Source organism: Mus musculus, chromosome 8, assembly GCF_000001635.26.
Source record: "Mus musculus strain C57BL/6J chromosome 8, GRCm38.p6 C57BL/6J".
NCBI lineage: Eukaryota > Metazoa > Chordata > Mammalia > Rodentia > Muridae > Mus > Mus musculus.
The window spans coordinates 21,004,884-21,149,062 of NC_000074.6; the positions used below are offsets into that span (position 1 = coordinate 21,004,884).

The 144,179-nt window shown below is 39.8% G+C and overlaps 6 protein-coding genes, 2 non-coding genes and 2 pseudogenes across 8 annotated transcripts; 7 read left to right on the forward strand and 3 right to left on the reverse strand.

Moving 5' to 3' along the window:
- The first annotated feature begins 20,661 nt into the window (after positions 1-20,661).
- On the forward strand, positions 20,662-21,634 carry Defa21 (defensin, alpha, 21). The gene is made up of 2 exons (NM_183253.3): positions 20,662-20,876; positions 21,431-21,634. The coding sequence occupies exons 1-2, from the start codon at positions 20,705-20,707 to the stop codon at positions 21,538-21,540; spliced, it is 282 nt and encodes a 93-aa protein (NP_899076.1). The 5' UTR covers positions 20,662-20,704; the 3' UTR covers positions 21,541-21,634.
- Positions 21,635-35,372: 13,738 nt separating this feature from the next.
- Gm23142 lies at positions 35,373-35,477 on the reverse strand. The gene has a single exon (XR_003947652.1). It is a non-coding gene; the product is annotated as a U6 spliceosomal RNA (small nuclear RNA).
- Positions 35,478-50,156: 14,679 nt separating this feature from the next.
- Defa23 (defensin, alpha, 23) lies at positions 50,157-51,133 on the forward strand. The gene is made up of 2 exons (NM_001012307.2): positions 50,157-50,369; positions 50,929-51,133. Exons 1-2 carry the CDS (start codon positions 50,198-50,200, stop codon positions 51,036-51,038), a joined length of 282 nt encoding a protein of 93 aa, NP_001012307.1. The 5' UTR covers positions 50,157-50,197; the 3' UTR covers positions 51,039-51,133.
- Positions 51,134-60,154: 9,021 nt separating this feature from the next.
- Defa35 (defensin, alpha, 35) lies at positions 60,155-61,118 on the forward strand. Its single transcript, NM_001177481.1, has 2 exons — positions 60,155-60,354; positions 60,916-61,118. The coding sequence occupies exons 1-2, from the start codon at positions 60,183-60,185 to the stop codon at positions 61,023-61,025; spliced, it is 282 nt and encodes a 93-aa protein (NP_001170952.1). The 5' UTR covers positions 60,155-60,182; the 3' UTR covers positions 61,026-61,118.
- An 18,440-nt stretch (positions 61,119-79,558) lies between these two features.
- Positions 79,559-80,402, forward strand: Defa25 (defensin, alpha, 25). Its single transcript, NM_007849.1, has 2 exons — positions 79,559-79,734; positions 80,300-80,402. Exons 1-2 carry the CDS (start codon positions 79,559-79,561, stop codon positions 80,400-80,402), a joined length of 279 nt encoding a protein of 92 aa, NP_031875.1.
- Positions 86,450-87,000, forward strand: Gm6689 (predicted gene 6689; annotated as a pseudogene).
- Positions 90,088-91,167, reverse strand: Defa38 (defensin, alpha, 38). The gene is made up of 2 exons (NM_001177482.1): positions 90,996-91,167; positions 90,088-90,369 (listed from the first exon to the last, which is right to left on the reverse strand). Exons 1-2 carry the CDS (start codon positions 91,165-91,167, stop codon positions 90,191-90,193), a joined length of 351 nt encoding a protein of 116 aa, NP_001170953.1. The 3' UTR covers positions 90,088-90,190.
- Gm24568 lies at positions 90,741-90,832 on the reverse strand. The gene has a single exon (XR_003947683.1). It is a non-coding gene; the product is annotated as a small nucleolar RNA SNORA5 (small nucleolar RNA).
- Gm2869 (predicted gene 2869) lies at positions 95,604-98,388 on the forward strand (annotated as a pseudogene).
- Positions 129,767-130,715, forward strand: Defa30 (defensin, alpha, 30). The gene is made up of 2 exons (NM_001177485.1): positions 129,767-129,951; positions 130,511-130,715. The coding sequence occupies exons 1-2, from the start codon at positions 129,780-129,782 to the stop codon at positions 130,618-130,620; spliced, it is 282 nt and encodes a 93-aa protein (NP_001170956.1). The 5' UTR covers positions 129,767-129,779; the 3' UTR covers positions 130,621-130,715.
- The last annotated feature ends 13,464 nt before the right edge of the window (positions 130,716-144,179 follow it).

Here is a 144,179-nt window from a genome sequence, read left to right on the forward strand (position 1 = left end):
AAATTGTGCCTGGAGGATGAGAGATGCTGTCCAGTAATAATAGCAGGACAGGGGGTATTAGAAGAATTACAAGACAGTATGCCAGAAACGGAGCGGGGTGATAGGTTAAGAGCTCAAAAAAGGAAAAGGGCACATAAGAAGCAAGGCCCTTCCAAAGACCTTGAGTCCAAGGAAGTCAAAGATTTGAGAATAAATCCTCAGGGAGAGAAAAAGGAAAAGGAGAAAGTTCAGAGGAAAAAAAAAAGCCTTTATCTGGTAAAGGAACTAGAGGCGTTGAGGCTTGATAGTTTAAAAACAGATGACCTTAGCCCCTCTGAGGAAGAGGAGTTAGAATATGAGGCAGCTCACTATGAAGAAGAAAGATACCATCCAGATGAAAGGCGAGTGAAGAAATCAGAGAAAAAACTAAAAGTTACTGGGGACACAGAGCAGGACACCTCTAGGCCTTCTAGTCTCAATACTCCTCCACCTTATGTGGAGAAATTTTATTCTGATTCTTTCCTCTCAAGGGAGGAAAAGAAAAAACTATATCAGGCATTTCCTGTCTTTAAAGTTGCTGATGGAGGGTGCAAACACGCACCCGTGGAGTATATTCAGATAAAAGAACTTTCTGAGTCTGTACGTAATTATGGAGTTAGTGCCAATTTTACCATATCTCAGCTTGAAAGATTTGCAACCTTGGCCATGAATCCAGAAGACTGGCAGACAACAGTGAAGGCTGCACTCCCTAACATGGGACAATATATGGAGTGGAAAGCATGGTATGATGCTTCTCAGGACCAGGCCAAAGTCAATGCCACTGCTGAAGGCGATCAGAGAAATTGGACATTTGAATTGTTAACAGGACAAGGGCAATATGTTAATAATCAGACGAATTATGTTTGGGGAGCATACACTCAAATCTCCGCTGCTGCCATTAAGGCATGGAAAGCACTTTCCAAAAAGGGAGAGTCTGGAGGATACTTGACAAAAATTATACAAAATCCCCAGGAGCCATTCTCAGACTTTGTAGCTAGGATGACAGAGGCAGCAGGCAGAATCTTTGGAGACCCTGAACAAGCAATGCCTTTAGTGGAACAGTTGATTTATGAGCAAGCCACACAAGAATGCAGAGCAGCAATTACACCCAGAAAGAGTAAAGGACTGCAGGACTGGTTAAGGGTATGTCGTGAGCTTGGAGGCCCCTTAACTAATGCAGGGTTAGCGGCTGCCATCCTGCAGAGCCAAAGGCATTCAGATACAAGTAATCACAAGGTCTGCTATAGCTGTGGCAAACCAGGGCATATAAGAAGGGACTTCCAGGCCCTCGCAAAAAGGAAAGTGCTAGGACCATGTACTAGGTGTGGGAAAGGTTATCATCGAGCCAGTGAGTGTCGCTCAATTAAAGACATCAGAGGCAGACTTATTCAGTCTGGACCTCTCCAGGCAGAAAGAAGTGAAGACAATTCAAAAAACAAGTTTCTGGGCACCAGGTCTCAGGGCCCCAAAATATATGGGACCCCAGCTCACAACAGACATACACTACGGTCCGCAGAGCTGCAGAAGTCTCAGGAGGAGTGGATCTCCATTCCACCACTCGATTCATGCTGATAACCCAAATGGGAATGCAGCCCATTCCCAATGACTACAAAGGGCCTCTGCCATCCGGAAGTGTCGGCCTAATAGTGGGCCAGGCCTCCCTTACTTTACAAGGCCTCACTGTTCACCCTGGAGTCCTAAATCAAGACTACGAGGGGGAACTTCAAGTTCTTTGTTCCTGCCCTCAGGGTGTTTTTTCTATCTCACAAGGGGATAAAATAGCTCAGCCAATAATCTTGCCAAGCCTACATGGCTACTCCCTCTCCTCTGGTGTCCCTCAAGCTGCTAGAGGGATTGGCTCTACTGGAAATGATTCTGCTTACTTAATAATGCCTCTTGACTCCAGGCCATCCTTAGAGTTAGATATAGAAGGGAAACAATTTAAAGGGATTTTGGATACAGGAGCAGATAAAAGTATCATCTCTCCCCACTGGTAGGCAAAAGCTTGGCCCATTACTCAGTCATCACATTCATTACAAGGGATAGGCTATCAGTCCTGCTCCACTATCAGCTCTTGTTCTTTGAGCTGGCAGGCACCTGAAGGTCAAATGGGACGATTCACTCCCTATGTGTCACCACTCCCAGTTAATCTTTGGGGGAGAGACATTTTACAGACAATAGGAATGACCTTGCCTAATGAATACTCACCACAAGCTGTTCAAATGATGAAGAAAATGGACTATAAAGAGGGAAAGGGATTAGGGAAAGGAGAGCAGGGTAGACTTGAACCTATTCCTCAAGAGGGTAATAATGGGAGACAAGGCTTGGGTTTTTTCTAGGGGCCATTGGGGGGGGGGTCTATGCCCATACCATGGCTTACGGAGGAAGTTGTATGGGTTCCTCAATGGCCTCTCTCCTCTGAAAAATTAGAAGCAGCCACAAAACTGGTCTCTGAACAGCTACACTTAGGTCATTTAGAGCCCTCTACCTCACCCTGGAATACACCTATTTTCATAATTAAGAAAAAATCTGGCAAATGGCGCTTATTACATGATCTTAGAGCAATTAATGCACAAATGTGCCTGTTTGGGTCAGTTCAATGAGGGCTTCCATTGCTCTCTGCCTTACCTAAAAATTGGGAAATTATAATTATAGATACTAAAGATTGTTTTTTCTCTATACCTTTATGCCCTCAAGATACGCAAAGATTTGCATTTACCATCCCAGCCATTAATCATTTAGAGCCTGATCATAGATACCAATGGAAGGTCCTACCTCAGGGGATGGCAAATAGCCCCACTATGTGTCAACTGTATGTGCAATTGGCACTTAAGTCAGTTAGAAATCATTTTCCATCGTTACTTGTAATAATTTATATGGATGACATATTAATTTGCCATAAAAATTTACAGTTATTGCAAGAAGCATACCCTATATTAATAAAAATGTTAGGGCAATGGGGACTGCAGGTGGCCACGGAAAAGGTGCAAGTTGCTCGAATAGGAGCCTTCTTAGGGTCACTCATTTATCCTGACAAAATTGTTCCTCAAAAATTAGAGATTTACAGAGATCATTTACACACCTTAAATGATTTCCAAAAATTATTGGGAGATATAAATTGGCTGAGACCATTTTTAAAGATTTCCTCTGCTGAGTTAAAACCTTTATTTGATATTTTGGAAGGGGATTCTCATATCTCCTCCCCTAGGGCTCTTACTCCTGCTACCAATCAGGCCTTGCAGACAGTAGAAAAAGCTTTGCAAAAGGCTCAACTACAGCACATTGATGAGTCACAACCTTTTGATTTGTGTGTCTTTAAGACAGCCCAGTTGCCAACCGCAGTCTTGTGGCAAAATGGACCTTTATTATGGGTTCATCCAAATGCATCTCCTGCTAAAATAATAGATTGGTAGCCTAATGCAGTTGCACAACTTGTGCTTTGAGGAATAAAAGCAGCTATTACTTATTTCGGATAAGACCCTAATTCCCTGATTGTACCTTATACTGCTGCACAAGTTCAGACCTTGGCAGCGACATCTAATAATTGGGCAGTTTTAGTCATTTCCTTTTCAGGACAGATTGACAATCATTATCCAAAACATCCAATTTTACAGTTTGCCCTGAATCAAGCTATAGTGTTTCCACAAGTAACAGCTAGGAAAAACGGCACGGGAGCAGGTAAGGGTTGCTCTGGGAAAAGACCTGTGAGCCTAAGAGCTAATCCTGTACATAGCCCCTATTTCTGCACACTAGGGATTCGACCTCTATCTTCATCCATTAAAGAGTAGCTTGCATTTTTTTTATAATTAAAAGGGGGAATTGTAGAAAGCCACAATATACATGTCATCACGAGATGGCGCTAAAACTCCATTGTGCCAAACCGATCTTTTTGTGTAGATCTGTGTTGTGCACATGTGCAAAAGCCCGCCAAAGTCACTAGCCCATCTCAGGGGTGTATGAGATCTTGGGTAAAGCTGCCAGTCCTATATAGACACGTCACACCAGGGGGTATTTAAGCCATACACATTTCTGAGCATTTTTGGTCTACCTCATCATTATGAAATAAAGATTAACTAGGGAAGGATCTCTTGTTCCATGCATGTTTTTTCGCAGGCGAAGAACAATAGCGCAGGACAACAAAGAAAGAAAGAGAGAGAGAGAGAGAGAGAGAGAGAGAGAGAGAGAGAGAGAATATTAGAAGCAGTAAGGGAAAAGTTTGAGTAACATAAAAAGTCAAGCTGAGATAATTACACCAGACTTCTTACCAGAGACTATGAAAGCTAGAAGATCCTGGGCAGATGTCATACAGAACCTAAGAGAACCCAAATGCCAGCCCAGGCTACTATATCCAGTAAAAAACTCTCAATTACCATAGATGGAGAAGCCAAGAATTTCCATGACATAAAATTCTGCAAAGTCTATAATCTCTTCTGATAGTTAGATGAAATAGACACAATGGTTTAACTTAAATATTTAAATATAATATTAACTACTCAAAGTTTGTTGTCTAAGTGATAGTTAGTGCATTTAAAACATATCTTGGAATCAAAAGACTATGGCAGAAGGAAATCTCCTATACATATTTGGTTCTCATGCTTGATCACAGATGAGAATATAGAAACAAAGATTTTACACACACACACATACACACACACACACACACACACAATCAGAAGTGATTATAGACTTTGGAGAAGGTTCTGTGTGTGTGTAAGCATATGGGCAGGGGGTGTGAGTTCCAGAAACAACTACAAGAAAAGCAGCAAGAAAAATCCTCACTTCCTGGAGATATATAGGAATGATAGGTCTTAAAGATCTTAATATATAATATATAATATATAATATATAATATATAATATGTAATATGTAATATGTAATATGTAATATGTAATATGTAATATGTAATATGTAATATGTAATATGTAATATGTAATATGTAATATGTAATATGTAATACATAATATATATTATCATATATAATTTTTCCCATTTGCCATGGGGAATGTGAGAGTGAGTTGAGTAGGTAAAGATAAAGAGAGAATGGGGTGAGGAAGAGACAGAGACTGAGATAGAGTCAACACAAAATATCTGGATTATTTAGGGAAGAGCCTCTGGGAGAAATGAAGCTCACCCCCAGGGAATGAAAGCTAAATTTTGGGGGCAGGTTATGCTAGAGAGAGACTGAAGAATGCTGGGAGAATCTGAAGGCCAGTACCACTTCGTTATGTAAATTATGCAACAATTCATTTGACCCATGGTTTGAAATTAAACACATATATTTATATAAAAAATGATTGTGTGATTGTGTATTTCCAGAACGTTTTAAGTATTTTGTCCCTAATCTCTAGATATCTAACCTCAATGGTGTGTGACCATTCACCTGCTTTTTTATCATGTTATGGTTCTCTAGAGATATTCCTGGTCTAGAGGTGCCTCAGGTTTTTCTCAGCCAGCTGCATCCTGGAGCCATGAGAACTAACTGGAAAATCCTAGAGAAGAGGGTGAACTTCTCCTGCAGGATGAGGGAGCATGAGCTAGGTGTGTGCAGAGTGAAGGCTAACTGGATGCAGAGTGTTGAGGCAGGCCAGCTGCTCACATGTCCGTGTTCGAGCCTGGAAGGAATCTTGGAATCTGGAAGAAAAGAGGGAATCTAGGCGATGAGAGAAAGAATGGAACCAAGACAAATAGTCTGATCAAGGTTCAACTTTAATGTCAGCAAACACACTTTATAAAGAAGAGGGGAGGCCCATTCCCAGTCAGGCAAAGTTCCTTTGAAGCAGTCAGATCAGACTTTTAGTAGGAACTAGTGAAGATCACAGTTTGGTGCTAACTCTAGAAAATCTCAGGTAGGTTTGGCCTCAGGCAGGTAGTGGCACATCAAAGGAGAGTGATGAGAAGCTGCACAGCAGGTGGCTCTGCCTAAGTGGTGGATGGTCTGAGGCCAGCCTAGCTAGGCTGGAAGGAAGTAACAGCAGAGGTCTCATATGATCCTGTCAGGGAAAGGCTTTTGTTAAGCAGTTTTCCCTAGAAACTGAGTTTCAATCAAAACTTGGAGAGTTTTCATCATATACGAAGTCATGCAATTGAGGTTATTCAATGGCTGCTGCATAGTTCCATGGGCTCCAGTACTAGCCTGCATTCTCTATTAACTGTTCTGCATTTAACAGAACTGTCTCTTCTCAATTTGGGTAATATTTGTGCTCTGTGTCAAGAGCCTAACAGGTGACTGATGACTTAATATGAGACTATACTTGATACATAGCTGCCTTTGAGAATGACTGAGAAGTCTTATATTTTTATTTATAAAGAGTTGAAGTGAAGCTAGTTATATGGCATTGTAAGTCATAATTTTCATATATGACTATTACTTTGTAAATGAACACACTCTGTCCAGGAAATGGTAGCTGGGGTTCTCTTGACTTCCAAGCTTCACTATTGCTATTGTTTATTTTTTAAATGCCTGTCATTGAGAGAGAGAGAGAGAGATGACACACACACACAGAGAGAGAGAGAGAGAGAGGGAGAGAGAGAGAGAGAGAGAGAATACGCATGGGGTTAGAAGGTGAAGAGTATTTGGGAGGAGATCTGAGAGGGGAAAACGTGGTCAGAATATATTGTATGAAAAATAATATTTTCAATAGAAACTAAGCAAGAAATATTGGTGTGTGTATGCAAGGTGAGTGAGAAAAGAAAGAAGAACTGAAGGCTATGGCCAAAATCCTGTGTTACAGCTCTACAGCAGAGTGTGGTCTGAATGTCTTTGAACCAGAGGAAAAAAGTTGGCATGCTGAGTGCACCAATTAGTCATGCTAAAGGTTAGTGGTAAGAGTCTAGGATCAGCACTGAAGATTGGACTGAAATATGTTTGTTGGCTGAGGATGGAAAAGAGATTGCATTCAGAGGACAGAAAAGCAATAGTAACAGAGGAAAGATATCCTCAGTGTCAACAAAGAGACTTTGAAGACTCTGACTTAGCAGCAGTATCTAGTGTCCTGTTTCCTGTGCACTTACGGATTATGTCAAAATGACAAGGTTCATGAGAGCCAAGCTTGGAGAAAAAGGCCTTGGCTCAGGAACAGGATTTAGAAGGCAAGTATTTATGCAAGGAAAATGCAACCACAGAAAGTCCAAGATTTATAAAAACAGAAAACACTGGGGCAGAGACCAGTCAGTGCATGACAGCTCGCAGAACACAGAAGCAACAGAGCTTTGTGGACAGGGTCCCTTCAGGCCTTCTTCCTCAGCCCGGAGGCAGAGGTGATCCTCAGAGCATTGTGTAGCTACCCCACCAGAGGAGAGTTGGCCTCCAGGGAGGATTTTGACCCCAAGACTCAGATGAGATTGCCATCTTCTATCCCTGTTTTCTCAGAGACCTGTCCACACCAGAGAGAGCACAGGCCACAGAAGCAACAGAGCTTCCTGGAAAGGGTCCCTTTGGGCCTCCATCCTATGCCAAGAGGTAGAGCTGATCTTTAGACCGCTGTGCACCTTTCCCACAAGAGGAAAGCTTGCCTACAGCAAGTGTTCTGACCCCTGGGACTCAGGAGAGTTGGAATCCCAGGATTTCAGACAGAAGCTAACAGAATCACAGGAGGAACAAACTTCAGCCAGAGAGAGCTAGAACATCTAACACCAGAGATTACCAGATGGCAAAAGACAAATGTAAGAATCTTACTAACAGAAATCAAGACTACTTGGCATCATCATAACCCAGTAATTCTACCACAGTGAGTCTTGGATACCCCCAGCACACCAGAAAAGCAAGATGCAGATTTAAAATCATATCTCATGATGCTGGTAGATTTTAAGAAGGACATTGATAACTCACTTAAATAAATACAGGAGAACACTACTAAACAGGTAGCAGTCCTTATCAAGGAAAGACAAAAATCCCATAAAGAATTACAGGAAAACACAACTAAACAGATGAAGAAATTTAATAAAACCATCGAAGATATAGAAACAGAAGTAGAACCAATAAAGAAAACCCAAAGGGAGACAGCTCTGTATATAGAAACCCTAGGAAAGAAACCAGGAATCATATATGTGAGCATCACCAACAGAATACAATAGATGGAAGAGAGAATCTCAGGTGCAGAAGATTCCATAGAAATCATGGACACAACAATAAAAAAAAATGCAAAATGCAATAAGATACTAAATCAAAACATCCAGGAAATCTAGAACATAATGAGAAGACAAAACCTAAAGATAATAGGTATAGATGAGAATGAAGATTTTCAACTTAAAGGGCCAGTAAATATCTTCACCTAAATTATAGAAGAAAACTTCCCTAAGAAAAGATGCCCATGAGCATGCAAGAAGCCCACAGAACTCCAAATAGACTGGACCAGACAAAAAAATTCTTACTGACAATAATAATCAGATCCACAAATTCACTAAATGAAGGTAGAATATTAAAAACATTAAGAGAAAATGGTCAAGTAATATATAAAGGCAAACCTATTTAATTACACCAGACTTCTCACCAGAGACTATGGAAACCAGAAAATCCTGAACAGATGTTATAAAGACCCTAAAACATCACAAATACCAGCCCAGTCTATTATACCCAACAAAACTCTCAATTACCATAGATGGAGAAAACTAAGTTTACATGACAAAACCAAATTCACATAATATCTTTCCACGAATCCAGACCTTAAAAGATAATAAAGGGAAAACCCTAACACAAGGAGTGAAACTATGCACTAGAAACAGCAATAAAGTAATTCTTCAACAAACCTAAAGAAGATAGCCTCAATAACAGAATCCCAACTCTAACAACAGAAATAACAAGAAGCAACAATTAGTTTTCCTCAAAATCTCTTACTATCAATGGACTCAATTCCCCAATAAAAAGACATAGACTAATAGACTGGCTACATAAACAGGACCCAACATTTTTCTGCATAGAGGAAATCCACCTCAAGGACAAAGACAGACACTACCTCAGAGTAAAAGGCTGGAAAACAATTTTCCAAGGAAACTGTTCCAAGAAACAAGCTGGAGTAGCCATTCTAATATAGAATAAAATTGACTTTCAACCCAAAGTTATCAAAAAAGACAAGGGGGGCTTGGGGGGATTCATACACATCAAAGGTAAAATTTACCAAGATGAACTCTCAATTCTGAACATCTATGCTCCAAATGCAAGGGCAGCCACATTCATTAAAGAAATTATAGTAAAGCTCAAAGCCCATTTTGCACCGCACACAATAATAGTGGAAGATTTTAACACCCTACCCTCATTAATGGACAATCCCTGGAAACAGAAACTGAAAAGAGATAGAGTGAAACTAACAAAAGTTATGAACCAAATGGATTTAACAGATATCTACAGAACATTTTATCCTAAAATAAAAGGATACACTTTGTTCTGAGCACCTCATGGGATCTTATCAAAAACTGACCATATAATCAGTCACAAAACAGGCCTTAACAAATACAAAAGTATTGAAACTATCCCTGCATCCTATCAGACCACCATGGACTAAGGCTGATGTTCAATAACAACACAAATAATAGAAATCCAACATTCACGTCAAAGCTGAACAACACTCTATCCAGTGATAACTTGGTAAAAGAAGAAATAAAGAATAAAATTAAAGACTTTTTAGAGTTTTAAGAAAATGAGGTCACAATATACCCAAACTTATGGGACACAATGGAAGCGGTCATAAGAGGAAAACTCATAGCTCTGACTGCAACCAAAAAAAAAAAAAAAAATCTAGAGAGAGCATACACTAGCAGCTTGACAGCACATCTAAAAGCTCTAGAACAAGAGGAAGCAAATTCACCCAAAGAGGAGATGCCTGGAAACAATCATAACTAGGACAGAAATCAACCAAGTGAAAAACAAAAGAACTATACAAAGAATCAACCAAACCAAGAGCTGGTTCTTTAAGAAAATCAACAAGATAGATAAACCATTAGCCAGACTTACTAGAAGGCACAGGGACAGTATCCTTATTAACAAAATTAAAAAAGAGAAGGGAGACATAACAACAAAACCTGAGGAAATCTAAAACATCATCAGATCCTACTACAAAAGGTTATACTCAATAAAACTGAAAAACCTGGATGAAATGGACAACTTCCTAGACAGACACCACTAACCAAAGTTAAATCAGGATCAGATTAATGATATGAACAGTCCCATTTCCCCTAAGGAAATAGAAGCAGTCATTAATAGTCTCCCAACCAAAAAAGCCCAGGGCCAGATGGGTTTAGTGCAGAGTTCTATCAGACCTTCAAGGAAGACCTAATTCCAACTCTCCTCAAACTATTCCACAAAATAGAAACAAAAGGTTCTCTACCCAATTCATTTCATGAATCCATAATTACTCTGCTACCTAAACCACACAAAGATCCAACAAAGAAAGAGAACTTCAGATCAATTTCTCTTATTAATATCAATGCAAAAATACTCAATAAAATCCTAGCAAACCGAATCTAAGAACACATAAAAACAATCATCCAGTGCTGGGCGTGGTGGCGAAAGCCTGTAATCCCAGCACTCGGGAGGCAGAGGCAGGCGAATTTCTGAGTTCGAGGCCAGCCTGACCTAAAAAGTGAGTTCCAGGACAGCCAGAGCTATACAGAGAAACCCTGTCACAAAAAAACAAAAACAAAAACAAAACAAAACAAAACAAACAAACAAACAAAAAAAAAAAACCAATCATCTAACATGACCAAGTAGGCTTCATCCCAGGGATACAGGAATGGTTTAATATACAGAAATCCATCAACATAATCCACTGTATAAACAACCTCAAAGACAAAAACCACATGATGCTGAGAAAGCATTTGAAAAATCCAACAGCCCTTCATGATAAAAAGTCATGGAAAGATCAGGAATTCAAGGCCCATATCTAAACATAATAAAAGCAATCCATAGCAAACTAGTAGCTAATATGAAAGTAAGTGGAGAGAAACTAGAAGTAATCCCACTAAAAACAAGGACCAGACAAGGCTGCCCACTTTCTCCCTTCCTATTGAATACAGTACTTGAATCCCTAGCCAGAGCAATTAGACAACAAAAGGAGATCAAGGGGATACAAATTGGAAAGGAAGAAGTCAAAATATCACTATTTACATATGATAAGATACTATATATAAGTGATCCTAAAAATTCCACTGGAGAACTACTAAAACTGAAACAAGTACAGTGCAGTAGTTGGATATAAAATTAACTCAAACAAATCAGTGGCCTTTTACTACACAAAGGATAAACAAGCTGACAAAGAAATTAGGGAATATATATAAGAAATTAGGAAATTATATTATTTGTGATAACAGTCACAAATAATATAAAATACCTTGCATGACCCTAAGGAATTGAAAGATCTGTATGATAAGAACTTCAAGTCTCTGAAGAAAGAAATTGAAGATCTCAGAAGATGGAAAGATCTCCCATGTTCATGGATTGGCTACCTTGCTGAATGCAATCTGCAGATTCAATGCAGTCCCCATCAAAATTCAAACTCAATTCTTCACCAAGTTAGAAATGAATTTGCAAATTCATTTGGAATAACAAAAATCCTAGGATAGCAAAAACTATTCTCAATGATAAAAGAACCTCTGGTGGAATCACCATTCCTGATCACAAGCTGTACTACAGAGCAACTGTGATTAAAAACAAAAAAACAAAAAAACCAAAAAAAAAAAAAAAAGCCTGCAGGGTACTGGAACAGTGACAGACAGGTAGATCAATGGAATAGAATTGAAGACTCAGAAATGAAACAACACAACTATGGTCACTTGATCTTTGACAAGGGAGCTATAACCATCCAGTGGAAAAAGGACAGCATTTTCAACGAATGGTGCTAGCACAACTGGTGGTTATCATGTAGAAGAATGAAAATTGATCCATTCTTATGTCCTTGTACAAAGCTCAAGTCCTAGTGAATCAAAGATCTCCAAATAAAACCAGAGACACTGTGTGGGGAGCTGCCCTCACATTCGCCATTACAAGATGGCGCTGACATCCTGTGTTCTAAGTGGTAAACAAATAATCTGCGCATGTGCCAAGGGTAGTTCTCCACCCCATGTGCTCTGCCTTCCCCGTGACGACAACTCCGCCGATGGGCTGCAGCCAATCAGGGAGTGACACATCCTAGGCGGAGGATAATTCTCCTTAAAAGGGACAGGGTTTTGCCATTCTTTCTCTTGCTTTCTTGTTCTTTTTCTTGCTTTTTTGCTCTCTCTTGCTCTTGCTCTTGCTCTCTTGCTCTCTTGCACTCTTGCACTCTTGCTCTCTGGCTCCTGAAGATGTAAGCAATAAAGCTTTGCCGCAGAAGATTCCGGTTTGCTGCGTTCTTCCTGGCCGGTCGTGAACGAGTGTAAGAACACTGAGGAGAAAGTAGGGAAAAGCCTTGAAGATATGGGCAGAGGTGGAAAATTCCTGAACATATCAGCAATGGCCTGTGCTGTAAGATCAAGAGTCGATAAATGGGACCTCATAAAATTGCAAAGCCTCTGTAGGGGAAAAGATACTGTCAATAAGACAAAAAAGGCCACCAACAGATTGGGAAAAAATTTACCAATCCTAAATCAGATAGGGAACTAATATCCAATACATACAAAGAACTCAAGAAGATGGACTCCAGAAATTCAAATAATCCCATTAAAAATGGGGTACAGAGCTAAATAAAGAATTATCAACTGAGGAATACCAAAGGGCTGAGAAGCACTTGAAAAAATGTTCAACATCCTCAATCTTCAGGGAAATGCAAATCAAAACAACCCTGAGATTCACTTCACACCAGTCAGAATGGCTAGGATCAAAAATTTAGGTGACAGCAGATGCTGGTGAGGATGTTGAGAAACAGGAACACTCCTCCATTGCTGGTGGGATGGCAAGCTGGTACAACCACTCTGGAAGTCAGTCTGGTGGTTCCTCAGAAAACTGGACCTAGTACTACCAGTAGATCAAGCAATTCCTCTCCTTGGCATATACACAGAAGATGTTCCAACTTGAAATAAGGACACATGATCCACTAAGTTCATAGCAGCCCTATTTATAATTGCCAAAAGCTGGAAAGAACCCAGATGTCCCTCAACAGAGGAATTGATACAGAAAATGTGGTCTATTTACAAAATGGAGTACTGCTCAACAATTAAAAACAATGAATTCATGAAGTTCTTATGCAATGGATGGATCTGGAAGATACCATCCTGAGTGAGGTAACCCAACCACAAAAGAACACACATGATATGCACTCACTGATAAGCAGATACTACCCTAGAAACTTAGACTACTCAAGATACCATTTGCAAAATATATGAAACCCAAGAAGAAGGAAGACCAAAGTGTGGATTCTTTGTTCCTTCTTAGAATGGGGAACAAAATACCCATGAAAGGAGTTACAAAGTTTGGAGCTGAGATGTTAGTAAGGACCATCCAGAGACTGCCCCGCCCTGGGATCTATCCCATATAAAACCACCAAACACAGACACCATTGCATATGCCAGCAAGATTTTGCTGACAGGACCCTGATATAGCTCTCTTTTGTGAGGCTATGCCAGTGCCTGGCAGATACAGAAGTGGATGCTCAAAGTTATTTATAGGATGGCACACAGAGCCCCCAGTGGAGGATCTAGAGAAAGTACCCAAGGAACTGAAGGTGTCTGCAACCCTATAAGAGAACAAAATTATTAACTACCCATTACCCCCAAAGCTCCTGTCTCTAGCTACATATGTAGCAGAGGATAGTTTAGTTGGCCATCAATGATAGGATAGGCCCTTGGTCTTGCAAAGATTAAATGCCCCAGTACAGGGGAATGCCAGGGTCAGGAAGCTGTAATTGGTGGGTTGGGGAGCAGGGCAGGTGAGGGTATAGGGGACTTTCAGAGAGGAAACTAGAAAAGGGGATAGCATTTGAAATGTAAATGAAGAAAATATCTAATGAGAAAAAGACACTGGTAATGGCAGAGGACTTATAAACTATGGAGTTAGTGCCACAGATAATTGTAAGATTTCAAACATTTTATGAAACATGTACAACCATGATAAGTTATTATATTTATGAAGAGCTAGATGCTATCACTTCTTAAATGATAATTGACACATGTATATACATATGCACATCATTTTTAATGCATACCTACCCACACAATTTTTTATAACAGAGTCTATGTAACATTGCTCATATATCTATGTGTCTAGGGCTAACAATTTGGGATTAGGCCTACAAATGATGATAGGACCTTATAAAATTAAAACCTTCCTATAGCAAATGAAATACTCTGTCCAGTGAACATGGAGATCACACTGTGGTACAGATCCTTTTTAAGCTATACATTTGTTATGGGTTAGTATTCAAAATATACAAAGAACTAGGAAAATAGATTAAGACAGCTAATAAAACCACCCAATTAAAAATCACATATGGATCTGAACAGAGAAATTTGGAAAATACAAACAAACAAAATGGTTGAAATAAGATCAGGAATTTTCGGGGTGACAGGGCTGTAATGGGAGATGGATACAAACACTCTACCCCTTGTAGTGGAGGTATTACCAATTGTTACCTGCTGGGTGAGAGACAGTTCTTTATGAGTGTATGTTCTTATGAATGGACCATGTTCCAGTGGAAAATTTAAAAACATATGGACAGGCACAACTTGGTCTAAATGGTTTAGAAAAAAGAAATTAGTTGTGGTGTTTAGGGAAGGGAATGATTCTGGGAAGAGTTTGTGCACTGATAAATATTATCCAAATAGGCTAAGTAGTTGTTGGAAACTTTCAAAGTACGAATAAAAGTAGCCAAGAAGTATATTTTTAAAGTGTTCAAAATTTTTATCAGAGTAATGGAAATTGAAGGTTCTTGGAGATTCCATCTAACCCTAGTAAGAATGACTAAGATCAAGAAAACAATTGTCCACAAGAGGGAGAGAGGGTCTAGGGAAAGGGGAACCCTCAGTCACTGTTGCTGGGATTGCAAGCTGGCACAGGAACCAAAGAAGTCAGTGTGGAGAATTCTTACAAAACTACAGGGAAATCTCCATGGCACAGCTGTACCACTCCTTAGCAAATGCCCAGGACTCAGGATCCTACCTTACATTTACTGGCTCAACAATTTCTATTGTGTCTGAGTTTTCACCAGCTATAGAAACTAAAGGACATAATGTCCTTCAAATGAAAAAATGGATCATGAAAAAGTGGGACTCATTTTTGAGGGTGTATCTTTCTTTTTTTTTCTTTTTTTATTGTACTGTATGATTTTATATATTTTTTATTTTTTTAATTAGGTATTTTCTTCATTTATATTTCCAATGCTATCCCAAGACACCCCCATGCCCTCCCCGCCCCCAACTCCCCTACCCACATATTTCCATTTCTTGGCCCTGGTGTTCCCCTGTACTGAGGCATATAATGTTTGCAAGACCAATCAGCCTCTCTTTCTACTGATTGCCGACTAGGCCATCTTCTGATACATATGTAGCTAGAGACTCTTATCTAATGAACAGACAAGTTGATAGAGAGAGAAGTAGCCAGAGCAGAGTGGTTTATCTCCTTGTATCTAACCCTCTGCTCACCCTTGATGCACACCAAATGCATCCTGTACTATGCCTGGCAACCTGAGTTCAAGTCTCAGACACCACATAGTAGAGGCATCAAACAGGTTGCCATTAGCTGTCCTCTGACCTCCACATGAGTTCTATGGCACATGAGTTCTCTCTGTACATACAATAAGTGTATAGATAAATACAAAACAAATTTTAAGAAAATGGTAATGTTCACATGACAGACTTCTCTTCCGTTTAGTTACAGAAAGCATGCTTTTGTCCTAAAAAAAGGTCCTCTAGTTTAGCCTAACTCCAAAGTGTCTCAAACATTCCATTTCACTTGGACTTGGACAAACATTGAGGACCTACCAGTTTTTATAATAACTGAGAGTTGCTGTAGGTTGTCAGAAGACATGTCCCAATTGAAATCACATCTTCTCCATCAACATGGTATTGTCTACATATTCTACCATGTGGGCCAGTGTTGTGAATAGCCCTGGGGCTAATTATATTTGGTGTTAAATCTGTCCTCCTATGAGGGGTTGCAAACAAGGAATGAGTCAGCACTAAGGTGAATTCCTGAAAACCTGCTTCCCACCTTAATTAGAAATATAAAGGAGAGTTGATGATTGGGCAGAAAAAAAGGAGGGTGGAGCAGAATTGGGGAGAGGGAAGAAATACAAAATGGAAGAGGGGTAGGACAAAGAGGAAGAGCAAGGAAGAGGAGTATGAGGGAGAGGAGGGGGAGGAGGGGAAGAGGAAGAGGAAGAGGAAGAGGAAGAGGAAGAGAGCAGAAGCACAGGGCCAGGAGAAACTGCAAGTTCTAAGGGGTCTCATAGATGTAGAAGATGGTAGTGTAGTAGCAGATCTGCCCAATCTAGGTGCACAGCATGTAATCATTTTAAGTGTGTTGTGTTTTCATTGCCAGGTCATAACTGGGTTGGAGAGATTTACTGAAACAGGCCAAAGGCCATTACTTATTGCTACAAAGAACCTCTAAAGAAATTTCAGTGACCAACCTAGCATGAAAAAATACCCTATAGCTGCCCAAGATCTTTCGAAAATAACCTGCTGATCACAGAAAATTCAAATGGACAACAAATCTTAATGGCTCATACCAGCCAACATTATGACAAGCCCATATTATACCTTCTGAATGGGACTCTGCACCCTGTGTGTAGAACACAGAGAAAAAGTGTATACACTTTTTCATAATTAGAATTGAAATAGGCACCTTTAGTTCCTCAATGTGCATCTTTAAAAAGAAGGACGTTGTCTCCATGCTCTGAGGACGTTCCTCAGCCAAATATGAAGCTAAGCCCTCTTCCAATCAATAGTCTTCATCGTAGTCTTCTGGTGAGAAATACCTGCACGTTACACTGTCAGACCTTTACTAGTTTTCTTCTTCTCACCATCATTCATATCTGGAAGGTTCTCCATCAGTTCTCAGCTCAACCAAGGCTCATATATCCTTGCATGTAACATCTTTTATCTAATTTGTAAAACTGCTTATTTGGTGTGATATCTCTTTAACAAACAGATGAAAGCTATAAAGTTCTTGAGGTATTTGAAACGAGAAGATACGTTCCCCATTAGTTTAATAAATAGAAACATTCCATATTGAATACAACATATAAATTCTATGGATTTTGACAACTTCTTACCTAAAGTAAACTTTTATTTATTGTAGAGACAAAACAGCTTTGTGTTGTAACTTTATAGAAACAATGATAATTTGAAATTTGTGATAAGCCAGGCAGCATTCTCAAGGTATATAATATGTGCAGTGTATTTCTATTAGTTGATACATACTAATTGCTAAGATCTTTTTTTTACTTTGATAAGAGGTTTTCAGAATAACCAAATAAAATAGTCACGTTCATTAACCAATGTTTTGTGGGTTCATAAAGGAACTTTAAAGAGGTTAATTGCCATACTCAAAATACACGAAAGATTAGGCAACAAGCTGTGGCCAGATCTCTTATATTTTACCTCTATCCCATATTCCACCTTAACTCCTGTGTTTTAGAGTGATGCCTTCTGTCATTTATTGAGATTATTTGTTTTCCTTCTTTAGAGCCTGATAGGAGCCCAAGGTTGAAAGACATCTCTTGACAGATGGTCTCTCTACTTCTTCTCCTTGATCTTTGCCTCTACTAATTATCTCCTTTGAGATTTGATGTTAAACCATCAATAAATTACCCATATTCACTAGAAATATACAAAGAAATGAAGGGGATTTTTTGACAGTTATCACAAGTAATAGCTCACATATGTGATCCCTCCTACAGAAATAGTGTAGATTTTTAAGGATAATTTCGAGTTCTGTTGGGTTTTTACACATGTGCAGAACAGAACACCCCCACTGTCTCAGAGTCCAGGATGCAATACAGGAGAGCATAAGAAGATGCAAGTTCTCAAGCTGTGACCCATCTTACCAAGAGCCTCCTGTGGGTAACCAGAGTCCTGATGCCTGTGAGACAGGAAGAGGGCTAGCCCTCCCATGTGCCTAAGTGGGGCATGTGCAAGACCAGAGACTTCAGATTCCACTGGGGGTTAACATACATTCTTTGCAGAACATATTTGAATACATGATGATGCTTGGACAAGATTCACTACAAGAAGACATAGCAATGGACTACAAAGAGCTCCTTCAGTTTTCCAACATCATTTCAGTGTCTGTGGCCCACCTGCTCCAACCACTGCCCTACTTCCCAACATCTCATTTGGCATTCACATATGATATAATACCTTGGAAAACTGAAGATGCTCAACACTCTACATGAGAAGGGGGAACTTCCTCCCTCGTAGCAGAGGGTGTGTAAGAACTGTAACTGACTTAAACACAGGATGTGGTAGGAATTTTGCTAATGCCACTAAAACACAAAGCTTGACTCTTACAGATTTAAATTGAAAGAAAAATAACTCAGAAATATTATTAAGAGATTTAAATGCCAGGCTGTTTAGAATTAAAAAAAAAAACGGGAGGAAGAAAAATGTTTATCTTAAGAAGATTTTTAATATATGCTACAAAGAAACAGTTTCCAGACTTTTTGAACAGTAGCTAAAGATTCATTAGAGAAAATGTGGGCCTGGAAGGATGGCTCTGAGGTAAAGAATACTAGGTGCTCTTTTGAAAGATCTAGGTTCAGTTCTAATACCCACGTAGCAGCTCATAGCATTCTGGACCTCCAGTGCTTGGGGATTGGCCCTCTGCTCTCCACAGACAATAGCCACACACACACACATACAGTCTGCCAAATCACTTATAGAACAAAAATAAGTACATCTTTCTTTAAAAATGTAGAAAGAATGTGCCAACTAATCTCTCATTGAAACATTTGACCAAACACAAGTGCACACACTTCTGGTGTCAACGCATGATAAAAATGAACTGTTATAATACTGAAATATCAATTTTATCTATCAGATTAGGATGAGGAATATAAGAAAAACATTATACTACTTATGTCAATCTGCAATAAAAACATAAATTCCAGTCCACAGTAAATTCACAAAGCAAAAAACTGCTTTCCCCCAAGGCTCAATAAACCTGGTAGTATGTAAATGACTCCGTGCAATTCCACAGAGAGAAGAGTCTGGTTTCTACATTCTCTGGTGTCTGTCCTCAAGTGAGACATCTGATGCTACCAGCGCTTGATAAGAAACAAAAAAAGAGATCATAAAGCAATAAGAAAGTGAAAAGAGGGTGCAGAACAAACTTTGCTTTACTTAAAAAAGGCATTCTTCTCTAGGATACATTGTGTGGTTCAGCATTCTCTAATGGCCAGTTCTGTACAGGACACTGGTAGGAAGGGTACAATGAGAAATTGCATAATAAAAATCTTTAACATGAGCATGGTGGCCTTTGAGCATGCATATTTTAGAAAGTGCTACTTAGATCAATTCTGTGATGATCAGGAATGACAATAATGAGTCTGAAGTATAAGATGTGCTTCTTAACTCATAAATCACAGACTACACATGTTTTTAAGAGGTCATGTCCCATTATACAATTACATAAGTATGTATGTGTATATATATATTATATGGATATATATATATATACATATATATATATATATACACACACACACACACACACACACACATATATATGTGTGTTGTTATTTGTGTGGGTAGTTTAATATGTATGTAAAATAGTATTCTCACTGCTTAGCTAATTCACTTTGAGAACTCTATATAAAATCATTTTAACAAATGAATATTATTAATTAACATATAAATATGGGTGGCATGTATGACAGCGGGACTCCATACAGAGAATGAAAACAGCAGGAAGTTCTATAACTTTTGGTGTGTATGTACTGTGCGAAATGGGATAAAACACATAGAGAACAGTGGTCATGTATGACATGATGACACTTCTTAAGACTGGGTACTAGCTTAAGGCCCTCTCTACCGTATGCATGTCATTTCTTATAGATCAGTACTCATTTTCTGAAAGTAAAAACATTGTAGAATCTCAGACATGTGGAACGACACATGGATTTAAATTCCCAAGTATGGAGATGCTCCTGGACCACACTCTTGTGAGATGTGTTCAGACACTTTGGCTTCTACAGAACATCTCACTCTAGCTACATTCTTACAAACTCTCTCTCTTAAACTCACTTCTCTAGGGGCACAATGAGGCCATCTTACTTTCTCTATAATGGCTCTGAGTAGGGAGTTCACAATGTTACCTCACAGGAGGATTATTGATAATACCTGAATCATGCAAAGAACTGACTCTCCAGTCTACCTAGTCAAACTCTGCTCCAGACTTTCTGAGGAGAGCATCCTGCAAGTTCAAAACATAAAAATCCTTTGTTCCATGAGCTTTATAAATTACAAAGTGCCTAGCTCTTTACTTCCCTGACCACTGGGACGTAAATACTCCAGCAGATGGGAAACAGGGGAAGATAGCAAGGCCCCTTCATCATTATTAATGGGAGGGCTGATGTTACTGAACACACAAAGCAACATCATGATAGTAGGCTTCAGGACATTGGCACATCAAAGAGATCTTAATGATAACAGACTCTCCCAGTTCCCATCAAAGAGTGCCTTCTCTAAGTGTGGACCTTTCTCTGCCCTATAAATATAGGCTGGCTATTCATTCTCCACACATTGGGCTCCTGCTCACCAATCCTCCAGGTGACTCCCAGCCATGAAGACACTTGTCCTCCTCTCTGCCCTCATCCTGCTGGCCTACCAGGTCCAGACTGATCCTATCCAAAACACAGATGAAGAGACTAATACTGAGGAGCAGCCAGGGGAAGATGACCAGGCTGTGTCTGTCTCCTTTGGAGGCCAAGAAGGATCTGCTCTTCATGAAAAATGTGAGTAATGGTACCCAGTGTGATGGATGCTTGCAGTCTCCTGAGGGAGGGATGAAGATGAGTCCTAGAATCCTGGTAGAGTAATGTGGCTCCTAAGGCAACTCTATTTAATTCCTTTTATAGTCATAACAGTAGCAATGAGAGGAAAGTAATTTTAATTGAATTTCTTTCTTATAAGTCTTTTACTGTAAAAAGATACACATGGGAATTTCAACACTGACCTTACTCCAATACTCTGATTAGATGCCTATAGAACAGGATTAGTCTTGGGTATTAGTAGAAATTTTTCTTTCTCTAAAGGAACTTTGAATCAATTTAAGAGTATACAAAAGAGTCTACACAGTGACAAAAGGAGCACAGAAAATAAAGACACCTCAGAATGGCTCTCACGGGCATGACCAACACACCTGAAGTGTGTTATTGGTTGAGATGTCCATGCTGAAGGCTGCACTGTTTCCAATGCAGCACACCCATGCTTTATCACATATCCCCATAGGATCTCATACATGCTTCCAACCTCAAAACTTAATGCCCGATTCTTTTTGTGTCTCCAGTGTCGAGAGATCTGATCTGCCTTTGTAGAAATCGTCGCTGCAATAGAGGAGAACTATTTTATGGGACCTGCGCAGGACCTTTTTTGCGCTGCTGCCGCCGCCGCCGCTGAGAGTGCAGATGACAAAGATATGACAACCATCAGCTCTGAGGCCACTGATGCTGGGGCCTGATGAACACTTCTCAATAAATTGTTTGCAATATGCTTCCTGTGAGTTTACATTTTTTTCACTGTTTGCTAAAAGTCTCAGTCAAGACTCTGTATATAAACTATCAGAACCTTCAAGAAAACCTTTACAACGAATGAATACTTTAATTTTTAACTTGAAAAATACTGCCTCTAAATACTATCAATTTAAGGATGACTCCAGGTTCAGACATAAGATATATAGAAAGCTCAGAATTCTCATGATCCTCACATATGCCACTCCTGAATTTTGACTCTGCCTTTAGGTAGTCTTGACTCACTATCAAAGACATTGTCTATATGTTAAGAAAAAATAACCCCCTTGGGTTTCAGGTGTACAGAGTACTAAAATGATGTTTTTTAGGAAGCTACAGTATCCTTAAAAAGTGTTGAAGTTTTAATGACTCATACCTCTGGCTTCTAAACCAAGGGTTACATTTGGCTCTGTGGAGACAACTTTTATCAATATTAGAAAAAGTTAGTCAGAGACAGAATGGGTAGGATGAAAAGCAGGGCATCCCACACTATAATATGCATGTAATCTGCAGTGTCTACAGTAGAATAAGACAAAATACTGTTTCTATACAGAAAACATACAGAAAGTGTACATGTCTAATGAATGCAATGTGCTCTACAAGATACACTCAAGTGACTTACCCTAGAGCTTTGAAGGGCTTAATGCAGCTTGGCAGAGATATGCAAGATAAATGAAGAAGTTGGTAGGCAGTTCTTGAAGCAGGGACTCCAGTGATGGTACAGGGTTCTAAGAGTCAGGCTATAAATTGTCACACACTCCTTCAGGGAAAACCATGTCCGGATAAAAGGGCAGCAGTGCTGGTGACCCCTAGATTGCAAATTCTAGTAGCACAGATGGTATGGGTTCCCAAAAGACATAGTTGTGGACACTCAATAGTGATAGAACCATGCTAGGAGAATTGAATACCCTATCACACTTTGAGGAAGACTAGATGCCAGAAGCATCTTACTTGGTAGATTATAGCAACCATGTCAGTAACTAGTTCCACTGAGTGAGCTAGGAGAGAAAATCTAACTCTAGCCATTACAACTCATTTAGCCTCAAATATTAGAGAATTCCAATTATAGGATTTCAAACAAAAGGCAGTTATCATAGTCCCACAAGACATTTCAGTCTTTAAATAAGTCACTCGTGACCTGGACAAAATAAATTTAATAATTAACTCAAAGTGTGTCATCCTTCTAATGTAATTATCTGAGGATATAGGTTCTCTGTTTCCAGGAACAGTTCGCATAACTCCAGTAAGTGTCAATCAGCAAACACATGACACAGTCACATTGGTCAACCTCTCTACTATTGTTCTCCAATACCTCTATTCTACATAGCTAAAAGTCTCTCTTGTCTTTGTCTCCAGATTTTATTCCAACAGCTCTCACAGTTGCAAATTCTTGAACTTGGATGCAATAAGCTCATGTATTCTTCCCTCCCCCTTTACAATGTGGAGAGAATTTTTCTTGTAAAATGCAAGGTTTCAATGTTTTTAACCTGACCTATATCAGTGGTGAAAATTCTAGATGCTTATTGGTAAGATTTTATGAGTGTATGTGCACATTGTGAGATGATTAAGTTGGGAAAGTATCATATCTGTCACCTCAGGTGTTTCTAATTTTGTTATGGTGAAACACCTAAATTCCACTGTGCTAGGTGTTTTGAAATACATAATCCATTAATATTTACAACAATGTTGTTGTGTAATATTCCACCAAACTCATTGCTCCTAACTAAATGTCATTTTGTACCCAGTGACCAACCTGCCCTCAACATTACTTCACCTTGACAGAATCTAGTAGCAAGTATTCTATTCTTGACTGCCATTGCATTGCTTTATATCTTGGATATGTGAGATCAGGATATCGTGCTCTTAGTTTGTATGGATATTACACAGAAAGTATCCTCAGGAACCATTGCACGTATTGAAAATCCCATCTTTCTATGGTTGAGTAGTGTTCCACTATGTGGAAGACCCTGGTTCTTTGAGAATTTCCCTCAATAAAGCTGTGCTTTGGGTCAGCTCAGAACAATGATGTATAGGGTAGACAAAGAACACATGTACCCAGCATTTTCATATCAGATGCTCTTTGTTAGCAATGATCATATATCCCTTGTGTATTAATTAGAGTATTGAATTCAGTTTCTGGAAACACCCCTGCTTCAGTATTTTCACACAAATACTTGAGAACCATAAGGAGGAATTCTGATTAGCAAAAATTGGTTAATTCAGAAAATAAAAGTGTTGCCCTGGCTTTTTTCTTACTTTCTTTTCCTAATGGTTTTTATACGGTGGCACAAAGAATGAAGGGCAGTTCTAGAAAAGATTTGTAGTCTTAAGTTCTAGAAAAATGACAAACACTTGCTAGTTCTTCTCATGCTCTAGCAATCACAAAGGCCATACAGCCCACCCCACTAAATCCCTTCCCATGGACAGAGACCTGAACCACACATGGGTTGCACACTTATCTTGCATCCCCATTATAGAAAACTGGATATACAAAGAATAAGAAGTTGTTCATCAAGGCACCCCAAATAGTACAGGACCTTATGCCACTTATCTAGGACGTGCTTTCAGAGTCATTCCTTAGAAACTAGGTGAAAAGATGAAGTCCCGACTTCATCAATGCATTGACAAAACAAAGGTTGATATCCAAAATAATCGACACAAGTCACACAGTTTATCATTTTGAATGTACATGAACATGCTATCCTATCCTACTGCTGTGTAAGATATCATTACAAGAAGAAATGATTTTCAAGCAACACACATATGACTTCTAATTCATATTTTCTATTTAGACAGTGGTCAGTCTCTGGGCCCAGAGATGAGTGGTCCTCTAGGATTTAGAGAGTTTGTTGCTGAAAACCTCTCCAGCATGGTTACCTACTCGGTACTGGTGTCAGGAAGAAGCCAAGAGCTGAGAACAGGTGTGCAGAGGACACCCATCCATCCTGGCTCAGGGGGCAGGGATCATCATCAACCTGTGTGAAGTAGAGTGGGTTTTGATGAAGGAAGTTTGCAAACATTAGAAACCAAAATATTTTTCCCAAAAGAGGTACCCATAACATTTTCCAATATACCACTATTAGGGCCCTCAGTTCTTTCCCTGTAGTTCCCCTGAAAAGATTCAGAGTTCCTCAAAGTAGGGTCTTTGTGTTCCATTGTGAACATCTGCCTTAGTTCATTTGGTCTTATATAGCAGGACAGCACATAACAAGTCATATAATAATTGTATTATGCATAGCAGATGGTACCAATTTCCTGCAGTTCTGGAGTCTACGAAATCTGAGTCAGGTGAAAGTGTGGAAAAATTCACTCTGTGGTGATGTCCCATTCTTCTGGTTTATAAATGAAAATTTCAGATGTCAGCACATAGAAAAAGTGACACGGTAGTTTTCTGAATCTCTTTTATAAGAGAAGTAAGCTATCCCTGGGGCTTCTTCCCTTTTACCACAATTCCCTGACAGAAGACTCCACTTGTGAATGTCATAAACTTTGGGAGTATGATTGCCATATATTAATTTTAGTAGGACTTAAGCATTCTGGCCACAGCATTATCTAAGAAGGAAATAAATTAAATATTAACACTTTGAATCTTGGAGACAAATACAGCATGTTGACAAGTATGAGATTTTGCCACTGGTCAAGACATGACCAATTTTATGCTCAAGGGATGCTGGGACAAATCTACATTTTGATAGCAGTGTCAGAGGATTTGAGGTCATCTCCAAATACTGTCTTTATTCTTAGGGTGTATACTGGAAAGTCAGCGCATCTCCACCATGGATTGTCCATTCTGATCATTCTGGGTCTAACATTGTCTTTATACGTGGCCAGTACTGGTGTTGGAACAATACTTCTGAGAATGTATCACTTGGTAAGACTAGCTAGTTCCAATCTCTCTGCCATCTGCCACCCAGTACTACATTCAGAAGACATTAAGATTCAAGGAACAATGTCATGAGTGTTTTGCCCATATGGCTCTAGAGAACTGTTAACTGTACTCAGTCTCCAAGAAACCTTGCATGCTGTCCCTTCAGAGGATGACTTGATAAATACACTTCAATCACATGGGAGACTCCATTAGAACCTGCAGAGTCTCACAGCAGAACTAATGTACAATCTCAGCAATGTCCTTACTCTGCTGAATGGCTTAACTCGTCCTAACAGTTGTAAATTAGGCCCTGGAGAGGCTCACTGAGACCTAATTTTTAAATCCTTCTATACATGTTTATTTAGTATGTATCCTAGTCATCTCTACAAAGCATAAACCCTGATTTTAGGCCATACATTTCCCGTGTACTCTTTCATACTTTCTCATACCAATGATTAAGTTTCAGACACAGAGCTATGCAGTACAATCTCCTCAGAGTGAGCAGATATGGGCAAATGGGTGTGATCTAGAGCTACACAAGAAAAATAAGAAGTCGTTCTGAGAAGCATGTCTTTGCCCCCAGCTTTTCCACATATTTTAACTGTCCTTGAACCACAGGTGATTGGAGTAGTCAATAAAAATTAGCCACAAAAAAATTAAGACATCACAAGTTACTATTACATAGTAGAAGTCTGTCCAAGATCTTTCAGCTGCTATTGTTTCCCATGGTCTGGACAGAAGAGTGCTGTACCTCTTGCTCTGCTCTTACGGCATACCACAAGGTTCTGTAAGTAATGAAAGTAACTTTTTACAGATATCATTGAGGCCTAGCTGCAAAGGACTCACTTAAGGCAAGGCTACTGTGAAGGAGCCCACATGATGAGATACCTTTATAAGATTCTTCTGTCTGGACCTCAACTATCTGTGAAGGACAGTAATTACTGATTAATGGGAAAATCACACAAGTATTGCCAAAACACAGATTGGTTAGTAATATAATTCTTAAAAAGTTTGGTTCAACCTGCAGTCAGCATGTAAAGAAATGCAAATCAAACCATTCTTATCTCCCTTTTCAAAGATCAAGTCCAAGTGGATCAAGGACCTCCACAAGAAACCAGATACACTGAAATTTATAGAGAAGAAAGTGGGGAAGAGCCTCAAACAGATGGGCCTGGGGGAAAATTCCTGAACAGAGCACAAATGGTTTATGCTCTAAGATGAAAAATAGACAAAAGTGACCTCATAAAATTGCAAAGCTTCAGTGAGGCAAAGGACAATTTGTCAATAGGACAAAATGACAGCAAACAGATTGGCAAAAGATCTGTACCAATCCTACATCGGAAAGGGGACTAATATCATATATATATGTATGTATGTATAGAGAGAGAGAGAGAGAGACCTCAAGTAGTTAGACTCCAGAACATCAAATAACCCAACTTTTTTTTTCCAACAAATACTCTCTATTATACTCAACCCTTTTCTCAGGGACACCCACTATGTCCCTTCATTATTTTCTTTTTTTAAAAGTTCATTTACATTTCTAATGCTATCCCAAAAGAACCCCACACACTCCCCCACCCACTCACCCACTCATCCACTCCCACTTCTTGGCCCTGTCGTTCCCCTGAACTGAGGCATATAATGTTTGCAAAACCAACGGGCCTCTATTTCCACTGATGGCCGACTAGGCCATTTTCTGATTCATATGCAGGTAGAGACACGAGCTCTGGGGGGGATACCAGTTAGTTCATATGGTTGTTCCACCTATAGGATTGCAGATCCCTTTAGCTCCTTGTGTACTCTCTCTAGCTCTTCCATTGGGGACCCTGTGACCCATCCAATAGCTAACTGTGAGCATCCACTTCTGTGTTTGCTAGGCCCCAGCATAGTCTCACAAGAGACAGCTATATCTGGGTCCTTTCAGCAAAATCTTGCTAGTGTATGCAATGGTGTCAGCGTTTGGAAGCTGCTTATGGGATGGATCCCTGGATATGGCAGTCTTAAGATGGTCCAATCTTTCATCACAGCTCCAAACTTTGTCTCTGTAACTCCTTCAGTGGGTGTTTAGTTCCCAATTCTAAGAAGGGGCAAAGTGAGCACACTTTGGTCTTCGTTCTTCTTAAGTTTCATGCGTTTAACAAATTGTATCTTATATCTTGGGTATTCTAAGTTTCTGGGCTAATATCCACTTTTCAGTGAGTACACTTTGTGTGAGTTCCTTTGTGATTGGGCTACCTCACTCAGGATTATGCCCTCCAGGTCCATCCATTTGCCTAGGAATTTCATAAATTCATTCTTTTTAATAGCTGAGTAGTACTCCATTGTGTAAATGTACCACATTTTCTGTATCCATTCCTTTGTTGAGCGACATCTGGGATCTTTCCAGCTTCTGGCTACTATAAATAAGGCTGCTATGAACATAGTGGAGCATGTTTCTTTCTTACTAGTTGGAACATCTTCTGGCTATATGCCCAGGAGAGCTATTGCGGGATCCTCCAGTAGTACTATGTCCAATATTTCTGAGGAACAACCAAACTGATTTCCAGAGTGTACGAGCTTGCAATCCCACCAACGATGGAGGAGTGTTCCTCTTTCTCCACATCCTCGCCAGCATCTGCTGTCACCTGAATTTTTGATCTTAGCCATTCTGACTGGAGTGAGGTGGAATCTCAGGGTTGTTTTGATTTGCATTTCCCTGATGATTAAGGATGTAGAACATTTTTTCAGGCGCTTCTCTGCCATTCGGTATTCCTCAGGTGATAATTCTTTGTTCAGTTCTGAGCTCCATTTTTAATGGGGTTATTTGATTTTCTGGAGTCCACCTTTTTGAGTTCTTTATATATATTGGATATTAGTACCCTATCTGATTTGGGATAGGTAAAGATCCTTTACCAATCTGTTGATGATCTTTTGTCTTATTGAAGGAGTCTTTTGCCTTGCAGAAGCTTTGCAACTTTATGAGGTCCCGTTAATCGATTCTTGATCTTACAGCACAAGCCATTGCTCTTCTATTCAGGAATTTTTCCCCTGTACCCATATCTTCGAGGATTTTCCTTACGTTCTCCTCTATAAGTTTCAGTGTCTCTGGTTTTATGTGAAGTTCATTAATGCACTTAGATTTGACCTTAGTACAAGGATATAGGAATGGATCAATTCACATTCTTCCACATGATAACCTCCAGTTGTGCCAGCACCATTTGTTGAAAATACTGTCTTTATTCCACTTGATAGTTTTAGCTCCCTTGTCAAAGATCAAGTGACCATAGGTGTGTGGGTTCATCTCTCAGTCTTCAATTCCATTCCATTGGTCTACTTGTCTGTAGCTATACCAGTACCATGCAGTTTTTATCACAATTGCTCTGTAGTACAGGTTTTGGTCAGGCATGGTGATACCACCAGAGGTTAATTTATCCTTGAGAAGAGTTTGTGCTATCCTAGGTTTTTTGTTATTCCAGATGAATCTGCCGATTGCCCTTTCTAATTTGTTGAAGAATTGAGTTCGAATTTTGATGGGGAATGCATTGAATCTGTAGATTGCTTTTGGCAAGATAGCCATTTTTACTATATTGATCCTGCCAATCCATGAGCATGGGAGATCTTTTCATCTTATGAGATCATCTTTAATTTTTTCTTCAGAGACATGGAGTTCTTATCACACAGATCTTTCATTTCCTTAGAGTCACATCAAGGTATTTTATATTATTTGTGACTATTGAGAAGGGTGCTGTTTCCCTACTTTCTTTCTCAGCCTGTTTATCCTTTGTGTACTGAAAGGCCATTGACTTGTTTGAGTTAATTTTATATACCACTACTTCACTGAAGCTGTTTATCAGGCTTAGGAGTTCTCTGGTGGAATGTTTAGGGCCACTTATATATACTATCATATCATCTGCAAAAAGTGATAATTTGACTTCTTCCTTTCCAATTTGTATCCCCTTAATCTCCATTTGTTGTTGAATTGCTGTGGCTAGGACTAGAAGTACAATGTTGAAAAGGTAGGGATAGAGGGGACAGCCTTGTCTAGTCCCTTATTTTAGTGGGATTGTTTCAAGCTTCTCACTATTTACTTTGATGTTGGATACTGGTTTGCTGTAGATTGCTTTTATCATGTTTAGGTATGGGCCTTGAATTCCTTATCTTTCCAAGACTTTTATCATGAATGGTTATTGGATCTTGTCGAACGCTTTTTCCGCATCTAACGAGATGATCTTGTGGGTTTGTCTTTGAGTTTGTTTATATACTGGATTACGTTGATGGATTTCTGTATATTGAACAATCCCTGCATCCCTGGGATAAAACCTACTTGGTCAGGATTTATGATTGTTTTGATGTGTTCTTGGATTCGGTTAGTGAGAACTTTATTGAGGAGTTTTGCATCGATATTCATAAGGGAAATTGGTCTGAAGTCCTCTATCTTTGCTGGGCCTTTTTTTGGTTTAGGTATCAGAGTAATTGTGGCTTCATAGAATGAGTTGGGTAGAGTACCTTTTGTTTCTATTTTGTGGAATACTTTGTGAAGAACTGGGATTATATCTTCTTTGAAGGTCTGATAGAACTCTGCACTAAACGCATCTGGTCCTGGGATTTATTTGGTTGGGAGACTATTAATGAATCCTTCTATGTCTTTAGGGGATATATGACTGTTTAGATCATTAACCTGATCTTGATTTAACTTTGATACCTGGTATCTGTCTAGAAATTTGTCCATTTCATCCAGGTTCTCCAGTTTTGTTGAGTATAGCCTTTTGTAGAAGGATCTGATGGTGTTTTTGATTTCTTAAGGATCTGTAGTTATGTCTCCCTTTTCATTTCTGATTTTTTTTTTATTAGGTATTTAGCTCATTTACATTTCCAATGCTATACCAAAAGTCCCCCTTACCCACCCACCCCCACTCTCCTACCCTCCCACTCCCCCCCTTTGGCCCTGGCGTTCCCCTGTACCGGGGCACACAAAGTCTGCGTGTCCAATGGGCCTCTCTTTCCAGTGATGGCCGACTAGGCCATCTTTTGATACATATGCAGCTAGAGTCAAGAGCTCAGGGGTACTGGTTCATTTCTGATTTTGTTAATTAGGATGCTTTCCCTGTGCCCTCTAGTGAGTCTGGTTAAGGGTTTATCTATCTTGTTGATTTTCTCAAAGAACCAGGTCCTTGTTTGGTTGATTCTTTGAATAGATCTTGTTTCCACTTGGTTGATTTTGCTCCTGAGTTTGATTATTTCCTGCCGTCTACTCCTCTTGGGTGGATTTGCTTCCTAATATTCTAGAGCTTTTAGGTGTGTTGTCAAGCTCCTACTTTGTGCTCTCTCTAGTTTCTTTTTGGAGGCACTCAGAGCTATGAGTTTCCCTCTTAGAAATGCTTTCATTGTGTCCCATAAGTTTGGGTATGCTGTGGCTTCATTTTCATTAAACTCCAAAAAGTCCTTAATTTCTTTCTTTATTCCTTCCTTGACCAAGGTATCATTGAGAAGAGTGTTGTTCATTTTTCACGTGAATGTAGGCTTTTTATTATTTATTTTGTTATTGAAGATCACCCTTAATCCATGGTGATCTGATAGGATGCCTGGGACAATTTCAATATTTTTGTATCTGTTGAGCCTTATTTTGTGACCAATTATGTGGTCAATTTTGGAGAAGGTACCATGAGGTGCTGAGAAGAAGGTATATCCTTTTGTTTTAGGATAAAATGTTCTGTAGATATCTGTTCAGTCCATTTGTTTCATAACTTCTGTTAGTTTCACTGTGTCCCTGTTTAGTTTCTGTTTCCACAATCTGTCCATTGATGAAAGTGGTGTGTTGAAGTCTCCCACTATTATTGTGTGAGGTGCAATGTGTGCTTTGAGCTTTACTTAAGTTTCTTTAATGAATGTGGCTGCCCTTTATATTCAGAATTGATAGTCCTCTTGGAGGATTTTACCTTTGATGAGTATGAAGTGCCCCTCCTTGTCTTTTTTAATGACTTTGGGTTGGAAATCGATTTTATTAGATATTAGAATGGCTACTCCAGCTTGTTTCTTCACACCATTTGCTTGGAAAATTGTTTTCCAGCCTTTCATTTTGAGGTAGTATCTAACTTTTTCTCTGAGATGAGTTCCCTGTAAGCAGCAAAATGTCAGGTCCTGTTTGTGTAGCCAGTCTGTTAGTCTATGTCTTTTTATTAGGGAGTTGAGTCCATTGATATGAAGAGATATTAAGGAAAAGTCATTGTTGCTTCCTATTATTTTTGTTGTTAAAGTTAGCATTATGTTCTTGTGGCTGTCTTCTTTTAGGTTTGTCGAGGGTACCTTCTTGCTTTTTCTAGGACGTTGTTTCTGTCCTTGTATTGGTTGTTTTCTGTTGTTATCCTTTGAAGGGCTGGATTCATGGAAAGATAATGTGTGAATTTGGTTTTGTCGTGGAGTACTTTGGTTTCTCCATCTATGGTAATTGAGAATTTGGCTGGGTATAGTAGCCTGGGCTGGCATTTGTGTTCTCTTAGTGTCTGTATAACATCTATCCAGGATCTTCTGGCTTTCATAGTCTCTGGTGAAAAATCTGGTGTAATTCTGATGGGCTTGCCTTTGTATGTTACTTGACCTTATTCCCTTTCTGCTTTTAATATTCTATCTTTATTTAGTGCATTTGTTGTTCTGATTATTATGTGTCCAGATGAATTTTTTCTGGTCCAGTCTATTTGGAGTTCTGTAGGCTTCCTGTATGTTCATGGGCATCTCTTTCTTTAGGTTTGGGAAGTTTTCTTCTATAATTTTATTGAATATATTTGATGGCCCTTTAAGTTGAAAATCTTCATTCTCATCTACTCCTATTATCCGTAGGTTTAGTCTTCTCATTGTGTCCTGGATTTCCTGGATGTTTTGAGTTAGGATCCTTTTGCATTTTCCATTTTCTTTGATTGTTGTGCCAATGTTCTCTATGGAATCTTCTGCACCTGAGATTCTCTCTCCCATCTCTTGTATTCTGTTGCTGATGCTCACATCTATGTTTCCAGATTTCTTTCCTAGGGTTTCTATCTCCAGCGTTGCCTCACTTTGGGTTTTCTTTATTGTGTCTACTCCCCTTTTTAGGTCTTGGATGGTTTTATTCAATCCCATCACCTGTTTGGTTGTGTTTTCCTGCAATTCTTTAAGGGATTTTTGTGCTTCCTCTTTAATGTCTTCTACCTGTTTAGCAGTGTTCTCCTGTATTTCTTTAAGTGAGTTATTAAAGTCCTTCTTGATGTCCTCTAACATCATCATGAGATATGCTTTTAAATCCAGGTCTAGTTTTTCGGCGGTGTTGGGGTGCCCTGGACTGGGCGAAGTGGGAGTGCTGGGTTCTGATGATGGTGAGTGGTCTTGGTTTCTGTTAGTAAGATTCTTACGTTTACCTTTCGCCATCTGGTAATCTCTGGAGTTAGTTGTTTTAGTTGTCTCTGTTTAGAGATTGTTCCTCTGATGATTCTGTTTCCCTCTATCAGCAGACTAGCTATCTCCTCTGAGTTTCAGTGTTCAGAGCACTCTCTGCAGGCAAGCTCTCCTCTTACAAGGAAGGTGCACATATCTGGCGTTTGGATCTCCCTCCTGGCTGAAGATGAAGGCCCAAACAGGACCTTTCCCAGAAGCTGTGTTATTTCGGCCTGTCCCAGAAGCTGTTAGCTTCTGTAGTGCACACTCTCACCTGTGCAGACTACTTTCAGTGGAGTCCCGGAACCAAGATGGCTCCCGCCAATGCTGAGGCAAAGCCCTCCAGGACTGGGCGGACACCTGTCCTCTGGCCAGGAATGTGGCCAGATGTCTGGAGCCCAAAAAGGGGGCTGCCTCAGAAGCTCTATGGCTCCCACCTGTCCCAGAAGCTGTTAGCTTCTGTAGTGCACACTCTCACCTGTGCAGACTACTTTCAGTGGAGTCCCTGATCCAAGATCCCTACTTTGAAAATGGGGTATAGAGCTGAACAAAGAATTTTCAACTGAGGAAACTCAAATGGCCAAGAAACACCTAAAGAAATGTTCAACATCCTTAGCCATCAGGGAAATGCAAACCAAAAAAGCACAGAATTCACCACACACCAGTCAGAATGGCTAAAATAAAATATTCAGGTGGCAGCAGATGCTGTCAAGGATGTAGAGAAAGAGGAATACTCTTCCATTACTGGTGGAATTACAAGCTGATTAAAACTCTCTGGAAATCAGTTTGGTGGTTCCTCAGAAAATTGGACATGGTACAGCCTGAAGATCCAGCTATACCATTTCTGGGCATATACTCAGAAGATGCTCTAACATGTAATAAGGACACATGCTCCACTATAACCATAGCAGCCTTATTTATAATAGCCATGAGCTGGAAAGAACCCAGATGTCCTTTAACAGAGGAATGGATACAAAAATTTGGTACAATTACACAATGGATGACTACTCAGCTATTAACAATGATGAATTTATGAAATTCTTTTTTAAACAATTTTTATTAGATATTTTCTTCTTTCACATTTCACATACTATCATGAAAGTTCCCTATACCCTGCCCGGCCCTGGCCCCCAACCCACCAACTCCTGCTTCTTGGCCCCGGCTTTCCCCTGTACTCAGGCATATAAAGTTTGCAAGACCAAGGGGCCTCTCTTTTCTATGATGGCCGACTAGACCATCTTCTGCTACATATGCTGCTAGAGGCACAGGCTCTGGGGGTACTGGTTAGTTCATATGGTTGTTCCTCCTATAGGGTTTCAAACACCTTCCGTTAATTGTAATTTCTCTAGGTCCTCCATTGGATGCCCCTTGTTCCATCCAATAGATGACTGTGAGCATCCACTTCTGTATTTGCCAGGAACTGGCATAGCCTCACAAAAGACCGCTATATCAAAGTCCTGTCAGCAACATCTTGCTGGCATATGCAATAGTGTCTGCATTTGGTCGATGATTATGGGATCAATCCCAGGGTGGGACAGTCTCTGGATGGTCCATCCTTCCATCTAAGCTCCAAAATTTGTCTCTTTAGCTCCTTTCATGCATGGATATTTTGTTCCCTATTCTAAGGAGCAATGAAGTATCCACATTTTGGTCTTCTTCTTCTTGATTTTCATGTATTTTGCAAATTGTTTCTTGGGTATTCTAAGTTTCTGGGCTAATATCCATTTAATAATATGTGCATTATCAGGTGAGTACTTTTATGATTGGGTTACCTCACTCAGTATGATATCCTCCAGATCCATCCATTTACCTAAGAATTTCATAAATTAATTGTTTTTAATAGCTGAGTGGTACTCAGTTGTGGAAATGTACATTTTCTGTATCCATTCCTCTGTTGAGGGACACCTGGGTTCTTTCTTGCTTCTGGCTATTATACATAAGGCTGCTATGAACATAGTGGAGCATGTGTCCTTATTACCAGTTGGAACATCTTCTAGGTATATGCCCAGGCGTTGTATTGCTTTATCTTTGAGTAGTACTATGTCCAATATTCTGAGGAGCCACCAAACTGATTTACAGAGTGGTTGTACCAGCTTGCAACCCACCAAAAATGGAGGAGTGTTCCTCTTTCTCTACATTCTTGCCAGTATCTGCTGTCACCTGAATTTTTAATGATTAAGGATGTTGAACATATTTTAAGGTGCTTCTCGGCTATGTGGTATTCCTCAGTTGTGAATACTTTGTTTAGCTCTGTATTCCATTCTTTAATGGTGTTGTTTGTATTTCTGGAGTCCAGCTAATTGAGTTCTTTGTATATATTGGGTATTAGTCCCCTATCAGGTATAGGTTTGGTAAAAATCCTTTCCCAATCTGTTAGTGGTCTTTTTGTCTTATTGACAGTGTATTTTGCCTTACAGAACCTATGCAATATCATGAGGTCCCATTTTGTCCATTCTTAATCTTAGAGCACAAGCAAAAATATGTAATGCTTCACGAATTGCCTGTCATCCTTAAACAGGGGCCATGCTAATCTTCTCTATATCATTCCAATTATAGTATATATGCTGCCAACTGACCACAAATTCATAAAATTCTTAGGCAAATAGATAAAACCAGAAAATATCACCCTGTGTGAGGTAACCCAACCACACAAGAATACACATGGTATACACTCACTGACAATTGGATATTAGCCCAAAAGCTTCAATTAACCAAGATACAATTCACAAATCACATGAAGCTCAAAGAAGGAAGACCAAAGTGTAGGTGCTTCAGTCTGTCTTAGAAGAAGAACAAAACACTCACAAGAGCAAATATGGAGATAAAGTGTAGAGCAGAGACTGAAGAAAAGGCCATCCAGAGACTGTCCCTCGTGACAATCAACCCTATATAAAGTTACCGAACATAAACACAGACATTATAATGGATGCCAAGATGTGCATGTTGTTAGCAGCCTTATATGGCTGTCTCCTGAGAGGCCCTGCCAGAGCCTTACAGAGGCAGATGCTGGCAGACAACCATTGGACAAAGTGAGGGATCCCCAATAGAGGAGTTAGAGAAAGTACCAAAGGGGTTGAAGGGGATTGCAACGCCACAAGAAAAACAGAAATATCAACCAACCAGTCACTCAAGGGCTCTCAGGGACTAAGCCATCAACAATGGAGTACACATGGCTCCACCTCCATATGTAGAAGAGGATGGCCTTGTTATGCATCAATGGAAGGGAGGTCCTTGATCCTATGAAGGCTCTAAATATGTCCCAGTGTAGGGGAACTGAGGGCTGGGAGGTGGTAGTGCGTGGGTTGATAGAGGAACACCCTCATAGAAGCAGAAGGAGGGAGGATGGGATAGGGTGTTCCTTCTGGGGGAGGGGGAGAGGACAGGAAAAGGGTATAACATTTGGAATGTGAATAAAGAAAATATCCAATAAAAAATAAAACTAAATGTCTTTCTCTTAGTATTGCTTGGTTTTTGCCTACTGAGTTGTACATTTTGGCTATATGTTTCAGTATTACCTTCTATTCAGATGTATGCTTTCTAAGCTTTTCTACCATGTTCTAGCTTGTCACCTCACACCAATGCTCATTTCTTCTACTATGCAGAAGCTGTGCAGCCCAGTGCAATTGCACAATTCCACATGCCCACCTGCCTTGTTCCTACCACATCTGGTGTCATGCAAGACATCACTGCCCAGATCTAGTTCTGAGTTTTCTTCTAATAGTTTTATGCTTTTATGTCTTATATCTAGGTCTTTAATTCATTGTACTTGAGCTAAATTTCGAATTGTGCCTGAAATCATTAGGCTATATGCTTTAATACTTACTATCTTCATTGCCATTCATACTTTCTTAGAAGTATAAAGAATAAACACTTGTCCTCCTCAGACCAATGCTTTGCCTAGAGTCACCAAAGCTCATTGCATCCATAGTTTGATAAGGTCAATGTGGTCAAAAAGAACTGACTCTCTACATCAGCAGGATCCAGGTCTGACTTCAGAGTCAAAACCTTCAGATAGCAGATAAGAATCCACCTTCAAAGAGTTAGAGGTATCATTTCTTAGACTAAAGGCATCAAAGTGTTGTTTCTTTTCTTCTCTCTTTACATTAAAAAGTAAACACTCATTCAAGTGTAAGCACAAATCCAAGTGGTAACAGGAAAATATCAGGGTCCTCTTCATCATCATCTGCTTGCACCAAATGCAGCCACCAAATACGAGGATCAACGCCTGTCACAAGGAAGCTGAAAGAACAAAAAATGTCAACAAGACCTTGATGACAAAACTCTCTCCTTATGAGATTATACTTTTTCTGTGCAGGACCTCTCTCAGAACATTCCCTACACAGATAGAAACAAACACACAAACATGACACACACACACATGCACACAGACACAGTAACATACTAAAGCCACACACACTCACACACACACACACACACACACACACACACACACACACACACACACACAGAAACACACACTCTTCTTTCTTGTGGATAGCCCTGGGGCTAATTATATTTGATGTTAATTCCATTCTCCTGAGTGTGGATGCAAACAAGGAATGAGTCAGGACTCAGGTGATTTCCTGTAAACCTGGTCCCCACCTTAATTTGTAAAATAAAGGAGAGCTGATGATTGGGCAGATAAAAAGGAAGGTGGAGAGGAAGGGAGGAGGCAGAGGAGGAGGAAGAAGAAAAGTGGAGCAGAAGTACATGGCCTGGAGAGACCTCAAGTTCCATGGGGTCTCATAGATGTGGAAGATGGTAGTGTAGCAGTAGATCTGCCCCATCTAGGCATGCAGCATGTAATCATATTAACTGTGTTGTGTTTTCATTGCCTGGACATATTTGGGAGGAGATTTAACACAAGGAAATGGCACCCAACATATTGATTTAAATCCAGCTAACTTGAGATAAAAATTCACTGGCCCCCAACTCCTGAATCTAGACTGGGCAGTGACCTAGGCGGTAGCAGTATGGATCTGAAGCTGACTAAATCTAAGGGGCCTGCAGAGAACAGCAGAGAGGCATCTTTGCATGAAAGAGCCTTTCAATGTTTGCCTCCCTGTATTCTTTGCTCCCCACACTGCCTCCCCCATCTACAAACAGGGACACAGACAACTCACAACTTTTTACCCTCAGCTTCTCCCTGTGAATAAAGAATTGGGAAACAAAGGTACAAAGGACACTGGACCAGGTAATTCACTTCTATAAAGACAGAAATATAACCTTTTGATACTTGAAGAAGGTGTAAAGACATAGTGCTCTAATAATCTTCCAGGATACTAATATTCTGTCTACCGTGGGATCCACTAAAATATTGGGTTTAAATCCTGGTTTGACAAGCTGCCTCTTAGAAGTAGTTGTAGTACCTAAAGATGGGAAATTTTACCTGTGGTTCAGAACCAGATAGGGAATGTTAGTCACTAACTCCAAGTAGAGAGAGCAGTGATAATCACCTGCTATGAATATAGGTATTAATTAATAGAAGTCGGTGGCTCTAGGGAAAGAGCATAACAGATAGATATTATAATAGGTATTAATTAAACAAATATCTGTGGCTCCTGGTAGAGAAAACAACAGTTAGAAGGCATAAATAAATGCCTGTGGCTCCTGGTAGAGAACACCTCAAACAGGATGACTGCTCTAGGCAGAGAGCTTATTAATTATGAGAAATTTCATGTTCAGAATTAGAAGGGAATGTAAGTCATTGACTCTCCAAATAGAGAGAGCAGTGATAATTACCTGCTGTGAACAGGTATTAATAAATAGAAGTCTGTGGCTCCAGGTAGAGAGCATAACAAATAGATATTATAATGGTGGTTAATTAATGTCTGTGGCACAAGGTAGAAAGCACCCTAATAAGTCTTACAGGATACTCATATTCTGTCTAACATTGGCTCCACAGAAATTTTGAGTTTTATCCTGGCTTGACAAGCTGCTTCTTATAAGCAGATATAGACAGGAAAGAGAAAAGAGGAAAGGAAAGAAGAAAGGAAAGAGGAAAGAAAAAAAGCAAGGAAAGAGGCAAAGAGGCAAGGAAAGAGGAAAGGAAAGGAAAATAGAAGTGTGAATTTATTGTTTTAAAAATGATATAATAAAGTCTGCAGGAGACTCATATTCTGTCTAATGTGGGCTCCATGGGAATTTTTGGGTTAAATCCTGACATGACAAATTAGAAAGACCTAAATAGGCTAAAATGTGTGTGATTTTGTGTCTTGTGGTTGTTTTATTGTTCCTCTGGGACAGAGGGCAAGCTACAGGTTTTCCTGGTTACCAGCTGAAGGATGTGCTGATTTGGGGAAAAGGTTTTATCTTTGTGTTTTTGGAAAAGGTGATTAAGGCATTTACACCTTCCAGAGTTATATGGATAAGATTTACAAGAGGGAGACCACCCATGAGAACTAGATTCCAGAGAATCTAACAAAAAGGTTATCTTAATGATACTAAAATTTCGTTTTGAGATTTATATATTACAGAATATACAGTCTTGTTGAATTTCATCATCAGACATACTGAACTAACCTGCCTAAAAACCTGATGTCTTGGTTTTTCATCTGGATCCAATCAGCACACAGACATCAGAGACTAATACAATCATTGGTGTGGCCTTCTTAAGGCCAACTAACTCCCCCATTTCCCTACCCTCCCCCCTCCCTTCGAAAATATCTCAACGCCCATATTCAACTTGAAGAAGTTATGAAGAGCTGTCGTCCCAGTTCCCTAAGCTTTGGGGCTGGGAGTGGTTATTATAGGTTGCCTATGATACTAAAAATTTTGAAATACAGGACTTAGACCCAGTCCTTCTATTGCTGTTATTATAAACAGATCTGAGATGTGTAAGCCCGTGAGTTAAGGGCCAAATAGGAAATTCATGACTCTGAGTTTATCTTTAGAGTGTTTTCAGTTATTTTAATTAGAAAGGTTTGAGAGTAGTTAACAAACAACAGTCGAGATTACAAAATATAGGTGGTTTTCAAAAACATCAGAAATCCACAGAATGTGACCTTTAATGTTATTAATTCATTTGTTGTTGAGACCAGTCTGCTCCACACAGCCTTCTCTGTCTTGGATTCAAAGAAGAAACTGAGTATCTTTGAGTTATTCCAGTTGTGGCAAAATGGCCACTAAGCAAGAATTGCCTCATTTCATCTATAGACATAATATTGTCCAAAGAAAGGACACAAATACAGGTAAGGACAGCTGGATTCTGCCGAGACAGAGTAGGCTAGTCCTTAATATTCCTGTTTCTCTAAGTCTGTCAGATGACTGGGGCCACTAGGCTGAAGACTAGGCTCCAACATGTTGAAGTAAGGGACTGTCCAGGTGATCAGAGGTCTCAATGGACTGGCTAAGTTTTGAAATCTGTTTTAGGTTTTCCTATATATTTTCAGTTGATATCAGTCATTCTTGGAATTCTGATGGGGTTGAAAAACTACATAGTCTCCTATCCAACCCAGGCTTTTTATTTGAGTGGAACAGTTTTCAGAGAATGATTTTTAGACGGAAGACCTAGCCAGATACAGAATTAAAAGTCTTTTGAAGTAAGGATAAATGACAGAGCTTCTATTTAATTAACAAACATGATGGACTGGGTGTTAGATCTCTTGTACTTTATAAATTACAAAATAGTAATAGTTATGTTCATTTAATTCTGAGATAAAATAGTCTTTTAATTGGACATAAAGGGGGAAATCTTGTGGATATCACTGAGCTAATTTTATTTGATGTTTATTCTGTTCCCCTGTGAATTGCTGTGAACCAGGAATGAGTCAGCACTCAGGTGATTTCCTGTAAACCTGCTTCCCACCTTAATTTGTAAAATAAAGGAGAGCTAATGATAGGGCAAATAAAAGGGAAGGTGAAGCAGAAGGGGGTAGAGAGACAGGAAGGAGAAAATGGAAGAGGGAGAGGAGCCAGACTAGGAGGAAAAAGAAAAGCAGAGCAAAAGCACATTGCCTGGAGAAACTGCATTATATTTTAGAATTTGGAGATGTGTATTTACATATTTATGTAATTGCAGTAGCACAAAAATGAAAACAAACAAAACAAGTGGGGCTTAGTCTTTAGCTTTGTGCTTACCATGCATATGTATTTATATTAATCCTGATTGCTCATGAAGCTGGCAGTAATGATCAATGAGGAGAACCCATTTCACCCAGCACATATCTTGCCCAGACCTCTTCTGCCCTGCTGATTCAGGAACTAAGTACTTCATATGATCTCTGTATCCCCAGATATGAAGTCAGACTGGATCTGTGATTGTAGACTCACAGATTGTGGTTTTGGAGAACGGTTTTCTGGGGCCAACACTTACCAGAGCCACACCTTCCAACCCTGTTGCTGCTGAGCACTAGGAACAAGAAGATTATATTTGTCATATGACTTGAGATTTTGAAAAAGACTTATTAGTCAGGTGTTATGCACTAGACCTCGCTTTTGCTTTCTATGCAAATAAAGTTTTACAGCAAATTCTCTCTGTGTGTGCTAGATTATTGTCCCAAACAAGACTCTGAGAACCAAGTAAAAGAATGCTAGAATAAAATACTTAGCACTCAGGAGGCAGAGGCAGGCAGATTTGCACTCAGGAGGCAGAGGCAGGCAGATTTTTGAGTTGAAGGCCAGCCTGGTTTACAAAGTGAGTTCCAGGACAGCGAGGGCTATAGAGAGAAACCTCGTCTGGAAAAAACAAACAAAAAGACACAAACAAACAAACAACACAAAAAAACAAAAACAAAAAAAAACCTTGGCTTTGGCCTGTAGGAGTGTCAAGGTTATCATTATCACACAGGCCCCTGATGGATAATAAGAAAGGCCAATGCTGTTGCAAGCATCCTAATCTATCACTTTATAACACAGCCCATTTAGATCTGAACCACTATCAAAGCCATCAGCCATGTGGGAGGTAGGCAACATAGTTATCTTCATTTTTACATTGTCACAATGACCTAACTTTTTAGAGAAACCTATCTCCACATTCTAAATGTTAGGATTTGAAAAGTAGGGCATGACAAGATCATATGTCTGGCCTTGAATCTCTATGTGTGTGTCAACTCTACAAACAATACTGTAAGTAGCATTAGGTAGAAAAGGCACCAAATAGGAAGTGTGATGGTTTCTATATGCTCAGTCCAGGGAAGAGCACTTTAAGGAAGCATTGGCTTGTTGGAGTAGGTGTGTCACTTTGGGTTCTGGCCTTAAGACCCTCATCCACCCTGTCTGGAAGTCAATATTCTGCTAGCACCCTCAGTTGAAGCTGTAAAACTCTGAGATCCTCCTCCTCATTGCCAGCCTGAATGTTGCCATGTTCCTGCCTTGATGGCCTGTAAGCCAGCCACAATCAAATGTTGTCCTTACGGCAGCATTTGAGAGAGAGTTTCCTTGGTGTGTCTATTCAGAGAAGTCAAAGTCTCTAAGACAAGAAGCAAAGCATGAAGTCTCAAACAAATATGTACATCATGTGGAGTATCTGTGAATATCTTTGGAAACTTGATTTGGTATATAGAGGACTGACTTTAAACACACTCCAACACACACATACACATACCATGTGCTCAGGTATTCAGGTATATCTTCAGATATCTAGGTGTAGGTATCTTAAGATACCTTTATCTACCTTTCTCAACTGATGCTCAGTGGCCTGCAGAAGGACCTAGAGACCCTAAGCTTCCAGTTCTTAGCAACCACCCACCAAATTCAACAGACATATATGAGGATGCTTCCATGTTTATCCCTCACCCCCTTAAGACACTTTAAGGACCTAGTTTAACTCTAGTAATAGAAAAAGAGATTCCAAGTATTATAGATTCCACAGTGCTAACAAGGGGTTGTGGTGGCTTTCAAGAGCTCAAATTCTCACTGCTGTGCACAAGATCTATGAATTCATACATTCCAGCCATTTTTTTTAACCGGGTCTCTTTTGCTTTTCTTGGAATGCGGGCTTTGGAACTAATGTAGTGATGTTTAGAGCTCAGTAAACTGGAGCCTGGTACCCAACCCTACTGCACTGACTCCTCTGAAGAATCTCTGCAAAAAGACAAACCTTTAGTACAGCCATGCCACCTGATGGTCAGTACCTGGATACCTGTACACTTCTCTGTGGAGCTTGCCCTGATATCCTGGAACATTCTGAACTCTTAATCAGAGTGTCATGCAGAAAGTTTTTTTGATGGGAAAGTACATTGGAGCAGCTGAGCAAAATGTACAAACACTCCTGGGTCTCAACAGCTTACATTTCAATGCAAGGCTAGACAAGGCTGCCACTTTTTCCCTACCTATTCAATATAGTACTTGAAATTCTAGCCACAGCAATTAGACAACAAAGGGGATGAAGGGGATACAAATTGGAAAGGAAAAAGTCAAAAATCACTATTTGCAGATGATATGATAGTATATATAAGTGACCCCAAAAATTCCACCAGAGAACTCCTAAACCTGATAAACGGCTTCAGGCCAATAGCAGGATATAAGATAACTCAAACAGATCAGTGGCCTTTGTCTAAACAAAGGATAAACAGGCTGAGAAAAAAATTAGAGAAACAAAACCCTTCACAATAGTCACTAATAATATAAACTACCTTGGTGTGACTCTAACTAAGGAAGTAAAAGATCTGTATGATAAGAACTTCAAGTATCTGAAGAAAGAAATCGTAGAAGATCTCAGAAGACAGAATGATATCCCATTCTCATGGATTGGCAGAATTAATATAATAATTTGCCCAAAGCTATCTACATGTTCAATGCAATCCCCATCAAAATTCCAACAGGCAAGTAGATCAATGGAATAGAATTGTAGACCTAAATGAGCACAAAGACCTATGGTCAATTGATCTATGCCAAAGGCTCTAAAACCATCCATTGGGAAAAGGTCAGCATTTTTTATTAGATATTTTCTTTATTTACATTTCAAATGCTATCCCAAAAGTTCAATGTACCCTCACCCCGCCCTGCTCCTCTACCCACCCACTCCCACTTCTTGGCTCTAGTGTTCCACTGTACTAGGGCATATAAAGTTTGCAAGACTAAGGGGCCTCTCTTCCCAATGATGACCAACTAGATGATCTACTACATATGCAGCTAGAGACACGAGCTCTGGGGGTACTGGTTAGTTCATATTGTTGTTCCACCTTTCCGGTTGCAGACCCCTTCAGCTCCTTGGGTACTTTCCCTAGATCCTCCATTGGGGGCCATTTGTTCCAACCAAGAGATGACTGTGACCATCCACTAATGTATTTGCCAGGCATTGGAATAGCCTCACTCGAGACAGCTATATCAGGGTCCTTTCAGCAAATTTGGCTGGTAAACCTCCAGAGACTACCCCACCTGGGGATCCATCCCATAATCAGCCACCAAACACAGACACTATTGCATATGCCAGCAAAAGACAGCATTTTTAAAAAATAGTGCTGGCACAACCCGCGGTTATCATGTAGAAAAACGCAAATTGATCCATTCTTATCTACTTTTATTAAGCTCAAGTCTAAGTGGATCAAGAAATGCCACCAAAAAACATTGACACTAAAACTTATAGAGGAGAAAGTGGGGGAAAGCATTGAAGATATGGGCAGAGGGGAAATATTTCTGAACAGAACACCAGTGGCTTGTGCTGTAAGATTAAGAATCAACAAATGAGAACTCATAAAATTGTAAAGCTTCTGTAAGGCAAAAGACACTGTCAATAGGACAAAGAGGCCACCAACAGATTGGGAATGGATCTTTACAAATCCTAAATCAGATAAGGGACTAATATCCAATATATACAAAGAACTCAAGAAGATGGACCCAGAAAATCAAATAACCACATAAAAATTGGGGCACAGAGCTAAACAAAGAATTCTCAATTGAGGAATACTGAGTGGCTGAGAAGCACCTGAAAAAATGTTCAACATTCTTAATCATCAGGGAAATGCAAATCAAAACAACCCTGAGATTCCACCTCACACCAGTCAAAATGGCAAAGATCAAAAATTCAAGTGAAAAAAGGTGGTGGCGAGGATGTGCACAAAGAGGAACACTCCTCCATTGCTGGAGGGAATTCAAGCTTGTACAACCACTCTGGAAATCAGTCTGGCAGTTTCTCAGAAAATTGGACATATTACTACCCAAAGATCCAGCAATACCTCGCTTGGGCATATACCCAGAAGATGTTCCAACTGGTAATAAGGACACATGCTCCACTATGTTCATAGCAGCCTTATTTATAATAGCCAGAAGCTGGAAAGTACCCAGATGTCCCTCAACAGAGGAATAGATACAGAAAATTTGGTACATATACACAATGACGTACTACTCAGGAATTAAAAACAATTAATTTAATAAATTTTTAGGCAAATTGATGGACTTAGAGGATATCATCCTGAGTGAGGTAAACCAATCACAAAAGATTTTACATGATATGCACTTAGTGATAAATGGATATTAGCCCACAAACTTAGAATATCCAAGATACGATTTACAAAACACATGAAACTCAAGAAGGAAGACCAAAGTGTGGATACTCCATCCCTCCTTAGATAATGGAACAAAATACCCATGTCAGAAGTTACAGAGACACAGTCTGGAGCTGAAAGGGATGGAGAAACCATGCAGAGACAGCCCCATCCTCAGATCCATAACATAATCTAGTATGGATCCCTGGTTCTATGGTGGAATTTGATGGTCACTTATATATACTATCATATCATCTACAAAGAGTGATATTTTGACTTCTTCTTTTCCAATTTGTATCCCTTTGATCTCCCTTTGTTGTCAAATTGCTCTTGCAAGGATTCAAGTACTATATTGAATAAGTACGGAGAAAGTGGGCATCCTTGTCTAGTCCCTGATTTTAGTGGGATTGCTTTGAGTTCCTCTCCATTTACTTTGATTTTGGCTACCAATTTGTGGTATATTGCTTTTATTATGTTTATGTGTGGGCCCTGATTTGCTGATCTTTACATGACTTTTACCAGGAAGGGGTGTTAGATTTTGTCAAATGCTTTCTCAGAATCTAAGAAGATGATTATGTGGTTCTTGTCTTTGAGCTTATATAGAGTTTATATAGAGGATTACATTGATGCATTTCCATATATTAAACCATCCCTGTATCTCTGGGATGAAGCCAGCTTGGTCATGATGGATGATTGTTTTGACCTGTTTTTTGGATTCGGTTTGCAAGGGTTTTATTGACTATTTTTGCATCAATATTCATAAGGGAAATTGGCCTGAAGTTCTTTTTCTTTGTTGGATCTTTGTGTGGTTTAGGTATCAGAGTAATTGTGGCTTCATAGAATGAATTGGGTAGAGTACCTTCTGTTTCTATTTTGTGGAATAGTTTGTGGAGAGTTGGAATTAGGTCTTCTTTGAGGGTCTGAGAGAACTCTGCACTAAACCCATATTGTGCTGGGCTTTGTTTGGTTGGGAGACTATTAATGATTGCTTCTATTTCTTTAGGGGAAATGAGATTGTTTAGATTGCTAATCTGATCCTGATTTAACTTTGGTACCTGGTATCTGTTTAGGAAATTGTCCATTTCATCCAGGTTTTCCAGTTTTATTGAGTATAACCTTTTGTAGTAGGATCTGATGATATTTTGGATTTCCTCAGGTTCTGTGTTTATGTCTCCCTTTTCATTTCTGATTTGATTAATTAGGATACTGTCCCTATGCCCTCTAGTGAGTCTGGCTAAGGGTTTATCTATCTTCCTGATTTACTCAAAGAAACAGTTCCTTGGTTGGTTGATTCATTGAATAGTTTTTTTGTTTCCACTTGGTTGAATTCATCACTGACTTTGATTATTTCCTGCTGCCTACTCTTCTTTGGTGAATTTGCTTCTGTTCGTTCTAGAGCTTCTAGGAGTGCTGTCAGGCTGCTAGTGTATCCTCTCTCTAATTTCTTTTTGGAGTCACTCAGGGCTATGAGTTTTCCTCTTAGGACTGTTTTCATTGTGTCCCATAAGCTTGGGTATTTTGTGGTTTCATTTTCATTAAATTCTAAAAAGTCTCTAATTTCTTTTTTTATTTCTTCTGTGACCAAGTTATCATTGAGTGAAGTGATGTTCAGGTTCCATGTGAATGTTGGCTGTTATTGAAGATCAGCCTTAGTCGGTGGTGATTTGATACAATGCATTGGATAATACAATATTTTTGAATCTGTTGAGGCCTATTTTGTGACAAATTATGTCAATTTTAGAGGAGGTACCATGAGGTGCTGAGAGGAAGGTATTGCCTTTTGCTTTAGGATAAAACATTTTGTAGATAACTTTTGTTTCATAACTTCTACTAGTATTCATGTGTCTCTGTTTAGTTTCTGTTTCCAGGATCTGTCCATTAATGAGAGTGGGTTGTTGAAGTCTCCCATTATTATTGTGTGAGGTAAAATCTGTGCTTTGAGCTTTACTAAAGTTTCTTTAATGAATGTGGCTGCTCTTGTATTTTGAGCATAGATATTTAGAATTGAGAGGTCATCTTGGTAGATTTTTAACTTTGATAAGTATGACGTGCCTCTCCTTGTCTTTTTTTATAACTTTGGATTGGAAGTCAATTTTATCCCATATTAGAATGTCTACTCCACCTTGTTTCTTCAGACCATTTGCTTGGAAAATTGTTTTCCAGCCTTTCACTCTGAGGTAGTGTCTGTCTTTTTCCTTGAGCTGGGTTTCCTGTAAGCAGCAAAATGTTGGGTCCTCTTTGTGTAGCCAGTCTGTTAGTCTTTGTCCTTTTATTGGAGAATTGAGTCAATTGATATTAAGAGATATTAAGGAAATGTAATTATTGCTTCCTGTTATTTTTGTTGTTAAAGTTGGGATTCTGTTCTTGTAGCTGTCTTCTTTTTGGTTTGTTGAAGGATTACTTTCTTGGTTTTTCTAGGCTGTAGCTTTGTTCCTTGTCTCGGTGTTTTCTGTTTATTATCCTTTCAAGGGCTGGATTCTTGGAAAGGTATTGTATGAATTTGGTTTTGTCATGGAATTCTTTGGTTTCTCCATATATGATAGTTGAGAGTTTTGCTGGGTATAGTAGCCTGGGCTGGCATATGTGTTCTCTTAGGGTCTGTATAATATCTGTCCAGGATCTTCTGGCTTTCATAGACTATGGTGAGAAGACTGGAGTAATTCTAATAGGCCTGCCTTTATATGTTACTTGACCTTTTTTCCTTACTGCTTTTAATATTCTATCTTCATTTAGTGCATTTGTTACTCTGATTATTTTCTGTTGGGAGGAATTTTTTTCTGGTCCAGACTATTTGGAGTGCTGTAGACTTTTTCTATGCTCATGGACATCTCTTTCTTTAGGTTAGGATAGTTTTCTTCTATAATTTTGCTGACCCGTTACGTTGAAAATCTTCATTCTCATCTATGCCTTTTATTCGTAGGTTTGGTCTTCTTCTCATTGGTTCCTGGATTTCCTGGATGTTTTGGTTTAGGTATTTCTTGCATTTTGCATTTTCTTTGGTTGTTGTGCCAATGTTTTCTTTGGAATCTTCTGCATCTGAAATGTTTTTTTCCATCTCTTGTATTCTGTTGCTGATGCTCATATCTATGGATTCTGATTTCTTTCCTAAAGTTTCTATCAGCAGAGTTGTCTCCCTTTGGGTTTTCTTTATTACTACTTCCCCTTTTTGATCTTGGATGGTTTTGTTCAATTCCATCACCTGTTTAGTTTTTCTGTAATTCTTTAAGGAATTTTTGTGTTTCTTCTTTAAGGGCTTCTGTTTGTTTAGCAGTGTTTTCCTATATTTCTTTGAAGGATTTTTGTGCTTCCTCTTTAAGGCCTTCTATCTGTTCAGCCGTGTTCTTCTGTGTTTCATTAAAGGGAGTTCTTAATTTCTCTCTTAAAATCTTTACCAGCATCAAGATATACAATTTTAACTCCAAATTTTGCATGGGATATGTTGGAGTATCCAGGACCTGCTAAGGTGGGAGTGCTTGCTTCTGATGATGGTGAGTTGTCTTGGTTTCTGTTAGTAAGATTCTTACATTGGCCTCTCACCATCTGTTAATCTCTAGCATTCATCTTGATAGCTCTCTCTGGCTGGACTTTTTTCCTTCTCTGATTCTGTTAACCTCTCTCAGCACTTCTGCAAGTCCAACTCCCTCCTGAGTCTCAGTACTATCTGCAGGCAAGCTCTCTTCTTGCAGAAAAGGTGCAGAAAAGGTGCACAGAGGTCTGGAGCTCAGTTCTGCCTCCTGGCGGAAGACCAAGGCAGGAAAGTTGGCCTGTCTCAGAAGCTATGTTGCTTCTGCTGTCTGTGAACTCTCCTGGGTAGATTGGTCTGTGAGGGACCAAGGATACAAGCTTGTGAAGTTTTATATGTGTGTAAAATAGTATTCTTGCTGCTTAGCTATCATACTGAACTTTACATAGAAATATTTTAACAAATGAATAGTATTAATTTACATGTAAATATGAGTTGCACTTGTGATAGGACAAATCCAGACAGTAACTGAGAACAGCAGGAAGTTCTGTACGCTTTGGTGTGTATGTAGTGTGAGAAATGGGATGAAACACATAGAGAACAGTGGTCATGTATGACGAGATGACACTTCTTAAGATTGGGTACTAGCTTATGAACCTCTCTACGTTGTGCATGTCATTTCCTGTAGATCAGTACTCATTTTCTGAAAATAAAAACACTGCAGAATCTCAAGCATGTAGAATGACACATTCCTTAAGGGTCCCAAGCATGGAGATGCTCCTGGACCACACTCTTGTGCGATGTGTTCTGACACTTTGGCTTCTACAGAACAACTCACTCTAGCTTCGTTCTTACAAACTCTGTCTCTTAAATGCAATTCACTAGGGGCACAATGAGGCCATCTTACTTTCTCTATAATGGCCTCAAGTAGGGGGTTCACAATGTTACCCCTCAGGAGGATGATGGATAATACCTGAATCATGCAAAGAAGTGACTCTCCAGTCTACCTGGTCAAGGTCTGATCCACACTTTCTGAGAAGTATAGGCTCCAAGTCCAGAACATAAAAATCTTTTGTTTCTTGAGCTTATCAAATTAGGCAGTGCCCAGCTGTTTTCTTCTCTGACAAATAAGAGGTAAATGCTCAAGCAGATGGGAAATGGGAGAAGACTGCAGGGCCCCTTCATCATTATCAGTGGGGTTTTGTCACAGAACACACAGTGCAACACGATGGTGGCAGCCTTGAGGACAAAGGAACATCAAAGGGAACTTGAGGTTAACAGCCTCTCCAACTTCCCATCAAAGAGTGCCTTCTCTAGGTGTAGGCCTTTCTCTGCCCTATAAATGCAGGCTGAATATTCACTCTCCACACATTGGGCTCCTGCTCACCAATCCTCCAGGTGACTCCCAGCCATGAAGACACTAGTCCTCCTCTCTGCCCTCATCCTGCTGGCCTTCCAGGTCCAGGCTGATCCTATCCAAAACACAGATGAAGAGACTAAAACTGAGGAGCAGCCAGGGAAAGAGGACCAGGCTGTGTCTGTCTCTTTTGGAGACCCAGAAGGCTCTTCTCTTCAAGAGGAATGTGAGTATTGGTGTCCTGTGTGATGGATGCTTGCATCCTCCTGGGGAAGGGATGGAGATGAGCCCTAGAGTCCTGGTAGAGTAATGTGGCTCTCTGGCAATACGATTTTAATTCCTTTTATATTCATAACACTAAGAGCGAGAGTAAAGCAACTCTAATTGAGTATCTTTCTCATAAGTTTTTACTGTAAAATGATATACATGGGAATTTCAACACTCACAGAACTCCAATACTCTGATTAGATGCATATAGAATAGGATTAGTCTTGGGTATTAGTAGAAATCTTTCTTTATGTAAAGCAACATTGAATCAATTTAAAAGTATAATAAAGTGTCTACATCGTGACAAAAGGAACACAGAAATTAAAGACACCTCAGAATGGCTCTCAAGTGCATGACCAACACCCCTGAAGTGTGTTATTGGTTGAGATATCCTTGCTGAAGGCTGTATTGTGGCCAAAACAGCACAGTCATGCTGTATCACAGATCCCCACAGGATCATATACTATTACATGCTGCCAACCTCAAATCATAATGCCTGATTCTTTTTGTGTCTCCAGCGTTGAGAGATCTGGTATGCTATTGTAGAACAAGAGGCTGCAAAAGAAGAGAACGCATGAATGGGACCTGCAGAAAGGGTCATTTAATATACACGCTCTGCTGTCGCTGAACATGGAGACCACAGAGGACAAGACGAGCATGAGTACTGAGGCCACTGATGCTGGTGCCTGATGACCACTTCTCAATAAATTGTTCGCAATATGCTTCCTTTGTGTTCACATTCTTTCAATATATGCTACAAGGCTCAGTCAAGGATCTGTATATAAAGTACCGCAACCTTCAAGAAACCTTTGCAGATGAATGAATACTATAAGTTTTTACTTGCAAGATACTGGCTCTAATTAATATCAATTTAAGGAGGACTCCAGGTTCAGACATAAAATGAATAGAAAGTTCAGAATGCTCATGATCCTCACATATGCTGCTCCTGATTTTTGACTCTGCCTTTAGGTAGTCTTGACTCACTCTCAAAAGACATTGCCTATATGTTAAGAAAAACTAACACTTTGGGTTTCAGGTTTACAGAGTACTAAAATGATTTTTTTTAAAGCTACAGTGTCCTTAAAAAGTGTGTAAATTTTAATGAACCAGACCTGAATTATGGCTTATAAACCGAGGGTTACATTTGGCTCTGTGGAGACAAATTTTATCAATATTAAAAAAAGTTAGTCAGGGCAGAATGGGTAGGATGAAAATCAGGGCATCCCACACTATGATCTGCATGTAATCTGTAGTGTCCAAAGTTGTATAGGACAAAATACAGTTTCTATACAGAAAATGTATTTATATACAAAAAGTGTACATGTCTAATGACTGCAGTGTGCTCTATAAGATACACTCAAGTGACTTACCCTGCAGCTTTGAAGGGTTTAATGCAGCATGGAAGAGATATGCAAGATAAAGAATTTGTTAGGCAGTTGTTGAAGCAGGGGCCTCCAGTCATGGTACAGGGTGCTAAGAGTCAGATTCTAAATCATCACACACTCCTTCAGGGAAAACCATGTCCTAAATGAAAGGACAACAGTTATGGTGACCTCCAGATTGCAGGTTCTAGTAGCACAGATGGTGTGGGTTCACATAAAATATAGTTGCGGGCATTCAATAGTGATGGAACCATGCTAGGCGAATTGGATATCATTTCACACTTTGAGGAAGAAAGCATGCTAGAAGCATCTTACTTGGTCGATTATAGCAACCATGGCAGAGACTAGATCCACTGATTGAGCTAGAAGAGAAAGCCGTTACAACTCTTTTCGCATCAAATATTACAGAATTCCAATTAGAAGATTCAAAGCAGAAGGCAGTTATCATAGTCCCCGAGACATTTTAGTCTTTAAATAAGTCACTGGTGACCTAAGCAAAATAAATTTAACAGTTAAGTCAATATCGGTCATCCCTCTGAAATGTAATTATCTGAGGGTATAGGTCCTCTGTTTCTAGGAACAGTGAGCATAACTCCAGTAACTGTCAATCAGCAAACACATGACACAATCACATTGGTCAACCTCTCTACTAAAGTTTTCCAAGGACTCTCCTCTAGTTCACTTGGCTAAAAGTCACTCTTTTCTTTGTCTCCAGAGTTTATTCAACACTTCTCCCTGTTGCAAATTCTTGACCCTGGATGCAATAAGATCATGTATTCTTTCTTGACCATTTACAATTTGGGGAGAATTTTTCTTTTAAATGCAAGGTTTCATGCTGCAGATCCTCTGGGTCCCTTTGTCTGCGTGGAATGGGTCTCTGGTCACAGGTGGGCAAGGAGTTGGAGGGAATGACAGATAGACCAACACTGGAGATTGTGTAGAATCTGAATGTAATTTGTCAAATTGAGCATCAAACTTTTTATACAGAAGAAAATAGGGAAGTTAAGTCACATAGCAGCAAGGTACAAATGAGGTTACCAGATGATTAATGACTTTTACACTAAACAGAGGAATGTAAACACAAATACTGGCAGGAACCGGGCAATAAAACAACTGAGACAAAGTCAGCTCTATCTAAGGTCAGCTATAGTCTTAGAAGCCAGGTGTGAGAACTTTACACTCCTAGGGCAAGGGCTTTCACACCCAAGTCATCGTTCTAATTAGGGGGTTCCACTCTAGCTAAAACGTGTCAGGCTCAAGGCTAGAGGTAGCAGTGCAGGATCCACTCTGGATCTTCGATTAAAATATGTGCGTTGGCTGACCATGGAAAAAAGATTGCATTCAGAAGGGCAGAAAGTTAAGAATAGGATAGGAAGAAGTCAACAGAATCACTTTGCTGTCTATTGACTTGGTAGTGCCATCTGCTGTCCTGCTTGATGTGAATTTACTCTTTCTGTCAGAATGACAAGGTTCATGAGTGCCTTCCTTCAAGAGAAAGACTCAGGAAGAGGACATAGAAGGTATGTGTTTATGGTACACCAGACAGAGTGTGAATGACAGAGGACATAAAAACTATAAACCTAATGCCACAGAATATTATAAGCTTTCAGAGATTCTGTAAATCATGCACAACAGTGCCAATATTATATATATGAAGAGCTATGTACTCTCTCATCTTAAATTATAATTGTTACATGTATATGCATATGCATATAATTTTAATGGATACATATGCAAATATGTATGTATAATAGAGTCTATTTAACATTGCTCATATGTCCATGTGTCTATGGCTAACCATTCAGGATTGGGGCCTATAACTGAGAATAGGACCTTATGAAACAAAACCTTCCCTATAGCAAAGGAAATAATCAGTCCAGTAAAGAGGAAGCTCACAGTGTGGTACAGACCCTTTGCAAGCTACATAAATGTATGGGTTGTCATCCAAAATATACAAAAGACTAGGAAATTAAATGAAGACAGTTAGTGAAACAACCTAATTAAATATCATATATGGATCTGAACAGAGAATTTTGGAAAAGAAGAAATAAAGTGACTGAAATGAGATCAAGAATGTTTGACATGCTATGGCTGTACTGTGCAAGTCCAAGACATAGCATATACTAGCAGGGACCTGGGAGTTGGATACAAAAACTCCACCCCTTGCACTGGAGGTATTACCAATTGTTAGCTGCTAGGTGAGAGAGACAGTTCTTTCTGAGTGTATCTTCTGGTGAATTGATCATGTTCCAGTAGAAAGTATAAAAACATATTGGCAGCACAAATTGATCCAAATGGATTTTTTAAAAAATTAAAGAAAAAAATGAAATGAACTTGGGTGGATAGGGAAAGGGGTAGATATGATAAGAGTTTGCTCAGTGGTGAGTATTATCCAAATAGGATAACCAGTTGTTGGAAATTTACAAAGAACTAATAATACTAGCCAAGAAGTATGCTTTAAAATGTTCAACATTCTTATCAGAGAAATGGAAATTTAAAGTTCTCAGAGGTTTCATCTATGCCTAGTCAGAATGACTAAGATCAAGAAAACAATTGTTCACAAGTGGGGGTGAGGGTCTAGGGAAAGGGGAACCCTCAGGCACTGTTGCTGGGATTGCAAGCTGGCACAGGAACCAAAGAAGTCAGTGTGGAGAATTCTTACAAAACTGCAGGGAAATCTCCATGGCACAGCTGTACCACTCCTTAGCAAATGCCCAGGACTCAGGATCCTACCTTACAGTTACTGGCTCAACAATTTCTATTGCATCTGAGTTTTCAGCAGCTATAGAAAGGAAAGGACATAATGTCCTTCAACTGAAAAATGGATCATGAAAAAGTAGGACTCATTTTTGAGGGTGAATCTTTCTTTTTTTTTTTTATTGTACTATATGATTTTATCTATTTTTATTTTTTTAATTAGGTATTTTCTTCATTTACATTTCCAGTGCTATCCCAAGACACCCCCATGCCCTCCCCGCCCCCCACTCTCCTACCCAAACATTCCCACTTCTTGGCCCTGGTGTTCCCCTGTACTGAGGCATATAATGTTTGCAAGACCAATCAGCCTCTCTTTCTACTGATGGCCCACTAAGCCATCTTCTGATACATATGCAGCTAGAGACTCTTATCTAATGAACAGACAAGTTGATAGAGAGAGAAGTAGCCAGAGCAGAGTGGTTTATCTCTTTGTATCTAACCTCCTGCTCACCCTTGATGCACAAAAAACGCATCATGTACTATGCCTGGCAACCTGAGTTCAAATCTCAGACACCACATTGTAGAAGCAACAAACAGGCTACCATTAGCTGTCCTCTGACCTCCACGTGAGTTCTATGGCACATGAGTTCTCTCTGTACATACAATAAGTATATAAATTAATACAAAACAAATTTTAAGAAAATGGTAATGTTCACATGACAGACTTCCCTGCGTGTAGTTACAGAAAGCATGCTTTTGTCCTAAAAAAAAAAGGTCCTCTAGTTTAGCCTAACTCCAAAGAGTCTCAAACATTCCATTTCACTTGGACTTGAACAAACATTGAGGAACTGCCAGTTTTTATAATAACTGAGAGTTGCTGTAGGTTGTGATGCTCAGAAGACATGTCCCAATTGAAATCACATCTTCTCCATCAACATGGTATTGTCTACATGTTCTACCATGTGGGCCAATGTCGTGAATAGCCCTGGGCCTAATTCTATTTTATGTTAATTCTGTTCTCCTGTGAGGGGTTGCAAACAAGGAATGAGTCAGCACTCAGGTGAATTCCTGAAAACCTGCTTCCCAACTTTATTTGTAAAATAAAGGAGAGCTGATGACTAGGCAGATAACAGGGAAGGTGGAGCAGAATGGGGGAGAGGGAAGAAGGAGAAAATGGAAGAGGGAGAGAGAGGACACAAAGGAAGGGGAAGGAAGAGGAGGAGGAGTGGGGAAGGAGACAGAGGAGGAGGAGAAGAGGAAGAAAAAGAGGAAGAGGAAGAGGAAGAGGAAGAGGAAGAGGAAGAGAAAGAGAGCAGAAGCATAGGCCAGGAGAAACTGAAAGTTCTAAGGGGTCTTATAGATGTGGAAGATGGTAGTGAATGAGTGGATCTGCCCAATAGATGTGCACAGCATGGAATCATGTTAAGTGTGTTGTGCTTTCATTGCCAGGTCATAACTGGGTTGGAGAAATTTGCTGAAACAGGCCAAAGCCATCAGTTTTTGCTACATAGAACCTCTAAAGAAATTTCAGTGACCAACCTATGATATCATGAAAACATACCCTATAGATGCCCAAGATCTTTTTAAAATAACCTGCTGATCATAGAAAATTCAAATGAACAACAAATATTAATGGCTCATACCAGCCTGCTCTATGACAAGCCCATATTATAGCTTCTGAATAGGACTCTGCACCCTGTGTGTAGATCACAGAGAAAAAGTGTGTACACTTTTTCATAATGAGAATTGCATTAGGCATCTTTAGTTCCTAAATGTGCATCTTTAAAAGAAGAATGTTTGTCTCCATGCTCTGAGGACGTTCCTCAGCCAAATATGAAGCTCAGCCCTCTTCCAATCAATAGTCTTCATCATAGTCTTCTGGTGAGAAATACCTGCACGTTACACTGTCAGACATTTACTAGTTTTCTTCTTCTCACCATCATTCATATCTGGAAGGTCCTCCATCAGTTCTCAGCTCAACCAAGGCTCATATATCCTTGCATGTAACATCTTTTATCTAATGTGTAAAAGTGCTTATTTGGTGGGATATCTCTTTAACAAACAGATGAAAGCTGTAAAGTTCTTGATGTATTTGAAATGAGAAGATACGTCCCCCATTAGTTTAATAAATAGTAACATTCTATATTGAATACAAAATTTAAATGCTATGGATTTTGACAACTTCTTACCTAAAGTAAGAATACTAAACTTTTATTTATTGTAGAGATGAAACAGCTTTGTGTTGTAATTTTATAGAAAAAATGATAATTTGAAAATTGTGATAAGCCAGGCAGCATTCTCAAAGTATATAATATGTGCAGTGTATTTCTATTAGCTGATACTTACTAATTGCTAAGATCTTTTTTTCTCTTTGGATAAAAGGTTTTCAGAATAACCAATTAAAATAGTCAAGTTCATTGACTGATATTTTGTGGGTTTGTAAATGAACTTTAAAGAGGTTAATTGCCATACTCAGAAGACACTAAAGATTAGGCAACGGGCTGTGGCCAGAACTCTTACACTTTCCTGCTATCCCATATTCCACCTTAACTCCTGTGTTTTAGAGTGATGCCTTCTGTCATTTATTGAGATTATTTGTTTTCCTTCTTTAGAGCCTGATAGGAGCCCAAGGTTAAAGACATCTCTTGACAGATGGTCTCTCTACTTCTTCTCCTTGATCTCTGCCTCTACTAATTATCTCCATTGAGATTTGATGTTAAACCACCAATAAATAACCCATATTCACAAGAAATATATGAAGAAATGAGGGTGTTTTTTACAGTTATCACAAGTAATATCTCATATATGTGATCCCTACTACAGAAATAGAGTAAATTATTGAGGATAAATTCGAGTTCTGTTGAGTTTTTACACTCTGGCTTGTGATGGAAAACATGTGCAGAACAGAACACCCCCACTGTCTCAGAGTCCAGGATGCAGTACAGGAGAGCATAAGAAGATGCAAGTTCTCAAGCTGAGAACCATCTTGCCAAGAGCCTCCTGTGGGTAACCACAGTCCTGATGCCTGGGAGACAGGAAGAGGGCTAGCCCTCCCATGTGCCTAAGTGGGGCATGTGCAAGACCAGAGACTTCAGATTCCACTGGGGGTTAACATACATTCTTTGCAGAACATATTTGAATACATGATGATGCTTGGACAAGATTCACTACAAGAAGACATAGCAATGGACTACAAAGAGCTCCTTCAGTTTTCCAACATCATTTCAGTGTCTGTGGCCCACCTGCTCCAACCACTGCCCTACTTCCCAACATCTCATTTGGCATTCACATATGATATAATACCTTGGAAAACTGAAGATGCTCAACACTCTACATGAGAAGGGGGAACTTCCTCCCTCGTAGCAGAGGGTGTGTAAGAACTGTAACTGACTTAAACACAGGATGTGGTAGGAATTTTGCTAATGCCACTAAAACACAAAGCTTGACTCTTACAGATTTAAATTGAAAGAAAAATAACTCAGAAATATTATTAAGAGATTTAAATGCCAGGCTGTTTAGAATTAAAAAAAAAAAACGGGAGGAAGAAAAATGTTTATCTTAAGAAGATTTTTAATATATGCTACAAAGAAACAGTTTCCAGACTTTTTGAACAGTAGGTAAAGATTCATTAGAGAAAATGTGGGCCTGGAAGAATGGCTCTGAGGTAAAGAATACTAGGTGCTCTTTTAAAAGACCTAGGTTCAGTTCTCACACCCACATAGCAGCTCACAGCATTCTGGAACTCCAGTTCTTGAGGACTGGGCTCTCTACTCTGCTCTCCACAGACAATAGCCACACACACACGTACAGTCTGCCAAATCACTTCTAAAACAAAAATAAGTACATCTTTTTTACAAATGTAGAAAGAATGTGCCAACTAACCTCTCAGTGGAACATTTGACAAAACACAAGTACACGCACTTCTGGTGTCAAAGCATGATAAAGATGAACTGTTATAATACTGAAATATCAATTTTGTCTCTCAGATTGGATGAGGAATATTAGATAAACTTTATAGTACTTTTATCAATCTGCAGTAAAACCATAAAGTTCCAGCCAACAGTAAATTCACAAAGCAAAAAACTGCTTTCCCCCAAGGCTCAATAAACCTAGTAGTATGTAAATGACTGCATGCAATTCCTCAGACAGAGGAATCTGGTTTCTACATTCTCTGGTGTCCATGAGTAGGTGTCTTTCCTCAATTGAGATATCTGATGCTACCAGGGCTTGGTAAGAAACAAAAAAGAGAACATAAAGCAATAAGAAAATGAAAAGAGGGTGCAGAACAATCTTTGCTGTACTTAAAAAGGGCAAAATTCTCTAAGGATATATTCTGTGGTTCAGGATTCTCTAAGACTTCAATAGCCAGTTCTGTACCAGACACTGGTAGGAAGGGTACAATGTGAAATTACATAGTAAAAATCTTTCACATGAGCATGGTGGCCTTTTGAGCATGCATATTTTAGAAAGTGCTACTTAGATCAATTCTGTGATGAGCAGGAAAGATAACAATGTGTCTGAAATATAAGGTGGGCTTCTTAACTCAAATCAAAGTCTACAGATGTAATCAAGAGGTCATTAAACAATTACATAAGTATGTATGTACATATATATACATACATACACACACACGCACATATATATATGTGTGTGTGTGTGTGGTGTGGAGGTTAATATGCATGTAAAATAGTATTCTCGCTGCTTAGCTAATTCTTTTTGAGACCTCTATATAAAATCATTTTAACAAATGAATAGTATTAATTAACACATAAATATGATGTGTTACATATGACAGGGGGACGCCATACAGAGAATGAAAACATCAGGAAGTTCTGTACCTTTTGTTGTGTATGTAGTGTGAGAAATGGGATGAAACACATAGAGAACAGTAGTCATGTATGGCGTGATGACACTTCTTAAGATTGGGTACTAGCTTATGGCCCTCTCTACATTACATCTCTTGTAGATCAGTACTCATTTTCTGAAAGTAAAAACATTGCAGAATCTCAGACATGTGGAATGACGCATGGCTTGAGAGTCCCAAGTATGGAGATGCTCCTGGACCACACTCTTGTGAGATGTGTTCAGACACTTTGGCTTCTACAGAACATCTCACTCTAGCTACATTCTTACAAACTCTGTCTCTTAAACTCAATTCACTGGGGGCACAATGAGGCCATCTTACTTTCTCTATAATGGCTCTGAGTAGGGAGTTCACAATGTTACCTCACAGGAGGATGATTGATAATACCTGAATCATGCAAAGAACTGACTCTCCAGTCTACCTAGTCAAACTCTGCTCCAGACTATCTGAGGAGAGCATCCTGCAAGTTCAAAACATAAAAATCCTTTGTTCCATGAGCTTTATAAATTACAAAGTGCCTAGCTCTTTACTTCCCTGACCACTGAGAGGTAAATACTCAAGCAGATGGGAAACACGGGAAGATAGCAAGGCCCCTTCATAATTAATAATGGAAGGGCTGATGTCACTGAACACACACTGCAACATCATGATAGTAGCCTTCAGAACAGAGGAACATCAAAGTGATCTTGATGATAACAGACTCTCCCAGTTCCCATCAAAGAGTGCCTTCTCTAAGTGTAGACCTTTCTCTGCCCTATAAATGCAGGTTGGCTACTCACTCTCCACACATTGGGCTCCTGCTCAACAATTCTCCAGGTGACCCCCAGCCATGAAGACATTTGTCCTCCTCTCTGCCCTTGTCCTGCTGGCCTTCCAGGTCCAGGCTGATCCTATCCACAAAACAGATGAAGAGACTAATACTGAGGAGCAGCCAGGGGAAGAGGACCAGGCTGTGTCTATCTCTTTTGGAGGCCAAGAAGGGTCTGCTCTTCATGATGAATGTGAGTAGTGGTACCCAGTGTGATGGATGCTTGCAGTCTCCTGAGGGAGGGATGAAGATGAGCTCTAGAATCCTGGTAGAGTAATGTGGCTCCCTTGGCAACTCTATTTTGATTCCTTTTATATTCATAACAGTAGTAATGAGAGGAAAGTAATTTTAATTGAATTATTTTCTCATAAGGCTTTTAATGTAAAAAGATACACATGGGAATTGCAACAATAAGAGTGCTCCAATACTCTGAGTAGATACTTCTAGATCAGGACTAGACTTGGGTTTTAGTAAAAATTTTTCTTTCTGTAAAGGAACTTTGAATCAATTTATGAGTATACCCTAGTGTCTATACGGTGACAAAAGGAACACAGAAAATAAAGACACATCAGAATGGCTCTCAAGTACATGACCAACACCCATGAAGTGTGTTATTGGTTGAGATGTCCATGCTGAAGGCTGTACTGTGTCGAACACAGCACATTCATGCTGTATCACATATCCCCATAGGATCACATACTATTACATGCTGCCAACTGCAAAACTTATTGCCGGATTCTTTATGTGTCTCCAGTGTCAAAAAAGCTGATATGCTATTGTAGAATAAGAGGCTGCAAAAGAAGAGAACGCGTTTTTGGGACCTGCAGAAATCTTTTTTTAACTTTCGTATTCTGCTGCAGCTGAATATGCAGATGACAAAGATATGACAACCATCAGCTCTGAGGCCACTGATGCTGGGGTCTGATGATCACTTCTCAATAAATTGTTTGCAATATGCTTCCTGTGAGTTTACATTCTTTCAATTTTTGCTAAAAGTCTCAGTCAAGACTCTGTATATAAACTATCAGAACCTTCAAGGAAACCTTTGCAATGAATGAATACTTTAATTTTTAACTTGGAAAATACTGGCTCTAAATTCTATCAATTTAAGGATGACTCCAGGTTTAGACACAAGATGTATAGAAACCTCAGAATGTTCATGATCCTCACATATGCCACTCGTGACTTTTAACTGTCTTTAGGCAGTCTTGCCTCACTATCAAACACATTGCCTATATGTTAAGAACAAGTACCACTTTGGGTTTCAGGTGTACAGAGTTCTAAAATGATATTTTTTAGGAAGCTACAGTATCCTTAAAAATTGTTGAAGTTTTTATGAACCAGGCCTGAATCATGCCTCTGGCTTCTAAACCGTGGGTTATTTTTGGCTATGTGGAGACAACTTTTATCAATATTAGAAAAAGTTAGTCAGAGACAGAATGGGTAGGATGAAAAGCAGGGCATCCCACATGATAACCTGTATGTAATCTGCAGTGTCTACAGTGGTATAGGACAAAATACAGTTTCGATAGAGAAAGTGTGCATGTCTAATGACTGCAGTGTGCTCTACAAGGTACACTCAAGTGACTTAACCTACAGCTTTCAAGGGCCTAATGCAGCTTGGCAGAGATATCCAAGATAAATAAAGATGTTGGTAGGCAGTCTTGAAGCAGGGATTCCAGTGACGTTACACGGTATGAAGAGTCTGGCTATAAATCATCACACATTCCTTCAGGGAAAACCATGTCCTGATGAAAGGACAGCAGTGCTGGTGACCTCTAGATTACAGTTTCTAGTAGCACAGATGGTGTGGGTTCCCAAAAGACATAGTTGTGCACTCTCAATAGTGATAGAACAATGATAGGAGAATTGAATACCCTATCACACTTTGAGGAAAAAAGGATGCCAGAAGCATCCTACTTGGTAGATTATAGCAACCATGACAAAGACTAGATCCACCGAGTGAGCTAGAAGAGAAAGTCTAACTCTAGCCATTACAACTCATTTAGCCTCAAATATTAGAGAATTCCAATTATAGGATGGCAAACAAAAGGCAGTTATCATAGTCCCACAAGACATTTCAGTCTTTATATAAGTCACTCGTGACCTGGACAAAATAAATTTAATAATTAACTCAATGTGTGTCATCCTTCTGAATGTAATTATCTGAGGATATAGGTTCTCTGTTTCCTGGAACAGTTAGCATAACTCCAGTAACTGTCAATCAGCAAACACATGACACAGTCACATTGGTCAACCTCTCTACTATTTTTCTCCAATACCTCTATTCTATATAGCTAAAAGTCTCTCTCATCTTTCTCTCCAGATTTGATTCTAACACCTCTCCCGGTTGCAAATTCTTGAACCTGGATGCAATATGCTCATGTATTCTTCCTTCCCCCTTTACAATGTGGGGAGAATTTTTCTTGTAAAATGCAAGGTTTCAATGTTTTTAACCTGACCTATATCAGTGGTGAAAATTCTAGATGCTTATTGGTAAGAATTTATGAATGTATGTGGACATTGTGAAATGATTAGGTTGGGAAAGTATCATATCTGTCTCCTCAGGTGTTTATAATTTTGTTATGGTGAAACACCTAAATTCTACTGTACTAAGTGTTTTGAAATACATAATCCATTAATATTTACAACATGTTGTTGTGTAATAATTCACCAAACTCATTATTCCTAACTAAATTTAATTTTGTACCCAGTGACCAACCTTGCCAGAATGAAGTAGCAAGTATACTATTCTTGCCTGCCATTACATTGCTTTATATCTTGGATATGTGAGATCAGGATATCGTGCTCTTAGTGTGTCTGGATATTACACAGAAAGTATTCTCAGGTACCATCGCACATATTGAAAATTCCATCTTTCTATGGTTGAGTAGTGATCCAATATGTAGAAGACCCTGGTTCTTTGAGAATTTCCCTCAGTAAAGCTGTGTTTGAGATTCAGCTCAGAACAATGATGTATAGGGTAGACAAAGAACACATGTACCCAGCATTTTCATGTCAGATGCTCTTTGTTAGCAATGATCACATATCCCTTGTGTATTAATTAGAGTATTGAATTCAGTTTCTGGAAACACCCCTGCTTCAGTATTTTCACAAAAATACTTGAGAACCATAAGGAGGAATTCTGATTAGAAAAATTGGTTGATTCAGAAAATAAAAGTGTTGCCCTAACTTTTTTTTTTTCTTTTCCTGATGGATCTTATATGATTGCACAAAGAATGTAGGGTAGTTCTAGAAAGGCTTTGTAGTCTGAAGTTCTAGAAAAATGACAAACACTTGCTAGTTTTTCTCATGTTCTAGCAATCACAAAGGCCATACAGCCAACACCACTAAATCCCTTCCCATGGACAGAGACCTGAACCACACATGGGTTGCACACTTATCTTGCATCCCCATTATAGAAAACTGGATATACAAAAAATAAGAAGTTGTTCACCAAAGCACCCCAAATAGGACAGGACCATATGCCACTTATCTAGCATGTGCTTTCAGAGTTAATCTTCAGAAACTAGGTGAAAAGATGAAGTCTCCACTTCATCAATGCATTGACAAAACAAAGGTTGATATTCAAAATAATCCACACAAGTCACACATTTTATCATTTTGAATGTAAATGAGCATGCTCTCCTATCCTACTGCTGTGTAAGATATCAATACAAGAAGAAATGGTGTTCAAGCAACACACACATGTGTTCTAACTCATATTTTCTATTTGGACATTGGTCCATCCATGGGCCCAGAGATGAGTGGTCCTCTAGGATTTAGAGTGTCTGTTGCTGAAAAATTCTCCATCATGTTTAGCTAGTCTATACTGAGGTACAGGTGTTAGGAAGGAGCCAAGAGCTGAGAACAGGTGTGCAGAGGACACCCATCCATCCTGGCTCAGTAGGGAGGGATCATCATCAACCTGTGGGAAGTAGAGTGGGTTTTTGATGAATTATGTTTGCAAACATTATAAACCAAAATATTTCCCCAATAAAGGTACACATAACAACTACTGTTCTACCACGATAAGGGCCCTCAGTTCTTTCCCTGTGGTTCCCCCAACAAGATTCAGAGTTCCTCAAAATATGGCAGATGGGTTCCAGTGTGAACATCTGCCTTAGTTTATTTGGTCTTATATAGCAGGACAGCACATAACAAGTCATATAATAATTGTATTATGCATAGCAGATGTTACCAATTTCCTGCAGTTCTGGAATACATGAAGTCTGAGTCAGGTGATTGTGTGAAAAACTTCACTCTGTTGTGATGTCCCATTTTTCTGGTTTATAAATGAAATTTCAGATGTCAGCACATGGAAAAAGTGACACGTAAGTTTTCTGAATCTCTTTTATGAGAAAAGTAAGCTATCCCTGGGGCTTCTCTCCTTTTACCACAATCCCCTGACAGAAGACTCCTCTTGTGAATGTCATAACCTTTGGGAGTATGATTGCCATATATTAATTTTAGTAGGACTTAAGCATTCTGGTCACAGCATTATCTAAGAAGGAAAAAAAGGAAATATTAACACTTTGAATCATGGAGACAAATACAGCATGTTGACAAGTATGAGATTTTGCCACTGGTCAAGACATGACCAATTTTATGCTCAACGGAAGCTGGGACAAGTCTGCATTTTGATAGCAGTGTCAGAGGATTTGAGGTCATCTCAAAGTACTGTCTTTATTCTTAGGGACTGTATAATGGAAATTCAGTGCATCTCCACAATGGAATGACCATGCTGATCATTCTGGGTGTAACATTGTCTTTATACATGGCCAATACTGGTCTTGGAACAATACTTTTGAGAATGAATCACTAGGTAAGTCTAGCTAGTTCCAATCTCTCTGCCATCTGCCAACCAGTGCTACATTCAGAAGTCATTACGTTTCAAGGAACAATGTCATGATTGTTTTGCTCACATGGCTCTAGAGAACTGTTTAGCTGTACTCAGTCTCCAAGAAACATTGAGTGCTGTCCTTTCAGAGAATGATTGATAAATATCCTTCAATCACATGGGAGTCTCCATTAGAACCTGCACAGTCTCACAGCAGAACTAATGTACAATCTCAGCAATGTCCTTAATCTGCTGAATGGCTTAACTCGTCCCAAGAGTTGTAACTTAGGCCCTGGAGAGGCTCACTGAGACCTAATTTTTAAATCCTTCTGTACATGTTTATTTAGTATGTATCCTAGTCATCTCTACAAAGCATAAACCCTGATTTTAGGCCATACATTTCCCGTGTACTCTTTCATACTTTCTCATTCCAATGATTAAGTTTCAGACACAGAGCTTTGCAGTACAATCTCCTCAGAGTGAGCAGATATGGGCAAATGGGTATGATCTAGAGCTAGACAACATAAATAAGAAGTCGTTCTGAGAAGCACCCCTTTGCCCCCAGCTTTTCCACATTTCGTAACTGTCTTTGAACCACAAGTGATTGAAGGAACCAATAAAAATTAGCCCACAAAAAAATTAAGACATCACAAGTAACTCATAAATAGTAGAAGTCTGTCCAAGATGTTTCAGCTGCTCTTGTTTCCCATGGTCTGGACAGAAGAGTGCTGTATCTCTTGCTCTACTCTCCAGGCATACCACAATGATCTTTAATTAATGAAAGTAACGTTTTTCATATATCATTGAGGCCTAGCTACAAAGGACACACTTAAGGTAAGGCTACAGTGAAGGAGCCCACATGATGAGATACCTTTATAAGATTCTTCTGTCTAACAAGTAGACCAATGAAATAGAATTGAAGACCCAGAAATGAACCCACACACCTATGGTCACTTGATCTTCGACAAGGAAGCTAAAACCATCCAGTGGAAGAAAGACAGCATTTTCAACAATTGGTGCTGGCACAACTGGTTGTTATCGTGTAGAAGAACGCGAATCGATCCATACTTATCTCCTTGTACTAAGGTCAAATCTAAGTGGATCAAGGAACTTCACATAAAACCAGAGACACTGAAACTTATAGAGGAGAAAGTGGGGAAAAGCCTTGAAGATATGGGCACAGGGGAAAAATTCCTGAACAGAACAGCAATGGCTTGTGCTGTAAGATCGAGAATTGACAAATGGGACCTAATGAAACTCCAAAGTTTCTGCAAGGCAAAAGACACCGTCAATAAGACAAAAAGACCACCAACAGATTGGGAAAGGATCTTTACCTATCCTAAATCAGATAGGGGACTAATATCCAACATATATAAAGAACTCAAGAAGGTGGGCTTCAGAAAAACAAATAACCCCATTAAAAATGGGGCTCAGAACTGAACAAAGAATTCTCACCTGAGGAATACCGAATGGCAGAGAAGCACCTGAAAAAATGTTCAACATCTTTAATCATCAGGGAAATGCAAATCAAAACAACCCTGAGGTTCCACCTCACACCAGTCAGAATGGCTAAGATCAAAAATTCAGGTGACAGCAGATGCTGGCGAGGATGTGGAGAAAGAGGAACACTCCTCCATTGTTGGTGGGATTGCAGGCTTGTACAACCACTTTGGAAATCAGTCTGGCGGTTCCTCAGAAAATTTGACATAGTACTACCGGAGGATCCAGCAATACCTCTCCTGGGCATATATCCAGAAGATGCCCCAACTGGTAAGAAGGACACATGCTCCACTATGTTCATAGCAGCCTTATGTATAATAGCCAGAAGCTGGAAAGAACCCAGATACCCCTCAACAGAGGAATGGATACAGAAAATGTGGTATATCTACACAATGGAGTACTACTCAGCTATTAAAAAGAATGAATTTATGAAATTCCTAGGCAAATGGATGGACCTGGAGGGCATCATGCTGAGTGAGGTAACACATTCACAAAGGATCTCACACAATATGTACTCACTGATAAGTGGATATTAGCCCAGAAACTTAGGATACCCAAGATATAAGATACAATTTGCTAAACACATGAAACTCAAGAAGAATGAAGACTGAAGTGTGGACACTATGCCCCTCCTTAGAAGTGGGAACAAAACACCCATGGAAGGAGTTACAAAGACAAAATTTGGAGCTGAGATGAAAGGATGGACCATGTAGAGACTGCCATATCTAGGGATCCACCCCATAATCAGCATCCAAACGCTGACACCATTGCATATACTAGCAAGATTTTATCGAATGGACCCAGATGTAGCTGTCTCTTGTGAGACTATGCCGGGGCCTAGCAAACACAGAAGTGGATGCTCACAGTCAGCTAATGGATGGGTCACAGGGCTCCCAATGGAGGAGCTAGAGAAAGTACCCAAGGAGCTAAAGGGATCTGCAACCCTATAGGTGGAACAACATTATGAACTAACCAGTACCCCGGAGCTCTTGACTCTAGCTGCATATGTATCAAAAGATGGCCTAGTCGGCCATCACTGGAAAGAGAGGCCCATTGGACAAGCCAACTTTATATGCCCCAGTACAGGGGAATGCCAGGGCCAAATAGGGGGAGTGGGTGGGTAGGGGAGTGGGGGTCGGTGGGTATGGGGGACTTTTGGTATAGCATTGGAAATGTAAATGAGCTAAATACCTAATAAAAATGGGAAAAAAAAGATTCTTCTGTCTAGACCTCAACTATCTGTGAAGGACAGAAATTACTGGCTAATGGGAAAATCACACAAGCATTGCCAAAACACAGACTGGTTAGTAATATAATTCTTAAAAAGTTTGATTCAACCTGCAGTCAGCATATAAAGAAATGCAAATCAACCCATTTTTATCTCCCTGTTCAAAGCTCAAGACAAAGTGGATCAATGACCTCCACAAGAAAACAGATACACTGAAATTTATAGAGAAGAAAGTGGGGAAGAGCCTCAAACAGATGGGCCCGGGGGAAAATTCCCGAACAGAGCACAAATGTTATATGCTGTAAGATCAACAATAGACAAATGTGACCTCAAAAATTGCAAAGCTTCTGTAAGACAAAGGACAATTTGTCAATAGGACAAAATGACAGCAAACAGATTGGCAAATGATCTGTACCAATCCTACATCTGAAAGGGAACTAATAACATATATATATATATATATATACCTCAAGTAGTTAGACTCCAGAACATCAAATAACCATACTTTAAAAATGGGGTATAGATCTGAACAAAGAATTTTCAACTGAGGAAACTCAAATGGCTGAGAAGCACCTAAAGAAATGTTCAACATCCTTAGTCATCAGGAAATACAAAGCAAAACAACCCTGAATTCACCACACAGCAGTCAGAATGGCTAAAATCAAAAATTCAGGTGGCAACAGATCCTGGCAAGGATGTGGAGAAAGAGGAATACTTTTCCATTACTGGTGGGATGGCAAGCTGATAAAACCTCCCTGGAAATCAGTTTTGTGGTTCCTCAGAAAGTTGGACATGGTACAGCCTGCAGATCCAGCTATACCACTTCTGCGCATATACCCAGAATATGCTCTAACATGTAATAAGGACACATGCTCCACTATGATCTTAGCAGCCTTATTTATAATAGCCGTGAGCTGGAAAGAACCCAGATGTCCTTTAACAGAGGAATGGATACAAAAATTTGGTACAATTACACAATGGATTACTACTCAGCTATTAACAATGATGAATTCATGAAATTCTTTTTTTTATTACGTATTTTCCTCAATTACATTTCCAATGCTATCCCAAAAGTCTCCCACATCCCCCCCACTCCCCTACCCACCCATTCCCATTTTTTTGGCCCTGGCATTCCCCTGTACTGGGGCATATAAAGTTTGCCTAACCAATGGGCCTCTCTTTCCAGTGATGGCCGACTAGGCCATCTTTTGATACATATGCAGCTAGAGTCAAGAGCTCTGGGGTACTGGTTAGTTCATAATGTTGTTCCACCGATAGGGTTGCAGATCTCTTTAGCTCCTTGGATACTTTCTCTAGCTCCTCCATTAGGGGCCCTGTGATCCATCCAAAAGTTGACTGTGAGCATCCACTTCTGTGTTTGCTAGGCCCCGGCCTAGTCTCACAAGAGACAGCTATATTTTTAGACAATTTTTATTAGATATTTTCTTCATTCACATTTCACATGCTATGATGAAATTCCGCTATACCCTACCCCTGCCCTGCCCCACGACCCATCCCCTCCCGCTTCTTGGCCCTGGCTTTCCCCTGCACTTAGGCATATAAAGTTTGCAAGACCAAGGGGCCTCTCTTTCCTATGATGGCCACTAAGGCCATCACCTGCTACATATGCTCCTAGAGGCACAGGCTCTGGGGGTACAAGTTAGTTTATATGGTTGTTGCTCCTATAGGGTTTCAGACCCCTTCAGTTAATTGGGTAATTTCTCTAGATCCTCCATTGGGGGCTCTGTATTCCATCCAATAGATGACTGTGAGCATCCACTTCTATACTTGCCAGGCACTGGCATAGCCTCACAAGAGACAGCTATATCAGAGTCCTGTCAATAACATCTTGCTGCCATATGCAATAGAGTTTGCATTTGCTGGCTGATTATGAGATGGATCCCTGGGTGGGGCAGTCTCTGAATGGTCCATCCTTCCATTGCAGCTCCAAACTTTGTCTCTTTAACTCCTTCCATTCATGGGTGTTTTGTTCCCTATTCTAAGGAGCAATGAAGTGTCCACACTTTGGTCTTCCATCTTCTTGATTTTCATGTATTTTGCAAATTGTTTCTTGGGTATTCTAAGTTGCTGGGCTAATATCCACTTAACAGTGAGTGCATATCACGTGAGTACTTTTATGATTGGGTTACCTCACTCAGTATGATATCCTCCAGATCCATCCATTTACCTAAGAATTCCATAAATCAATTGTTTTTAATAGCTGAGTGGTACTCTGTTGTGAAAATATACCACATTTTCTGTATCCATTCCTCTGTTGAGGGACATCTGGGTTCTTTCTAGCTTCTGGCTATTATACATAAGGCTGCTATGAACATAGTGGAGTATGTGTCCTTATAACCAGTTGGAACATCTTCTGGGTATATGCCTAGAAGTGGTATTGCTTGATCTTTGGGTATTACTATGTTCAATATTCTGAGGAGCCAGCAAACTGTTTTCCAGAGTGTATGTACCAGCTTGCAAACCCAACAGTAATGGAGGAGTGTTCCTCTTTCTCCACATTCTTGCCAGCATCTGCTGTCACCTGAATTTTTGATGATTAATGATGTTGAACATTTTTTAAGGTGCTTCTCAGCCATTTGGTATTCCTCAGTTGAGAATACTTTGCTTAGCTCTGTACTCCATTCTTTAATGGTGTTGCTTGTGTTGGATATTAGTCCCCTATCAGATATAGGTTTGGTAAAAATCCTTTCCCAATTTGTTGGTGGTTTTTTTTTTTTGTCTTATTGACAGTGTCTTTTTTCTTACAAAACCTATGCAATTTCATGAGGTCCCCTTTAGTCGATTCACCTGCTATGAATATAGGTATTAATTAATAGAAGTCCATGGCTCTAGGTAAAGAGCATAAGAGGTAAATATTATAATAGGAAATAATTAAATAATAGGTATTAATTAAATAAATTCCTGTGGCTCCTGGTAGAGAAAACAATAGATAGAAGGTATAAATAAATGCCTGTGGCTCCTGGTAGAGAACACAACAGACAGGATGACTGCTCTAGGCAGAGAGCTTATTAATTATGAGAAATTTCATGTTCAGAATTAGATAGGATATGTTAGTCATTGACTCCAAGTAGAGAGAGCAGTGATAATTACCTGCTATGAACAGGTATTAATTAATTAATAGAAGTCTGTGGCTCCAGGTAGAGATCACAACAAATAGCTATTATAATGGGTGTTAATTTATGTCTGTGGCTCAAGGTAGAGAACACCCTAATAAGTCTTACAGGATACTCATATTCTGTCTAATATTGGCTCCACAGGAATTTTGGGTTTTATCCTGTTTTGACAAGCTGCTCCTTATAGGCAGATGTAGACAGGAAAGAGAAAAGAGGAAAGGAAAGAAGAAAGGAAAGAGGAAAGAAAAAAGCAAGGAAAGAGGCAAAGAAAGAGGCAAGGAAAGAGGAAAGGAAAGGAAAATAGAAGTGTGAATTTATTGTTTTTAAAATGGTTTAATAAAGTCTGCAGGAGACTCATATTCTGTCTAATGAGTGCTCCATGAGAATTTTGAGTTTAAATCCTAACATGACAAATTAGAAAGGCCTAAATTTCTAAAATGTGTGTGATTTTGAGTGTTGTGGTTATTTTATTGTTCCTCTAGAACAGAGGGCAAGCTACAGGTTTTCCTGATTACCAGCTGAAGGATATGCTGATTTGGAGAAAAATATTTTGTCTTTGTGTTTTTGTAAATGATGATTAAGTTATTTATACCTTCCATAGTTATATGGATCAGATTTGATAGAGGGAGACCACCCATGAGAACTAGATTCCAGAGAATCAAACAAAAAGGTTATCTTAATGATACTAAAATTTCATTTGAGATTTATATATTACAGAATATAGAGTCTTGTTTAATTTCATCATCAGACATGCTGAACTGACCTGCCTGAAAACCTGATGTCTTGGTTTTTCATCTGGATCCAGTCAGGACACAGACATCAGAGACTAATACAATCATTGGTGTGGCCTTCTTAAGGCCAACTAACTCCCCCATTTCCCTACCATTCCCCCTCCCTTCAAAAATATCTCAACACCCATATTCAGCTTGAAGAAGTTATAAAGAGTTGTCGTCCCAGTTCCCTAAACTTTAGGGCTGGGAGTGGGTATTATAGGTTGTCTTTGGTACTGACAAATTTGAAGTACAGGGCTTAGACTAAGTCCTTCTATTGCTGTTATTATAAACAGATCTGAGATGTGTAAGCCTGTGAGTTAAGGGCCAAATAGGAAATTCATGACTCTGGCTTTATCTTTAGACTGTTTTCAGATTTTTAATTAGTGACTGAGAGTAGTTAACAGACAACAGTCAAGGTTACAATACATAGTTGGTTTTCAAAAACAGAAATCCACAGAATGTGACCTTTCATGTTATTAATTCATTTGTTGTTGAGACCAGTGTGCTCCTGACAGCCTTCTCTGTCTTGGATTCAAAGAAGAAACTGAGCATCTTTGAGTTACTCCAGTTGTGGCAAAACAGCCACTAAGCAAGAATTGCCTCATTTCATTTACAGACATAATATTGTCCAAAGAAAGGACACAATTACAGTAAAGGACTGCTGGATTCTGCCGAGACAGAGTAAACTAGTCTTTAATATTCCTGTTTCTCTAAGTCTTTCAGAGGACTGTGTCCAGTAGGCTGAATATTGATGCTCCAACATATTGAAGTAAGGGACTGACCAGGTGATCAGAGGTCTCTATGGACTGGCTAACTTTTGGAATCTGTTTTAGGTTTTAATATATATTTTCAGTTATATATCAGTCATTCTTGGACTTCTGATGGGGTTGAAAAACTACATAGTCTCCTATCCAACCCAGGCTTTTTATTTTGAGAGGAACAGTTTTCAGGGGATGGTTTTTAGATGGCAAGACATAGCCAGATACAGAATTATAAGTCTTTTAAGTAAGGATAAATGACAGAGGTTCTGTTTAATTAACAAACATGATGGACTGGGTGTTAGATCTCTTGTACTTTATAAATTACAAAATAGTAATAGTTATGTTCATTTATATCTGAGATAAAATAGTCTTTTAATTGAACAGAAAGGGGGAAATCTTGTGGATAGCCCTGGGGCTAATTTTATTTGATGTTAATTATGTTCTGCTGTAAATGGTTGTGAACCAGGAATGAGTCAAGGCTCAGGTGATTTCCTGTAAACCTGCTTCCCATCTTAATTTGTAAAATAAAGGAGAGCTAATGATAGGGCAAGTAAAAGGGAAGGTGGAGCAGAATGGGGGGAGAGAGATAAGAAGGAGAAAATGGAAGAGGAAGAGGAGCCAGACTAGGAGGAAAAAGAAAAGCAGAGCAAAAGCACATTGCCTGGAGAAACTGCAAGTTCTAAGGGGTCTCATAAGCTGTGGTAGATGTGCCAAATTTAGGTGCACAGCATGTTATCATATTAACTGTGTTGTGTTTTCATTGGGGCATATTTGGGAGGAGATTTACCTCAACAGATCCTGGTAGTTTGGTTTTTTGTTTTTGTTTTTGTTTTTTTTAATCTCCTAGAAAACCCACTGCCTTGAGGATGTTAACTCTGCTCACCACCCTTCTCCTGCTGGCCCTGCACATGCAGGCAGGTTCTCCCCAAGGAAGTACTGAGGAGGCTCCAGACCAGGAATAGTTGATCAAGGAGGACCAGGATATTTCCACATCATTTGGAGGGGATAAATGCAGTACTCTCCAAGATGCAGGGGAGAGATATCATCATGCTAGAGACATGCAATAGAGAAGAGTACAAATAATCTCTAAAATTGGGTCACCCAGGTCACTTTATTACTTCATTATTTTCCTCACTGAACAGCAAGAACAAAACAGATCAATTTCTTTCTGCAACGAATTGTTTGTGAGTAACTTGAGAATTAATAAATAAATAAAGAGAATTAATAGATAGTGTTTTCTTCAAGATCTAAATGGTTAGTCTTGGACTATTTAACTGTGTCTATTATACTTTAGTTTGGAGATGTGTTTTTAGATATTATATTGATCCTGATAACTCATGTTACTGGCAGTAATGATCAATAAGGAGAACCCATTTTACCCAGCACATATCTTGCCCAGACCTCTTCTGTCCTGCTGATTCAGGAACTAAGTACTTCATATGATCTCTATCCCCAGATATGAAGTCAGACTGGATCTGTGATTGTAGACTCACAGATTGTGGTTTTGGAGAACGTTTTTCTGGGGCCAGCACTTACCAGGGCCACACCTTCCAACCCTGTTGCTGCTGAGCACTAGGAACAAGAAGATTATATTTGTCATATGACTTGAGAATTTGAAAAGGACTGTTACTTGTCAGGTGTTATGCTCTAGACCTCCCTCTTCCTTTCTATGCAAATAAAGTTTTTACAGCAATTCTCTCTGTGTGTGCTTGATTATTGTCCCAAGCAAGACTCTGAGAACCAAGTAACAGAATGCTAGAAATACTTGGCACTCAGGAGGCAGAGGCAAGCAGATTTCTGAGTTCAAGGTAAGCCTGATCTACAAAGTGAGTTCCAGGACAGCCAGGGCTACTCAGAGAAACCCTGTCTGGAAAAACCAAAACACATAAAAAACTTATCTTTGGCCTGTAGGAGTGTCAAGGTTATCATTCTCACACAGGATCCTGATGCATAATAAGAAAGGCCAATGCTGTTGCAAGCATCCGAATCTATCACTTTATAACACAGCCCATTTAGATCTGAACCACTATCAAAGCCATCAGCCATGTGGGAGGTAGGCAACATGGTTATCTTCACTTTTACGTTGTCACAATGACCTACCTTTTTAGAGAAACTCCTCTCAACATTCGAAATGTTAGGATTTGACAAGCAGGGCAGGACAAGATCATATGTCTGGTTTTGAATTTCTATAAGTGTGTCAGCTCTAAAAACAATACTGTAAGAAGTATTAAGTAGAAAAGGCACCAAATAAGAAGTATGATGGTTTGTATATGCTCAGTCCAGGGAGTGGCACTTTAGGGAAGTGTGGGCTTGTTGGAGTAGGTGTGTCACTGTGGGTTCTGGCCTTAAGACCCTCATCCAACCTGTCTGGAAGTCAATATTCTGCTAGCAGCCTCAGATGAAGCTGTACAACTCTGAGATCCTCCTCCGCATTGCCAGCCTGAATATTGCCATATCCCTGACTTGATGACCTGTAAGCCAACCACAGTCAAATGTTGTCCTTATGGCAACATTTGAGAGAGAGTTTCCTTGGTGTGTCTATTCAGAACAGTCAAAGTCTCTAAGACAAGAAGCAAAGCAGGAAGTCTCACCCAGATATATACAACATGTGAAGAAGTATCTGTACGTATCTGTGGAAGCTGGATTTGATATATAGTGGAGTGACTGTAAACACACACACACACACAAACACATACCATGTGCTCAGGTATTCAGATATATCTTCAGATATCTAGGTGTAGGTACCTTAAGACACCTTTATCTACCTTTCTCAACTGATGATGAGCTGTTAGAAAATGTGACTTATGTTACTTATTTGACCAGATACCCTGTGACACACAGAGATACAGCAAGAGTGATCAGGACCCAGAGACAGTATCCTCAGTCAATATACCAGCTCATGCCACCTGTACAGGTGCCTGAAACCTGAACCAAACATAGTGGCCTGCAGAGGGACCTGGAAACCCTAAGCTTCCAGTTTTTAGCAAGCACCCACCAAATTCAACAGGCATATATGAGGATGCTTCCATGTTAATTCCTTACCCCCTTAAGACACTTTAAGGTCCTAGTTTAACTCTAGTAATAGCAGAAGAGATTTCCAAGTCTTCCAAATTACAAAGTGCTAACAAAGGGTTGTGGTGGCTTTGATGAGCTCAAATTCTCACTGATGTGCAAAAGATCTATTAATGCATAGATCCCAGCCTCTTTTACAAGGTCTTGTTTGCTTTTCTTGGAATACGGGCTTTGGAACAAGTGTAGTAATATTTAGAGCTCAGTAGACTGGAGCCTGTTGCCCAACCCTACTGCACTGAGTCCTCTGAAGACTCTCTGTAAAAAGACAAACTTTTAGCACAGCCATGCCACCTGATGGTCAGTGCAGGGTATCTGTCCACTTCTCTGTGGAGCTTGCCCTCCTTTCCTGGAACACTCTGGACTCTTAATCAGAGTGTCATGCGGAAAGTTTTTTTGATGTGAAAATACACGGGAGCAGCTGAGCAAAATGTGCAAACACCCCTGGGTCTCAACAGCTTACATTTCATGCAAGGCTATGACAAGGCTGCCCACTTTCTCCCTACCTATTCAATATAGTACTTGAAATTCTAGCCACAGCAATTAGACAACAAAACGAGATCAAGGAATTCAAACTGGAAAGGAAGAAGTCAAAAATCACTATTTGCAGATGATATGATAATATATACAAGTGACCACTGTCTTTTTTCCACTGGATGGTTTTTGCTCCCTTGTCAAAGATCAAGTGACCGTAGGTGTGTGGCTTCATTTCTGAGTCTTCAATTCTATTCCATTGGTCTACTTGTCTGTAACTATACCAGTACCATGCAGCTTTTATCACAATTTGTCTGTAGTACAGCTTTAGGTCAGGCATGGTGATTCCACCAGAGGTTCTTTTATCCTTGAGAAAAGTTTTTGCTATCCTAAGTTTTTTGTTATTCCAGATGAATTTGCAGATTGCCCTTTCTAATTTGTTGAAGAATTGAGTTGGAATTTTGATGGGGATTGCATTGAATCTGTAGATTGCTTTTGGCAAGATAGTCATTTTTACTATATTGATCCTGCCAATCCATGAGCATGGGAGGTCTTTCCATCTTCTGAGATCTTCTTTAAGTTCTTTCTTCAGAGACTTGAAGTTCTTGTCATACAGATCTTTCACTTCCTTAGTTAGATTCACGCCAAGGAATTTTATATTATTTGTGACTATTGAAAAGGGTGTTGTTTCTCTAATTTCTTTCTCAGCCTGTTTATCCTTTGTGAACAGAAAGGCCATTGATTTCTTAAATTAATTTTATATCCAGCTACTTCATTGAAGCTGTTTATCTGGTTTAGGAGTTCTCTGGTGGAATTTTTAGGGTCACTTATATATACTATCATATCATCTGCAAAAAGTACTATTTTGAGTTCTTCCTTTCCAATTTGTATCCCCTTGGTCTCCATTTGTTGTCGAATTGCTCTGGCTAGGACTTCAAGTACAATGTTGAATAGGTAGGGAGAGAGTGGGCAGCCTTTTCTAGTCCTCGATTTTAGTGGGATTGCTTCCAGCTTCTCACCATTTATTTTGATGTTGGCTACTGGTTTGCTGTAGATTGCTTTTATCATGTTTAGGTATGGGCCTTGAATTCCTGATCTTTCCAAGACTTTTATCATGAATGGGTGTTGGATTTTGTGAAATGCTTGCTCCACATCTAATGAGATGATCATGTGGTTTTTGTCTTTGAGTTTGTTTATATACAGGATTACGTTGATATATTTCCGTATATTGAATCATCCCTTCATCCCTGGGATGAAACCTACTTGGTCAGGATGGATGATTGTTTTCATTTGTTCTTGGATTTCGTTAGAGCGAACTTTATTGAGGAATTTTGCATCGATATTCATAAGGGAAATTGGTCTGAAGTTCTCTATCTTTGTTGGGTCTTTTTGTGGTTTAGGTATTAGAGTAATTGTGGCATCATTGTTTGAGTTGGGTAGAGTACCTTCTGTTTCTATTTTGTGTAATAGTTTGTGAAGAACTGGGATTAGATGTTTGAAGGTCTGATAGGACTCTGCACTAAACCCATCTGATCCTGGGCTTTTTTGGTTGGCAGACAATTAATGACTGCTTCTATTTCTTTAGGGGATATAAGACTGTTTAGATCATTAATCTGATCTTGATTTAACTTTGGTACCTGGTATCTGTCTAGAAACTTGTCCATTTCATCCAGGTTCTCCAGTTTTGTTGAGTATAGCCTTTTGTAGAAGGCTCTGATGGTGTTTTGGATTTCTTTAGGGTCTGTTGTTATGTCTCCCTTTTCATTTCTGATTTTTTTAAATTAGGATGCTTTCCCTGTGCCCTCAGGTGAGTCTGGCTAAGGGTTTATCTATCTTGTTTATTTTCTCAAAGAACCAGCTCCTCGTTTGGTTGATTCTTTGAATATTGCTTCTTGTTTCCCTTGGTTGATTTTGCCACTGAGTTTGATTATTTCCTGACTTCTACTCCTCTTGGGTGAATTTGCTTCCTTTTATTCTAGAGCTTTTAGGTGTGTTGTCAAGCTGCTAATGTGTGCTCTCTCTAGTTTCTTTTTGAAGGCACTCAGAGCTATGAGTTTTCTTCTTAGAAATGCTTTCATTGTGTCCCTTAAGTTTGGGTATGTTGTGGCTTCATTTTCATTAAACTCCAAAAAGTCCTTAATTTATTTCTTTATTTCTTCCTTGAGCAAGGTATCATTGAGAAGAGTGTTTTTCATTTTCCACATGAATGTTGGCTTTCTATTATTTACTTTGTTATTGAAGATCAGTCTTAGTCCATGGTGATCTGATAGGATGCATGGGAAAATTTCAATATTTTTGCATATGTTGAGGCTTGTTTTGTGACCAATTATGTGGTCAATTTTGGAGAATGTTCCATGAGGTGCTGAGAAGAAGGTATATCCTTTTGTTTTAGGATAAAATGTTCTGTAGATATCTGTTAGATCCATTTGTTTCATAACTTCTGTTACTTTCACATTGTCCCTGTTTAGTTTCTGTTTCCATGATCTGTCAATTGGTAAAAGCGGTGTGTTGAAGTCTCCCACTATTAATGTGTGAGGTGCAATGTGTGCTTTGAGCTTTACTAAAGTTTCTTTAATAATTGTGGCTGCCCTTGTATTTTGAGCATAGATGAAGGCCCAAAACAGGACCTGTCCTAGAAGTTGTGCTGCTTCGGCCTGTCACCGAAGCTGTTAGCTTCTGTAGTCCACACTCTCACCTGCACAGACTAGTCTCAGAGGGATCTGGGAACCAAGATGGCTCCCCTAGGTACTCCTCAAAGCCCTCCCAGGCCAGGCAGACACCTTTACTCTGGCAGGGAAGCTGCCGGGATGTCTGGAGCCCGAAAAGGGAGCTGTCTCAGAAGCTCTGTTGCTCCCACCTGTCCCAGAAGCTATTAGCTTCTGTAGTCCATACTCTCATCTGTGCAGACTAGTCTCGGTGGAGTCCTGGAACCAAGATGTCTCCCGCCAATGCTAAGGCAAAGCCCCAGTACTCATTTTCTGAAAGTAAAAACATTGCAGAATCTCAAACATGTGGAATGACCCCTAGCATGAGGGTCCCAAGTATGGAGATGCTCCTGGACCACACTATTGTTCCATGTGTTCAGACACTTTGGCTTCTACAGAACAACTCACTCTAGCTGCATTCTTACAAACTCTGTCTCTTAAACTCAATTCACTGGGCCAAAATGAGGCCATCTTGCTTTCTCTATAATGGCCCCAAGTAGGGGATTCACATTGTTACCCCTCATGAGGATGATTGATAATACCTGAATCATGAAAAGAACTGACTCTCCAGTCTACCTGATCAAGGTCTAATCCAGACTTTCTGAGAAGTACAGGCTTCAAGTCCAGAATATAAAAATCCTTTGTTCCTTGAGCTTATTAAATTAGGCAGTGCCCAGCTGCTTCTTCTCTTGCAAATGAGAGGTAAATACTCAAGCAGATGGGAAATGGGAGAAGATTGCAGGGCCTCTTCATGATTATCAGTGTCAGGGTTTTTTGTTACTGAACACAAAGTGCAACATGATGATGGTAGCCTTGAGGACAGAGGAACATCAAAGGGAACTTGAGGGTAACAGCCTCTCCCAATTCCACATATTGAGCTCCTGCTCACCAATCCTCCAGGTGACTCCCAGCCATGAAGACACTAGTCCTCCTCTCTGCCCTTGCCCTGCTGGCCTTCCAAGTCCAGGCTGATCCTATCCAAAACAGAGATGAAGAGAGTAAAATTGATGAGCAGCCAGGGAAAGAAGACCAAGCTGTTTCTGTCTCCTTTGGAGACCCAGAAGGCTCTTCTCTTCAAGAGGAATGTGAGTACTGGTGCCCAGTGTGATGGATGCTTGCATTCTCTTGAGGGAGGGATGAATATGAGCCCTAGAATCCTGGTAGAGTAATGTTGCTCTCTGGCAACACTATTTTAATTCCTTTTATATTCATAACAGTAACAGCGAGAGAAAAGTAACTCTAATTGAATATCTTTCTCATGAGGCGTTTACTGTAAAAAGATATACATGGGAATTTCAATACTCACAGTACTCCAATACTCTGATTGAATGCTTATAGAACAGGATTAGTCTTGGGTATTAGTAGAAATTTTTCTTTGTGTAAAGGAAAATTGAATCAATTTCAAAGTATACTAAAGTGTCTACATGGTGACAAAAGGAACACAGAAATTAAAGACACATCAGAATGGCTCTCAAGTACATGACCAACACCCCTGAAGTGTGTTGTTGGTTGAGATGTCCTTGCTGAAGTCTGTATTGTGGCCAACACAGCACATTCATGCTGTATCACATATCCCCATAGGATCACATACTATTACATGCTGCCAACCCCAAATCTTAATGCCTGATTCTTTTTGTGCCTCCAGCGCGTTGAGAGATCTGATATGCTATTGTAGAACAAGAGGCTGCAAAAGAAGAGAACGCCTGAATGGGACCTGCAGAAAGGGTCATTTAATGTACATGCTCTGGTGCTGCTGAACATGGAGACCACAGAGGACAAGACAGCCATGAGTACTGAGGCCACATGCTGGGGCCTGATGAACATTTCTCAATAAATTGTTGCCCAGATGGTCTCCTTCCCATCTTCTTAATACTTGGACACCTTAGCTGACAGTGACCCTCTCCTCACTCTCTTCAACTATCCAGCCAATGGCCACATGCCCACATACTTGCCAATGCCTAGATTCTCCTCAGTTTGGGTGTTAATCTAAAGCTCCTGGTTTGTAACCTATTCATCTGCCTTCCTGCCTCTGATGTGGAAGACCCTGTTTCTTTGAGAAGTTCCCTCAATAAAGCTGTGCTTGAGAGTCAGCTGAGAACAATGATACACATGATACACCCAGAACACTTGTACCCAGCTCTTTCATGACAGATGCTCTTTGTTGGCAATGATCACACATCACATGCATGTCAATTAGTGTGTTGAATTCAGGTTCAGAAAACACCCCTGCCTCAGTATTTTCACACAAATTCTTGAGAACCATAAAGAGGAATTCTGATTAGTAAAACTGCTTGGTTCAGAAAATAGAGTGTTGCCCTGGCTTTTGTTTCTCCTTCTATTACTCATAGCTCTCATATAATGGCAAATGGAACAAAGGGCAGTTCTAGAAAGGATTTGTAGTTGATAATCCTAGAAAAATAACAAACACTTCTTAGTTTTCTCATGTTCTAGCAATCACAAAGGCCATACAGCCCACCCCACTACATCCCTTCCCATGGACAGAGAACTGAACCCCACTTGGTTTGCACACTAATCCTGCATATCCATTGTAGAAAACTGGATATACAAAGAATGAGAAGTTGTTCATCAAAGCACCTCACATAGTACAGAACCTATGTCACTGATCTAAAACGTGTTTTCAGAGTCCTTAAGATAAATTCCAGACTTCATCAATGCATTGACAAAGCAAAGGTTGATATTCAAAATAATCCACACAAGTCAAACAGTCACTGTGTATGTACATGAACATGCTCTGCTCTCCTACTGCCCTGTAAGATATCATTACCAGAAGAAATGGATTTCAAACAACACACATAAATGCGTTCTAACTCATATTTTCTATTTGGACATTGTTCAGTAAAATTGGCACAGAGATGAGTGGATCTCTAGGATTTAGAGAGTTTATTACAGAAAACCTCTCCAGCATGGTTGCCTAGTCAGTACTGGTGTCAGGAAGAAGCCAAGAGCTGAGAACAGGTGTGCAGAGGACATCCAACTATCCTAGCTAAGTAGAGAGGGATCATTATGAACCTGTCTGAAGTAGAATGGGTTTTGATGAAGGATGTTTGTAAACATTAGAAACCAAAATATTTTCCCCAAAAAAGGTACTGATAACAATTTCCATTATATCACTCTTAGGGTCCTCAGTTCTTTCCCTGTTGTTCCCCTGGAAAGATTCAGAGTTCCTTAAAGTAGGGCATTTGTGTTCCAGTGTGAACATCTGCCTTAGTTCATTTTCTCTTATATAGCAGGACAGCACATAACAAGTCATATAATAATTGCATTTTGCATAGCAGTTGGTACCAATTTCCTATAGTTCTGGTTCTATGAAGTCTGGGGTCAGATGAAAGTGTGAAAAGATTTACTCTGGTGATGTCCCATTTTCTGATTTATAAAATTATTACAATTTAAATTTAGTCCATGTTCTTTCAGCGTTTTCTGAGTTTATAACACTGGGAGCTAGGATTTTTATAAAACAAAAGGTTTTAAATAATATCATCCTCATTTTTTAATCCAAGAGTCTTCACAAAGGCATACACCACATATTAATTTTAAGCTGTCTTGTTCCTGTATTGATCACGATGAACCAGAACAGTTCCCATAAAAGAGGTCCATTATTGAAAATGTGGAAGGAATGAAGACCAGAAAGAAAAAGATCGGTTGGAAACTCGGTCTTTTATCCGGGCCTTGTAGTAGGTGACCCAGGTAATCACATCCACAGGAAATGCAGATGAGACATGCAGAGGGAATGTGCAGTGTTTGCCATGACAACAGACACAGTAGGGTCCTTGTTGACTGGGGATGGCATCATCACTGGATTCATGGGCTAGCTGTAAACAGCTTCTGATGCTAAAACCAAATGTTAATGAAGTACATATAGTATGGATTTTCTACAGGGGACTGAAGTGAAAACTTGATGGTTCTTTGGAAAATCAGTTTTGTTGGAAGCTGTTTTGCTGGGGCAAACACAGGTAAAACACCGAGGCAGACTCTTGAAGGAACATTTTCCTGAAGCAGACACAGGAGAAAGGATGTTCTGCTAAAGCAAGCATGTGAAAGGACATGTGATGAAGGATTCTTCACTAAAAACACACATGTATTGGTTCACCTTACATGCCATAGTTGACCTCCATTTTTCAGGACTCCATGAGGGAAATGGACCAAAAAATATCTGGTGGTGTGCTCTGACTATTTTGCAGCTTCAGTAGACTGGGGATAATCAGCAGAGTGATGTCAGCAAGGGTTCAGCATGTGTTCAGGCAAGACCCTTGGAGGAAACATGGTATTTGGAGGGTATAAAAAAAAACAGGATGGACAGTGATGGGGGCTGAGCTAGGCTTGCTTGTAGAGCTAGTTGTGCAACGCTTCTTGGTCTCAAGACTTAGTGATCTTTATTTCCCTGAGAGCTGAGAACTCCTGGCATTCCTGCTGGTGCCTCCTGCTGACCTCTGATGTGGATGAGGCTTAAGTGTCTGTGCTAGGTAGTACCACTACTGCTGATTCCTGTTGACTATCCTGACTTTATCAAACTGGACTACTGATGCATCCTTGATGTGCTTGCAAGTGGATTGAGTGGTTCACTGCTGACCTTGTGAACTGAACTGTGAATTTCAAGACAACACATATAGGAGTTCCTCCACTTCCAAAGTATCCTTTCTTATCCACTACCTCAGGTGGGTGGTGGGCTAAAAGGGAGGTTAACACATTTAAGAACCATCATGAAAAATAAGGGTTGGAAAAAAATTAAGTTACAGGGGACTTTGAGATGAAAGTACATTGAATGCATATGGTGATATTAATAATCCCTGTGTAATAAGAAAGCAGATTATGAGTTTACTCTTGGTCTGCTTCCTTTAAAAAACATAGCGATGAGCTTCATCCTGTAATACAAGTCTTAAGTCAATGTCTTCTGTTGGACTTCTTTTCATGAAAATACGTACCATTGTTGGATCTAGAGACACAGAGGACATTAGGCACTAAAATTAGACCTACCACATAAGAACAGAGGATCTGAGAGAAGTCCCATGCCTAGATGGGTAGGTTTGCTGTGCTGGATACATCAGAGCAAGCAGCTGGAACACTTTGGTGGCAAGAATCAGAGGACATATTTTTCATCCAAAGATGTTAGGATTTTTCTTACTGCCTTTTCTTGTAGGTGTTCCTGGAATGCCCCTCCATACTGCCCATATGCTTATACACACTCATACACTTCTCCAATGTGTCTAGACTCTTCTAAGAGGTAGAGTGAAATAGACTCTGTCATTAAGCTTAAATATTGAACTATAATATGAACTACTCACAGTTTGCTCTCCTCTAACTTATAGTTAGTATATTTCAAACATATCTTGGAATCAAAAGTTCATGGCAGAAGGAAATCTCCTATACATATTTCATGCTCATGCTTGAAAGCACAGATGAGATATAAATAATCTAACAATATATGTATATTAATATTTATTATTCATATATTTATGTTTATTATTATGGCAGAGTAATTTCAGCTGAGACAGATGCTCCTACTAAGGCAAGACCCATGGAGGACACATGTGATTTGTTCTCTGTGTGTGTGTGTGTGTGTGTGTGTGTGTGTGTGTGTGTGTGTTTCTCTGTATATTTAAAACGTCTCCACTGGGGGTGGAGTGAGCTAATTCAAACGAGATTAGAATATATTAAAGGCAAGTTTATTGGGAAAATCCCCCTGAGTGGGATAGTTCCCTGGACACAAGGACCAAGGCTAGGGAAGTTACCATGGGTAAAGTGAGGGGGACTTAAGGAGGGAAAGAAAAAGAGAGAAAGGGTTTGAGGAGAGAGAGAGAGGTAGAGACAGAGACAAAGACATAGAGAGAGCACAAAAATGTCTAGATTATATGGGGAAGAGCTTCAGGAAAGAGCTGTTCACTGCCAGGTCTGGAAAATTCAAACTTGAGGGCAGTATATGCCAGGGAGGGACTGAGGAAGGCTCAGAGAACCTGGCAACAAGGTCTGCTTCAATATATAAACTATGAACCTCAGTAACTTGTCCCATGGTCTGAAAACAAACATATATGGATTTATGTAAGTGTGTGTGTGTGTGTGTGTGTGTGTGTGTGTGTGTGTGTGTCTTTCCTAAAATCTTTATGAATCTAGTTCCTTATCTCTAGCTATATTACCTCTATGCTGTGTGGCCATTCACCTGCTCTTTGATCATGTTAGGGTTCTCTACCCAAGAACTTCCTGGTCCAGAGATGCCTCAGGTTTTTCTCAGACAGCTGCATCCTTGGCCCCTGAGACTACCAATAAAATAACAGAGAAGAGAGTGAACCTCTCCTGCAGGATGAGGGAGCAGGAGCTAAATGTGTGAAGGCTAACTGGATGCAGTGGTTGCTTATGAACTTTTTTCCCAGTAAAATATTAGTAATCCCCCAAAACACACAGGAGCCAATCAGATGCAACTCACAGCAAGGTCTTATTCTATTGCAGCTAGCTCAGCACACCCACCCCAAAGCATCACCATCATGCAGGATGGATTTGGTGTGGGGAAACCTGAATGTCTATGGGGCAACTAAGCAGCAAACAGGGAATATGTATGCAAGCATCTAATTTGAAAGCTCCTGTGGCCTTTAATATAATTTGCTGCTGCTGGGATCATATCATAAACTTAACTTTTGCTCCCCTCTGCATTGCTCATCCAATAAATTGGTAGTAAGGGGTGGGCTTGTAACTTGGGGTACATTTTGGGGGGGGTGAATAACATGGAGTCCTGCTTGCTAGAGACCAATTTTTTTTCCCCTGCCCACAAAACCTATGCTACTCATAGCAGATGTTGAGCAAGACTTTAACTAGAAGGAGAAAGATATCTGGTCTTGTTGAGGTTGTAACCTGGAAAGTCTGGTTTCGTTGGGTATTAGCCTAGATACTGGTGCTAGGCTCAGGTTCTGTAAGGGGGCAACTTGGAAACTAATGCAGGTACCAGTTTTTACTTTACCTGAGTGCAAAATTAAGTCAGGTTCTCTGAAATGGAGTCTGAATTTAAAAGATTTGGTGTTTTAGTATCTGTCAAAAAGGGGGGGGGGGGCTTTCTTTGTTAAGCAGTTTCTCATTTGAGTTTCAATTCAAACTTGGAGAGTTTTCAACTTATTCAAAGTCATCAAATTGAGGTTATACCATGCCTGATGCATAGCCCCATGTTCTCAAATACTAGCCTTCATCCTCTATTAATTGTTTGGCATTTCACAGAACCAGATATTCTCACTGTCTGGAATAATTGTATTCTGTGCCAAGAACCCAGTGATTGACTGATCACCTAATATGAGTATATGCTTACAACATTCCTGCCTTTGAGACTGAATGAGAAGTCTTACTCTTTTATCTATAAGAAGTTGAAGTAAAGCTAATTACCAGGCAACGTGGTAAGTCATAATTTGCATATATTATCATGATTTAGTAAATGATTAAGGTCAATCCAGGAAATGGTGGCTGAAGTTGCATTGACTTCCACCCTGTTCTAAGGCACAAAACAAGGACAGGATCAATTGGCTAATTAAAGATGTGGGATGCAGAGAATTGTAAGGAGAAATAAATTATTGAAGCAGCTCCCCATCTTGTGGTTCAGGACTGTACATGCCATGAAAGTACATAAGTTTTTGTCAATAGGCCATCACTTCTGATCCTACAAATAAGCAACAAGCTGGCTGGAGACCAATTTTCTTTTTCCCCCACCCAGACAGCCTCTGTTACTCAGAGGTGATGTTGAGCAAGACATTCACTTGAAGGAGAATGATAAAGCCTTAAACAACAAAGAAGTCACGCATTAAAAATAAAAAAATAACGCCGCAGCCATCTTTCAGTAACTCGCCAAAATGACGAACACAAAGGGAAAGAGGAGAGGCACCCGGTATATGTTCTCTAGTCCTTTTAGGAAACATGGCGTTGTTCCTTGGCCACATACATGCGAATCTACAAGAAGGGTGATATTGTAGACATCAAGGGAATGGGCACCATTCAAAAAGAAATGCCCCATAAGTGCTACCACGGCAAAACCGGAAGAGTCTACAATGTGACCCAGCATTCCATGGGCATCATTGTCAACAAGCAGGTTAAAGGCAAAATCCTGGCCAAGAGAATCAATGTGCAGATTGAGCACATCAAGCACTCAAAGAGCAGGGACAGCTTCCTGAAGCGGGTGAAGGAGAACGACCTAGAAGAAAAAGGAAGCCAAAGAGAAGGGCACCTTGGTGCAGCTGAAGAGCCAGCCTGAGCCACCCAGAGAAGCACACTTTGTGAGGACTAACAGAAAAGAGCCTGAGCTGTTGGAGCCCATTCCATACGAATTCATGGCCTAATGTACACAAAGAAATAAAGTACCAGTACCAGGAAACAAAATAAATAAAATAAAAAATAAGTATTAGACATTAGAGAGGGGATAATCTTGATTTTGAAAGTAACACTGAAAAGAATTACATATATGTGTGTCTCTCCAGCCATTCTAATTATGAAGAAATACCTGCAGTAACAATGGAAATAGATGTTTGTCTACCTGTTGAATTAAGAGTACAATGAGAGACAAGAAGGAAGGAAATATTCGTAGAGTTGAGAGATATCAAGATTTTCATGAGAAAGTATGGAGGCAATTAGAAGGCTCAGTGGGAGCTCAGACCTGAGGTCTGCTACTGCTTGTACAGGGCTCCTGGCCTCTCTTTAGGGGGTATCTGCAAATTCTCTCCTTTTGCTTTCACAGCCTCTCCCTAGGATATCTCTCTTAATTCCTTCATTTGGGTTTAACAGCATCTCCTTGAAGTGTATCTGCAAATTCCTTCTTCTGGGGTTTGATGTGAAGTCAGTGGAATCTTACTTTTGTGTACACTCTAGAAATAGCAAAATAGTACTTATCATCATATAACACCACCAATAACCCAAACGTCCTGTGAACCTTGAGCAAAGAATTCTCCCTTAAGAAATGTTGATGTAAATTAACTCAAAGGTATATTTGGAGATATTTTTTTTTCCTATGACCTGGTTTGGGCGATTTGTGGGAGGGAGGTTGAGACAGGGTTTCTCTGTGTAGCCTTGACTATCCTGGAACTCACTTTGTAGACAGAGAAAACTGGCCTCAAACTTAGAGCATCCAGTGCACCATTGTTGGTATTAAGGGAGTGTGCCAACACTACCAGACATGACATTTTTTCTTTAACCTTAGTATTCTTTTGCTTGTGTATTACATTTTACAATGTTGTGGGCTTTTTGGGTTTTGTTGTATATGTGTATCTCTGCATGGGTATGAGTGTCTTTTGCCCTTAATTGTTCTTGTTGTTTGTTTCATTATTGTTTATTTTGTGAGAGAGAGAGAGAGAAGGAGAGAGAGAGAGAGAGAGAAGACATAGGATTGGAATGGTGAGGAGGGTTTGGGATGAGATGCAAGAGGGGAAACTGTGATCAAAATATATTGTATGAAAAAGAATATGTTCAATAAAAAAATTAGCAACAAAGGAAGAAATGTTGGTGTGTGTAAACCAGGTATGTGAAACAAGAAAGAAGAACTGAAGGCTATAGCTCCATCTTGGGGGTCAGCAATGAGGCAGAGGGTGGTCTGAATGAAGCACAGGAAAAATGTTAGCATAGTGAGTGCACAGACGTGTCAGGCTCAAGGCTAGAGGTAACAGTGCAGGATCCACTCTGGATCTTCGATTACAATATGTGTGTTGGTTTAGGATGGAAAGATTGCATTCAGAATGGCAGAAAATTAAGAATAGCATAGGAATAAGTCAACAAGGTCACTTTACCGTCTCTTGACTCAGTAGCGCCATCTGCTGTCCTGCTTCATGTGAATTTACTGTTTCTGTCAGAATGACAAGGTCCATGAGAGAGCCTTGCTTCAAGAGAAAGATTCAGTAACAAGACATAGAAGGCATGTGTTTATGCCAGGAAATCACTAACACAGAGAATCAAAGATTTACAAAAGAGAGTGTGAATGACAGAGAACTTAAAAACTGTAAACTTAATGCCACAGAACTTTATAAGCTTTCAAACATTTTATAAATTATGTGCAACAGTGCTGTTATTTATGAAGAGCTATGTACTATCTCATCTTAAATTATAATTTTCTACATGTATATACATAATTTTAATGGATACATATGCAAACATGTATGTATACCAGAGGCTATTTAACATTGCTCATATATCCATGTGTCTATGGCTAACCATTCAGGATTGGGGCCTATAACTGACAATGGGACCATATGAAACAAAACCTTCCCTATAGCAAAGTAAATAGTCAATCCAGTAAAGAGGAAGCTCACAGTGTGGTAGAGACCCTTTGCAAGATACATAACTATATGGGTTGTCATCCAAAATATAAAAAAACTAGGAAAGTAAATGAAGACAGTTAGTGAAACAACCTAATTAAATGTCATATATGGATCTGAACAAAGAATTTTGGAAAAAAAGAAATAAAGTGACTGAAATGAAATCAGGAATGTTTGACATGCTATGGCTGTACTGTGCAAGTCCAAGGCAAAGCATATCCCAGCAGGGACCTGGGAGTTGGACACAAAAACTCCACCACTTGCACTGGAGGTATTGCCAATCGTTATCTGCTGGGTGAGAGACACAGTTCTTTCTGAGTGTATCTCTTAGTGAATTGATCACGTTCCAGTGGAAAATATAAAAACATATTGGCAGCACAAATTGATCCACATGGATTAAAAACTAAAATTAAAGGAAAAAAGGAAATGAACTTGGGTGGATGTGGGATGAGTTTGCTAAGTGATGAGTATTATCCAAATAGGCTAACCAGTTGTTGCAAAATTTCAAAGAACTAATAAAAATAGCCAAGAAGTATATTTTAAAGTGTTCAACATTCTCATCAGAGAAATGGAAATTAAAGGTTCTCAGAGGTTTCATCTATGCCTAGTCAGAATGACTAAGATCAGGAAAACAATTGTTCACAAGTGGGGGTGAGGGTCTAGGGAAAGGAGAACCCTCAGACACTGTTGGTGGGATTGCAAGCTGGCATAGGAACCAAGGAAGTCAGTGTGGAGAACTCTCACAAAACTGCAGAGAAATCTCCATAGCACAGCTGTATCACTCATTGGCAAATGCCCAAGACACAGGGAACTCCCTCATAGTTACTTGCTCAACCATCTTTATTGCCTCTGGAATTTCAGCAGCTATAGAAAGGAAAGGACATAATGTCTTTCAACTGAAAAAAATGGATCATGAAAATGTGGGTCTCATTTCTGAGGGTGAGTCTTATCTAATGAACAGAAGAGTTGATAGAGAAGTAACTAGAGCAGAATGCCTGTCTCTTTGTATCTAACCTGCTGAGCATCCTTGATATGACTGCTAAATGTAACCAAAACTTCCTTTATAAGGGATTCACTGAAGATTCTACTACAAGGATTAGAAGAGTCCTTTCCAAGATACCTAGAAAACATCAAAGAAACATAAACACAGACGATTTTTCAGCAAGGAGTTTATGAGAGAAGGAATTGCAATTGAGCTAAGCACAATGGGATCGTGTGGACCAAAAGCAAATGGTCATCTCAACCCAGATTCCACATTCAGCTCAACAGCCTTTATGCTGTGTATTTGGAGCTTGGGTGGTGATTGCAGTTTTATTTTGCCTTTCTTCGCACAATGGCTGCTTTGGGCACTGAGGGCATGTGGGGCACACAGGGCACTTCTGGCACACTTGGCACTTCTGGCACACTGGGCACTTCCGGCACCACAGAAACCTTCGTTGGGCTGAGGACACAAACAAAGCATCAGGTATTAAGTAAAGAGGCCCGCAGTGTGTTAGTAAACACTCCTATGGAGATGTACTATACATGGTACAGAGTAGGTTTGTTGTACTGGTGACATCACAGTCAGCACCATGGACACGAGACATTTAACAAGTATTGATCATGTACAGGACATGACACCCACACCATATTTCTTTAAAATTTCTGTATTTTCCTGACAGAACACATTCATGCAATGGCATTTGGTTTCTAAGTCAATTTTTTAAAAGCAAAACAGATTCTTCTTTCTTAACAAATTTATTAATCATGTATAAGATGACTTATTAATATGTTCTATATTTTGAAGGTGTCTCACAGATAATTTTTTTTTCTTGATGTCTGTGACTCCATTTATCCCTAAACCTATCATGGGGAACAGAGCTCCGGAGTCACAGGCAAATAAATTTTTAAATGAAAAAACTTAACACTGGGTTGACTCTCACTGTTACTTCTATTAATAAGACAGAAAAGATCTTAGAGTATCAAGGGACAACTACCTGAACCAAGCTGTAATAGACATGATTCCAGGCTCATCTTCAGTCCTGCCTCAAGAGACACCAAGCCTCCATCCAGGGCTTGAGCACTCACCTACATCTTGAAGAGCAGAGCCTTCTGTGCCTCCAAAGGAGACAGAAACAGCCTGGTCCTCTTCCTCTGGCTGCTCCTCAGTTTTAGTCTCTTCATCTGTGTTTTGGATAGGATCAGCCTGGACCTGGAAGGCCAGCAGGGCAAGGGCAGAGAGGAGGACAAGTGTCTTCATGACTGGGAGTCACCTGGAAGATTAGTGAGCAGGAACTCAATGTGTGGAGAATGAGTAGGCAGCCTGCATTTATAGGGCAGAGAGGCATCCCCACTGAGAGAAGGCACTCATTGATGGGAACTGGGAGAGTCTGTAACCCTCAAGTTCCGTCTTTTGTCCTCATGGCTTCCAACATGATATTGCTCTGTGTGTTCAGTGCCTCCCACCCCTCCCACTGATAATGATGAAGTAGGCCTTGCTATCTTCCCCTGTTTCCCATCTGCTTGAGTATTTATCTCTCAGTGGTCGGGGAAGAAAAGAGCTGTTCATTGCCTAATTTAATAAATAGATTAATCAAAGGATTATTGGCTTTTGAACTTGGAGCCTGGACCAGACCTTGACCAGGTGGACTGGACAGTCAGTTCTTTGCATGATTTAGGGAAATCACACTCAGGAAGGAAGATTTTGTGAATCTTTTCCTATGGGGCCACGAAACTAAAATGGCCTTATGTCACCAGTGAATTGAATTCAAGACAGAGTTTGTCAGAGGGAAGCTAGAGTGGGTTGTTCTGAAGAAGTCACAGTGACAGAACATATATCATAAGAGTGTGCTCTGGGTGCCTCTTCACTCCTGGGAACCATCCAGTGACATGTCTAGATTCCTATATGAGATCTTATAGGACCTTTTTTCTTTTGGAAAAGGAGATCAGGAAAAATAAAAAAATAAAAAAAACTACATCAATTTTTTTTCTCCTTCCTTAAATTATTCATGGTAATTGCTATCTCTGAGTCTATTTTAAAAAAACCAAAGTCTTCTTCCAATTGTTTGAATTTAGTTGTTTTTGAACTCTTCTAATACCTAGGAAAATCCTAGTGTCTATCATTATATGGCTATATGCATAAAATACTTATACAGATCCCACAGAGCTTAAAACCAACAGTAATTTTGCTTTTCTTTTGCAACAACCATGCACACCCTACTTGTGACATGATTAGTAGATCATGCTGCTCACTGTCATGAAGTCTCTATGACAAATATCCTTAATTCCTCTATTTATTTACAAGATGTTACTCACTGACGATTCCTTTATGCTCATTCTGCATCTTGATGCCTAACCAAGACTTGCCCAGCCATTGTTGGAATAGTCCTAAAATTTTCATGATTGACTCCTACACTTTTGTTTATATCTAAGGTGTGATACAAGCTGATAATTCAGGGCACCAAGAATGAAGAGAAATTAAAATTACTGTTCACCTTGAGACCTGGAAATTACATGCCATTTACCCATGGTGCTGTGAGGATTAGTCAAGAGTCTCTGGAATGCAAGTGTCAGACTCCTAAATCAAACTGTTTTAAACACAACCCTGACACCAGGTACTAGCAAATGCAAAGATGAGCACAATTTCCAGATGCAAAGTAAAATGAAGAATCTCAAATGATGATGCTGCCCTAGTCCACACTCTTCACTTATTATAGCCCTAGTTTATATGGATGCACTCACAAAGACATCTCTCATGTGATAAGGTCATATATTCTTCTGAAGCAATTTCATTCAGAGAATCACAAGACACTTCAAGAAGGAATAGCAATGAGTCCATGCAATGAGAAATAAAGTAAAAGTCAAAGAGAAAGGCTGTTCAAAAGATAAAGAACAACAAGAGCAAGAAAATGAGCACAAGGAAAGCCAGTAACTGAAATGAAACAAACAAAAAACAAGAGGACTTACTAGGTGAGAGTCTACAAACAAGCCTGGTAAACAGAGTTCAAGTCTCAGGCACTACAGAGTGGAAAGAGCAAACAGCCTGCCACTAGCTGTCCTCTGACCTCCACATTAGTTCTGTGGAACATGAGTTCTCCCTACATATATAATAAGGGAATAAATTTAAAATGAATTTTAAGAAAATAATAACCTTCACAAGACAGACAGCGCCTGATTTAATTATAGAAAGCATGGTTTTGTCCAAAGAAAGGTCCCCTAGGTTAGCCTAATCCCAAAGAGTCTCAAGCAATTCATTTTTCTTGGCTTTGGACAAACATTGAGGAATTGCCAGTTTGTATAATAAGTGATAATTGCTGTAGTTTGTGATGCTCAGAAGACATGTCCCGATTGAAATCACATCACACCATCAACATGGTATTTTCCACAAGTTCCACCCCAGGAGCTAGAGGACATCACTTATCGCTACAGAGGACCTCTGAAGAAATTGCATTGAGCAACCTGTGATATCATGAAAAAAATACAATATAGATGCCCAAGTACTTTTGAAATTATCCCACTGATTACAGAAACTTCAAATAGATGACACATGCCTACTGGCTCATAGCAGCCAATTCTGTGACAGGCCCATGTGACAGCTTCTGACTGGGACTCTGCACACTCTGTGGAGAGCATGGAAACATAGATGAAAGTGTGTACAATTTTCATAATTAGAATTGCACTAGACTTCATTAGTCCCTAAATGTGCATCTTTAAAAGAAAGAATACTTGTCTTCATTGTCTGAGTATGTTCCTCAGCCCAGTAAGCTCATCCCACTTCCCATCAACCACTCTTCATCATAGTCTTCTGGTGAGAAATACCTGCACATTACACTGTCAGACCTTTACTGGTTTTCTTCTCATCATCATTAATATCTGGAAGGTACTACATCAGTTCTCAGTTCATTTCAGTCTCATATATCCTTATATGTAACATCTTTTACATAAGTTGTAAAACTGCTTATTTGGTGTGATATCTCTTTAACAAGCAGATGTATTAAATAAAATTCTTGAGGTGTTTGAAACTAGGAGTTACATTCCCCATTAGTTTAATAAATAGAAACATTTCATATTGGATAAAACATTTAAATGCAACACTTGGTCACCTTGGGTGCAGAGCCGGCAGTCACCCCCATGGTCGCTAGAGGACTCTCCACATGATTTTAGGACTACTAGTGAGTGAAACACAACTTCTGTTCCAATCCAATAGCGTGGGACCTGAGATAGCATTAGAGAAGAAGAAAACCGGACCAGGGGCACAAGTCCCTTCTGGTCGGCACCAGTACCTGGTCACCTTGGGTGTGGAGTCTTTGGACACCCCTAGGGTCCCTAGAGGACTCTCCATGAGATCTTAGGACCACTGGTGTGTGGAACACAACTTCTGTTCCAATCCAATCACCCGGGACCTGAGACAGCATTAGGGAAACAGAAAACCGACCTGACCAGGGCACAAGTCCCTTCCAGTTGGTACCCGCACCAGGTCACCTTGGCACAGAGTTGGCAGACACCCCCAGGGTCCACAGAGGAATCTTAACACGATCTTAGGACCACTGACAAGATTGCTTCTCACTCCTCAAAGGAGACACCACTTCCAGGCACTGTAACACACCCAGCATCTTAGGACAATAGGATCCCAGGATAACAGAAGCTGGGTAACACCAGTATTTCAGGGTCTCAGAGGAACTTGACTGCCGAGAACTCTGACACACTCAGAATCTCGGGTTCACAGGAGCCCACAATCAAAGGATCACAGAGAAAGCTGCACTCTGAGGAGTCCTGAATCAACTGGGATTATAGGAAGGAAAGGCTCCAATCAGATATATTGAGGACAGCAAATATTTGAGGTAATCAGATGGCAGGAGGCAAGCATATGAACAGAAGCAACAGAAACCAAGGTTACTTGGCATTATCAGAACCAAACTCTCCCACCGTAGTAAGTCCTGGATACACCATCACACCAGAAAAGCAAGACATGGATCTAAAGTTACTTCTTATGATGATGATGGAGGACTTTAAGAAGGAAATACAGGAAAACACAGGTAAACAGCTAGAAGCCTTTAAAGAGGAAACACAAAAATCCCTTAGAGAGTTACAGGAAAACACTACTAAACAGGTGATGGAATTGAAAAAAAACCATCCAGATCTAAAAATGGAAGTAGAAACAATAAAGAAAACCTAAAGGGAGACAACTCTTGACATAGAAACCCTAGGAAAGAAGTCAGGAACTATATATATGAGCATCAGTAACAGAATACAAGAAATGGAAGAAAGACTCTCAGGTGGTGAAGATTCCATAGGGAACATGGACACAACAAATAAAAAAAGGCAAATGCAAAAAGATCCTAACTCGAGTATTTTTCTTTCTGTGCTGCAAGCATGTGGGCGGGATGGGAAGGGGCCCTTTGGCCCTCCCGCCTGGGAGCCGCACTCCCACCCTAACAGAGACCCCAAGTTTTCTGTGTTAAGGGGCGTCAGCTTAAGCCCCGTGGCATTTTCTCTTTTGGTCGGTCTGTCGCAGCTTTTAGGCTTATTTGGGCCAGTTTCTAATGGCTGACCTGGTGCCTATCTCGGGCTACTGAGGAGTTAGGTCCTAATCAAGTGCTTGTGGCAAATGGGACCCAATTGTTGAACCTCTCCCGCTTTGCTTCGGATTGGTACTTGAGTGTTATAACTAAGGAGAAATATGATTCCCTTTCTGGCTTCGAGGATGTGTTTAATCTTCGACTCAGCTGCATGCTCTCCTCATAATTCTGAAACTGGAAAGAACATATTGAGCTTGGCCTGCTGTCGTTTAGTTGATCTATTGTTTATTTGGAGAAAATTCATCAGTGGGAAGACTAGTTGACTGTACATTGGACTTGCACATGGAAGCTCATCTCACAGATATGGAATCATGTGGGGGTCCAACTAGTTCTTTAGCCGGTTAATCTAGAAACACACATGTGGAAGATGATAATGTTGTATTTATTGAATCAGTACATCCTCCAATATGTGCTCCAGCAATACCTAATAAAAGAAACTTTGTATTTGCTTCGTCAAAATATGAAAATCCACGAGGAACTGATTCCACGATTTCCCCTTCTTGGAGAGATTTGACTTCTCAGAAGGGAGATATATGTGAAACAATTGTAATTGATGATGAAGGGGACACAGCACAAATAGAGGGGAGGAGAAAAATCCTACCGACTTTATTGAATGGGGACTGAATGGAAATAAAAATAGTACCAAAAATGTGGATTTCCCCATTGCCAGTCTACCAAGAAACAAGACCAAGGCTGCAGTAGGACCTTTTAATCCCGGTAGGATTGATGTCACAGATGCATTTCAGAATGGAAGATTTGCAGTTCATCACAATCCTGATTCTTATATCTCCCAGTCACCATCATTTCCTCATAACCTGAAACAACAAAAGGTGGATTCTTTATCACCAGTGGCCTCACTTCCTAAACAGAATTTCCAGCCGTCAAACCAACAACATCTTACTAAACCTGCTAATAAAATTACTTGTGCAAACTGCAAAAATCCTTTACAGAAGGGGCAGACAGCTTATCAATGAAAAGGATCAGCTCACCTCTTTTGTTCAACCACCTGCCTTTCTTCTTTCTCCCAGAAATGGACTCAAAGGACACAGAATGTAATGTGTAAAAAAGATTCTCCTGTGAGAACCACAACTATTGTTCCTCCAGTGGAGCCAAGCAAGTCCTTACAAGGATTTTATAATGCATCGCCATCTCCCTATGAAAACTGCCAGAGTCTTAGGAAAGAAGTTTTTACTAAGTCCAGATGTATAATCTGTAATAAATTAGGAGAGGTTCGCCATGAAATCAGTGTTAACAGTATAACACATAAACTGTGCAGTAATAATTGCTTTAATGAATACAGATTGACGAATGGTCTAATAATGAACTGCTGTGAACAATGTAGCAAGTATATGCCCAAGAGTACTGGGCACAGCATTCTGATAACAGGTCAGCAAAAGAGATTCTGCTGCCAGAATTGTGCTGATGAATATAAAGAGATAATGGAAGCAAAATCAAAAATACTGCTTTTACAAAATAGATAAAAGAATGCTATCAGAGAAGAAAGTGAAAAATGATTACATGAATCATCAGGTACACTTTCAAGAACCACAGGATATGTACCCGAAAAAAAGGAAAAATCTTCAGAGATAATAAAAGTCACAGCAGACTAGACTAGATACATCATCAGAGGAACAAAATGTGAATTTACCTTGTTCTGTGGCAGTAATACCTCATACATTTAAAGAGCAACTAGGAGACAAAAATTCAGAGGAGTTTAATAAGTCCATTGTACCTTCTTTGAATCCAGGTTCATGGCCCCGAATTTTGAATATGAAACAAAGTGAATTTCTTTTTCAAAAACAATCCACCTCAAATAAGAAATTTTAATTTTCCAAAAGACAGTGCAGGCAAGACGTTTTCAGAAACATATTATACCCGAATTCTTCCAAATGGTGAAAAGGGCACCAGACCCTGGCTCCTCTTCTCAGCCTCGAAAGACTCTGTGTTTTGCCTATATTGCAGACTCTTTGGGGAATGAAAAAATCAGCTGAGAAATGAGAATGGGTGCAAACATTGGCATTATCTGTCACATCTTCTTAGTAAACATGACGAAAGTGAAATGCACATCAACAATAGTGTTAAGTATTCAAAATTAAAGTCTGACTTGGAAAATAAAACCAATGAGGCTACAAAAGGTGGGGTAAATTGTGTGCAACTATTGTACACATAATATCCTGTCTGCTCTACTTATGACAGTGTCTGCATTACCCAGACACTGTCATGAAAAGTTTTGTACCATACACTGTGAAAGAGGAACTTACAGGAGTTCATTAGCAATATGTCTAACAGCAAATAGTAAAAAAGGTTCCTGTTCTAAACATAAAAGCAATGTGTGAGAGTGTAGCCATTCTTGCAGACTTTAGCAAAGGCAGTTTGACCTTTGTCACTATTAGGGTTCTCACCTTGTAAAATGTTGTTGGAGGACTTGCACTTAATGGCCTAAGAGCAAGAGATGGCAAGATGCATATGTAACAAGCTAAAGAAAATGTATTCTGGCCACAGGGTGGTGGTGTGCACCTTTAATCTCAGTACTCAGACACAGAGAGTTGAATATCTGTGAGCTCTAGGCCAGCCTGGTCTACAGAGCAAGTTCCAGGAGAGCCAAGGTATACACAAACCCTATCTTGAAAAACCAAAAAAAAGGAAAAAAAGAAAGAAGAAAATGCGTTCAAACAGCTTAAGAAACAACAGCTGTTTGTTATTAAACCAAATTGAGTTTTATTTCTTTAAAACATTTTTTATTTGTGCAAAACAGTTATTTCTTGTGGTAAATAGAAGTAATTCGTGTTTTATTGATTTTATATTTTTGTTTTCAACTTAATGTGTAAATGTTTTAGTTTTGTTATGAGAATTATAAAGAATATATAGCTATTAATATAACTATAAGAATTAAAATGTGGAATTAGGGAAGCAAAAAACCCGGTCTGATCAGGGGCACAAGACCCTTCCGGTCCACACCAGTACCGGGTTACCTTGGGCTTGGAGTTTGTGGACACACACAAGGTATACACAGGACCCTCCACAGGATCTTAAGACCTCTGTGAGTGGATCACAACTTCTGCCAGGAGCAAGTTCGAACAACAGATATCTGGGCACCTTACCTGCAAGAAGTGAGCTTGCCTACAGAGAGTACTCTAAACACTGAAACGCAGGAGAGAGCTAGTCTCCCAGGTCTGCTGATGGAGGCTAACATAAATACCTGAGGAACAAGATCTAGAAGAGACAAGTACAACAACTAACTCCAGAGGTTACCAGATGGCAAAAGGCAAACTTAAGAATCTTAGTAACAGAAACCAAGACCACTCACCATCATCAGAACCCAGCACTCCCACCCCACCCAGTCCTGGGCACCCCAACACACCCAAAAAGATAGTCCCTGATTTAAAAGCATATCTCATGATGATGGTAGAGGACATAAAGAAGGACTTTAATAACTCACTTAAAGAAATACAGTAGAACACTGCTAAACAGGTAGAAGACCTTAAAGATGAAGCACAAAAATCCCATAAAGAATTGCAGGAAAACACGACCAAACAGGTGATGGAATTGAATAAAACCATCCAAGACCTAAAAAAGGGAAGTAGACACAATAAAGAAAACACAAAGTGAGGCAACACTGGAGATAGAAAACCTAGGAAAAAAAATCTGTAACCACAGATGCAAGCACCAGCAACATAACACAAGAGATGGAAGAGAGAATCTCAGGTGCAGAAGATTCCATAGAGAACATCAGCACAAAAATCAAAGAAAATACAAAATACAAAAACATCCTAACTCAAAGCATCCAGGAAATCCAGGACACAATGAGAAGACCAAACCTACGCATAATAGAAGTAGATGAGAATGAAGATTTTCAACTTAAAGTGCCAGCAAATATATTCAACAAAATTATAGAAGAAAACTTCTCAAACCTAAAGAAAGAGATGCCCATGAACATACAAGAAGTCTACAGAACCCCAAATAGACTGGACCAGAAAAGAAATTCCTCCCGACACATAATAATCAGAACAACAAATGCACTAAATAAACATAGAATATTAAAAGCAGTAAGGGAAAAAGGTCAAGTAACATATAAAGGCAGGCATAACAGAATTACACCAGACTTTTCACCAGAGACTATGAAAGCCAAAAGATCCTGGGCAGATGTTATGTAGACACCAAGAGAACACAAATGCCAGTCCAGGCTACTATACCCAGCCAAACTCTCAATTACCATTGATGGAGAAATGAAAGTATTCCATGACAAAAATAAATTTACACAATATCTTTTCATGAATCCAGCCCTTCAAAGGAAAAACAGAAGGAAAAAAAAAACAATACAAGGATGGAAAATACACCATAGAAAAGGCAAGAAAGTAATCCTTTAACGAACCTAAAAGAAGACAGCCACAAGAACTGAATCCTAACTCTAATAACAAAAACAGGAAGCAAAAATTACTTTTCTTTAATATCTCTTAATATCAATGGACTCAATTCCTGAATAAAAAGACATAGATTAATAGACTGGCTACACAAACAGGACCCAATATTTTGCTGCTTACAGGAAAACCATCTCAGGGAAAAAGACAGACACTACCTTAGAGTGAAATGGCTGGGAAACAATTTTCCAAGCAAATGATCTGAAGAAACAAGATGGAGTAGTGATTCTAATATCGAATAAAATCGACTTCCAACCCAAAGTTATCAAAAAAGACAAGGGGAGGCACTTCATACTCAACAAAGATAAAATGTACCAAGATGAACCCTCAATTCTGAATATCTATGCTCCAAAAGCAAGGGCAGCCACATTCATTAAGGAAACTTTAGTACAGCTCAAAGCACACATTTCATATCACAAAATAATAAAGGGAGACTTCAACACCCCACTCTCTTAATGGACAGATCCTGGAAACATAAACTAAACAGAGACACAGTGAAACTAACAGAAGTTATGAAACAAATGGATTTAACAGATATCTACAGAACTTTTATCCTAAAACAAAAGGATATACCTTCTTCTCAGCACATCATGGTACCTTCTCCAAAATTGACTATATAATTGGTCACAAAACAAGCAACAACAGATACAAAAATATATTGAAATTGTCCCATACATCCTATCAGATCACCATGGACTAAGGCTGATCTTCAATAACATCATAAATAATGCAAAGCCAACATTCACATGGAAACTGAACAACACTCTTCTTAATGATACCTTGCTCAAGGAAGGAATAAAGAAATTAGAGACTTTTTAGAGTTTAAAGAAAACAAAGCCTCAACATAACCAAACTTATGGGACACAATGAAAGCATTCCTAAGAGGAAAACTCATAGCTCTGAGTGCCTCCAAAAAGAAACAAGAGAGAGCACATACTAGCAGCTTGACAACAAACCTAAAAGCTCTAGAACAAAAGGAAGCATATTCACCCAAGAGGAGAGGACCAAAGGAAATAATCAAACTCAGGGGCAAAATCAACCAAGTGGAAACAAAAAGAACTATTCAAAGAATCAACCAAATGAGGAGCTAGTTCTTTGAGAAAATTAACAGGATAGATAAACCCTTAGAGAGACTCACTAGAGGGCACAGGGACAGCATCCTAATTAACAAAATCAAAAATGAAAAGAGAGACATAGCAACAGATCCTGAAGAAATCCAAAACACCATCAGATCCTTCTACAAAAGGCTATACTCAACAAAACTGGAAAACATGGATGAAATGGACAAATTTCTAGACAGATGCCAGGTACCAAAGTTAAATCGAGATCAGATTAATGACCTAAAAATTCTTATATCCCCTAAAGAAATTGAAGCAGTCATTAATGGCCTCCTAACCAAAAATAAAAGCACAGGACAAGATGGCTTTAGTGCAGAGTTCTATCAGATATTCAAGGAATATCTAATGCCAGTTCTTCTCAAACTATTCCAGAAAATAGAAACAGAGGGTACTCTACCCAATTCATTCTATGAAGCCACAATACCTAAACCACATAAAGACCCAACAAAGATAGAGAACTTCAGAACAATTCCCCTATGAATATTGATGTAAAAATACTCAATAAAATTCTCGCTAAGGAATCCTAGAACACATCAAAACAATAATCTATCATGACCAAGTAGGCTTCATTCCAGGGATGCAGGGATGGTTTAATATATGGAAATCCATCAACGCAATCCACTATATAAACAAACTCAAAGAAAAAATCCACATGATCATCTTGTTAGATGCTGAGAAAGCATTTGACAAAATCCAACACCCATTCATGATAAAAGACTTGGAATGATCAGGAATTCAAGGCCCATACCTAAATGTAATAAAAGCAATCTACAGCAAACCAGTAGCCAACATCAAAATAAATGGAGAGAAGCTGGAAGCAATCAGACTAAAATCAGGGACTAGACAAGGGTGCTCACTTTCTCCCTACCTATTCAATATAGTACTTGAAGTCCTAGCCAGAGCAACCCGACAACAAAAGGAGATACAGGGGATACACATTGGAAAGGAAGAAGTCAAAATATCACTATTTGCAGATGATAAGATAGTATATATAAGTGAACCTAAAAATTCCACCAGAGAACTCCTAAACCTGATAAACAGTTTCAGTAAAGTAGCTGGATACAAAATTAACTCAAACAAGTCAATGGCCTTTCTCTACACAAAGGATAAAGAGGCTGAGAAAGAAATTAGGGGACTCCAGCCCCGGGCTTCCTGGCCAGGGGAGTTGCCTGACACCCGCAAGGGCCCACACAGGATTCCCCATGGGATCCTAAGACCTCTGGTGAGTGGAACACAGCGCTGGCCCCAATCCAATAGAGCAGAACCTGAGACTGCGGTACATAGGGAAGCAGACTGCCCGGGCCTGACTCGGGACAAAAGCCCCTTCCGCTCCACTCCAGCCCAGGGCTTCCTGGCCAGCGGAGTTGCCTGACACCCGCAAGGGCCCCCACAGGATTCCCCACGGGATTCTAAGACCTCTAGTGAGTGGAACACAACTTCTGCCAGGAGTCCGGTTCAAACACCAGATATCTGGGTACCTTCCCTGCAAGAAGAGAGCTTTCCTGCAGAGAATACTCTACCCACTGAAAACAAGGAGAGTGCTACCCTCCCAGGTCTGCTTATAGAGGCTAACAGAGTCACCTGAAGTACAAGCTCTTAACAGAGACAACTATAACAGCTAGCTTCAGAGATTACCAGATGGCGAAAGGCAAACGTAAGAATCCTACTAACAGAAATCAAGACCACTCACCATCATCAGAACGCAGCACTCCCACCCCACCTAGTCCTGGGCACCCCAACACAACCGAAAATCTAGACCCAGATTTAAAAGCATTTTTCATGATGATGATAGAGGACATCAAGAAGGACTTTCATAAGTCACTTAACGAATTAAAGGAGAGCACTGCTAAAGAGTTACAGGCCCTTAAAGAAAAGCAGGAAAACACAGCCAAACAGGTAGAAGTCCTTAAAGAAAAACAGGAAAACACATCCAAACAGGTAATGGAAATGAACAAAACCATACTAGAACTAAAAAGGGAAGTAGACACAGTAAAGAAAACCCAAAGCGAGGCAACGCTGGAGATAGAAACCCTAGGAAAGAGATCTGGAACCATAGATGCGAGCATCAGCAACAGAATACAAGAAATGGAAGAGAGAATCTCAGGTGCAGAAGATTCCATAGAGAACATCGACACAACAGTCAAAGAAAATACAAAATGCAAAAGGATCCTAACTCAAAACATCCAGGAAATCCAGGACACAATGAGAAGACCAAACCTACGCATAATAGGAGTGGATGAGAATGACGATTTTCAACTCAAAGGACCAGCAAACATCTTCAACAAAATAATTGAAGAAAACTTCCCAAACATAAAGAAAGAGATGCCCATGATCATACAAGAAGCCTACAGAACTCCAAATAGACTGGACCAGAAAAGAAATTCCTCCCGACACATAATAATCAGAACAACAAATGCACTAAATAAAGATAGAATATTAAAAGCAGTAAGGGAGAAAGGTCAAGTAACATATAAAGGAAGGCCTATCAGAATTACACCAGACTTTTCACCAGAGCCTATGAAAGCCAGAAGAGCCTGGACAGATGTTATACAGACACTAAGAGAACACAAATGCCAGCCCAGGCTACTATACCCGGCCAAACTCTCAATTACCATAGATGGAGAAACCAAAGTATTCCACGACAAAACCAAATTCACACAATATCTTTCCACGAATCCAGCCCTTCAAAGGATAATAACAGAAAAGAAGCAATACAAGGACGTAAATCACGCCCTAGAACAAACAAGAAAGTAATCCCTCAACAAACCAAAAAGAAGACAGCCACAAGAAAAGAATGCCAACTCTAACAACAAAAATAAAAGGAAGCAACAATTACTTTTCCTTAATATCTCTTAATATCAATGGACTCAATTCCCCAATAAAAAGACATAGACTAACAGACTGGCTACACAAACAGGACCCAACATTCTGCTGCTTACAGGAAACCCATCTCAAGGAAAAAGACAGACACTACCTCAGAGTGAAAGGCTGGAAAACAATTTTCCAAGCAAATGGTCTGAAGAAACAAGCTGGAGTAGCCATTCTAATATCGGATAAAATCGACTTCCAACCCAAAGTTATCAAAAAAGACAAGGAGGGACACTTCATACTCATCAAAGGTAAAATCCTCCAAGAGGAACTCTTAATGCTGAATATCTACGCTCCAAATGCAAGGGCAGCCACATTCATTAAAGACATTTTAGTAAAGCTCAAATCACACATTGCACCTCACACAATAATAGTGGGAGACTTCAACACACCACTTTCATCAAGGGACAGATCATTGAAACAGAAACTAACCAGGGACACAGTGAAACTAACAGAAGTTATGAAACAAATGGACCTAACAGATATCTACAGAACATTTTATCCTAAAACAAAAGGATATACCTTCCTCTCAGCACCTCACGGGACCTTCTCCAAAATTGACCATATAATTGGTCACAAAACAGGCCTCAACAGATACAAAAATATTGAAATTGTCCCATGTATCCTATCAGACCACCATGGCCTAAGACTGATCTTCAATAACAACATAAATAATGGAAAGCCAACATTCACGTGGAAACTGAACAACATTCTTCTCAATGACACCTTGGTCAAGGAAGGAATAAAGAAAGAAATTAAAGACTTTTTAGAGTTTAATGAAAATGAAGCCACAACTTACCAAACCTTTGGGATACAATGAAAGCATTTCTAAGAGGAAAACTCATAGCTCTGAGTGCCTCCAAGAAGAAACGGGAGAGAGCACATACGAGCAGCTTGACAACATATCAAAAAAGCTCTAGAAAAAAAGGAAGCAAATTCACCCAAGAGGAGTAGACGGCAGGAAATAATCAAACTCAGGGGTGAAATCAACCAAGTGGTAACAAGAAGAACTATTCAAAGAATTAACCAAACGAGGAGTTGGTTCTTTGAGAAAATCAACAAGATAGATAAACCCTTAGCTAGACTCACTAAAGGGCACAGGGACAAAATCCTAATCAACAAAATCAGAAATGAAAAGGGAGACATAACAACAGATCCTGAAGAAATCCAAAACACCATCAGATCCATCTACAAAAGGTTATACTCAACAAAACTGGAAAACCTGGACGAAATGGACAATTTCTGGACAGATACCAGGTACCAAAGTTGAGTCAGGATCAAGTTGACCATCTAAACAGTCCCATATCACCTAAAGAAATAGAAGCAGTTATTAATAGTCTCCCAGCCAAAAAAAGCCCAGGACCAGACGGGTTTAGTGCAGAGTTCTATCAGACCTTCAAAGAAGATCTAATTCCAGTTCTGCACAAACTATTTCACAAAATAGAAGTAGAAGGTACTCTACCCAACGCATTTTATGAAGCCACTATTACTCTGATACCTAAACCACAGAAAGATTCAACAAAGATAGAGAACTTCAGACCAATTTCTCTTATGAATATCGATGCAAAAATCCTCAATAAAATTCTTGCTAACAGAATCCAAGAATATATTAAAGCAATCATCCATCCTGACCAAGTAGGCTTTATTCCAGGAATGCAGGGATGGTTTAATATACGAAAATCCATCAATGTAATCCATTATATAAACAAACTCAAAGACAAAAACCACATGATCATCTCGTTAGATGCAGAAAAAGCATTTGACAAGATCCAACACCCATTCATGATAAAAGTTTTGGAAAGATCAGGAATTCAAGGCCCATACCTAAACATGATTAAAGCAATCTACAGCAAACCAGTAGTCAACATCAAAGTAAATGGAGAGAAGCTGGAAGCAATCCCACTAAAATCAGAGACTAGACAAGGCTGCCCACTTTCTCCCTACCTTTTCAACATAGTACTTGAAGTATTAGCCAGAGCAATTCGACAACAAAAGGAGATCAAGGGGATACAAATTGGAAAAGAGGAAGTCAAAATATCTCTTTTTGCAGATGATATGATAGTATATATAAGTGACCCTAAAAATTCTACCAGAGAACTACTAAACCAGATAAACAGCTTCGGTGAAGTAGCTGGATATAAAATAAACTCAAACAAGTCAATGGCCTTTCTCTATACAAAGAATAAACAGGCTGAGAAAGAAATTAGGGAAACAACACCCTTCTTAATAGTCACAAATAGTTTAAAATATCTTGGCGTAACTCTAACTAAGGAGGTGGAAGATCTGTATGATAAAAACTTCAAATCTCTGAAGAAAGAATTTAAAGAAGATCTCAAAAGATGGAAAGATCTCCCATGCTCATGGATTGGCAGGATCAACATTGTAAAAATGGCTATCTTGCCAAAAGCAATCTACAGATTCAATGCAATCCCCATCAAAATTCCAACTCAATTCTTCAACGAATTAGAAGGAGCAATTTGCAAATTCATCTGGAATAACAAAAAACCTAGGATAGCAAAAACTCTTCTCAAGGATAAAAGAACCTCCGGTGGAATCACCATGCCTGATCTAAAGCTTTACTACAGAGCAATTGTGATAAAAACTGCATGGTACTGGTATAGAAACAGACAAATAGACCAATGGAATAGAATTGAAGACCCAGAAATGAACCCACACACCTATGGTCACTTGATCTTCGACAAAGGAGCTAAAACCATCCAGTGGAAGAAAGACAGCATTTTCAACAATTGGTGCTGGCACAACTGGTTGTTATCATGTAGAAGAATGCGAATCGATCCATACTTATCTCCTTGTACTAAGGTCAAATCTAAGTGGATCAAAGAACTTCACATAAAACCAGAGACACTGAAACTTATAGAGGAGAAAGTGGGGAAAAGCCTTGAAGATATGGGCACAGGGGAAAAATTCCTGAACAAAACAGCAATGGCATGTGCTGTAAGATCGAGAATTGACAAATGGGACCTAATGAAACTCCAAAGTTTCTGCAAGGCAAAAGACACCGTCAACAAGACAAAAAGACCACTAACAGATTGGGAAAGGATCTTTACCTATCCTAAATCAGATAGGGGGCTAATATACAACATATATAAAGAACTCAAGAAGGTGGACTTCAGAAAATCGAACAACCCCATTAAAAAATGGGGCTCAGAACTGAACAAAGAATTCGCACCTGAGGAATACCGAATGGCAGAGAAGCACCTGAAAAAATGTTCAACATCCTTAATTATCAGGGAAATGCAAATCAAAACAACCCTGAGATTCCACCTCACACAAGTCAGAATGGCTAAGATAAAAAATTCAGGTGACAGCAGATGCTGGCGTGGATATGGAGAAAGAGGAACACTCCTCCATTGTTGGTGGGATTGCAGGCTTGTACAACCACTCTGGAAATCAGTCTGGCGGTTCCTCAGAAAATTTGACATAGTACTACCGGAGGATCCAGCAATACCTCTCCTGGGCATATATCCAGAAGATGCCCCAACTGGTAAGAAGGACACATGCTCCACTATGTTCATAGTAGCCTTATTTATAATAGCCAGAAGCTGGAAAGAACCCAGATGCCCCTCAACAGAGGAATGGATACAGAAAATGTGGTACATCTACACAATGGAGTACTACTCAGCTATTAAAAAGAATGAATTTATGAAATTCCTAGCCAAATGGATGGACCTGGAGGGCATCATGCTGAGTGAGGAAACACATTCACAAAGGAACTCACACAATATGTACTCACTGATAAGTGGATATTAGCCCCAAACCTAGGATTCCCAAGATATAAGGTACAATTTGCTAAACACATGAAACTCAAGAAGAATGAAGACTGAAGTGTGGACACTATGCCCCTCCTTATAATTGGGAACAAAACACCCATGGAAGGAGGTACAGAGACAAAGTTTGGAGCTGAGATGAAAGGATGGACCATGTAGAGACTGCCATATCCAGGGATCCACCCCATAATCAGCATCCAAACGCTGACACCATTGCATATACTAGCAAGATTTTATTGAAAGGATCCAGATGTAGCTGTCTCTTGTGAGACTATGCCGGGGCCTAGCAAACACAGAAGTGGATGCTCACAGTCAGCTAATGGATGGATCACAGGGCTCCCAATGGAGGAGCTAGAGAAAGAACCCAAGGAGCTAAAGGGATCTGCAACCCTATAGGTGGAACAACATTATTTACTAACCAGTACCCCGGAGCTCTTGACTCTAGCTGCATATGTAACAAAAGATGGCCTAATCGGCCATCACTGGAAAGAGAGGGCCATTGGACACGTAAACTTTGTGTGCCCCAGTACAGGGGAACGCCAGGGCCATAAAGGGGGAGTGGGTGGGTAGGGGTGTGTGGGTGGGTGGGTATGGGGGACTTTTGGTATAGCATTGGAAATGTAAATGAGCTAAATACCTAATTTTAAAAAAAGAAGAAATTAGGGAAACAACACCCTTCAACAAAAGTCACAAATAACATAAAATACCTTGGTGTGACTCTAACTAAGGAAGTGAAAGATCTGTATGACAAGAACTTCAAGTCTCTGAAGAAAGAAATTAAAGAAGATCTCAGAAGATGGAAAGACCTCCCATGCTCATGGATTGGCAGGATCAATATAGTAAAAATGGCTATTTGCCAAAAGTAATCTACAGATGAATGCAATCTCCATCAAAATTTCAACTCAATTCTTCAACAAATTAGAAAGGGCAATTTGCAAATTCATCTGGATTAACAAAAAACCTAGGATAGCAAAAACTCTTCTCAAGGATAAAAGAACCTCTGGTGGAATCACCATGCCTGACCTAAAGCGGTACTACAGAGCAATTGTGATAAAAACTGCATGGAACTGGTATAGTGACAGACAAGTAGACCAATGGAATAGAATTGAAGACCCAGAAATGAACCCACACACCTATGGTCACTTGATCTTTGACAAGGGAGCAAAAACTATCCAGTGCAAAAAAGACAGCATTTTCAACAAATGGTGCTGGCACAACTGACTGTTTTCATGTAGAAGAATGAGATTTGATCCATTCTTATCTCCTTTTACTAAGGTCAAGTCTAAGTGGATCAAGGAACTCCACATAAAACCAGAGACACTGAAACTTATAGGGGAGAAAGTGGGGAAAAGCCTCGAAGATATGGGCACAGGGGAAAAATTCCTCAATAGAACAGCATTGGCTTGTGCTGTAAGATCAAGAATTGACAAATGGGACCTCATAAAATTTCAAAGCTTCTATAAGGCAAAAGACACTGTCAATAAGCCAAAAAGGCCATGAACAGATTGGGAAATGAGCTTTACCAATCCTAAATCAGATAGGGGACTAATATCTAATAAATATAAAGAACTCAAGAAGGTAGATTCCAGAAAACCAAATAACCCATTTACAAAAGGGGGCACAGTGCTAAACAAAGAATACTCAACTGAGGAGTACTGAATGGGTGAGAAGCACTTGAAACAATGTTCAACATCCATAATCATCAGGAAAATACAAATCAACACAACTCTGAGATTCCATCTCACACCATTCAGAATGGCTCAGATCAAAAATTCAGGTAACAGCAGATGCTGTCAAGGATGTAGAGAAAGAGGAGCACTACTCCATTGTTGGTGGGATTGCAAGCTTGTACAACCACTCTGGAAATCAATCGGGCTGTTCTCAGAAAATTGGACATAGTACTACTGGAGGATCCTGCAATGCCTTTCCTGGGTATATATCCAGAAGATGTTCCAACTGGTAAGAAGGACACATGCTCCACTATGTTCATAGAGCCTTATTTATAATAGCCAGAAGCTGGAAAGAACCCAGATGTCCCTCAAGAGAGGAATGGATAGAGAAAATGTGGTACATTTACACAACAGAGTACTATTCGGCTATTAAAAACAATGAATTTATGAAATTCCTAGGCAAATGGATGGATCTGGAAGGTATCATCCTGAGTGAGGTAACACAGCCACAAAAGAACTGACATATGTACTCACTGATAAGTTGATATTATCCCACAAACTTAGAATACCCAAGATACAATTTGAAAACACATGAAACTCAAGAAGAATGAAGACCAGAGTGTGCATAATTCGCCCCTTCTTAGAATTGAGAAGAAAACAATCATGGAAGGAGTTACAGAGTTAAAGTTTGGAGCTGAGATGAAAGGATGGACCTTCCAGAGGCAACCCCAACCCGGGATCCATCACATAATCAGCCACCATAAGCAGACACCATTGCATACACCAGCAAGATTTTGCTGAAAGGACCCTGATATAGCTGTCTCTTGGGAGGCTATGCCAGTTCCTGGCAAACACAGAAGTGGATGCTCACAGTCAGCTATTAGATGGAACACAGGACCCCCAATGGAGGAACTAGAGAAAGTACCCAAGGAGCTGAAGGGATCTGCAACCCTATTGGTGGAATAACAATATGAACTAACCACTACCCCAGAGCTCATGTCTCTAGCTGCATATGTAGCAGAAGATGGCCTAGTCGGCCACCATTGGGAAGAGAGGCCCCTTGGTCTTGTAAACTTTATATGCCCCAGTACAGGGGAACACCAGGGCCAAGAAGCAGGAGTGGGTGAGTAGGGGACCGGGGGGGGGGTATGGGGGACTTTCGGGATAGCATTTGAAATGTAAATGAAGATAATACCTAATGAAAAATTGGAAAAAATTACATTTAAATGCTGTGGATATTCAGTACTTCTTACCTAAAGTAAGAATACTAATTTTCATTTATTGGAGACCTGGAACAGCTTTGTGTTCTAAATTCATAGAAACCATGATAATTTGAAACTTTTGGTAAACCAGGCTGCATTCTCAAGATATGTAATATGTACAGAGAGTTTATATTAGCTGATACTTACTAAGTGCTAAGATCTTTTCTCTCTGGATAAGAGGTTTTCACAATAACTCAATAAAGTAGCCAAGTTCATTGACCAATGTTTTGTGGGTTTGTAAAGGCACTTTAAAGAGTTTAAATGCCATACTCAGAAAACACTAAAGATTAGGCAACAGGGCTATGGCCAGATTCTTATACTTTACTGCTATCCCATATGCCACCTTAACTTCTGTGTTTTAGAGTGATGCCTTCTGTCACTTACAGGGATTATTTGTGTTACCTACTTAGGACTTGAAAAGAGTCTAAGGTTGAAAGACATCTCTTGACAGATGGTCTTTTTACTATTTCTTGGTCTCTGCCTCTGTTATTTATCTCACTTGAGATTTGATGTGAGATCACCAAAAAATAACCCCTATTCTCTAGAAATATCTGAAGAAAGGGTGTTATTTTTGCCAGTTATCACATGTAATAACTCACATATATGATCCCTACTACAGAAATAGAGTAGATTATTAAGAGTAACTCTAGATCTGTTGAGTTTTTGCACTCTGGCTTGTGATAGAAAACACATACAGAAATGAACACCCCACCTGTCTTAGAGTTCAGGATATAGTGCAGAAGAGCATAAGAATAAACAAGTTCTCAAGCTATAACCCATCTTTTCAGCACTTCCTGTGGGTCAGCAGAGTCCTAATGCCTGTGAGGAAGGAAGAGTAATAGCCCTCCCATGTGCACAAGTGTGTCATGTGTACTATTCAAGGGTTCATAGACCGCTGGCAGTTAACGTCCATTCTTTTTAGGCCATGTTTGAATATATGGTGATGCTTGAACAAGTTTAGTACAAGGAGAAATAGCAATGGACTACAAAGAGCTCCTTCATTTTTCCATCATCACTTCAGTGTCTCTGATTCACCTGTCCATCCACAGCCCTCTTTCCAATGCCTCCTTTGGCATTCACATGTGATATCACATGTTGGAACATTAAAGGTCCTGAACAAGCTCTATGAAAAGGTGGAACATCCTCAGTTGTGACAATGGGTGGTAAGAAAGGTAACACTGCCTCAACCACAGGATGGGGGAGGAATTTTGCTAATGCCACTAAAGGACAAAAGCTTGAGGTTTACATATTTAAGTTGAAAACAAGAAAACTCAGAAATATTATCAAAGAAAATCAAATACCAGGTTGTTTGGAACAGGAAACAAAACTGGACAAAGAAAAATGTTAATCTTTAAGGAGATTTTTAACATATGCTACAAAGAGAAAATTTCTAGACTTTTTGATCAGCAGCTAAAGATTAATTAGAGAAAATGAGGGCCTGGAAGCATGGCTCAGATATAGAGAATATTGGGTGCTCTTGTAGAAGTTATAGATTCAGTTCTAACACTCACATAGCAGCTCATAGCATTCTGGACCTCCAGTTCTAAGGGATTAGGCTCCCTGCTCTCCACAGACAATAGCCACACACACACATACAGTCTGGCAAATCACTTATAGAACAAAAATAAGTGACTCTTCCTTTAAAAATGAAAATCAAATGTGCCAACTACTCTCTCAGTGGAGCATTTGACCAAACACAAGTGCACACACTTCTTGTGTCAAAGCATGAGAAAAATATACTGTTATAATATTGAAATATCAATGTTATCTATCAGATTGGGATGAGGAATATAAGAAAAACATTATAGTACTTGTGTCAAACTGCAGTAAAACAATAAAATTTCAGCAGACAGTAAATTCACAAAGCAAAAAACTACTTTCCCCCAAGGCTCAATATACCTATTAGTATGTAAATAACTGTGTGCAGTTCCACAGACAGAGGATTCTGGTCTCTACTTTCTCTGGAGTCCATGAGTAGGTGTCTTTCCTCAAGTGAGACAAACTAATGCTACTGGGACTTGGGTAGGAACAAAAAAAGAGAACATAAAGCAATAAGAAAATGAAAAGATGGTGCAGACTAATTTTCATTGCTGTACTTAAAAAGGACATACTTCTCTATGGATATATAGTGCTAGTTCAGCATTCTCTGGGACTTCAATGACCAGTTCTGTCTGGACACTTGAAGGAAGGGTACAATGTGAAAATACGTAATAAAAATCCTTCACATGACCATGGTGGCCTTTTGAGCATAAATAATTTTAAAAGTGCTACTGAGATCAACTCTGTAATGATCAAGAAAGACAATAATGTGTCTGAAATATAAGGTATGCTTCCTTTCTGTTTGTGTGTGTGTGTGTGTGTGTGTGTGTGTGTGTGTTTTGAAACAGGGTTTCTCAGAATAGCCCTGACTGTCGAGGAACTCACTTTGTAGATCAGGCTGGACTCGAACACAGAAATCCGCCTGCCTCTGCCTCCTGAGTGCTGGGATTAAAGACATGTTCCACCATGACTGGCAAGGTGTGCTTCTTAACTCATAAATCAAAGTTTACAGATGTATTCAAAAGTTCATGTCCCATTATACATGTATATATTTAGATATAAATAGATATCTATCTATCTCTCTCTATATATGTATGTGTGTGAAATTTTATGTGTGTAAAATACTATTCTCACTGCTTAGCTAACTATTGTACAAAACTGTATATAAAAATATTTTGACAAATGAATAATAATAATTAACACATAAATATGAGCTGGCACATGTGACAGGGTGACTCCATACAGTGACTGAGAACAGCAGGAAGTTCTGTACCTTTTGGTGTGTATGTACTGTGAGAAAGGGGATGAAACTCATAGAAAACAGAGGTCATGTATGATGTGATGACACTCCTTAAGACTGGGTACTAGCTTATGACCCTCTCTACATTGTGGATGTCATCTCTTGTAGATCATTACTCATTTTCTGAAAGGAACAACATTGCAGAATCTCAGACATGTGGAATGACGCATGACTTGAGGGTCCCAAGTATGGAGACTCTCCTGGACCGCACTCTTGTGTGATGTGTGCTGCCATTTTGGCTTCTACAGAACAACTCTCTCTAGCTTCAATCGGACAAACTATATCACTTAAATTCAATTCACTAGGGGCACAATAAGGCCATCTTACTTTCTCTATAATGGCCCCAAGTAGGGGATTCACAAAGTTATCCCTCATGAGGAGGATTGATAATACCTGAATCATGCAAAGAACTAACTCTCCAGTCTACCTGGTCAAGGTCTGATCCAGACTTCCTGAGAAGTACAGGCTTCAAGTCCAGATCATAAAAATGCTTTGTTCCATGAGCTTATTAAATTAGGCAGTGCCCAACTCTTTTCTTCCATAACCACTGAGAGGTAAATACTCAAGCAGATGGGAAACAGGGTAAGATAGAAGGCACCTTCATCATTATCAGTGGGAGGGGTGGTGTCGCTGAACACACAGAGCAACATCATGACGGTAGCCTTGAGGACAGAGGAACATCAAGGGGAACTTGAGGGTAACAGCCTCTACCAGTTCCCATCAAAGAATGTCTTCTCTAAGTGTGTACTTTTCTCTGCCATATACATGCGGGCTGACTAATCACACTCCACACATTGGGCTCCTGCTCCCCAATCCCCCAGGTGACTCCCAGCCATGAAGACACTTGTCCTCATCTCTGCCCTTTTCCTGCTGGCCTTCCAGGTCCAGGCTGATCCTATACAAAAAACAGATGAAAAGACTAATACTGAGGTGCAGCCGGGGGAAGAGGACCAGGCTGTGTCTGTCTCCTTTGGAAACCCAGAAGGCTCTGATCTTCAAGAAGAATGTGAGTACTGGTGCTCAGTGTGATGGACACTTGCAGTCTCCTGAGATTGTGATGAAGATGAGCCCTAGAATCCTGGTAGAGTAATGTGGCTCCCTTAGCAACTCTATTTTAATTCCTTTTATATTCTTAACAGTAGCATAACAACAACCCTGAGATTCCACCCCACACCAGTCAGAATGGCTAAGATAAAAAATTCAGGTGACAGCAGATGCTGGCGAGGATGTGGAGAAAGAGGAACACTCCTCTATTGTTGGTGGGATTGCAAGCTTGTACAACCACTCTGGAAATCAATCTGGTGGTTCCTTAGAAAATTGGACATAGTACTACCGGAGGATCCAGCAATACCACTCCTGGGCATATATCCAGAAGATGTCCCAACCGGTATGAAGGACACATGCTCCAGTATGTTCATAGCAGCCTTATTTATAATAGCCAGAAGCTGGAAAGAACACAGAACCCTCAATAGAGGAATGGATACAGAAAATGTGGTACATTTACACAATGGAGTACTACTCAGCTATTAAAATGATTGAATTTATGAAATTCCTAGGCAAATGGATGGACCTGGAGGGCATCATCCTGAGTGAGGTAACCCAATCACATAAGAACTCACACAATATGTACTCACTGATAAGTGGTTATTAGCCCAGAAATTCAGGATACCGAAGATATAAGATACAATTTGCTAAATGCATGAAATGTGGACACTTTGCCCCTTCTTAGAAATGGGAAAAAACCAACCATGGAAGGAGTTACAGAGACAAAGTTTGTACCTGAGACGAAAGGATGGACCATCTGGAGACTGCCATATCCGGGGATCCATCACATAATCAGCTTCCAAATGTTGACACCATTGCAAACACTAGCAAGATTTTGCTGAACGGACCCAGATATGGCTGTCTCTTGTGAGACTATGCCGGGGCCTGGCAAACACTGAAGTATATGCTTACAGTCAGCTATTGGATGTTTCACAGGGCCCCCAATGGAGGAGCTAGAGAAAGTACCCAAGGAGCTGAAGGGATCTGCAATCCCATAGGTGGAACAACAATATGAACTAACCAATAAGCCCCCCAGCTCTTTTCTCTAGCTGCAAATGAATCAGAAGGTGGCCTAGTCGGCCATCAGTGGAAAAAGAGGCCCATTGGTCTTGCAAACTTTATATGCCTCAGTACAGGGGAATGCCAGGGCCAAGAAGTGGGAGTGGATGCGTAGGGGAGTGGGTGGGGGAGCATGTGGGGGACTTTTGGGATAGCATTGGAAATGTAAATGAAATAAATACCCAATATATATATATATATCATAAAAAGATAGCATAGACAAAGTTAGAGCTAGTTTAGAAGAGAGAAAACACAACAGAGAGAAACAAGAATATAGGTATAAAAATTGGTTTTCTACTTTTCCTTGAGTCACCACCTTACTTCCCATTTGAAAGAGTGTTTCTTTGGTGTGTCTATTCAGAGCAGTCAAAGTCTCTAAGACAAGAAGCAAAGCAGGAACTCTCACCCAGATATATACAACATGTGAAGTATCTGTGCAATCTGTGGAAGCTGGATTTGATATATAGAGGACTGACTTTAAACACACACCGACACACACATACACATACCATGTGCTCAGGTATTCAGGTATATCTTCAGATATCTAGGTGTAGGTATCTTAAGATACCTTTATCTACCTTTCTCGACTGATGCTAACCTGTTGGAACTTGTGGCTAATGTTCCTTACATGACCAGATATCCTGTGACACATAGAGATAAAGCAAGAGGGATCAGGTCCCACAGACAGTATCCTCAGTCACTACACCATCTCATGCCACCGGTAGAGGTGCCTGAAACCTGAACCAAACATAGTGGCTGCAGAAGGACCTAGAGACCCTAACCTTCCAGTTCTTAACAACCACTCACCAAATTTAACAGGCATATATGACGATGCTTCCATGTTAATTCCTCACATCCTTAAGACACTTTAAGCTCCTAATTTAACTCTAGTAATAGAAAAAGAGATTCCAAGTCTTATAGATTCCACAGTGCTAACAAGGGGTTGTGGTGGCTTTCATAAGCTCAAATTCTCACTGATGTACACAAGATCTATGAATTCATACATTCCAGCGATTTTTTTTAATGGGTCTCTTTTGCTTTTCTTGAAATGCGAGTTTTGAACTAATGTAGTGATGTTTAGAGCTCAGTAGACTGGAGCCTGGTACCCAACCCTACTGCACGGAGTCATCTGAAGACTCTCTGAAAAAAGACAGACCTTTAGGACAGCCATGCCACCTGATGGTCAGTACCTGGCTACCTGTACACTTCTCTGTGGAGCTTGCCCTCATTTCCTGGAACACTCTAGACTCTTAATCAGAGTGTCATGCAGAAAGTTTTTTTGATGGGAAAGTATATTGGAGCAGCTGAGAAAATGTACAAACTGGGTCTCAACAGCTTACATTTCAATGCAAGGCTAGACAAGGCTGCCACTTTTTCCCTACCTATTCAATATAGTACTTGAAATTCTAGCCACAGCAATTAGACAACAAAGGGGATGAAGGGGATACAAATTGGAAAGGAAAAAGTCAAAAATCACTATTTGCAGATGATATGATAGTATATATAAGTAACCCCAAAAATTCCACCAGAGAACTCCTAAACCTGATAAATGGCTTCAGGGCAATAGCAGGATATAAGATAACTCAAACAAATCAGTGGCCTTTCTCTACACAAAGGATAAACAGGCTGAGAAAGATTTAGGGAAACAACACCCTTCACAATAGTCACAAATAATATAAACTACCTTGGTGTGACTCTATCTAAGGAAGTAAAAGATCTGTATGATAAGAACTTCAAGTATCTGAAGAAAGAAATCAAAGAAGATCTCAGAAGACAGAAAGATTTCCCATGCTCATGGACTGGCAGGATTAATATAATAAAAATGGCCATTTGCCAAAAGCTATCTACCTATTCAATGCAATCCCCATCAAAATTCCAACAGAGAAGTAGATCAATGGAATAGAATTGTCTACCTAAATGAGCCCAAACACCAATGGTCAATTGATCTATGTCAAAGGTTCTAAAAACATCCAGTGGAAAAAGGACAGAATTTTTTTATTAGATATTTTCTTTATTTACATTTCAATGTTATCCCAAAAGTTCAATGTACCCTCAACCCACCCTGCTCCTCCACCCACCCACTCCCACTTCTTGGCTCTAGTGTTCCACTGTACTAGGGCATATAAAGTTTGCAAGACTAAGGGGCCTCTCTTCCCAATGATGACCAAATAGGTGATCTACTACATATGAGGCTAGAGACATGAGATCTGGGGGTACTGGTTAGTTCATATTGTTGTTCCACCTTTCCGATTGCAGTCCCCTTCAGCTCCTTGGGTACTTTCTCTAGATCCTCCATTTGGGGCCATTTGTTCCAACCAATAGATGACTGTGACCATCCACTATTATATTTTCCAGGCACTGGCATAGCCTCACTCAAGACAGCTATATCAGGGTCCTTTAAGCAAATTTGGCTGTCATACCTCCAGAGACTAACCCAACTGGGGATCCTTCCCATAATCAGCCACCAAACCCAGACACTATTGCATATGCCAGCAAAAGACAGCATTTTTAAAAAATAGTGCTGGCACAACTGGTGGTTATCATGTAGAAAAATGGAAATTGATCCATTCTTATCTACTTTTAATAAGCTCAAGTCTAAGTGGATCAAGGAATGCCACCAAAAAACATTGACAATAAAAAGTATAGAGGAGAAAGTGGGGGAAAGCATCGAAGATATGGGCAGAGGGGAAATATTCCTGAAGAGAACACCAGTGGCTTGTGCTGTAAGATTGAGAATCAACAAATGGGAACTCATAAAATTGTAAAGCTTCTGTAAGGCAAAAGACACTGTCAATAGGACAAAGAGGCCACCAACAGATTGGGAATGTATCTTTACTAATCCTAAATCAGATAGGGGACTAATATCCAATATATACAAAGAACTCAAGAAGATGGACCCAGAAAATCAAATAACCGCATAAAAATTGGGGCACAGAGCTAAACAAAGAATTCTCAACTGAGGAATACTGAGTGGCTGAGAAGCACCTGAAAAAAATGTTCAACATTCTTAATCATCAGGGAAATGCAAATCAAAACAACCCTGCGATTCCACCTCACACCAGTCAAAATGGCAAAGATCAAAAATTCAGGTAAAAACAGATGGTGGCAAGGATGTGCACAAAGAGGAACACCCCTCCATTCCTGGAGGGAATACAAGCTTATACAACCACTCTGGAAATCAGTCTGGCATTTTCTCAGAAAATTGGACACATTACTACCCAAAGATCCAGAAATACCTCGCCTGGGCATATACCCAGAAGATGTACCAATTGGTAATAAGGACACATGCTCCACTATGTTCATAGCAGCTTTATTTATAATAGCCAGATGCTGGAAAGTACCCAGATGTCCCTCAACAGAGGAATAGATACAGAAAATGTGGTACATTTACACAATGACATACTACTCAGGAATTAAAAACAATTAATTTAATAAATTTTTAGGCAAATTGATGGACTTAGAGGATATCATCTTGAGTGAGGTAAACCAATCACAAAAGATTTTGCATGATATGCACTTAGTGATAAATGGATATTAGCCCACAAACTTAGAATATCCAAAATACAATTTGCAAAACACATGAAACTCAAGAAAGAAAACCAAAGTGTGGATACTTCGTCCCTCCTTAGATAATGGAACAAAATACCCATGTCAGGAGTTACAGAGACACAGTCTGGAGCTGAAAGGGATGGAGGAACCATGCAGAGGCAGCCCCTTCCTCAGATCCATAACATAATCTGGTATGGATCCCTGGTTCTATGGTGGAATTTGATGGTCTCTTATATATACTATCATATCATCTGCAAATAGTGATATTTTGACTTCTTCCTTTCCAATTGGTATCCCTTTGATCTTCTTTTGTTATCAAATTGCTCTGGCTAGGATTCAAGTACTATATTGTAGAAGTAGTGAGAAAGTGGGCATCCTTGTCTAGTCCCTGATTTTAGTGGGATTGCTTAGAGTTTCTCTCCATTTAGTTTGATGTTGACTACCAATTTGCTGTATATTGCTTTTATTATGTTTATGTGTGAACCCTGATTTCCTGATCTTTACATGACTTCTCCTATGAAGGGGTGTTAGATTTTGTCAAATGCTTTCTCAGCATCTAACAAGATGATTATGTGGTTCTTGTCTTTGAGCTCATATAGAGTTTATATAGAGGATTACATTGATGCATTTCCATATATTAAACCATCCCTGTATCCCTGGGATGAAGCCAGCTTGGTAATGAAGGATGATCGTTTGACCTGTTTTTTTGGATTCGGTTTGCAAGGGTTTTATTGACTATTTTTGCAACAATATTCATAAGGGAAATTGGCCTGAAGTTCTTTTTCTTTGTTGGATCTTTGTGTGGTTTAGGTATCAGAGTAATTGTGGCTTCATAGAATGAATTGGGTAGAGTACCTTCTGTTTCTATTTTGTGGAATAGTTTGTGGAGAGTTGGAATTAGGTCTTCTTTGAGGGTCTGAGAGAACTCTGCACTAAACCCATCTTGTGCTGGGCTTTGTTTGGTTGGGAGACTATTAATGACTGCTTCTATTTCTTTAGGGGAAATGAGATTGTTTAGATTGCTAATCTGATCCTGATTTAACTTTGGTACCTGGTATCTGTCTAGGAAATTGTCCATTTCATCCAGGTTTTCCAGTTTTATTGAGTATAACTTTTTGTAGTAGGATCTGATGATGTTTTGGATTTCCTCAGGTTCTGTGTTTATGTCTCCCCTTTCATTTCTGATTTGATTAATTAGGATACTGTCCCTATGCCCTCTAGTGAGTCTGGCTAAGGGTTTATCTATCTTCCTGATTTACTCAAACAAACAGTTCCTTGGTTGGTTGATTCATTGAATAGTTTTTTTGTTTCCACTTGGTTGAATTCATCACTGACTTTGATTATTTCCTGCTGCCTACTCTTCTTTGGTGAATTTGCTTCTGTTCCTTCTAGAGCTTCTAGGAGTGCTGTCAGGCTGCTAGTGTATCCTCTCTCTAGTTTCTTTTTGGAGTCACTCAGGGCTATGAGTTTTCTCTTAGGACTGTTTTCATTGTGTCCCATAAGCTTGGGTATTTTGTGGCTTCATTTTCATTAAATTCTAAAAAGTCTCTAATTTCTTTTTAAATTTCTTCTGTGACCAAGTTATCATTGAGTGAAGTGTTGTTCAGGTTCCATGTGAATGTTGTCTTTCTATTATTTATGCTGTTATTGAAGATCAACCTTAGTTGGTGGTGATTTGATACAATGCATTGGATAATATCAATATTTTTTAATCTGTTGAGGCCTATTTTGTGACAAATTATGTCAATTTTGAAGGAGGTACCATGAGGTGCTGAGAGGAAGGTATTGCTTTTTGCTTTAGGATAAAACATTTTGTAGATAACTTTTGTTTCATAACTTCTTTCTGTTTATTATCCTTCCAAAGGTTGGATTCTTGAAATGGTATTGTATGAATTTGGTTTTGTCATGGAATAATTTGGTTTCTCCATATATGATAATTGAGAGTTTTGCTGGGTAGAGTAGCCTAGGCTGGCATTTGTGTTCTCTGAGGGTCTGTATAATATCTGTCCAGGATCTTCTGGCTTTCATATTCTATGATGAGAAGACTGGAGTAACACTAATAGGCCTTCCTTTATATGTTACTTGACCTTTTTTCCTTACTGCTTTTAATATTCTGTCTTAATTTAGTGCTTTTGTTACTCTGATTATTTTCTGTTGGGAGGAATTTTTTTCTGGTCCAGGCTATTTGGAGTGCTGTAGACTTTTTCTATGCTCATGGACATCTCTTTCTTTAGGTTAGGATAGTTTTCTTCTATAATTTTGCTGACCCATTAGGTTGAAAATCTTCATTCTCATCTATGCCTTTTATTCATAGGTTTGGTCCTCTTCTCATTGGGTCCTGGATTTCCTGGATGTTGTGGTTTAGGTATTTCTTGCATTTTGCATTTTCTTTGGTTGTTGTGCCAATGTTTTCTTTGGAATCTTCTGCATCTGAAATGTTCTTTTCCATCTCTTGTATTTTGTTGCTGATGCTCACATCTATGGATCCTGATTTCTTTCCTAGAGTTTCTATCATCAGAGTTGTCTCCGTTTGGGTTTTCTTCATTGTTACTACTTCCCTTTTTTGATCTTGGATGCTTTAGTTCAATTCCATTACCTGTTTAGTTGTGTTTTCCCCTAATTCTTTAAGGAATTTTTGTGCTTCTTCTTTAAGGGCTTCTGTTTGTTTAGCAGTGTTTTCCTGTAATTCTTTTTTTTTTCCATTTTTTATTAGGTATTTAGCTCATTTACATTTCCAATGCTATACCAAAAGTCCCCCATACCCACCCACCCCCACTCCCCTACACACCCACTCCCCCTTTTTGGCCCTGGCGTTCCCCTGTACTGGGGCATACAAAGTTTACGTGTCCAATGGGCCTCTTTTTCCAGTGATGGCCGATTAGGCCATCTTTTGATACATATGCAGCTAGAGTCAAGAGCTCCGGGGTACTGGTTAGTTCATAATGTTGTTCCACCTATAGGGTTGCAGATTCCTTTAGCTCCTTGGGTTCGTTCTCTAGCTCCTCCATTGGGAGACCTGTGATCCATCCATTAGCTGACTGTGAGCATCCACTTCTGTGTTTGCTAGGCCCCGGCATAGTCTCAGAAGAGATAGCGACATCTGGGTCCTTTCAATAAAATCTTGCTAGGGTATGCAATGGTGTCAGCGTTTGGATGCTGATTATGGGGTGGATCCCTGGATATGGCAGTCTCTACATGGTCCATCCTTTCATCTCAGCTCCAAACTTTGTCTCTGTAACTCTTTCCATGGGTGTTTTGTCCCCAATTCTAAGGAGGGGCATAGTGTCCACACTTCAGTCTTCATTCTTCTTGAGTTTCATGTGTTTAGCAAATTGTACCTTATATCTTGGGAATCCTAGGTTTGGGGCTAATATCCACTTATCAGTGAGTACATATTGTGTGAGTTCCTTTGTGAATGTGTTACCTCACTCAGGATGATGCCCTCCAGGTCCATCCATTTGGCTAGGAATTTCATAAATTCATTCTTTTTAATAGCTGAGTAGTACTCCATTGTGTAGATGTACCACATTTTCTGTATCCATTCCTCTGTTGAGGGGCATCTGGGTTCTTTCCAGCTTCTGGCTATTATAAATAAGGCTGCTATGAACATAGTGGAGCATGTGTCCTTCTTACCAGTTGGGGCATCTTCTGGATAAATGCCGAGGAGACTTATTGCTGGATCCTCCGGTAGTACTATGTCCAATTTTCTGAGGAACCGCCAGACTGTTTTCCAGAGTGGTTGTACAAGCCTGCAATCCCACCAACAATGGAGGAGTGTTCCTCTTTCTCCAAATCCACGCCAGCATCTGCTGTCACCTGAATTTTTGATCTTAGCAATTCTGACTGGTGTGAGGTGGAATCTCAGGGTTGCTTTGATTTCCATTTCCCTGATGATTAAGGATGTTGAACATTTTTTCAGGTGCTTCTCTGCCATTCAGTATTCCTCAGGTGAGAATTCTTTGTTCAGTTCTGAGCCCCATTTTTTAATGGGGTTATTTGATTTTCTGAAGTCCACCTTCTTGAGTTCTTTATATATGTTGGATATTAGCCCCCTATCTGATTTAGGATAGGTAAAGATCCTTTTCCAATCTGTTGGTGGTCTTTTTGTCTTATTGACGGTGTCTTTTGCCTTGCAGAAACTTTGGAGTTTCATTAGGTCCCATTTGTCAATACTCGATCTTACAGGACATGCCATTGCTGTTCTGTTCTGGAATTTTTCCCCTGTTCCCATATCTTCAAGGCTTTTCCCCCTTTTCTCCTCTATAAGTTTCAGTGTCTCTGGTTTTATGTGAAGTTCTTTGATCCACTTAGATTTGACCTTAGTACAAGGAGATAAGTATGGATCGATTGGCATTCTTCTACATGATAACAACCAGTTGTGCCAGCACCAATTGTTGAAAATGCTGTCTTTCTTCCACTGGATGGTTTAAGCTCCTTTGTCTAAGATCAAGTGACCATAGGTGTGTGGGTTCATTTCTGGGTCTTCAATTCTATTCCATTGGTCTACTTGTCTGTTTCTATACCAGTACCATGCAGTTTTTATCACAATTGCTCTGTAGTAAAGCTTTAGATCAGGCATGGTGATTCCACCAGAGGTTCTTTTATCCTTGATAAGAGTTTTTGCTATCCTAGGTTTTTTGTTATTCCAGATGAATTTGCAAATTGCTCTTTCTAATTCGTTGAAGAATTGAGTTGGAATTTTGATGGGGATTGCATCGAATCTGTAGATTGCTTTTGGCAAGATAGCCATTTTTACAATGTTGATCCTGCCAATCCATGAGCATGGGAGATCTTTCCATCTTCTGAGATCTTCTTTAATTTCTTTCTTCAGAGATTTGAAGTTTTTATCATAAAGATCTTTCACCTCCTTAGTTAGCGTTACGCCAAGATATTTTATACTATTTGTGACTACTGAGAAGGGTGTTGTTTCCCTAATTTCTTTCTCAGGCTATTTATTCTTTGTATAGAGAAAGGCCATTGACTTGTTTGAGTTTATTTTATATCCAGCTACTTCACCAAAGCTGCTTATCAGGTTTAGGGGTTCTCTGGTAGAATTTTTAAGGTCACTTATATATACTATCTTATCATCTGCAAAAAGTGATATTTTGACTTCCTCTTTTCCAATTTGTATCCCCTTGATCTCCTTTTGTTGTCGAATTGCTCTGGCTAATACTTCAAGTACTATGTTGAAAAGGTAGGGGGAAAGTGGGCAGCCTTGTCTAGTCCCTGATTTTAGTGGGATTGCTTCCAGCTTCTCTCCATTTACTTTGATGTTGGCTACTGGTTTGTTGTAGATTGCTTTTATCATGTTTAGGTATGGGCCTTGAATTCCTGATCTTTCCAAAACTTTTATCATGAATGGGTGTTGAATGTTGTCAAATGTTTTTTCTGCATCTAACGAGATGATCATTTGGTTTTTGTCTTTGAGTTTGTTTATATAATGGATTACATTGATTGATTTTCATATATTAAACCATCCCTGCATTCCTGGAATAAAACCTACTTGGTCAGGATGGATGATTGCTTTAATATGTTCTTGGATTCGGTTAGCAAGAATTTTATTGAGGATTTTTGCATCGATATTTAAGAGAAATTGGTCTGAAGTTCTCTATCTTTGTTGAATCTTTCTGTGGTTTAGGTATCAGAGTAATAGTGGCTTCATAAAATGAGTTGGGTAGAGTACCTTCTACTTCTATTTTGTGAAATAGTTTGTGCAGAATTGGAATTAGATCTTCTTTGAAGGTCTGATAGAACTCTGCACTAAACCCGTCTGGTCCTGGGCTTTTTTTGGCTGGGAGACTATTAATAACTGCTTCTATTTCTTTAGGTGATACGGGACTGTTTAGATGGTCAATTTGATCCTGACTCAACTTTGGTTCTGGTATCTGTCCAGAAATTTGTTCATTTCGTCCAGGTTTTCCAGTTTTGTTGAGGATAACCTTTTGTAGAAGGATCTGATGGTGTTTTGGATTTCTTCAGGATCTGTTGTTATGTCTCCCTTTTTATTTCTGATTTTGTTAATTAGGATTTTGTCCCTGTGCCCTTTAGTAAGTCTAGCTAAGGGTTTATCTATCTTGTTGATTTTCTTAAAGAACCAACTCCTAGTTTGGTTAATTCTTTGAATAGTTGTTCTTGTTTCCACTTGGTTGATTTTACCCCTGAGTTTGATTATTTCCTGTCATCTACTCCTCTTGGGTGAATTTGCTTCCTTTTTTTCTAGAGCTTTTAGATGTGTTGTCAAGCTGCTAATATGTGCTCTCTCACGTTTCTTCTTGGAGGCACTCAGAGCTATGAGTTTCCCTCTTAGAAATGCTTTCATTGTGTCCCAAAGGTTTGGGAACGTTGTGGCTTCATTTTCATTAAACTCTAAAAAGTCTTTAATTTCTTTCTTTATTCCTTCCTTGACCAAGGTATCATTGAGAAGAGTGTTGTTCAGTTTCCACGTGAATGTTGGCTTTCCATTATTTATGTTGTTATTGAAGATCAGTCTTAGGCCATGGTGGTCTGATAGGATACATGGGACAATTTCAATATTTTTGTATCTGTTGAGGCCTGTTTTGTGACCAATTATATGGTCATTTTGGAGAAGGTCCCATGAGGTGCTGAGAAGAAGGTATATCCTTTTGTTTTAGGATAAAATGTTCTGTAGATATCTGTTCAGTCCATTTGTTTCATAACTTCTGTTAGTTTCACTGTGTCCCTGGTTAGTTTCTGTTTCCATGATCTGTCCCTTGATGAAAGTGGTGTGTTGAAGTCTCCCACTATTATTGTGTGAGGTGCAATGTGTGCTTTGAGCTTTACTGAAATGTCTTTAATGAATGTGGCTGCCCTTCCATTTGGAGCGTAGATATTCAGAATTGAGAGTTCCTCTTGGAGGATTTTACCTTTGATGAGTATGAAGTGTCCCTCCTTGTCCTTTTTGATAACTTTGGGTTGGAAGTCGATTTTATCCGATATTAGAATGGCTACTCCAGCTTGTTTCTTCAGACCATTTGCTTGGAAAATTGTTTTCCAGCCTTTCACTCTGAGGTAGTGTCTGTCTTTTTCCCTGAGATGGGTTTCCTGTAAGCAGCAGAATGTTGGGTCCTGTTTGTGTAGCCAGTCTGTTAGTCTATGTCTTTTTATTGGGGAATTGAGTCCATTAATATTAAGAGATATTAAGGAAAAGTATTTGTTGCTTCCTTTTATTTTTGTTGTTAGACTTGGCATTCTGTTCTTGTGGCTGTCTTATTTTTGGTTTGTTGAGGGATTACTTTCTTGTTTGATCTAGGGCGTGATTTCCGTCCTTGTATTGCTTCTTTTCTGTTATTATCCTTTGAAGGACTGGATTCGTGGAAAGATAATGTGTGAATTTGGTTTTGTCGTGGAATACTTTGGTTTCTACATCTATGGTAATTGAGAGTTTGGCTGGGTATAGTAGCCTGGGCTGGCATTTGTGTTCTCTTAGTGTCTGTATAACATCTGTCCAGGCTCTTCTGGCTTTCATAGTCTCTGGTGAAAAGTCTGGTGTAATTCTGATAGGCCTTCCTTTATATGTTACTTGACCTTTCTCCCTTACTGCTTTTAATATTCTATCTTTATTTAGTGCATTTGTTGTTCTAATTATTATGTGTCGGGAGGAATTTCTTTTCTGGTCCAGTCTATTTGGAGTTCTGTAGGCTTCTTGTATGATCATGGGCATCTCTTTCTTTATGTTTGGGACGTTTTGTTCAATTATTTTGTTGAAGATATTAGCTGGCCCTTTAAGTTGAAAATCTTCATTCTCATCAATTTTTATTATGCGTAGGTTTGGTCTTCTCATTGTGTCCTGGATTTCCTGGATGTTTTGAGTTAGGATCCTTTTGCATTTTGTATTTTCTTTGACTGTTGTGTCGATGTTCTCTATGGAATCTTCTGCACCTGAGATTCTCTCTTCCATTTCTTGTATTCTGTTGCTGATGCTCGCATCTATGGTTCCAGATCTCTTTCCTAGGGTTTCTATCTCCAGTGTTGCCTTGCTTTGGGTTTTCTTTATTGTGTCTACTTCCCCTTTTAGTTCTAATATGGTTTTGTTCATTTCCATTACTTGTTTGGATGTTTTCCTGTTTTTCTTTAAGGACTTCTACCTGTTTGGCTTTGTTTTCCTGCTTTTCTTTAAGGGCCTGTAACTCTTTAGCAATGCTCTCCTGTAATTCTTTAAGTGACTTATGAAAGTCCTTCTTGATGTCCTCTATCATCATCATGAAAAATGTTTTTAAGTCTGGGTCTAGATTTTCGGTTGTGTTGGGGTGCCCAGGACTAGGTGGGGTGGGAGTGCTGCGTTCTGATGATGGTGAGTGGTCTTGATTTCTGTTAGTAGGATTCTTACGTTTGCCTTTCGCCATCTGGTAATCTCTGAAGCTAGCTGTTATAGTTGTCTCTGTTAAGAGCTTGTACTTCAGGTGACTCTGTTAGCCTCTATAAGCAGACCTGGGAGGGTAGCACTCTCCTTGGTTTCAGTGGGTAGAATATTCTCTGCAGGAAAGCTCTCTTCTTGCAGGGAACGTACCCAGATATCTGGTGTTTGAACCGGACTCCTGGCAGAAGTTGTGTTCCACTCACTAGAGGTCTTAGGATCCCGTGGGGAATCCTGTGTGGGCCCTTGCGGGTGTCAGGTGACTCTGCTGGCCAGGAAGCCCTGGGCTCGAGTGGAGCGGAAGGGGCTTTTGTCCCGGGTCAGGCCCGGGCAGTCTGCTTCCCTATGTACCGCAGTCTCAGGTTCTGCGCGTTTGGATTGGGGCTGGCGCTGTGTTCCACTCACCAGAGGACTTAGGATCCCGTGGAGAATCCTGTGTGGGCCCTTGTGGGTGTCAGGCAATTCCGCTGGCCAGGAAGCCCTGGGGTCGAGTGGAGTGGAAGGAGCTTTTGTCCCGGGTCAGGCCCGGGCAGTCTGCTTCCCTATATACTGCAGTCTCAGGTTCCGCGAGATTGGATTGGGGCTGGCGCTGTGTTCCACTCACCAGAGGTCTTAGGATCCCGTGGGGAGTCCTGTGTGGGCCCTTGCGGGTGTCAGGCAACTCTGCTGGCCAGGAAGCCCTGGGCTCGAGTGGAGCGGAAGGGGCTTTTTCCCTGTAATTCTTTGAAGGATTTTTGTGCTTCCACTTTAAGGCCTTTTATCTATTCAGCTGTGTTCTTCATTAAAGTGAGTTATTAATTTCCCCCTTAAAATCTTCTACCAGCATCACGATATACAATTTTACTCCAAATTTTGCATGTCTGATGTGTTGGGGTATTTAGGACCTGCTGAGGTGGGAGTGCTCACTTCTGATGATGGTGAGTTGTCTTGGTTTCTGTTAGTAAGATTCTTACATTTGCCTCTCACCATCTGTTACTCTCTGGCATTCATTTTGATAGCTCTCTCTGGTTGGAGTTTTTTCCTCCTGTGATTCTGTTACCCTCTCTCAGCAATTCTGCGAGTCCAAATCCCTCCTGAGTCTCAGTGGTCAGACTGCTATCTGCAGGCAAGCTCTCCTCTTGCAGAAAAGATGCACAGAGGTCTGGAGCTCAGTTCTGCCTCCTGGCTGAAGATCAAGGCAGGAAAGTTGGCCTGTCCCAGAAGCTATGTTGCTTCTGCTGTCTGTGAACACTCCTGGGCAGATTGGTCTCTGAGGGACCAAGGATACAAGCTTGTGAAGTTTTATATGTGTGTAAAATATATTCTTGCTGCTTAGCTAACTATCGTACTGAACTTTACATAGAAATATTTTTAAAAATAAATAGTATTAATTAACGTGTAAATATGAGCTGGCACTTGTGATAGGACAACTCCAGACAGTAACTGAAAACAGCAGGAAGTTCTGTACCTTTTGTTGTTCAAGTAGTGTGAGAAATGGGATGAAACACATAGAGAACAGTGGTCATGTATGACGAGATGACACTTCTTAAGATTGGGTACGACCTTATGACCCTCTCTATGTTGTGGATGTCATTTCCTGTAGATCAGTATTCATTTTCTGAAAATAAAAACATTGCAGAATCTCAAGCATGTGGAATGACGCATTCCTTAAGGGTCCTAAGTATGGAGATTCTCTTGGACCACACTCTTGTGCTATGTGTTCTGACAACTTGGCTTCTACAGAACAACTCACTCTAGCTTCGTTCTTACAAACTCTGTCTCTTAAATGCAATTCACTAGGGGCACAATGAGGCCATCTTACTTTCTCTATAGTGGCCTCAAGTAGGGGGTTCACAATGTTACCCCTCAGGAGGATGATTGATACCTGAATCATGCAAAGAACAGACTCTACAGTCTACCTGGTCAAGGTCTGATCCACACTTTCTGAGAAGTACAGGCTCCAAGTCCAGAACATAAAAATCCTTTGTTTCTTGAGCTTATCAAATTAGGCAGTGACCAGCTGTTTTCTTCTCTGACAAATGAGAGGTAAATGCTCAAGCAGATGGGAAATGGGAGAAGACCGCAGGGCCCCTTCACCTTTATCAGTGGGAGGGTTTTGTCACAGAACACACAGTGCAACACAATGATGGTAGCCTTGAGGACAAAGGAACATCAAAGGGAACTGGAGGGTAACACCCTTTCGAACTTCCCAGCAAAGTCTGCCTTCTCTAGTTGTAGCCCTTTCACTGTCCTATAAAGGCAGGCTGGATATTCACTCTCCACACATTGAGCTCCTACTCACCAATCCTCCAGGTGTCTCCCAGCCATGAAGACACTAATCCTCCTCTCTGCCCTCGTCCTGCTGGCCTTCCAGGTCCAGGCTGATCCTATCCAAAACACAGATGAAGAGACTAAAACTGAGGAGCAGCCAGGGGAAGAGGACCAGGCTGTGTCTGTCTCTTTTGGAGACCCAGAAGGCTCTTCTCTTCAAGAGGAATGTGAGTATTGGTGTCCAGTGTGATGGATGCTTGCATTCTGCTGAGGGAGGGATGAAGATTCTACCTAGAATCCTGGTAGAGTAATATGTCTCTCTGGCAATATTATTTTAATTACTTTTATATTCATAACAGTAACAGTGACAGGAAAGCAACTCTAATTGAGTATCTTTCTCGTAAGGTTTTACTGTAAAATGATATACATGGGAATTTCAACACTCACAGAACTCCAATACTCTGATTAGAAGCTTATAGAACAGGATTAGTCTTGGGTATTAGTAGAAATCTTTCTTTGTGTAAAGCAACAGTGAATCAATTTCAAAGTATACTAAAGTGTCTACATCATGACAAAAGGAACACAGAAATTAAAGACACCTCAGAATGGCTCTCAAGTGCATGACCAACACCCCTGAAGTGTGTTATTGGTGGAGTTAACTTTGCTGAAGGCTGTATTGTGGCCAAAACAGCACAGTCATGCTGTATCACAGATCCCCATAGGATCACATACTATTACATGCTGCCAACCTCAAATCTGAATGCCTGATTCTTTTTGTGTCTCCAGCGTTGAGAGATCTGGTATGCTATTGTAGAGCAAGAGGCTGCAAAGGAAGAGAACGCATGAATGGGACCTGCAGTAAGGGTCATTTAATGTACATGCTCTGCTGTCGCTGAACATGGAGACCACAGAGAACAAGATGACCATGAGTACTGAGGCCACTGACGCTGGTGCCTGATGACCACTTCTCAATAAATTGCTTGCAATATGCTTCCTGTGTGTTCACATTCTTTCAATGTATGGGACAAGGCTCAGTCAAGGCTCTGTATATAAAGTACCACAACCTTCAAGGAAACCTTTGCAGATGAGTGAATACTATAATTTTTTACTTGCAAGATACCGGCTCCAATTAATATCAATTTAAGGATAACTCCAGGTTCAGACATAAAATGAATAGAAAGTTCAGAATGCTCATGATCCACACATATGCTGCTCCTGACTTTTGACTCTGCCTTTAGGTAGTCTTGACTCACTCTCAAAAGACATTGCCTATATGGTAAGAAAAACTAACACTTTGGGTTTCAGGTTTACAGAGTTCTAAAAGGATTTTTTTGAAAGCTACAGTGACCTTAAAAAGTGTGTAAGTTTTAATGAACCAGACCTGAATTATGGCTTATAAACCAAGGGTTACATTTGGCTCTGTGGAGACAAATTTTATCAATATTAAAAAAAGTTAGTCAGAGCAGAATTGGTAGGATGAAAAGCAGAACATCCCACACTATGATCTGCATGTAATCTGTAGTGTCCAAAGCCGTATAGGACAAAATACAGTTTCTATACAGAAAACGTCTTTATATACAGAAAGTGTACATGTCTAATGACTGCAGTGTGCTCTACAAGATACACTCAAGTGACTTACCCTGCAGCTTTGAAGGGTTTAATGCAGCATGGAAGAGATATGCCAGATAAATAAAGAAGTTGGTAGGCAGTTGTTGAAGCAGTGAACTCCAGTCATGGTACAGGGTGCTAAGAGTCAGACTCTGAATCATCACACACTCCTTCAGGGAAAACCATGTCCTGAATGAAAGGACAATAGTTGTGGTGACCTCCAGATTGCAAGTTCTAGTAGCACAGATGGTGTGGGTTCACATAAAATATATTTGTGGGCATTCAATAGTGATGGAACCATGCTAGGCGAATTGAATACCCTTTCACACTTTGAGGAAGAAAGCATGCTTAGGAGTATCTTACTTGGCCGATTATAGCAACCATGGCAGAGACTAGCTCCACTGATAGAACTAGAAAAGAAAGCCATTACCACTCTTTTTGCCTCAAATATTACAGAATTCCAATTAGAAGATTCAAAACAGAAGGCAGTTATCATAGTCCACATGACATTTTAGTCTTTTAATAAGTCACTGGTGACCTGAGCAAAATAAATTTAACAATTAAGTCAATATGGGTCATCCCTCTGAAATGTAATTATCTGAGGATGTAGGTCCTCTGTTTCTAGGAACAGTGAGCATAACTCCAGTAAGTGTCAATCAACAAACACATGACACAGTCACACTGGTCAACCTCTCTACTAAAGTAATCCAAGGACTCTCCTCTAGTTCACTTGACTAAAAGTCTGTCTAGTCTTTGTCTCCAGAGTTTATTCAACACTTCTCCCTGTTGCAAAATCTTGACCCTGGTTGCAATAAGATCAAGTATTCTTTCTTGCCCATTTACAATTTGGGGAGAATTTTTCTTTTAAATGCAAGGTTTCATGCTGCAGACCCTCTGGGTCCCATTCTCTGCTTGGAACTGGTCTCTGGTCACAGGTGGACAAGGAGTTGGAGGGAATGAGAGACAGACCTACATGTGATATTGTGTAGAATCTGAATGTAATTTGTCAAATTGAGCATCAAACTTTTTTTTCCATTTTTTATTAGGTATTTAGCTCATTTACATTTCCAATGCTATAAAAAAAAGTCCCCCATACCCACCCAACCCCACTCCCCTAACCACCCACTCCCCGTTTTTGGCCCTGGCATTCCCCTGTACTGGGGCATATAAAGTTTGAATGTCCAATGGGCCTCTCTTTCCAGTGATGGCCGACTAGTCCATCTTTTGATACATATGCAGCTAGAGTCAAGAGCTCCGGGTACTGGTTAGTTCATAATGTTGTTCCACCTATAGGGTTGCAGATCCCTTTAGCTCCTTGGGTACTTTCTCTAGCTCCTCCATTGGGAGCCCTGTGATCCATCCAATTAGCTGACTGCGAGCAACCACTTCTGTGTTTGTTAGGCCCCGGCATAGTCTCACAAGAGACAGCTACATCTGGGTCCTTTCGATAAAATCTTGCTAGTGTATGCAATGGTTTCAGCATTTGGATGCTGGTTATGGGGTGGATCCCTGGATATGGCAGTCTCAACATGGTCCATCCTTTCGTCTCAGCTCCAAACTTTGTCTCTGTAACTCCTTCCATGGGTGTTTTGTTCCCACTTCTAAGGAGGGGCATAGTGTCCACACTTCAGTCTTCATTTTTCTTGAGTTTCATGTGCTTAGCAAATTGTATCTTATATCTTGGGTATCCTAGGTTTTGGGCTAATATCCACTTACCAGTGAGTACATATTGTGAGAGTTCCTTTGTGAATGTGTTACCTCACTCAGGATGAAGCCCTCCAGGTCCATCCATTTGGCTAGGAATTTCATAAATTCATTCTTTTTAATAGCTGAGTAGTACTCCATTGTGTAGATGTACCACATTTTCTGTATCCATTCCTCAGTAGAGGGGCATCTGGGTTCTTTCCAGCTTCTGGCTATTATAAATAAGGCTGCTATGAACATAGTGGAGCATGTGTCCTTCTTACCAGTTGGGGCATCTTCTGGATATATGCCCAGGAGAGGTATTGCTGGATCCTCCAGTAGTACTATGTCTAATTTTCTGAGGAACCGCCAGACTGTTTTCCAGAGTGGTTGTACAAGCCTGCAATCCCACCAACAATGGAGGAGTATTCCTCTTTCTCCACTTCCTCACCAGCATCTGCTGTCAACTGGATTTTTGATCTTAGCCATTCTGATTGGTGTGAGGTGGAATCTCAGGGTTGCTTTGATTTGCATTTCCCTGATGATTAAGGATGTTGAACATTTTTTCAGGTGCTTCTCTGCCATTCGGTATTCCTCAGGTGAGAATTCTTTGTTCAGGTCTGAGCCCCATTTTTAATGGGGTTATTTGATTTTCTTGAGTCCACCTTCTTGAGTTCTTTATATATGTTGGATATTAGTCCCCTATCTGATTTAGGATAGGTAAAAATCCTTTCCCAAACTGTTGGTGGTCTTTTTGTCTTATTGACAGTGTCTTTAGCCTTGCAGAAACTTTGGAGTTTCATTAGGTCCCATTTGTCAATTCTCGATCTTACAGCACAAGCCATTGCTGTTCTGTTCAGGAATTTTTCCACTGTGACCATACCTTCAAGGCTTTTCCACACTTTCTCCTCTATAAGTTTCAGTGTCACTGGTTTTATGTGAAGTTCCTTGATCCACTTAGATTTTACCTTAGTACAAGGAGATAAATATGGATCGATTCGCATTCTTCTACATGATAACAACCAGTTGTGCCAGCACCAATTGTTGAAAATGCTGTCTTTCTTCCACTGGATGGTTTTAGATCCCTTGTCGAAGATCAAGTGACCATAGGTGTGTGGGTTCATTTCTGGGTCTTCAATTCTATTCCATTGGTCTACTTGTCTGTCTCTATACCAGTACCATGCAGCTTTTATCACAATTGCTCTATAGTAAAGCTTTAGGTCAGGCATGGTGATTCCACCAGAGGTTCTTTTATCCTTGAGAAGAGTTTTTGCTATCCTAGGTTTTTTGTTATTCCAGATGAATTTGCAAATTGCTCCTTCTAATTCGTTGAAGAGTTGAGTTGGAATTTTGATAGGGATTGCATTGAATCTGTAGATTGCTTTTGACAAGATAGCCATTTTTACAATGTTGAACGGGCCATCCATGAGCATGGGAGATCTTTCCATCTTCTGAGATCTTCTTTAATTTCTTTCTTCAGAGACTTGAAGTTTTTATCATACAGATCTTTCACTTCCTTAGTTAGAGTCACGCCAAGATATTTTATATTATTTGTGACTATTGAGAAGGGTGTTGTTTCCCTAATTTCTTTCTCAGCCTGTTTATTCTTTGTGTAGAGAAAGGCCATTGACTTGTTTGAGTTTATTTTATATCCAGCTACTTCACCGAAGCTGTTTATCAGGTTTATGAGTTCTCTGGTGGAATTTTAGGGTCATTTATATATACTATCATATCATCTGCAAAAAGTGATATTTTGACTTCCTCTTTTCCAATTTGTATCCCCTTGATCTCCTTTTGTTGTCGAATTGCTCTGGCTAATACTTCAAGTACTATGTTGAAAAGGTAGGGAGAAAGTGGGTAGCCTTGTCTAGTCCCTGATTTTAGTGGGATTGCTTCCAGCTTCTCTCCATTCACTTTGATGTTGGCTACTGGTTTGCTGTAGATTGCTTTTACCATGTTTAGGTATGGGCCTTGAATTCCTGATCTTTCCAAGACTTTTATCATGAATGGGTGTTGGATCCTGTCAAATGCTTTTTCTGCATCTAACGAGATGATCATGTGGTTTTTGTCTTTGAGTTTGTTCATATAATGGCTTACATTGATGGATTTTAGTATATTAAACCATCCCTGCATTCCTGGAATAAAACCTACTTGGTCAGCATGGATGATTGCTTTAATGTGTTCTTGGATTCGGTTAGCGAGAATTTTATTGAGGATTTTTGCATCGATATTCATAAAAGAAATTGGTCTGAAGTTCTCTATCTTTGTTGGATCTTTCTGTGGTTTTGGTATCAGAGTAATAGTGGCTTCATAAAATGAGTTGGGTAGAGTACCTTCTACTTCTATTTTGTGAAATAGTTTGTGCAGAACTGGAATTAGATCTTCTTTGAAGGTCAAATAGAACTCTCCACTAAACCCGTCTGGTCCTGGACTTTTTTTGGCTGGGAGACTATTAATAACTGCTTCTATTTCTTTAGGGGATATGGGACTGTTTAGATGGTCAACTTGATCCTGATTCAACTTTGGTACCTGGTATCTGTCCAGAAATTTGTCCATTTCGTCCAGGTTTTCCAGTTTTGTTGAGTATAGCCATTTGTAGAAGGATCTGATGGTGTTTTCTATTTCTTCAGGATCTGTTGTTATGTCTCTCTTTTCATTTCTGATTTTGTTAATTAGGATTTTGTCCCTGTGCCCTCTAGTCAGTCTAGCTAAGGGTCTATCTATATTGTTGATTTTCTCAAAGAACCAACTCCTCCTTTGTTTAATTCTTTGAATAGTTCTTCTTCTTTCCACTTGGTTGATTTCACCCCTGGGTTTGATTATTTCCTGTCATCTACTCCTCTTGGGTGAATTTGCTTCCTTTTTTTCTAGAGCTTTTAGATGTGTTTTCAAGCTGCTAGTATGTGCTCTCTCCTGTTTTTTCTTGGAGGCACTCAGAGCCATGAGTTTCCCTTTTAGAAATGCTTTCATTGTGTCCCAAAGGTTTGGGAACGTTGTGGCTTCATTTTCATTAAACTCTAAAAAGTCTTTAATTTCTTTCTTTATTCCTTCCTTGACCAAGGTATCATTGAGAAGAATGTTGTTCAGTTTCCACGTGAATGTTGGCTTTCCATTATTTATGTTGTTATTGAAGATCAGTCTTAGGCCATGGTGGTCTGATAGGATACATGGGACAATTTCAATATTTTTGTATCTGTTGAGGCCTGTTTTGTGACCAATTATATGGTCAATTTTGGAGAAGGTCCCGTGAGGTGCTGAGAAGAAGGTATATCCTTTTGTTTTAGGATAAAATGTTCTGTAGATATCTGTCAGGTACATTTGTTTCATAACTTGTGTTAGTTTCACTGTGTCCCTGTTTGGTTTCTGTTTCCATGATCTGTCCATTGATGAAAGTGGTGTGTTGAAGTCTCCCACTATTATTGTCTGAGGTGCAATGTGTGCTCTGAGCTTTACTAAAGTGTCTTTATTGAATGTGGCTGCCCTTGCATTTGGAGCGTAGATATTCAGAATTGAGAGTTCCTCTTGGAGGATTTTACCTTTGATGAGTATGAAGTGTCCCTCCTTGTCTTTTTTGATAACTTTGGGTTGGACGACGATTTTATCCAATATTAGAATGGCTACTCCAGCTTGTTTCTTCAGACCATTTGCTTGGAAAATTGTTTTCCAGCCTTTCACTCTGAGGTAGTGTCTGTCTTTTTCCCTGAGATGGGTTTCCTGTAAGCAGCAGAATGTTGGGTCCTGTTTGTGTAGCCAGTCTGTTAGTCTATGTCTTTTTATTGGGGAATTGAGTCCATTGATATTAAGAGATATTAAGGAAAAGTAATTGTTGCTTCCTTTTATTTTTGTTGTTAGAGTTGGCATTCTGTTCTTGTGGCTGTTTTTCTTTTGGTTTGTTGAGGGATTACTTTCTTGCTTGTTCTAGGGCGTGATTTCCGTCCTTGTATTGCTTCTTTTCTGTTATTATCCTTTGAAGGACTGGATTCGTGGAAAGATAATGTGTGAATTTGGTTTTGTCGTGGAATACTTTGGTTTCTACATCTATGGTAATTGAGAGTTTGGCTGGGTATAGTAGCCTGGGCTGGCATTTGTGTTCTCTTAGTGTCTGTATAACATCTGTCCAGGCTCTTCTGGCTTTCATAGTCTCTGGTGAAAAGTCTGGTGTAAATCTGATAGGCCTTCCTTTATATGTTACTTGACCTTTCTCCCTTACTGCTTTTAATATTCTATCTTTATTTAGTGCATTTGTTGTTCTGATTATTATGTGTCGGGAGGAATTTCTTTTCTGGTCCAGTCTATTTGGAGTTCTGTAGGCTTCTTGTATGATCATGGGCATCTCTTTCTTTATGTTTGGGAAGTTTTCTTCTATTATTTTGTTGAAGATATTAGCTGGCCCTTTAAGTTGAAAATCTTCATTCCCATCAACTCCTATTATCCGTAGGTTTGGTCTTCTCATTGTGTCCTGGATTTCCTGGATGTTTTGAGTTAGGATCCTTTTGCATTTTGTATTTTCTTTGACTGTTGTGTCGATGTTCTCTATGGAATCTTCTGCACCTGAGATTCTCTCTTCCATTTCTTGTATTCTGTTGCTGATGCTCGCATCTATGGTTCCAGATCTCTTTCCTAGGGTTTCTATCTCCAGTGTTGCCTCGCTTTGGGTTTTCTTTATTGTGTCTACTTCCCTTTTTAGTTCTAGTATGGTTTTGTTCATTTCCATCACCTGTTTGGATGTTTTCCTGTTTTTCTTTAAGGACTTCTCTCTGCTTGGTTGTGTTTTTCTACTTTTCTTTAAGGGCCTATAACTCTTTAGCAGTGCTCTCCTGTAATTCTTTAAGTGACTTATGAACGTCCTTCTTGATGTCCTCTATCATCATCATGAGAAATGTTTTTAAATCTGGGTCTAGATTTTCGGTTGTGTTGGGGTGCCCAGGACTAGGTGGGCTTGGAGTGCTGTGTTCTGATGATGGTGAGTGGTCTTGATTTCTGTTAGTAGGATTCTTATATTTGTCTTTCGCCATCTGGTAATCTCTGAAGCTAGCTGTTATAGTTGTCTCTGGTAAGAGCTTGTTCTTCAGGTGACTCTGTTAGCCTCTATAAGCAGACCACGGAGGCTAGCTCTCTCCTTAGTTTCAGTGGGCAGAGTATTCTCTGCAGGCAAGCTCTCTTCTTGCAGGGAAGGTAGCCAGATATTTAATGTTCGAACCTGCCTCCTGGCAGAAGTTGTGTTCCACTCACTAGAGTCTTAGGATCCCGTGGGGAATCCTGTGTGGGCCCTTGCGGGTGTCGTGCGACTCCGCTGGCAAGGTACCCCGGTGCTCGAGTGGGGCGGAAGGGACTTGTGCCCCAGGTCAGGCCCGGGTAGTCTGCTTCCCTATCTCCCGCAGTCTCAGGTTCCGCGTGATTGGATTGGGGCAGACACTGTGTTCCACTCACCAGAGGTCTTAGGATCCCGTGGGGAATCCTGTGTGGGCCCTTGCGGGTGTCGTGCGACTCCGCTGGCAAGGTACCCCGGTGCTCGAGTGGGGCGGAAGGGACTTGTGCCCCAGCTAGCATCAAACTTTTTATACAGAAAAAAATAGGGAAGTTAAGTTACATATCAGCAAGGTATGAATGAGGTTACAGGATGCTTAATGACTCTTACACTAAACAGAGAATGTAAACATAAAGACTGGCAGGAACTGGGTAATAAAACAACTGAGACAAAGTCAGCTCTATCTAAGGTCAGCTATAGTCTTAGAAGCCAGGTGTGAGGTCTTTACACTCCTAGGGGAAGGGCTTTCACACCCAAGTTATGTTCTAATTAGGGAGTTCCGCTCTAGCTAACCATCTCATGAATAATGCAACTCTAAAACCACAGTCTAATCTACTTCCTAAGCCATTGTAAATTCCTGTATATGGCAGCGACTTGGCTTTTATTCTGATAGTGTGGGGGGACATTCTACTAATAAGTCATGTACTCTGCCATACATAACTATAATAAGAATTCTAAACTTACTTTGATAAGCTTGCCCTGAGATTTCTAACTCTATGTAGTAGATAGTAAAGCCTGATTTCTTTCACTATCTCTCTTACAATACTAGAGGCAATTCAAAATGTCACTGAATAGACAACATTCTTACTGAATTCCAAGCCCAGGGTCGGTGAAAGCCAGGAAGCAAAGTTCTATTTTGCTTAGATATTTGGCAAGTCATTGCTTGGAGGCACCTATAACAAAACAATACGGAAAGGAAGCACACAGATCCATTCACAAGGACAAAATTGGAGCATAGGTGCTATGGAATGCTACAGTTCCAGGAGACAAAGTCTCCGTGAAAGTCTTTGCCTCAGGACTGCAACCAGGCTTTTGGCCTGGCATGCATGTCACTACTGGAGTGTGTGTGGCAGTTTCATTATTTTTAACCTGACCTACTATAGTGGTGATAATTCTATATGCTTATTTGAAAGAGTTTATGCAGATATGTGCACATTGTGAATTGATTAAGTTCAATAAGTATCATATCTGTCCCCACAGGTATTTATAATTTTTTTATGGTGAAACACTTAAATTCTATGGTAATAACTGTTATGAAATACATTGCCAAAATCTAGTAGCAAGTACTGTATTCTCACCTGCCATCACATTGCTTTTTATTTGGATATGTGAGAACACATTGTCCTGCACTTTGTGTGTCTGTATATGTGTGTCTGTATAATACACAGTAAGTGTCCTCGGGTACCATCTCAGTTATTGTAAATTCTTTCTTTTTATGGTTGAGTAGTATTCCACTATGTACACACATAAACAGACGCACACACAGAGAGAGTCAGAGACAGAAACAGAGACAGTGACCCTCTCCTCACTCTCTTCAACTATCCAGCCAATGGCCACATGCCCACACACTTGCCAATGCCTAGGTTCTCCAGAGTTTGGATGTTAATCTAAAGCTCCTGGTTTGTAACCTATTCATCTGCCTTCCTGTATCCTGATGTGGAAGACTCTGGTTCTTTGAGAAGTTCCCTCAATAAAGCTGTGCTTGAGAGTCAGCTGAGTTTATATATGTGTATCACATTCTCCTTATCAACTCACATACTGATGAATATCTCTTGGCAATAATGTACAATATAGAGAGCTACAGTACACAAAGATATCTCTGCAGCATAAAGAGTTTATTTCTATTTGAAAGTTTGGTTTTCTGAACCCTTTCTACAACCAGAAACAGAATACAGGGGATTAAGAGAACATATTTTTCTTTGCTTTACCAAATTTCCTTTGACACTCAAAGTTCCTCAGCTCATTTAAGAATCTTTCAGGTTAGAGGAAAATATTCTCCAGTCTAATGTTGCCCAGATGGTCTCCTTCCCATCTTCTTAATACTTGGACACCTTAGCTGACAGTGACCCTCTCCTCACTCTCTTCAACTATCCAGCCAATGGCCACATGCCCACACACTTGCCAATGCCTAGGTTCTCCTCAGTTTGGATGTTAATCTAAAGCTCCTGGTTTGTAACCTATTCATCTGCCTTCCTGCCTCCTGATGTGGAAGACCCTGTTTCTTTGAGAAGTTCCCTCAATAAAGCTGTGCTTGAGAGTCAGCTGAGAACAATGATACACATGGTATACAAGGAACACTTGTACCCAGCTCTTTCATGACAGATGCTCTTTGTTAGCAATGATCACACACCACATGCGTGTTAATTAGAGTGTTGAATTCAGGTTCAGGAAACACCTCTGCCTCTGTATTTTCATAAAAATTCTTGAGAATCATAAAGAGGAATTCTGATTAGCAAAATTGCTTGGTTCAGAAAATAAAGTGTTGCCCTGGCTTTGTTTCTTCTTCTTTTTCTCATAGCTCTCATATAATGGCAGATAGAATAAAGGGCAGTTCTAGAAAGAATTTGTATTGGAAATCCTAGAAAAATAACAAACACTTGCTAGTTTTTCTCATGTTCTGGCAATCACCAAGACCATACAGCCCCACCCCACTACATCCCTCCCCATGGACAGAGAACTGAACCCCACTTGGGTTGCACACTAATCCTGCATATTCATTGTAGGAAACTGGATATACAAAGAATGATAAGTTGTTCATACAAGCATACCAAATAGTGCAGAATCTTATGTCACTGATCTAGGACAAGTTTACAAACTCATTATTAAGAAACTAGGTGAAAAGATGAAGTCCCGAATTCATCAATGCATTGACAAAGCATAGATTGATATTCAAACTGATCCACATAAGTCACACATTCTCTCACTGTATATGTACATGAACATGCTCTGCTCTCCTACTGCCCTGTAAGATATCATTGCCAGAAGAAGTGGATTTCAAACAACACACATAATGCGTTCTAACTCATAATTTATATTTGGACATTGGTCAGTACCATGGGCACAGAGATGAGTGGATCTCTAGTATTTAGAGAGTTTATTACAGAAAACCTCTCCAGCATGGTTGCCTAGTCGGTGCTGGTTTCAGGAAGAAGCCAAGAGCTGAGAACAGGTATGCAGAGGACACCCATCCATCCTGGCTCAGGAGGGAGGGATCATCAGCAACCTGTCTGAAGTAAGTGGGTTTTGATGGAGGATGTTTGTAAACATTAGAAACCAAAATATTTTCCCCAACGCCTCGAAGATATGGGTACAGGGAAAAAATTCCTGAATAGGACAGCAATGACTTGTGCTGTAAGATCAAGAATCGATAAATGGGACCTCATAAAATTGCAAAGTTTCTGCAAGGCAAAAGACACCATCAATAAGACAAAAAGACCACCAACAGATTGGGAAAGGATCTTTACCTATCCCAAATCTGATAGGGGACTAATATCCAACATGTATAAAGAACTCAAGAAGGTGGACTCAAGAAAATCAAATAACCCCATTAAAAAATGGGGCTAAGAGCTGAACAAAGAATTCTCACCTGAGGAATACCTAATGGCAGAGAAGCACCTGAAAAAATGCTCAACATCCTTAATCATCAGGGAAATGCAAATTAAAACAGCCCTGAGATTCCACCTCACACCAGTCAGAATGGCTAAGATCAAAAATTCAGGTGACAGCAGATGCTGTCAAGTAAGTGGAGAAAGAGGAACCCTCCTCCATTGTTGGTGGGATTGCAAGCGTGTACAACCACTCTGGAAAATAGTCTGGCAGTTCCTCAGAAAATTGGACATAGTACTACTGAAGGATCCCGCAATACCTCTCGTGGGCATATATCCAGATGTTCCAACCAGTAAGAAGGACACATGCTCCACTATGTTCATAGCAGCCTTATTTATAATAGCCAGAAACTGAAAAGAACCCAGATGTCCCTCAACAGAGGAATGGATACAGAAAATGTGGTACATTTACACAATGGAGTACTACTCAGCTAATAAAAAGAATGAATTTATGAAATTTCTAGGCAAATGGATTGATCTGGAAGGCATCATCCTGAGTGAGGTAACCCAATCACAAAGGAACTCACACAATATGTACTCATTGATAAGTGGATATTAGCCCAGAAACTTAGGATACCCAAGATATAAGATATAATTTGCTAAACGCATGAAACTCAAGAAGAACTAAGACCAAAGTGTGGACATGTTGCCCCTTCTTAGAATTGGGAACAAAACACTGATGGAAGGAGATACAGAGACAAAATTTGGAGCTGTGACGAAAGGATGGACCATCTAGTGATTGCCATATCCAGGGATCCATCCCATAATCAGCTTCCAAACGCTGACACCATTGCATACACTAGCAAGATTTTGCTGAAAGGACCCAGATATAGCTGTCTCTTGTGAGACAATGCCGGGGCCTAGCAAACACAGAAGTGGATGCTCACAGTCAGCTATTGGATGGATCACAGGGCCCCCAATGGAGGAGCTAGAGAAAGTACCCAAGGAGCTAAAGGGAACAGCAACCCTATAGGTGGAACAACAATATGAACTAACCAGTACCCCAGAGCTCTTGTCTCTAGCTGCATATGTAGCAGAAGATGGCCTAGTTGGCCATCACTGGAAAGAGAGGCCCATTGGACATGCAAACTTTATATGCCCCAGTACAGGGGAATGCCAGGGCCAAAAACGGGGAGTGGGTGGTTAGGGGAGTGGGGGTGGGTGGGTATGGGGGACTTTGGGATAGCATTGGAAATGTAAATGAGGAAAATACCTAATAAAATTTTTTTGAAAAAAACCCAAAATATTTTCCCCAATAAAGGTATCCATAACAATTTCCATTATACCACTCTTAGAGCCCTCAGTTCTTTCCCTGTAGTTCCCCTAAAAAGATTCAGAGTTCCTCCAAGTAGGGCTTTTTAGTTCCTGTGTGAACATATGCCTTAGTTCATTTGGTCTTATATAGCAGAACACCACATTACAAGTCATAAAATAATTGTATTTTGCATAGCAGTTGGGCCAATTTCCTATAGTTCTGGGGTCTATGTAGTCTGGGGTCAGATGAAAGTGTGAAAAGATTTACTCTGGTGAAGTCCCATATTCTGATTTGTAAAATTATTACAATTTAAATTGAGTCCATGTTCTTTCAGTGTTTTCTGAGTTTATAACAATGGAAGCTAGGATTTTTATTTAAAAATGTTTTGGATGATATCGTTCTCATTCTTAAATCCAAGAGTCTTCACAAAGGCATACACCACATATTAACTGTAAGCTGTCTTGTTCCTGTATTGATCACGACGAGCCAGAACAGTTCCCATGAAAGAAGTCCTTTATTGAAAATGGAGAAGGAATGAAGAAGAGAAAGAGAAAGATTGGTTAGAGACTCTGACTTTTACCTAGGCCTTGAAGTAGGTGACCCAGGTAATGACATCCACAGGTAATGCAGGTGAGACATGCAGAGGGATTGTGCAGTGTTTGCCATGACAACAGACACAGTAGGTCCTTGTTGACTAGGGATGGCATCATCACTGGATTCATGGGCTAGCTGTAAACAGCTTCTGATGCTAACACCAAATGTTAATGAAGTACATATAGTATGGATTTTCTAGAGGTGACTGAAGTGAAAACTTGATTGTTCTTTGGAAAATCAGTTGTGTTGGAAGGTGATTTACTGGAGCAACCACAGGTAAAATGCTAAGGTAGACTCTTGAAGGAACAATTTCCTGAAGCACACATAGGAGAAAAGATGTTCTGCTAAAGCAAGCAAGTGAAAGGACATGTGCAGAAGGATTCTTTGCTGACAACACACGTG

Excerpts from the sequence above, each read along its gene's own strand:
- Defa21 (NM_183253.3), top strand. The coding sequence starts at position 20,705 with ATGAAGACACTTGTCCTCCTCTCTGCCCTCATCCTGCTGGCCTACCAG. Across the intron at positions 20,877-21,430 it reads ATCTGCTCTTCATGAAAAAT|TGTCGAGAGATCTGATCTGC; the intron begins GTGAGTAATGGT and ends TTGTGTCTCCAG.
- Defa23 (NM_001012307.2), top strand. The coding sequence starts at position 50,198 with ATGAAGACACTAGTCCTCCTCTCTGCCCTCATCCTGCTGGCCTTCCAG. Across the intron at positions 50,370-50,928 it reads CTCTTCTCTTCAAGAGGAAT|CGTTGAGAGATCTGGTATGC; the intron begins GTGAGTATTGGT and ends TTGTGTCTCCAG.
- Defa35 (NM_001177481.1), top strand. The coding sequence starts at position 60,183 with ATGAAGACATTTGTCCTCCTCTCTGCCCTTGTCCTGCTGGCCTTCCAG. Across the intron at positions 60,355-60,915 it reads GTCTGCTCTTCATGATGAAT|TGTCAAAAAAGCTGATATGC; the intron begins GTGAGTAGTGGT and ends ATGTGTCTCCAG.
- Defa25 (NM_007849.1), top strand. The coding sequence starts at position 79,559 with ATGAAGACACTAGTCCTCCTCTCTGCCCTTGCCCTGCTGGCCTTCCAA. Across the intron at positions 79,735-80,299 it reads TCTCTTCAAGAGGAATGTGA|AGATCTGATATGCTATTGTA; the intron begins GTACTGGTGCCC and ends CAGCGCGTTGAG.
- Defa38 (NM_001177482.1), bottom strand. The coding sequence starts at position 91,167 with ATGAAGACACTTGTCCTCCTCTCTGCCCTTGCCCTGCTGGCCTTCCAG. Across the intron at positions 90,370-90,995 it reads CTCTGCTCTTCAAGATGTAG|CCCAACGAAGGTTTCTGTGG; the intron begins GTGAGTGCTCAA and ends TTGTGTCCTCAG.
- Defa30 (NM_001177485.1), top strand. The coding sequence starts at position 129,780 with ATGAAGACACTAATCCTCCTCTCTGCCCTCGTCCTGCTGGCCTTCCAG. Across the intron at positions 129,952-130,510 it reads CTCTTCTCTTCAAGAGGAAT|CGTTGAGAGATCTGGTATGC; the intron begins GTGAGTATTGGT and ends TTGTGTCTCCAG.